Source organism: Oncorhynchus masou, chromosome 21, assembly GCF_036934945.1.
Source record: "Oncorhynchus masou masou isolate Uvic2021 chromosome 21, UVic_Omas_1.1, whole genome shotgun sequence".
Taxonomy (NCBI): domain Eukaryota; kingdom Metazoa; phylum Chordata; class Actinopteri; order Salmoniformes; family Salmonidae; genus Oncorhynchus; species Oncorhynchus masou.
The window spans coordinates 8,461,554-8,605,732 of record NC_088232.1 but is presented as its reverse complement, the minus strand read 5'-3'; the positions used below and the strand labels follow the sequence as shown (position 1 = coordinate 8,605,732).

The following is a 144,179-nucleotide window of genomic DNA, read 5'->3' as shown; positions in this document are numbered from 1 at the left end:
ATCTACACAAAAAGCTAAACCCCCTTCTAGCAGAGACAAGCTAAGAAAATACAGCAGATAACGGGTAATTGGCTCTCCTTCCTTAGTAAAACAGTACAAATGAGAACAGGTTTCACGGATCCCTCCGGAACATTCATTACGCACACCTGGCCCCTATTCCCATTGATTAGTAATTGTATAAGTGTCCCCTTTGTTCAACATTGTCCTGTCGACTATTGTTCCCATGTCCATTGGTCATGTGAGTACCTGTGCTGTGTTGTTTTGGCTTTTGTGCCGCTTGTATTGTGCAGATGATTACGGGTCTCGACCCGTGTGTCATCATTGTGTGTGTACGGGTCTCGCCCCGGTATATTTATTCGCTTTTGTTTGGGTTTCAACTCTGTGTTTTGTATACGTGTTTGTTTGGTCTTCGTCCTTGTGCCTTTACATGGCACTCTGTAGTTTTAGATGTAATAAAATGCCCTATTGCGCATTCCTGCACCTGTATTCCAATCCCATTATACCAACGTGACAGAATAATCTACCATTAAAGGAGACAGTGGGAATGGCCCGTCAGACGTCGCTGCGATTGGTCCGTCTGGCCCCGCCGCAACTTCAGCAGCTGCAACTGGCCCGTCTGACGCCGCCGCAACTTCGGCAGCTGCATCTGGTCCTGATCGACCCACACTGCGTTCCTGTGATCGTCCTCTGGGCCGGTGTCGTTGCGCTGCTGGTGCAGGGTGTCGGGGAATTACTGTCACGGATCCCTCCGGAACTGTGTCATTGCGCACACCTGGTCCCCATTTCCTCAATGATTAGTAATTGTATAAGTGTGCCGTTTGTTCACCATTGGGCTGTCGATTATTGTTACTATGTCCGTTGGTTCGTGTGCTGTGCCATGTTGTTTTGGCTTTCGTGCCACGTATATTATGCAGATGATTACAGGTCTCATCCCCCGTAATAATCATTGTGCGACTGTGTATTTATTCGAGGTAGTCCTCGCTCTTTTGATTGGGTTTCTACCCTATGTTTTGTATATGTGTTTGTCTGGTCTTCGCCCCTGTGCCTTTACATGGCACGCTGTAATTTGGGAAATAAAAACCCCTATTACGCATTCCTGTGCCCGTCTCCCGACCCATTTATACCAACGTGATAACAGGCTCTAACCAGTTTTCATAGCCTACAGAGGAGTGACAGGATATTTAAAGCCTAACCAGAGGGAACTAGTTTTCCACCTGTCTATGCTTTTAGTGCTCTATAGATAATGAGCTAGTAATAATTCAGTCCTTTGCGGTATGTAAAGAAGTTAATGAACAACTGTAAAAAATATTAAAAAATTTAACTATGCAAATCAGTTAATCTGCAGACCATCCAATTTTATGTGTGGATACACCAACATAGACAACTACAAATTCTACTATAGATAGATAATCACATTTATTGGTGTCATATGAAAGCAGTTTTGGAGTTTTCTGTTTTCAATGACCCGAGGGCAGAAGCCAATTGGATTTTAGGCAAGAAATGTTAAGGTAAATTTAGGCAAGTCAGATTACGCAACACATGTAATGGGTAAGAATTGGGTTGATATTTGAACCAGTAACCTTGCACATGCTTAGCCACGCCAACCTACGAGCCGTGCATTATTTTAAATTACACTGACCGTTGAGCTTTCTACTTAACCAATAACATTACATCTGCCTTAGATAGGTGTGATGACAGGTGTGTTAGAACATAACCATCTAGCATTACTACTGTGGGTGAAAAATGGTTTTGTTACAGTCCCTTAAGATGAATGGGGCCAGCGCACAATTGGGCCAGCGTCGTCCGGGTTAGTGGAGGGTTTGGCCGAGGGGGTAAGCTGTTATTGTAAAATAAGAATTTGTTCTTCTAACAGCTCCAACTGTCCTTCGTCTTAATAACCTGAGCTAGATATTCATTAAGCCATATAGACAGTATACACAGTCCCCCAAAACAACCTGGACAATTACACTGCTGACTTGGGGGTGGCAGGGTGGACTAGTAACCCGGGAGTTTGCAAGTTCAAACCCCTGAGCTGACAAGGTACAAAGCTGTCGTTCTGCCCCTGAACGGTTCACAGTTCCTAGGCCATCGTTGAAAATAAGAATTTGTTCTTAACTGACTTGCCTAGTAAAATAAAAACTGTCACTTAGTCCTTTTCAAAATGAATCAAATGAAATGCAAACGATTAGGGATATGGCATTTACAATAAAACAATTATATTTGAGGCCTGGCATGTAAGGGAAACTATACTCTTTCTATCCAGCCCTTAAAGTGGAACAGCTCTTTTTTTTGAAGGAACAGCAAGAGAGCCTCCAGCACAGGGCGTTTGTAACATTTTCACCCATTTCTAAAAGAGCAAAAAAAACAACAACATTTTGGTGAGGTTGTGTGTAATTTGTTTCGTTTTTTTGTCATCTCAATCTCTGTTTAGTGACGAGGTGTCGATATTTCTTTAGTGACGGATGTCCTGGTGGACTTTGGTGCCTCTCAATGAGTGCTAGTCTGAGTCATGTGATCCAAGGGTGGCAGCACTACCACTAGAACAGCCCCCAGCATGTGAATCGATGTTCTTTCCGAGTCACTGACTCCAAGTCCCCAACTCTGCTCCACGATACACCAGGCCCAAAATCCAATTTTCCACAACTCCCTTATGCTGCACCAACCTTCTCCCCGCCACGAGTTAAAATAGACTAGATTCAAATGTATATCACGACGAAAGCAAGTTGAAAACATAATTATGAATATGTTTACAGTTAATGTATTCAGTACCAATTTCTGCTCAGGTATTGCTAGGGAAAACCGAGAGAGCGAGAGAGAGTGAAAGTGAACGAGATAAAAAAAGATATATATATATATAACTTTGCAAAAAGAAGATAATGTCAACACCGTGCATAATCTCCTGTATCAATGCTTTGCTGTGGCTTGGAACACTGGTGGGAACGCAATAAACTGCTCGGCTTCCCTTCCTTTGATGTGCACGCCATCATTATTACAATTTCAACATGTTTCATAAAGGTCAGGTCAAAATGGAACCCAGCCTCTTCCAGTTATAATGGTCCATATTCCACAGTGTGAAGGAAGAACGACCCGCAATATCTGATACTTGATGAATAGTCTTCTTTTTGTTTGTGTATGTGAGGGTCAACATAATGTCACTGGAAAGGTGACTATGTGTATATATAATGTATTATCTGCTAGTTGTGTTTGTGGACAACTAACACACCCAGCTGCTATAAAGCATTAATAACCATAGTTAAGCCTTGGGAGAACTATCGTTTTGGGACTCCAGGCTTAGGGGCCAACCCTGGGTCAGGAGGAGAAGGGAGAGAGGAAGAGAGAGAAAGTTACAAAAGGAGACTGAAACAGAGACTGAAACAGAGTGAGAGCGATTGAGACTGTAGGCCAGAGATAAAGAGGGAGAGAGAGAGAAAGAGAGAGATTTCCAGCTCGTTATCCAAAAGATCATTTAAAGTTCTGAAGATGGAGTGTGTGTGTGTGTGTGTGTGTGTGTGCACGTGTGTGTGTGCAATAGCTTCTCAATTAATTTAGCATTCAGGCCCTTAGAATATCATTAATCTGCCTTCCTTGATGTTGATGTCCTAGAATGAACTTAGCCAGGTTTGCATGGCCTTGAATACTGAAGCAGTAAGACTTAAGTCTACCGTAATTCTTCGAAACAGTCCCCGCAACATTTTTTAAAGTTTGTATTTGTTTTGGTCTTCGGCAGTTTTTTTCTGTCTCCTTCCTCTGTGATTGGTCAACAGTGCTACTCGGTCAACATTACTACTACTTATCATTAAGATTCTGTGTGCTTGAGGCTGTTTTCAGAGGTTCGGGGGGGGGTGGGGGGGTGGGGGGGTGGGTGTGTCTGGGGAACAAGATTACATCAATAATGGTTCCTGGCTAGCGGGAGAGGAAGCTGAAGTGCTCTATGAAGGTTTATGTAAATGTATCTGAAAAAAAGATCATGTTTGACCAACTGCAAACATTTGAGTACCTATAGAGTACTTATGTCGGTATAAGATAACGGCTTTCCAATATTTACCTTGAAGTGAAATAAAAAACACGCCAGAAGCATTTATTTGAGCTTATGACACCTTATAAATACCTATAGGCTGTTCAAATGTTGTTTTTAGGAAATGTGATCACACTTAAAATAGTATACAGTCTATTAGATACACCCATCTAGTACAGGGTTGGACCACCCTTTGCCTCCAGAACAGCCTGAATTCTTCAGGGCATTCTGCGAGGGGTCGGGAAAACATTTCACAGGGATGTCAGTCCATGCTAACGCAATAGCTTCTTGCAGTTGCTGCAGATTGGACAGAGGTACATTCATGCTGCGAACAGCCCGTTCCATCTTATCCCAAAAAATCTGCTCTATTGGGTTGAGGTCTGTGGACTTGAGCAGGCCACTCATGTAAGCTGAACTGTTCCAGGCAATGATCTTCCACTCCTCAATTGTCCGATGTTGGTGATCACGGGCCCACTGGAGCCACTTCTTGTTGTTTTTAGCTGATAGGAGTGGAAACCCGTGTGACCGCCTGCTGCAACAGCCCATTGGTGACGAGGATCGATGAGTTGTCCATACCCAAGATTCCGTTCTGCGCTCCACCGTAGTTGTCAGTTTGTGGCCCACCTGTTAGCGTGCATGATTCCTGCCATTCCCCTTCGACCTCTCTTATTAACAAGACCTAGACACTGTTGTGTGAAAAGCCCGGGAGGGCGGCCGTTTCTGAGATACTGGATCCGGTGCGCCTGGCATCGACGATCATACCACGCTCAAAGTTGCTTGGGTCACTCATTTGGACCATTCTAACGTTCGATTGAACATTAACTAATTCCTTGATGCCTGTCTGCCTGCTTTATATACCAAGCCATGGCTACGTGATCACTGTCTACAGGAGCGATCCAATTTCATGAATGGGGTGGTGTACATAATAAACTGGCCGGTGAGTTTATATTATAACTTTTAATGGCTTTTTGAAGCCTCCATAAACCATCATTGGTGTTTCACATTATAAGAAAATGTGGTTCTTAAGTTCTTAAACTGAGGTTGGTGTATCGTGGAGCAGAGTTGGGGACTTGAGTCAGTGGCTCACAAAGAACAATTCATTCGCACACTTTGGGGCTGGCCTAGTGGTAGTGCTGCCACCCTAGGAGTCACCATGACATCCGGGGGCTATCCTATTTCATTTATTTCAACATCTCGTCACATTACTGCACCAAAATGTTTTTGTCCTAATTTAAAAAGGCACTCTGCCGGAGGCTTGGCTAGATCTTCTTTAAAAATATATATTTCTATAAAATATATATATCTATTTACCCTTTTCACCTGCGAGAGCAGTTTCTTCTTTGTGTTAGCATCTTTAGTGGTGTATATACATTTTAAAAAGGACTAAGTAACATTGCACCGACAGACATGACAACTCAAATTCTAGCTCCTAAGCAACTTTACAGTATATTTATTTTGTGTTATATCTTACATAATTAGCCCACAACGTTTTTTGTGTTATTACATACAGCCCGGAAAAAACTTTTGGATATCAGAGCGGTGTTAACTCACCAGCATTACGACCAAGAATACGTCTTTTGCTGATTTGTATCCTTCATTCGTATCCCCCAGGGCAACTGAACATCCCAGAGGCTGCTCCAAGACTCTGCTGTCGGAAAAGAGGTATTCTAATTAACTTCTAGTCTGACTCAAGAGTCATGCACATCATCCACCACTTCCGAGTATAATACTCACTAATGTTCAGTCTCTGGAGAATTAAGAGGATGAGCTCGGGGCGAGGATCTCCTTCCAGAGAGACATCAGGGACTGTAACATACTCTGTTTCACAGAATCATGGCTCTATCCGGATACACAGTCCCCTTCCATATAGCCAGCTTGGTTGTCTGTACATCACGCAGACAGGAATAAAGAACTCTCCAAGAAGAAGAAAGGCGGAGGTGTATGTTTCATGGTTAACTACTCATGGTGTGATTGTGATAACGTAAAGAAACTCAAGTCCTTTGGTTCACCCAACCTATAACACCTCACAATCAAATGCCGACAGGATTACCTCCCAAGAGAATTCTCTTCGGTTATAGTCACAACCGTGTATATTCCCCCTCAAGCCAATATCACAACGGCTCACAAGGAGCTACACTGTACTTTGTGCAAACTGGAAACCACATATCCTGAGGGCGCATTTATTGTAGCTGGAGATTTTAATGAAGCAAATTTGAACATTTGGAAGTACTATCAACACATTGACTGTAGTAATAGCACTGTTAAAATGCTCGATCACCACTACTGTCACGTTCTGACCTTTATTTCCTTTGTTTTGTATTTATTTAGTATGGTCAGGGCGTGAGTTGGGGTGGGCAGTCTGTTTGTTTTTCTATGATTTGGGGATTTGTATGTTTCGGCCTAGTATGGTTCTCAATCAGAGGCATGTGTCATTAGTTGTCTCTGATTGAGAATCATACTTAGGTAGCCTGGGTTTCAATGTTTGTTTGTGGGTGATTGTCTATGTTGATTGCTTGTGTCATCACAGTTCTCATTTAGCTTCACGGTCGTTATTTGTTTATTGTTTTGTATAGTGTGTTTCAGTGTTCAGTGTTTTCGTCATTAAATATCAAGATGAACACAAACCACGCCGCATTTTGGTCCTCCTCTCCTTCCCAGGAAGAATCCCATGACAGCTACCCTCCCTTCCGCAATGCCTACAAGGCCCTGCCCCTCCCTCCCTTCAGGCAAATCAGATAATGACTTAATTTTGCTCCTCCCTTCCGGTAGGCAGAAACTAGAACAGGATGCACAACTGAGAGCATCCTGTCGAGATGCACTGTATCACGGCCTGGTACGTCAACTGCACCACCCGTAACCACAGGGCTCTCTGCCCCACACATCAGGCACACTGCCTTCCCTCCAAGACACTTACAGCACTCGATGTCAAAGGAAGGCCAAAAAGATCATCAAGGACATTAACCCCCCGAGCCACTGCCTGTTCACCCCGGTACCATACAGAAGGTGAGGTTAGTACAGGTGCATCAAAGCTGGGACCGAGAGACTGAAAAAAAACTTCTAAGAAAATCAGACTGTTAAATAGTATTCACTAGCAGGCTACCACCCTGTTACTCAACCCTGCAACTTAGAGGCTGCTGCCCTATGTACATAGACATGGAACCATTGGACACTTTACTAATGGAACACTAGTCACTTTAATAATGTTTTCATACTGCTTTACTTTTTCGTATGTAAATACTGTATTCTATTCTAATGTGTTTTAGTCAGTGCCACTCCGACATTGCTCGTCCTAATATTTATATATTGCTTATAATTCCATTATTTTCCTTTAATTTGTGTATTGTTGTGAATTGTTAGATACTACTGCACTGTGGGAGCCAGGAACACAAGAATTTTGCTACAGTAGCAATAACATCTTCTAAATATGTGTATGTGACCAATAACATTTGATTTGAACAGTCAGCTGTAAAATTGGCCAAGTTGTTAGCTTCCAGCGATTCGTCTTTTTGGGACTGTGTTTTCCGTTAATATGGTTTAATGAATTTCTAGCTCAGGTTATTAAGAGGAAGGCCATTGGGGCTTTTAGTCTGCAGAGTAGACCAACCAATGATATGCGTGGATATACCAGGCAACACATGTTAATGGGTAGGTTTAGGCAAGTAATTCCTAACAAAGTCAGAGTTATAGGTTGGGTTAAGTTTGGGCAATAAGAAGTGGTTGGATAAGATTGGGTTGGGGTCATATTTGAACCAGCAACCCTGTGCACCAACCACCGAGCGAGCCTTACGTTATTTTCACATCCTCTAACCAATATTATTAATTCTGCCTTAGATCAGTGTGATAACAGGTGTGGTATCAGAACATAGCGATTCAGAGATGGAGAACTCTCCCTATTTTAAAGAATATATTACCAAGGCTGATGTATTTATTCCAAGTCTTACCAGTTACAACTTCTTTAACAAAATAAATGCTCTCCAACTTTATTTGGAATGGAAGGACCTCGAGTCAAATTGAATGTTTTACACTTACCTTATAAGGCTGGAGGTCTTGGACGACCTCATAAGTAGTGGTGTGGTTTTCTTCAGAGAAAAAGGGTGGGGGGTGGATCAAAACTGGCTGTGTATGTAGTCTATGAACAATCAGTGGTGAGAATTCCTCGGATTGTGTGTCTGTGACATTTTGAAGCAAATTGTCCCTCCCTCACAACACAGGACGAGGAAAAGCAAACCGGTGTGTGTTTGAGAGAGAGAGAGAGAAAGTGTTAGAGAGAGTGTGTGTGTGAGTAAATGTATGTGTGTCTGCGGTTCACGCATCAACGCTTGACCTCGTCAGCTTTCACCCGTTGCCTCTCTCCTGAGTTGTTCGGCAACTTTTGGAAAACTGGTAGTCACAACAATCCGTTTCTACACCATTAGGCTTTTGAGGCCTGACACATGTAGTTGACGCATCGTCGGTCTGGAGTGTCCGATTCCACCTAAACTGCTAGCAGTCTTGATTTTAACAACACTGCAGACACAGTGGTCTTGTAAAAGTCTGTTGGCTATTGTTAGAATAGAGCGATTCCTCAGGAAACCTAGACTAAAAAATAGACAATGATTTGGGGTATTTTAACAGAATTACATTTGCAGGGTTAGGGAGTAACTGGTTACATAAAACTGTCATTGTAATCTGTTACGTTAGCAGAAAAAATAATCAGATTACTGTAATCAGATTACAGATCCTCAATTTTTTTGTTGTTGTTGTTGACAACATTCTGTTTTCTTAATTTCATTCAAATCAGTGTCGAAAAAAGGTGCATGTTTAAGTTTGTTCCACCTGAATGAGTCTGACCACAAGTCACAGAACACTGTGATGACAAACCAAGGGCTCTATTTTCGGCTGGCGTTCAGGCCGTGCCAATGTCAAACTCACGTTAGTTTGCAATTTTGTCATGTAAAAACTGGCACACTGGCATTTTCCAGCCCTCTTTGCCAGGTTCGGCAATGTCCCTGCCTTTTATCAGGTCGCTTGGGCTCAGATGGGCGGGTGGAAAAATTTGAGGTCTGCCCTTAAAAACATGATCCAAAGTGCTAATTTCAGGCAGAGCTGAAAGGGATATTTAAGACTAACCAAAAGCTGGTTATAGAGGTAACGCAGTTGGTTAAGGCATGAATTTTAACACAGCCTATCCAGCTGTGATGCGTATGGAACAAGAGCAGCCTAATGTGCATTTGGTGCCTGTTTCATTCCTATTTAGAAACATTTTTTTTTTTAATCCAGTTTCGTTTTTTATTCGATTAAAAACCAAGCTCAATGAAGCCTTTTTCTGGTCTGCCCAATGCAATCGCAAAGTAGTTAAAGCAGTGGATAAAGAGTTTGGTTGCTTATTAGAATGATTCACATTCCTGGTTTTGTGGTGACAACGTCTGTGGTGGGTTTGCAATGCATCTCCTGGGGATGTGTGAACGCGATCTGATCTTTAAGATGGTTTTGATGATGTTCGTAAAACACAGGCCTATTTGGGAGCAGTACAACGGTGGGAGGTCATCCTCTCTTTCTGTCTACATTAGATCTCTGTCCGGGCACTGTGAAAAAGTTTGGATGTGCATAAAACGCTCCATTGTCTGTGTAATGTCAATATTACATGACCACGGGGAGAAATGATGGTGCCTGTAAGTGTGACATAGTCTATTTGGAAATAAGTTGTTGTCCTGATTAGAATTCGAATTTGAATCACTCGTTCTCTTTTTAAGTCTTGTCAATAATTCATTTACTCTTACTTATTGACAATGTTTGACATGTCCATGCTCAGCCATAATGCAATGTACAGTAGGCCAAGCCTCTATATCAGTGTGAATGCTTTGAAGCCATGCAATTACTTAGAACGATGTGGGCTGCAAATGGGTTCGAGTTATTAACGTATTTAGTAAAGATAGGTCTATATTTTGTTATTTCATTTCTGTAAGCTATTAACAAACGATAACGGACTAACATTGGAATTGGAATTGATTCCAAGGCAATACATAAAATAGGATAAATACATTACGAGAAGAAATTGCGCATTCTGATAGGCCAGTAAGGTGCCAAGCCTCAACACACCCACAACTTGTTTATTCATACCAGCCCTTTCGTGATAGTGAATCTATTTATGACACACCCCTGAACCTCGAGCACTACTGCCTGCACTTAGATTCACCATTACGTTCCATTGGTTACATTAGAGCACAAAATGTGTGTTTTTATTAATATCAAGTTTATTTATGAATGATTAAGTGGTTAAAACTCGATCCTGGCCTGACCAAATCTGAACCAATCATAGATGTTTCACGTGTTTGGAAAGTACAGCACAGGACAGAACAGTAAAGTACAGCAAGCTTCAACCTTACTGCCTTGCCTCACTGTTCAAGGCCATGCTGACCTGGATATTCTAAGGGCAGAGCGTTGCCAAATTAATTGAGAAGCTATTGCACACATACACCCAGTTAGCCCTAGTCCCCCCCCGGCTTTGCTCTTTTGGATAATGAGCTGGAAATCTCTCTCACATTCTGTCCCTCTCTCTCTCGTCTTCTCCCTCTGAACTACAGTCTCAATCTCCCTCTCCCTGTTTCTCTCTCTCTGTTTTGGCTCCTTTTGCCAATTTCTCCCTCCCCTCTCTTTCTCTCTCTCTCTCCCTCCCTCTCCCTCTCTTTCTCTCTCACTCTTCCATCTGACCGGGGCTTGGCCCCTAAGCCTGGTGTTTCTGATTAGATTTGAATAGGATCCCATTACAGCCAAAATACTTTCAAATTTAAATACATTTAAAAAAAAACATGAACATGTAGTGTGTGAGTGTGTGTGTGCCTCTATCATTTACACATACATGTGAGTACATGCAAAACAAACAGGTCACATGGGGGAGAGGCGTTGCACCATGAGGTGTTGAATTATTTGTTTTGTTTAAACTACATTTCTGTTCACTTGCGCGATATGAGATGGAAGTGAGTTCCATGCAATCATGGCTCTGTATAATACTGTACGTTTCCTTAAATCTGTTCTGAACCTGTGGACTGTGAAAAGACCCCTGGTGGCATTTCAGGTGTGTGTGTGTGTGTGTGTGTGTGTGTGTGTGTGTGTGTGTGTGTGTGTGTGTGTCAGTGCTGTGTGTAAGTTGACTATGCAAACAAGTTCAAGATTCCAACACATTAGTGTTTCTTATTAAAAACAAGAAGTGATACAGTCAGGCTTTCCTCAACTCTTAGCCAAGAGAGACTGGCATGCATAGTATTGATACTATGAGAGACTGGCATGCATAGTATTGATACTATGAGAGACTGGCATGCATAGTGTTGATACTATGAGAGACTGGCATGCATAGTGTTGATACTATGAGAGACTGGCATGCACAGTATTGATACTATGAGAGACTGGCATGCATAGTATTGATACTATGAGAGACTGGCATGCATAGTATTGATACTATGAGAGACTGGCAGGCATAGTATTGATACTATGAGAGCCTGGCATGCATAGTGTTGATACTATGAGAGACTGGCATGCATAATGTTGATACTATGAGAGACTGGCATGCATAGTATTGATACTATGAGAGCCTGGCACGCATAGTGTTGATACTATGAGAGACTGGCATGCATAGTATTGATACTATGAGAGACTGGCATGCATAGTATTGATACTATGAGAGACTGGCATGCATAGTGTTGATACTATGACAGACTGGCATGCATAGTATTGATACTATGAGAGACTGGCAGGCATAGTATTGATACTATGAGAGCCTGGCATGCATAGTGTTGATACTATGAGAGACTGGCATGCATAGTGTTGATACTATGAGAGACTGGCATGCATAGTATTGATACTATGAGAGACTGGCATGCATAGTGTTGATACTATGAGAGACTGGCATGCATAGTATTGATACTATGAGAGACTGGCATGCATAGTGTTGATACTATGACAGACTGGCATGCATAGTATTGATACTATGAGAGACTGGCATGCATAGTATTGATACTATGAGAGACTGGCATGCATAGTGTTGATACTATGAGAGACTGGCATGCATAGTATTGATACTATGAGAGACTGGCATGCATAGTGTTGATACTATGACAGACTGGCATGCATAGTATTGATACTATGAGAGACTGGCATGCATAGTGTTGATACTATGACAGACTGGCATGCATAGTATTGATACTATGAGAGACTGGCAGGCATAGTATTGATACTATGAGAGACTGGCAAGCATAGTGTTGATACTATGAGAGACTGGCATGCATAGTGTTGATACTATGAGAGACTGGCATGCATAGTGTTGATACTATGAGAGACTGGCATGCATAGTATTGATACTATGAGAGACTGGCATGCATAGTGTTGATACTATGAGAGACTGGCATGCATAGTGTTGATACTATGAGAGACTGGCATGCATAGTATTGATACTATGAGAGACTGGCATGCATAGTGTTGATACTATGACAGACTGGCATGCATAGTATTGATACTATGAGAGACTGGCAGGCATAGTATTGATACTATGAGAGACTGGCATGCATAGTATTGATAGTTAGTGCAGCACATGGTGAGTGTCCTGTATAAGCATGCTGAAAGTCTGTTGTTCATTTGTTTACAGATAAATAGCATTGTATTTGGTCAAACCCTTTTTTTCCTCAACAGTTTCTTCAGAGCTGACAGCACGCTAACAGGCCTGCTGTTAGAACCAGCAAAGGCCACTTTGCCCACTCTTGAGTAGTGAAATGACTTTGGCTTCCCTCCAGGCCTGAGGACAAAGACTTTCATCCAGGCTCAGATTAAAGATATGACAGATAGGAGTGGCTATAGAGTCCGCCACCATCCTCAGTAGCTTTCCATCTAAGTTGTCAATGCAGGGACGTTTGTCATTACTGATCGATAATACTTTTTCCACCTCTCCCACACTAGAATTTGTTCTTAACTGACTTGCCTAGTTAAATAAAGATAAAATAAAAATGTGCAGCCAGTCAGATATTCAGTCAGACTTATTAGCCACTCCCTTTTGCCCCATCTGTTTTAGCCATGCAGTTTTTCAATTCATCATCAATCCATGGAGCCTTAACAGTTCTAACAGTCAGTTTCTTAACAGTTGCATGATTATCAATAACTTCATGAAGTTCAGCATCTGGATGATCCTTATTAATCACATCAGCCCCCCCAAAACATATTTTAACATCATCCACATAAGAGTCACAGCAAAATTGTTTGCATGATCTCATACACAAGTCCCAGCTTTTAGAACTTTGGCTTTCCTTGATATAGCCACAAACTACATCCAATGGGTACTGAAATAAATGTCACCAATGAATATGCATAGTCCTGTTCCTGTAGTGTACGTAAACAATTTTAATTCAATCATTTTTCATTCGTAATTCACAAATGTAATCATTAAATTCCAAAATTGAACTCGTATTTCATGATTTGAAACTGAATATAATTAATATTTCATTCAGTTTTAAATTAACATTTCAATATAATTAATTGGTTGTCACATTACTGGGGATACAGATATGTCTCGGTTGGTCACAGATACCTTAAAAAGAAAAGTAGGGGAGTGGATCAGAAATTTGACCACCATTTGTCTCATGCATCACAAAAACATCTCCTTCACATAGAGTTGATCAGGCTATTGATTGTGGCCTGTGGAATGTGGTCCAACTCCTCTTCAATAGCTGTGCAACGTTGATGGATACTGGCAGGAACTGGAACACCGGTCAATCATGAGCATCCCAAACATGCTCAATGGGTGACATGTCTGAGTATGCAGACCATGGAAGAAATGGGACATTTTCAGCTTCCAGGAATTGTGTATACGATAGATTCTTGCGGCATGGGGCTGTGCATTATCATGCTGAAAGGTGATGGCGGCAGGTGAATGGCACGACAATGGGCCTCAGGATCTCGTCACAGTAACTCAAATTAGCATAGATAAAATAAAATGGTGTTTGTTGTTGGTAGCTTATGGCTGCGCATACCAAAACCCAACCCCCACCATGGGGCACTCTGTTCACAACGTTGACCTCAGTAAATCGTTCACCCACACAATGCCATATATGTGGTCTGCAGTTGCGAGGCCGGTTGGATATACTGCAAAATTCTCTAAAACAACATTGGAGGTGGCTTAAGGTAGAGAAATCAACATTCAAATCAATGGCAACAGCTCTGGTGAACATTTGTGAAGTCAGCATGACAATTTTGTGCTCCCCAAAACCTGAGACATATGTGGCATGATAAGAGTGGCCGTTTATTGTCCCCCGCACAAGGTGCACCTGTGTAACAATCATTCCATTTAATCAGTTTCTTGATGTGCCACACCTGTCATTTGGATGGATTATCTTGGAAAGGGAGAAATCTTCACTAACATGGCTGTAAACAAACATGTGCAAAAATTTGAGAGAAATAAGCTGGGGTGTTTTTATTTCAGCTCATGAAACATAGGACCAACACTTTATATGTTGAGTTTATATTTGTGTTCAGTATAAAACTAAGAGAAACTGTAACACATTGGTTGATGTTTATTTTTATTTCATCAGAGCAACCAAAACAACGCTAGCAACAGTTTACAGTTTTGGCCAGATGTGAAGACTAGAACATCTAATTCCAAAATCTTTGCCATTAATATGGAGTTGGTCCCCCCCATTCCAACTCCTCAGTGAAGGATTTTTACTAGATGTTTGAACATTGCTGTGGGGACTTGCTTCCATTCAGCCACAAGAGCATTAGTGAGGTCAGGCACTGATTTTGGAAGATTAGGCCTGGCTCACAGTCAGCGTTCCAATCCATCCCAACGGTCCATACAATCCATCCCAAAGCAAGGTCCATACATAAATGGTTTGGGGAGATCGGTGTGGATGAACTTGACTGTCCTGCACAGAGCCCTGACCTCAACCCCATCAAACACCTTTGAGATGAGTTTGGAACGCCAACTGCGAGCCAGTCCTAATAGCCCAACATAAGTGCCCGACCTCACTATTGCTCTTGTGGCTGAATGGAAGAAAGTCCCTGCAGCAATATTCCAACATCTAGTGGAAAGCCGTCCTAGAAGACGGCTAACGCATCTCAACATCTGGATCTTGCTAACCAGTCCAACTGTTGTTAGCATAGATAGCTAGCTGCCTTCATAAGAAGCCTGTTTTGTGTCGTTTTGGTTGCTTGGGTAAAATTCTATTAAACATCAACCAATGTGTTACAGTTTCTCTTAGTTTTAGTTATCCAAAGTGTTTACATTGCAATTAACAAGCAGCCAAGTTAACAATGCGATCGCAAGCTTTTATTTTAAATGTTTTACCTATTCTAGCTAGCTAGCTAACCTTAACCCTTGTCCTGCATTCCACTAATTAGTGCTGTGACTATGACAGACAGTTAAAACTTACCATTGTCAACACGCCTTTCTTAGAACAGTTAGTTAATATGACTGCGCAGTGATCACTATTGTCTCTTGTATCTTCTGCCAGCTAAGACAGTCAATGCAACAGCCATTTATAAGGTCAGGTGGTAGCCTGTTTTACTTTGCGATTGGCTGGAAGAGAGTTCAATTTATAATATTTCTTCTACTTTCCTGGCTGGAAGAGTAACAAGATGTTGTTGCTAGCCGTTTTGAATCTGAATTTAGAAACTGAATTTGAAAACTGAATTTGAATATTGAATTTTATTGAAATTGTAGTTTAAAAACTGAATGCAATATTAATTCAGCTTCAAATCATGAAATACAAGTTCAATATAGGAATTTTGTTGAATTCAAATTCAATATCCTAACACAAATTCAAAATGATAAAATCCAATATCCTAACACAAATTCAAAATATTAAATTCAAATACAATTTCTGTTGGCACTGAAATCGCTCCAAAGTTAGCGCTTGGTGGCCTATAGCAACACCCTAAAAGAATAGGCTTTAGATGAGGCAGGTGAACCTGCAGCCACAACACTTCAATAACACTTGACATGAGATCTTCTCCAAGCATGACAGCAAAGCCACTTCACAACTCAACACTAAACAATACATTAATTACACAGTGACAAACGGAGCCCACAAAGGGCCTACATAAAGCTCTCTCAACAGTTCCAACTCCTTACCACTGCTACACCTGGCTATCAGCAGAGCCTTATCTGGCAGCGAAACAGTTAATTCAGCCTCATTTACTGCCTTTAAAAAAACATAGCTGATATGGCTGACTTACTTAAATAAATGTGGTTTCTATTGTAAATTGAGATGTACAAACTATGGCATAAAGGGACAACGAGCGGATAAGAGGCAATCTGTAATTTCGATAAAGACATTAATGAGCAAGCTAGGAAGGATGTAGTCAAAATAACTATTGGTTTAGCACTTTTGAAATGTACAGCTACAGAATTCAGATCATGGACTGTTCTTACAGTGTTCTCCCTGTAAAACCTAGTCAGACCTGTAGGATAAATAAAGGGGGCATTTAAGCAGACAATGAAAGCTCTTGCATTATTCTATGATGAGATTCCTCAAATTCAGGCTATAGGATACACCACCAACAGCTTACTACACAACATATACTTAGTAGTACTTTCTTAGCTACAGTATACATATCTTCCTGGCATATTACATCATTTATGCAGCAGCATACAATATATATATTTTTTACCGAGTTGGATGACCGCTCAAAATGTATTTTCAATTTTGTTCAGAGTTCCCAGTTGTCTTGAACTCACTGAGAGTTTCCATTTCTGAGTTTCCAGAAGTCATGTTGGATTGACAGCATGACCAATGTATTCAATCTTTTCTGACCCATGGTGTTGCATGTGAATGTGTATCCTATTAAGCTTGGAAAAGAGACCCTTAATTCCAGACTTGAACCACACACCCACTCCACTGAATAGCAGGCTAGTGATTGCTTTGCAATGCTTGCAGTTAGCCACTGATTCCTTCTGAACAACTCATTGTTGAATTTGCGACTTCCAACTTGTTGTGTAATGTTTATGTCCAATTGCCGATGAGCACCGATATCATTTCTCTTCATACAGTATGACAATGATTGAAAAGGATTTGCCAGTAGATTGTCAACTTGATTCATGATGATGACTGCTTATCTAGCTTACTAGCTAAGATTTTGAAAGTATGATGTTGACACGATCCGTCCAATCAAAGCTACGGTAGATATAATGTGATTTGACATAATTTTATCTGTGACCAATGACCTTGAGCTTCTTGGATGGGCACTTCTAATGTAACGCTATGGCAGCACCCAAGGGGCTTGAATTTCTCTCCCCATAGATTCTGCGGTAATGTGGTGTCCCCATGAGTGACAGAACACTGCGCCAATCACGGCGCAACTGGAGAACATTACCAACCCCTACACTCCGTATTTTCCACTGGCTGCCCCACCACCATAGAAAGCACTGAGCTAGAATGAAACACCTGCATTTTGGACCTTCCTTACTCTATACATTTTTATTTTTTGTACATTGTTTGCACACTGATATGTGACATGTATTAATGCCATAATAGAACACAAAACAGGCATTTAAAAAAAATGTAATGTAACTAAACAGGTGGGGCTCTAAACAGGTGGGGCTCTAAACAGGTGGGGCTCTAAACAGGTGGGGCTCTAAACAGGTGGGGCTCTAAACAGGTGGGGCTCTAAACAGGTGGGGCTCTAAACAGGTGGGGCTCTAAACAGGTGGGGCTCTAAACAGGTGGGGCTCTAAACAGGTGGGGCTCTGCCCCACTTGCCCTGCACGACGGTCGCCACTGGTGTGTGTGGGTGAGAGAGACAGATTGATGTAGTCGTGAGTGACAGGTAAAGAGAGTAAAAGAGAACAAGATAAACTGTTCCTTCGCACAACAGCAAATAATGATTAAAGGCCTGAGTGAGAAAGAGAACAAAAAACAACACTCTCCTTTCAAATCGTCCTCTCCCCTTATTTCCCTCCTGTCTCTCTATCTATACGTGCCTCACCTGCCTGTACTTCGATTGCAATGGCTGCCGTCACACATCACTAGGTGCACCGCCTGCGCCTAGACGGTATTGTCAAGCACAATGTTTTTCCTCAGTTCTTAAAATTCTTGCTGAAAGTTATAAAGAGACAAATGAGGTAGCCAGCCAATGGAGGGTGTGGTTACAGGGGAAACCCAGGACAGGGTTAATCCCTTATTTTCTTTTGAGAGGTGTGAAGCGTTTTCAGGCAACATAAAGCCCTTTTCATTATGCCGACATATACCTGATTCGTACCTGCTTGAGCCCCCAAGCCCTGTCCAAGCAGACACAGATTACAGAGGGGATTTTTACACATTCCTATTGTGTCTCTTTCAGAGCGATTAGACAAGACTCCTGAAGCGGGATTTGCCACCGCCTGCCGCTACCAGATGTAATTTAGAAGCTGTCAATCTCAGGTTGGAATGGTATGGTTTTGGTACTTAAATACTTAGAGCCTTGTCCATTTTCAAATTAAGAGGGGGGATTGAATACGTTCCGTTTTTCGTAAGGATTTACGGTAGGAGTCATTTCAAAGGTAAAAAGCAGACAAACATTGCAAACAAATATAACAGTGACTGTATGTACACCAGTGGAGGCTTGTGACTTGAAAAGTTGAGGAGGATGGGAGAACCATAGGGGCTGAACGCAGGGGCTGAACGCATGGAGACAATAAAGCATGTTTCCTCTACAATTTTTTTATTGAATTGCTAAACAGTAAAACAGATATGCATCAAGACTATTCTCAAATAAAAGGTGACATTCTGTACAGTCGGCGCCTCAAATAAAACATGAATCTCAAATCCAATAGTATTGAGCCAAATTAAAGGTTTTTAGCTTCACTGTCCAAATACCGGAGGAGAGTGTAGTTTTACCAATGACCCCACTTGGATGACATCAGCTGGACTGGTCCTAATGTGACAGAGGTGGTTCGGTGAGAGACCTTGCCTGAGATCGGAATGACGCCTAGGCTTAAGAACAGCATGCTTATACAGTCTTAGTCACATTTAAAGTCGTAGCTTCAATGTCCAAATCAATATGTAGGGGAGTGTAGCTTCTTTGGCAGTCACTATAATTCATTCGTATAGCGATGTAATGGAGTGTAAATACATATAATCATGGGTTGTTAGCATTTATGCTACTCACAGCTCTTCCAGCTCCATTTAGCTTTTACCATAATTGTACTTACCACTACATCCATGCATAACTATGGTAGATTGAGCAGTTTGTGAGGCCTCTCTCGAACTACTGAATGATCTAAACACAGCTTAAATTGTAGGTAAGGTAAAAATGTAGGTAATGCGCATTATTATACCCCATTTTACCACTTACACACTCATTCTTTAATGCGTCGACTACCCTACCTGAATCGAATGACTCGCATCGGAAATGGAGAGAGAATGGATGTCAAAGGATCTTAGCATTTTTGAGGCAACTAGACAGTCATTATCTGTCATCCTCTCTGTCCTTCAGGGTCTTCCAATGACAGGTATGCTATGTTTTTGGGCTACAGAATGGGCTTAAGTGAATCTAAATGATCCGGATGGCTAAAGATTCTTGTGAGTGTTCCATGGTCTGTATTTGGCAAGTGTGTGGATGAATAGTGATGACTGGATTTGGGCGGCGTTTGGGGATCAGATTATGAGCCCCATGCTTGATTGCGCGAGTTCCACCCAAACCCACAAGGTTCTGCATATTGTAATTTCCTCTCTCTCTCTCTCTCTTTCTCTCATATCTGTCACATAATCTTTCTCTTATTGCCTAGATGTCTAGTTTACTGTTTTATCTCCCACATCCTCCATACACTAACTTCTTTCACATTCTCTCTGTCATCTGATTTATTTTTCTCTCTCTCTCTCTAATCCCATTTCTCTCCTTCAATCGCTCACCCTCTCTTTATTCTCTTTTTTTATCACAATCCCTTTCACCCCCCTTCTCCTTTACTCCCCTTTCTTAATTTTTCCCATTCGTTCTCTTTGCCATATGTATTTTGGTTTCCCCTCACTCTCTCGCTTCCCTCCGTCTCTTTCTGTCTTTCTCTATCTGTCTTATCGCTCTGCTGTGCCCTTGGCTTTACTATGTCTGGGTGCTTTGATGGTTGCCTCAATGATGAGATGAGTGACAGCTGGGGCCAATTTTCACACTCTAATCGTGACGACGTCGTCGCTCAGCCCCGTTTAATTTCACATCAAGCGGGGCTGATTTGGAAGGTGAAAAAATACAGGGAGGCATTTACCTCGCAATCTGGTATATCCTACATTGTACAAACACCCTGAAATGCCTGTTTTCTAAATGCTGAAAAATGTACAAGTCAAACCAGCCAGAAATGTAAAATATCAATTTCAATCAGAGTACGCTGGTAGGCAGAGATATCAGAGGGAGGGTTCATTGTAATAGCTGGAATGAATGGAAAGGTATCAAAGACATTAAACACATGGTTTCCATGCCAGACATTACAATGAGCGCTTCCTCCTATATCTTCGTCCACCAGCCACCATTGATTTCTGCAAAGGCCAGGATTCAATCCACAGCATGTTGTCAGCAAGCACTTTGCATTTGACTTAAAGGTAATTCATTTGTGAATGCTAGTTATAATAGTGCTGTGAGTTCCTGATAAACCACCGTGGTTGGCTGTGTTCCTGTACGTTTGGAGCGTTTAGCTTCTTCTTCGTCTTTGCTGAGACCAAGGTTAGCTTCCAGATGTGTAGCACCGCAGTTCACGTCCAACTACAATAGACACATTAAATGACTCGTCCATATACACATGAAAATACTTCAGTGAAAAGGTCCTCTGACAATCATCTGAGATGCCCTAGAGGCACCGTTTCCTACAGTTTTAAAATGCATTGGAGATGAAAAAAAAACTAAAAGCAGAACTACCCTACTCAGTGGAGATTGAAGGGATCTGAATGATATGATTTTGTTTTCTGATATTGAATTAATTTATTATTATTAATTTAATTAATATTAAATTAACTAACTCACACCCCCCCCCCCCCCCCAAAAAAAATGTAAAGATAGCTTTTGTCAGTCCAAATGCCCAGATAATTATAAGCGGGGACACGATCAATGAGCACCCTCCAATTTACATATGCATAAATCATCAGCTACACTTTTACGTGATTTGTAGAATAGCATACACTTTGTTAAAACGCAAGCAGGTTTGCTAAATCGAAATTAATTCAAGAAATCTCTCATTCTTTCAAAGACAACAAACATTCTACATGTTGGCCTAGACCAAACACTCCCTGCCTAACGGCCTCTCCCAATCTCCCTGGAGCCGGTTTGATGTACCAAAAAATGAAACACAGGGGCAATTAGAGAACAATAAAATGGAGATGGATTTCCAATGGCAAATCTCTCTGATGAGGCAGGGAGGTTAGGGAGGGGAAATGAAAGAATTGAGGGAGTGACTGAGTGACCCCAATCACACCTAGCTAGCTGTACATGTTTGGTTCATGTCAACATTCTCTCTCTCTCTCTCTCTCTCTCTCTCTCTCGAAAAACAAAGAAATACAAATAGCACAAACTACACCATCTGCATTGAACAGCGAATAAGGGAAATGTCACTCCTCTAAGCCTTCTGATGCTAAGCGCGGCAACGCTGGCAGGGAAGTTTAAATTAAATAACTGATACCTGGGCAGTGAAGCTCTTCTGTTGTCTTTGGCATTTCCTATTTTCTATCTTGCTATCAGCCCAGCCGTTCTGTTGAGAGTGCTGACGCTTTGCATGCCTGCCGAAACAGTAGGAGCTAACAATACCTTGGCACTGTGCACAGCTCCCCACTCCTCGGTGCCTGATATGAGTGAGCATGTTTTTAATATCACCCTCATTAATTATTAATGAGATTAGGTACTCCGGCCCTCTATTCATCGAGAACGCATTATTTTATCAAATCCCTCCACCTGCTACAACTCCGCTCCTGCCCCAAAATTGCTGTTTACTTCCCCATTCATTCATTCTCTCGTTCTCTTTCTCACTCTCTCCCTCAACCTATTTCTCTTTCACTCTCTCTCCACACTCCTCTCCTCTCCCCTCCTCTCCTCTCCCTTTCACTTTTCCTCCAATTTTCTCCTTCAATCTATTCTGCCGATGTCTGCACTAACCGATGGCGCAAACAAAGGACGATGGCAACAGAAGTCGGGTAATCTATTTGCACACTGCTCCAGCGTAATTAGATAATCAAGGGTCAATTTGCTTTGATATGCTGATTACTACCTCCAAATGAATCTGTGTCAATTGTGGTGCTGCACACGTTCCAAGTGATTTTTGTGAGTTGATGGTTTCTGAGAGTTGTAGTTGGCTGCAGAACTGGGTTCAAATATACTACAGATATACAGTCGGGTTAGGGATAGTCTGCTCTGGACTTGGGTACTGTGAAGAGACCTCTGGTGGCATGTCCTGTGGGGTATGCATTGGTGTCTGAACTGTGTGCTAGTAGTTGAAACAGACAGCTCGGTGCATTCAATGGTCCCATTGAAACTGGCAAGCTCAATCTAGCTAAAGTATTTGAGATGATTTCGAATAGTATTTGAACCCAGGTCAATAGTATGTCACTATTGGTATGAAGTGGATTGTCATCGGCATTGTGTTCTGGTATTAGTGAAATGGTATTATCCCAATCATTCATGTGTAATATGTGTGAATAGCTGTAGATTAAAGTTTTCCTCGGCTAATACTGATTGACATATAGGCAATAGTAGTGGCTTTAGCTGATATTGGGTCAGTGCTTGAAGTTTGGTGATCTAGCTCTATAGACAGCACAGCACATAGGCCAGTGCCTCATAGTTAGTACAATAGTAGTGGCTTTAGCTGAGGTCAGTGCTTGAAGGTAGGAATTCTAGCTCTATAGACAGCACAGCGCACATGTACAACAGTAGTGGCTTGAGCTGATCTCGGGTCAGTGCTTGAAGTTAGGTGTTCTAGCTCTATAGACAGTGCAGCACATAGGCCAGTGCCTCATGGTAAGTACACTGTTGGACGTAACCAACTTGGTATTGAACCCGGGTTGCCTGCACGACTTAATACCCCATTATCCCACTGAACTAAATAAACAAACAGGCATTAGCATTGGGAACTTATACAAGTCTTAAGGTCTCAGGGAAGGTTAGTCATCATGCAAGAAACGTTTACTGATCCACCTCTGCTGGAACAAAGGTTGCCAGAGGGAGGTTACTTACTTCCTGGTTTGTTGGGGGAGGGCAAGGACCCCGGTGAAGGCACATTGTGGAAGTAGAAGGATAAGGATAGAGGTACTTAAGGGGCAGGAAACCCTCTACATTTCACATAGACTGCTTTTGAGGGTTTATAACTTATTTGTTCACTTTTTTTAATATTGACTTAAGATATACTCCAATAAGACCTTGTGGATCTGTGGCCATATATGAGACCCTTTAAGCTTCAGAAGAACTTGTGAGGGATTCCAATTTTCTCTGGATTTTTTTTTTTTATAAAATCAAATAATTAGTGAAATGTTCCATATTGACTGACCTTCATATCTTAAAGTAATGATGGCCTGTCGTTGCTTATTTGAGCTATTCTTGCCATAATATGGACTTGGTCTTTTACCAAATAGGGCTATCTTCTGTATACCACCCCTACCTTGTCACAACACGACTGATTGGCTCAAACGCATTAAGGAAAGACATTCCACAAATGAACTTTTAACAAGGCACACCTGTTAATTGAAATGCATTCCTGTTGACTTACTCGTGAATCTGGTTGAGAGAATGCCAAGAGTGTGCAAAGATGTCATCAAGGCAAAGGGTGGCTAATCTCAAATATAAAATATATTTTGAATTGTTTAACACTTTTTGGTTACTACATGATTCCATGTGTTATTTCATAGTTTTGATGTCTTCACTATTATTCTACAATGTAGAAAACAGTAAAAAATTAAGAAAAACCCTTGAATGAGTAGGTGTTCTAAAACGTTTGACCAGTAGTGGAAGTATTCAGACCCTTTGCTATGAGTCTCAATATTTAACTCAGGTGCATTCTGTTCCATTGATCCTCCTTGAAATGTTTCTACAACTTGATTGGAGTCTACGTGTGGTAAATTCAATTGATCTGACATGGAAAGGAACACACCTGTCTATATAAGGTCCCACAGTTGACAGTGCATGTCAGAGCCAAAACCAAGCCATGAGGTCGAAGGAAGTTTGGAACCACCAAGATTCTTGGCCGCCTTGGCCTCCCGGCCAAACTGAGCAATCGGGGGAGAAGGGCCTTGGTAAAAGAGGTGACCAAGAACCCGATGGCGACTCTGAAAGAGCTCCAGAGATCCTCTGTGGAGATGGGAGAACCTCCCAGAAGGACAACCATCTCTGCAGCTCTCTACCAATCAGGCCTTTATAGTAGAGTGACAAGACCAAAGCCACTCCTCAGTAAAAGGCACATGACAGCCCGCTTCGAGTTTGCCAAAAGGCACCTAAAGGACTCAGACCATGAGAAACAAGATTCTCTGGACTGATGAAACAAAGATGTAACTCTTTGGCCTGAATGACAAGCGTCACATCTGGAGGAAACCTGGCTCCATCCCTAGAGTGATGCATGGTGGTGGCATCATGCTGTGGGGTTGTGTTTCAACTGCAGGGACTAGGAGACTAGTCCAGATTGAGGGAAAGATGAATGGAGCAAAGTACAGAGAGATCCTTGATGAAAACCTGCTCCAGAGCGCTCAGGACCTCAGACTAAGGTGAAGGTTCATCTTCCAACAAGACAACAACCCTAACCACACAGCCAAGACAATGCAGGAGTGGCTTCGGACCAATTCTCAGTACTGAGTAAAGAGTCTGAATACTTATGTAAATGTGATATTTCAGTTTGTTTTTGTATCCCTGCACATTGATCTGGTACTGGTAATCTCTGTATATAACTCCATTCCCGTGTATGTTATTCCTCTTGAGTTACAAGTAATAATGATCTTTTATTTTAACAAAAGGTACTCTACATCATTGGGAAGTGCTCTTAAGTAAGCATTTCCATGTAAAGCCTACACCCGTGACACATGTGACATTAAAAAAAAAAGTTATTTATCTCACCCCTCGCACCAACACACAGCACAACAGGATACACAAACACAAACATACATAATGGACCCTTGGGAAGGTGAGACCAGGACCCAATCTAATTTGAGCTGCCCCAGTCTGCCTGTATTTCCTCATGTTTTTACCGCTAGCACTCTGTCACTGAACTTGTTCTGCGTGGGCTTCTCAAAACTAATCACCATCCTGGGCATTAACAATTGACAAGAGCTGACGCCTCGTCTATTTTTGGCTCCACCGAAGCTACCTGATTACACAACTAGGTCTCCCAGCATAGTTTCTGTCTTCTAAAAACAGCTCTCTCGTTTTTGCAGATGGCTGGAGAACGAGGAGGGGTATTAAAGGGAAATTTAAACCATTTTCATCATCTCCAGCACCACTCCAACATCAACATAATGTGAAAATGTTGTGTTTCTAGGTTTTGTAGTAAAAGAAAGATAGAGGAAGATGAGTGTTTCCAATGACATCATCGGTGTGCGTTTTGTGATTTTAAGCCAATTATGAGTAGGCATTGCCTCCTAATTGTCTGCTAATTGGTTGATGATGTCATTGGAAACACTTTTTTTTACTACAAAACATAGAAATGCACCATTTTCACATGTGTTGATGTTGGGGTGGTGCCAAAGAGGATGAATATGAAGTTTTAAAAAAAAAATAGAAATTTCCCTTTCTGTGCTAAACGGCTTTGGAAGAAGTCCCTCTGTGCCATGGCGAGGCTTTACTCTGGGTCCAGGGATCCTTTCAAATTAGCATGCCGACCAGGGATTTATGTTTATGTTAGAACTCCTTGTGGATAAAGTGAAGACCTTGATTGTAATGTACTGCAGTGTATTTGAGGCGTAGCCCCGACCGAGAAACAAACCCAAGTCCAGTGATTGGTCAATCCAGCACCTTAGCTGTTACGCCAAAAGTATTAAACCTCTTGATAATGTTGCTATAGGTGATGGATTAAGGTTGCTATAGTATGTGGTTTTGATCCCCAAACTTGCCCCCAAGATACAAGGAGTCCCCATGAAGGTTCCTGTCTTTGTTTCTTTTGTTCTCTGTCACGGCTCGGGCCCAATACTCTGCTAGACGTGCTACTTAGGTCTGGTGGGGTAGGACAGATCTAGGATACTCTTTGACCTCCCACAAACCTGTGCGAGTGTCGCCAAGTTAGTTGTGTTTTGGGGGATGGTTAATACGCGCTGACATCCAATAAATGTCATTTCATCCAGCAGAGAATATGTCATGCAAGCAGCATGTAAACCAACAGGGCGTCAAACATTTTATTCTTAGCTCCAGCCTCTGGTGCTCTCGCTCTCGCTCTCTGACACAGACAGAGACACACACCGTAACTAACACACAAGCATGCACACGCACACACGCACACATTCTATCTATCTGTAGAACACATACAGTAAACACACACACGCTATCTTGCTATCTCTCCTCCCTTGTTCTCTCCGCCTCCATCTATTTAAATAACATGGAAAACATACAGTAGGTTATCTGCTTGATTGCCCTGATACGAATTCATGCGATGCCTCTCATGCATTGAACAAACATGTTCGGTCTGTCACCTCCACAGCAAGCACTGGGATGAGAAATGCATTGGAATCTGTCAGATAAACAAGTCCTACTATGTGTGGTTGTCAAATCTCTATTTCCCATGGATCTCAGCAATGTGCATTGTATTTATTTATCTCTCTCTCGCTCTCTCGCTCTCTCGCTCTCCTAATAACACTACAAGATTGAATCCACAGGGCCAGTCACAGGGATTTTCCATGTGTGGAGCCATACAGTGCACTATACAGCTGAGCTACACGAGCAGTAGTCACCCATCAATGGTAAATCGCCTGTCTCAAGGAGAAACTGCCACTCGTCTCGCCCGTTTTGGGGTCAATGGCTCCCTTGCTTCATGGGATTAGTGTGGGGACATGTGAAAGCCTGTGAAAACAAACAGGCCTGCTTTGCTATTCCTCGTCTTTAATCCGTTGGTAATGCCACCAAAACAGCACGGCCAACTTAAGTCTTAGAGCTAGCTATCATAACATTGCAAGTATGGGAGAAAGCTTATTCAGATGGCAGGAGAGAATCGAGAATATCTAATTAAACCAACACCCCCGTTTTTAACAGCCGAAATCTTAACTACAAGGATATTATTTTACTCCAAACGTGCTCATATTACAGACAGAACATTTAAGTAGTGCTAACACTAACCAAAACATAACATGAGTAATGGCGGCGATTGAATGTTCCATTTTTGAGTGAAAGTTGGTTTAGTCGAATTGACAAGTTTGTCTGTTTTGGTTTAAGTCTTAATTTCTCTAACCTCCCTATCGGCATCTGTCCTCTCACCCTTGTTTAGGGTAAACATGTTCCGGTATGGCAACCACACATACCACCACTTAAGTCAATGGAAGCGTTGGAATCAATGTTAAAATTGATCAATCAGAAAAACGCTCTGTCTTGTTATGTGTATGTCATGACGCTAGCCCTCTAGCAGAGATGTGACTCCTCAGAGCCTGGTTCCTCTCTAGGTTTCTTCCTAGCTTGTTCACGCTACAGGTTCCCCAAGGGGAACCACGCCCCCCCGCTCAACTCAAACCATGGCGCACAGAATGCAAAAATATTCCTAGAAATATTTAACCTCCACACATTAACAAGTCCAATAGCTCAAATGAAAGATAAACACCTTGTTCATCTACCCAGTGAGTCAGATTTCTAAAATGTTTTACGGCGAAAACATAGCACATATGTATATCAAACCACCACAAAGACACAGACGATATGTAGCCATTTTGTCAAACAAAAGATGCAATCACAAACGCAGGATTAAAAGAAAAATAATTCACTAACCTTTTGAAAATCTTCATCAGATGACAGTAATAGGACATGTTACACAGTACATTTATGTTTTTTTCAATAATATGCAATTTATATCCATAAATCTCTGTTTACATTGACGCCATGTTCAAAAAATGCTACAAAAATGTCCGGAGAAATTATCGATAACTCCGCCAGATAACAGCAATACACACCATAAACTTCGACTAAATATACATGTTCTACATATAGTTAGAAAGATACACTGCTTCTTAACTTCTTGAAACTCCCCATCCCGGATCCGGGTTTGTGACTAAAGCCTCAGGCTCATTAGCATAACGCAACGTTAACGATTTCTGAAAATTGCAAATAAAATGAAAATAATGCGTCTGCTCTCAAGCTTAGCCTTTTCTTAACAACACTGTCATCTCAGATTTTCAAAATATGCTTTTGAACCATAGAAATTGACTAATTTGTGTAAGAGTATGCAAAGCTAGCATAGCATTTTGAGTAGCATTTAGCACGCAACATTTTCACAAAAACCAGATAACCAAATAAATAAAATAATTTACCTTTGAAGAGCTTCTGATGTTTTCAATGAGGAGACTCTCAGTTACATACCAAATGCGCAGTTTTTCCTGAAAGCGTCTGTGTGTAGGAGAAATCGTTCCGTTTTCTACATTGCGTCTGGCTACCGAAACGAACCGAAAATTCAGTCACCTACAACGTAAAACTTTTTCCGGATTAACTACATAATATCGACCGAAAAATGGCAAACGTTGTTTGGAATCAATCCTCAAGGCGTTTTTTTCACATATCTCTTCATTGATATGCAGTTCGTGGAAGCTTGCTTTCCTCTCTGTATCCCATGGAAAAATACTGGCAGGTGACTTTTGCGCACCAATTTCGGCGCAGGACACCGGGCGGACACCTGGTCTCTTATGGTCAATCTTCCAATGATCTGCCTACAAATACGTCACAATGCTGCAGACACCTTGGGGAAACGACAGAAAGGGCAGGCTCATTCCTCTTGCATTCACAGCCATATAAGGAGACAATGGAAAACAGAGCCTCAAAAATCCTGCTCATTTCCTGGATGCCATCTCATCTTGGTTTTGCCTGAAGCTCACGTTCTAGGGCACGCACAGAGAATAGCTTGGTAGTTCTGGACACGTCAGAGTGTTTTCTTTCGAAAGCTATCAATTATATGCATAGTCGAGCATCTTTTTGTGACAAAATATCTTGTTTAAAACGGGAACGTTTTTCATCCAAAAATGAAATAGCGCCCCCATAGATGTAAGAGGTTAATGCAATCGCTTTGTCACATTTCTTTTTCACGTTACAGAAATAGCTCACTATTCAATAATCTGAGACTAAGCTCAGATGTAAGCAATATTTCTCCGCTATGTTGGAGTCAACAGAAACACAAAATTACAACATAAATATTCCCTTACATTTGATGGTCTTCGATCAGAATGAAGGAGTCATACTTACCCAAAACAGCGTTTGGTTTCAAGTCGTGTGTCTTTGTATTAGCAAACGCGACAAATTCCGACTGAAATACAACCAAAATTACCTCTGGTCTCTCTCGAGGGGTTGTGCATCAAAACTTCAAAATTACATATTATATGTCAACTAAACTGGTCAAACTAAGTGCAGAATCAAGCTTTAGGATGTTATTAACGTACAAAACAATTCTCAAATCGAACAGACAAACTGACATCGCCTCGTGATCCATGGAACAAAGGGCACTCTGAGCGCAACGCGCGCAGGAAAGTGCATGTATTTTCTCGCGACACCCAGTATTTTGCCTGCCAAAGGGTCAAAGCTCGCGGGATTTGCACAATGAAATGCTCTATTGAAAGAAGTCATCTCGCTGAAGACCTAGAAACTGATCCCAGATCCATAGCTGGTTGAGAAGGGTGGGGGCGATGACGTCAAATTTGGCCCAACTTTCCTGATGAGAAAAATAGTTTGGGAGATTGGCTGCCCTGTGAGTTCTGCTATACATACAGACATAATTCAAACTGTTTTAGAAGCTTTAGAGTGTTTTCCATTCAATAATAATTATTATATGCATATATTAGCAATTTTGGACAGATTTCTTTTCAGTTTACTATGGGCATGCAATTCATCCAAAGGGGGCAGTATTGTCCCGAGCCTGAACAGGCTAGGCTCCGGGCCTTTCTAGGGAGTTTTTCCTTGCCACCGTGCTTTTAAATCTGCATTGCTTGCTGTTTGGGGTTTTAGGCTGGGTTTCTGTACAAACACTTTGTGACATCTGCTGATGTAAAAAGGGATTTATAAACAGGTCCTCCTATATGCTTAATTTGGAGTTATTTATGAAACTTTAATTGTGATACAAATGTTAGGCTATATGTCTCTCAGGTATATCAACTCTTATTACATGGAACACAAACCGGCTGCGCGTGTGCTCCATCGTGCATAAATGTATTTTGTCCCCCTACACCAAACACGATCACAACACGCAGGTTAAAATATCAAAACATACCAATTACTTTAATTTCGAGACAGATTGAAAAGCATTAAACATTTATGGCAATTTGTCTAGTTAGCTTGCACTTGCTAGCTAATTTGTCCTATTTAGCTAGCTTGCTGTTGCTAGCTAATTTGTCCTGGGATATAAACATTGAGTTGTTATTTTACCTGAAATGCACAAGGTCCTCTACTCCAACAATTAATCCACACATAAAACGGTCAACCAAATTGTTTCTAGTCATCTCTCCTCCTTCCAAGCTTTTTCAGCTTTGAACTTATATGGTGATTGGCATCTAAACTTTCATAGTATTACCACGACGACCAGCAAAACAGTCTTTCACTCACCCACGTGGGTATAACCAATGAGGAGATGACATGTGGGTACCTGCTCCTATAAACCAATGAGGAGATGGGAAAGGCAGGGCTTGCAGCGCGATCTGCTTCAGAAATAGAAAGGACTTCAATTTAGCCCTTGGCAACGCAGACACTCGTTGACGGGTGCGTATAATTGAATAACGTGCCTGCAACGCTCATGCACGTGACGAGAGCGGTGTAGTCAGGGTATTAGCCAATGCCCTTCACGTGATCGGGTCCTTTTCACAGGCATCGTGGGTCCTTCTCACAGGCTACAAGTGAAGACCGACACATCGGGGACACAACTGTGTGCATACTTATCGAATTCTGAGGCGCATATTGAAGATGTCAGAAGAACTGTCCACATTTACTTTTCATCAGCCAACAAGATGAGTAGGCCTAACGAACAGCAAAAGTACTAGTTTAGGTCAATCTACTATCCCCCATAGTACAAAAGTTGACCTATTCTGTGCGAGAAATTAGTATTCCAAACATAGTCTGGGACAGTTGTGGGATGCGATAAACTCCAAATAAATACAACCACTAGCATAAAAAAATGTTTTTACACAATGTGGCTGATGCAACAGATCAGAACATTTAGCTTAAAATGTTGATAAACTATTAAGCTATTTCTTCACATTATAAGCGCATCATTGTGCACACAGCAGTAGGACATATGCGTGAATGTTCCAAAATGCAATTAATTAGCGGGAAAACACCATTCTCAAAAGCAACCACAAATGTGATTATGCATGCAATGCTTATGGTGGAAATTACAAGCTTATGTTATAATACTTTTATTGCATCAAATGGTTTTTTAATGCAACAGAATATAGGGTTCTTATAACGCTCTATCGTGTCTGTGTGAACTGAAAGTTGACCTCTGGGAGATAATACTGACAGGAGATTTACAATGTCTTTGGGAATACCACATTCCAGAGCATGGGTTAATGTGTCTGGTCTATATGGTACCAGGGAGACATGGCTCTAGTATGGAGATGGGGGGGGCCAGACACTGGTATCTACACAATGAAAACTGTTGTTACAGTAGATACTGTCTGCTGTGTATTATTAGTATCTTTCATACAAATCATAACCGTGTGACCCATTCCATACATCTGTTGTGTTATATAGACTGAATGAGGATGGACTTTGCTATAAAATGCTGTGGCTCAAACCAAGCTCGTTGAGTTCGCCGTGATAACCCCCAGGGGTGGTTACCGACTAGCTCCATTACTGCGGTAATAAAAGAATACAGTTTGATTGTTTTGAAGAAATCTGAAGGTCTCTCCTTTCGATTACAATCATTCCACCACATGCTTTATTATGATGGTACATTTTTATGGTGAAAATGATCTTCCCCAAACTTGAAACTCATGCGCCGCCTATGTTTGCCAGTTAGATTCTACACCGGTTGTAAAGCAGATTAATGTGCTTCATTTGAAGAAGTTATTTGGCCACTTTAGTTGTGCTACAAACCTTATCAGAACATGGGCCTACGGGCAATGCTACACGAGGTGTGCGACTATGAATTGAAACAGTGTAAGGGTTTTCCTCCTCTTCGTCTGAGGAGGAGAAGCGAGAAGGATCGGAGGACCAATATGCGGCGTGGTAAGTGTCCATGGTTTTTTATTAAAACACATAAACTGAACACTCCATACAAAACAATAAACATAACGTAAATAACGAAAACCGAAAACAGTACCGTGTGGTGTAAAACACAGACACGGAAACAATCACCCACAAACAAACAGTGAAACCCGGGCTACCTAAGTATGATTCTCAATCAGAGACAACTAACAACACTTGCCTCTGATTGAGGACCATACTAGGCCGAACACAGAAAAACAACCTAGACACACAAAACATAGAATGCCCACCCAACTCACGTCCTGACCAACTAAAACAAACAATTAACACAATAACAAACAGTAGAGTGAAAAAAAGCCATGCGCTATTTCTTGCTATACTGCACACGAGCGTGGCATCGTTCACAAGTGATATCATTCACATTTGATAGGCTAATATTGGCACCCGTCAGACTATTCTTGATTTAATCTCGTCTTTACATATGTAAATAATATGTGTGTGATTTTTGTTTAGATTTAGAATGGACCATAACCATGCACTCGTCTCGAAACAAGGGCAGGGGGAAACAAATACATGTCATCTATGCACTTCAATAGTGAATGGAGGATGCCTTTCCCACGGCTCATTTTCATGCCAGCCAAGTAGGTTATACTCTTGTTGTAAAGAGACGCAATGTGCTTAATATTAGGAAAGTTGAGAAATACTTATAGTAGGCCTAGCCTTTAGAAAGCTGATGGGATGCTCCTCTTTTTAATAGAGGCCATTGAAAAACTTTTCTTGCATATTTGCATAGTCTATAGAAATGAGCTCATGGATTCTTATGAAGTGTATGATTAAGATTTTTGATCACATTTGCATTGATGTCAGAGTGATTTGAGGGACAATAGAGTGCTGAGTACCAGGCAGTTAGCAAGTTTGGTAGGCTACTAATGACCATCAGCAACATCAGAGCTTGGAGAAGCCTAGCTACCGTGACAAATAGGTCACGTGGCATTTGACTGTAGTCATGACTCGTGATCGCTGGCATGGCGGTAATACGGTCACCATAACAGACCCACATACACACACACACATACACACACACAAACACACATACACACACACACACACACACACACACACACACACACACACACACACACACACACACACACACACACACACACACACACACACACACACAGGCTACTGTAGCTATGGTCTGATCTGGTCGCCTGCAGCGGTTACACTGCCTTCTGACCTCTGTGTCTGTCTGTATCTGTAATGACAGCCCCAGGGACCTATATGCCCACTGCTGTTAAGGGGACAAAACTTTACATAATCAATGCTTGTCTTCTATGACATGGGGCCGGAGCAGAGGCTGGGGGTGTGTCAACAACTACAGGAATAAATGCATGGGCAGTAGTGTGTGGGTTTTGTGTGGGTGTGTGTGTGTGCACCAATAAAATAATGTTTGTGTGCAGAGGTACAGTACAATTCTGTATGTAGTAACACAACCCCCCCCCCCACACACACACACACACACAGACACACACACACTCATACACACTAGAGGTCGACCGATTATGATTTTTCATCGCCGACATAGATACCGATTATTGGAGGACAAAAAAGCCGATACCGATTAATCGGACGATTTTTAAAATGTATTTGTGATAATGACAATTACAACAATACTGAATGAACACTTATTTTAACTTAATATAATACATCAATAAATCAATTTAGCCTCAAATAAATAATGAAGCATGTTCAATTTGGTTTAAATATGCAAATTACAATTACAACAATACTGAATGAACACTTATTTTAACTTAATATAATACATCAATAAAATCAATTTAGCCTTAAATAAATAATGAAACATGTTCAATTTGGATTAAATAATGCAAAAACAAAGTGTTGGAGAAGAAAGTAAAAGTGGAATATGTGCCATTTAAGAAAGCTAACGTTTAAGTTCCTTGCTCAGAACATGAGATCATATGAAAGCTGGTTGTTCCTTTTAACATGAGTCTTCAATATTCCCAGGTAAGAAGTTTTAGGTTGTAGTTATTATAGGAATTATAGGACTATTTCTCTCTATGCCATTTGTATTTGACTATTGGATGTTCTTATAGGCACAGTATAGCTTCCGTACCTCTCCTCGCTCCTACCTGGGCTTGAACCAGGAACACAACAACAACAGCCACCCTCGAAGCTGCGTTACCCATGCAGAGCAAGGGGAACAACCACTCCAAGTCTCAGAGCGAGTGACGTTTGAAACGCTATTAGAGCTCACCCCGCTAACTAGCTAGCCATTTCACATCGGTTACACCAGCATAATCTCGGGAGTTGATAGACTTGAAGTCATAAACAGCAGAGCTGCTGGCAAAATGCACGAAAGTGCTGTTTGAATGAATGCTTATGAGCCTGCTGGTGCCTACCATCGCTCAGTCAGACTGCTCTATCAAATCATATACTTAATTATAACATAATAACACACAGAAATGCGAGCCTTAGGTCATTAATATGGTCGAATCCGGAAACTATTATCTCGAAAACAAAACGTTTATTCTTTCAGTGAAATATGGAACTGTTCCATATTTTATCTAACGGGTGGCATCCATCAGTCTAAATATTCATGTTACATTGCACAATCTTCAATGTTATGTCATAATTACGTCAAATTCTGGCAAATTAGTTCACAATGAGCCAGGTGGCCCAAACTGTTGCATATACCCTGCATATTTTGCAAGATTGAATCCCTGAGCTGACAAGGTTAAAATCTGTCATTCTGCCCCTGAACAAGGCAGTTAACCCAACGTTCCTAGGCCGTCATTGAAAATAAGAATGTGCTCTTAACTGACTTGCCTAGTTAAATAAAGATTCAATAAAAAATATTACAAATATTTGTAAAAATCGGCGTCCAAAATTACTGATTGTTATGAAAAGTTGAAATCGGCCCTAATTAATCGGACATTCCGATTAATCGGTTGACCTCTAATACACACACACACACACAAGGAAGAGACTGTCTCTCCTCTTCATTATGTCTAATGAAAGGACCAGCCTATTGGCACACACACTGACAACTTAAATTTATCATTGTTCCTAATACGTCGCAATGGCCAGTGATTAATAGGAAATAGACATTTGAAGCACCTTGAGTTCTGAGGCGCCTATATCCATGGCTCCAACCACCATCTGTCATATGAAAGAGAAAATGAGCTCCTCGAGCCCTCCTCTATCCCTCCCTAAGCCTTCCGATCCCTTACCCCGATTTTGGCATTAATCCCAAAGGAATATTGGACTTTTAGCGGAATCAGGGAATGGGAAAATATACACATGGCTTAAGTCCTCAAATCATCGTCGGCCCATCAGCAAAGTCTGGAGGTGTCAGAGGATTGTTGTAGGAAGAGAAGAGAGTTTACATTCAGGGATTCAATTTAATTGCAATTCTTTTGAAGGATTGGGGGATTTTGTGGGAATGAGTCTTGAAATTCTCGTGTTGTTATTCATATTGCTTTTTTACAGGGGCAGAAATTCACAAGGAGGCATTATGGGAAATATTGACGTAATTAAAGGGTTTGTTGCTTTTGATTTCAAATATCTTTATCTTTTGAGGCATAATTTATCCCTGTAAAATAGGTTTCTTTCCATGCCTTATATAGCCAACTTAGCTGCATAGAGGAAGAAACTCCAGCACAACTATACTCTTCTATTCTCCATAACGTATTGAACAGACCTCCCACAAACCATTTCGGTACATAGACCTTCAACGTGATATTAGGACATAGCTTTGAGAGCTTGTTGCAGCGAGTGTGTGTGTGTGTGTGTGTGACAGACCACACTGTCATCTAAGCACTCTGTCTATAACATTATTACTGCCTACCCAGTGAGCCACATGCTCCTCCAGCCTTGTTAGGGTAAAAAAAAACACACGCACACATACATACGATAAAATCAGAGGACGGAATGGCCACCTAGAACCTTGCTCCGGCTAGGGGCATCCCTCTGGCTCCCTCCATCGTTCCATGTGTGTTTCCACCCATCATTTTCATTTCGTCCCGGCCTTGTGGTGCAATCTGCTTTTTATGGCAGTCATTAAATGTAGAAAGCTCACAAAGAGGACGCCACTGCACACGCTAATTCCGCATTCAGATGACATCATCCGTGATGTTGCCGGAATAGATTATTGGGCAGTCTGAATATGCCACTTTATAATGAAAAGCTCTAATAAATAAACCGGCACTAGCAGCCTCATCTCTTAACAGAGTGCTTTAGCCATTTTGGAAACCCTGGCTATGTCCTAAATGGTGCCCTATTCCCTAGTGCACTACTTTTGAACCAAGGGCTATAGGGCTCTGGTCAAAAGTAATGGACAAAGTAGGGAATAGGGTGCTATTTGGGACTCGAACACCTTTAGTGGGATCTTTGGTCTGTTACGCTTTGAGAGGTCAATGCGAAGTCCACGGCTATTTAGCGAAAGGTCCGCCACAGACGACTAGATATGCGTCTCAATGACACTTTTGAATGGAAAAAATAAGTTATGTTGGGTCTGCTTTGGGAGGGAGACATTGAGTCTATATTGAAGAGGTGGTGGTGCGAAAGTTGTGTGACATTTGTGTTAATTAACTAGTACCCTTTTCAAACTAGTGAGCTGAGCTGAACTGAATTGCAAATGAAAACTATGAAAAACAAAACAAAAAAATGTTTTACAGTCTAGTCGGTCATTGGAAATGACCAAGAAGAAAAAGCCGCCTTTATTCTTCACATTTCTCACTGATCTGTCACATATTTCACTGCTTGCTCACTTAGCAGTCAGTCACATTTTGGGCGGATTACAGCTTTTCTGTTCATTAAAACCACATCTACAAATCTGCCAGTAAAACGTGTGCTATCAAAATTCAATGTGTGGGAATAAGTGTCGGCCAAATTCAGTTGGATGCAAAACATGCGCGCACACACATGCACGTGCACTCGCCCACTCTCACTCACACACACATGCACGCACACACACACACACCGTGCAGCTCCAATGCAGACTTGACATTGGTCGTGACCTAATTAACCGCTCGTGTGCAAGCACACTCTTTCTTATCCCCTGACAGAGGTTCTAAAAAAATATCCCCACGTGCTCAATGAAATATGACTGCACTTCAGTCGAAACAATGTAAAGGTCTGGTTAAAGGTAGATGTCTAGAAGATTGTACACGGCACGTTCACAGCCCTGGCCAACACCTCATGTCCACCAGATGCATCAAACTCTTTGCTTTCCAGCGGACGTCATGCATTGTCGATGGAGCAGTCCGCAACGCTGCGTTGATGTCACACCCTGACCATAGTTTGCTTTGTATGTTTATATGTTTTGTTTGGTCAGGGTGTGATCTGAGTGGGCATTCTATGTTGTGTGTCTAGTTTGTCGGTTTCTGTGTTTGGCCTGATATGGTTCTCAATCAGAGGCAGGTGTTAGTCATTGTCTCTGATTGGGAACCATATTTAGGTAGCCTGTTTGGTGTTGGGTTTTGTGGGTGATTGTCCTTTTGTCTGTCGTGTGTTAGGTTGCACCAGTATTAGGCTGTTTTGGTTTTCGTTACGTTTTTTGTATTGATTTGTGTTTCTTCAGTTTTATTAAACATGGATCGCAATAGACATGCTGCATTTTGGTCTGACTTTCTTTCACCTACAGAAAACCGTGACAGTTGAGGGTGCTACACGAGGCTGCAGTGCGTTCCACGTGCTGCATGCTTTCGATATTTTCAACTCATAGGTTGCTTTACTATGCTTTCTAATTACTTCCATGTGTGAGGGTATTTCCCAGTTCAAAACCATGTTTCTTGAAGCTCGAAGGGCACATATGGTTCTCAGAATGGTATGTGCTAGCTGGAAAAGCATCAGGCACAAATGATTGAGTACTAGTATCTACCAAGGTAGTGATGAAGGGTAAGGACCACTTCTCACAATATTCAAGTGGATAAAATGTGCAGAAACAATACAACTGGTTATATAGTGGGGAGAACAAGTATTTGAAACACTGGTGATATTTTTCAGGTTTTCCTACTTACAAAGCATGTTGATGTCTGTCATTTTTATCATAGGTACTATTTTCAATGTCTATTTTCAACCAAAGCAGTGTGCATGAATTCATGTTAGTTGACAACTCAACCAAATGTGATGTCTGTGCCCAGTGGAAAGCTTCATTGAAATCAAGTACATTTTTAGAAATGTGTGTTGCAACAGTAGCTCAGAAGGTAATGTTGGAAAATATGACACACTCAGAGACGATAGAGTAAGGTTGAATCCAGGCAAAGGCACACGTTTTTAGTATTGTTTTGAAATGACACAACTGCGGATTGTTGTTCTAATAATTTGTTTAATTTAGTAGGCTATATTATAAGCTTTTGCTGCATACTAAATAACGTTTTAGAAAAATAGTGAACTTGAAGGCAAAGAAGAGAACTAACCTAGGATGTAAGATGCAAACCTTGTATTCTACCTGAGGGGTTAAAAACCCATGACTAACCTCTGCGCCACAGAGATTTGACAAATGATGGGAAAAAATGTATCTGAACATCAAATGCTGCTGTTTGTCACTGACCTGCAGATGTCACTAACATGCATTGTTTTAAAAGCTCAGAGTAATTAACTGTTTTTTGGCACAATTTGGTGAAAGCCCAAAAGGCTTTAGAAAGCCTCGTTTTCCCATAACTACTAATTCAAGATGGCACTTTTAGGTTGGTCACACCTCCACCCACACCTGCAACTTTAAAGGGCTACTGCTTAATAGGCATGTATCAGCACATTATAGTGTGTTAGTGACAAGACAGCCCACAGGGAGGAGGTGAGGGCCCTGGCAGAGTGGTGCCAGGAAAATAACCTCTCACTCAACGTCAACAAAACAAAGGACCTGACCGTGGACTTCCGGAAACAGCAGAGGGAGCGCCCCCCTATTCACTACGACGGGACAGCAGTGCAGAAGTTCCTCGGCATAAACATCACGGAAACACTGAAATGGTCCACCCACACAGAAGGCTGAAGTATTTGGCTTGGCCCCAAAAACCCTCAAACTTTTACAGATGTAAAATTGAGAGCATCCCGTCGGACTGTATCACCGCCTGGTACGGCAACTGCACCACCCATAACCACAGGGCTCTCCAGAGGGCGGTGTGGTCTGCTCAACGCATCACCGGGGGCAAAACACCTGCCCTCCAGGACACATACAACAGCCGATGTCACAGGACGGCCAAAAAGATCATCAAGGACCACCCAAGCCACAGCCAGTTCACCCCGCTATCATCCAAAAGGCAAGGTCATTACTGGTGCATCAAAACTGGGACAGAGAGACTGAAAAACATCACCTATCTTAAGACCATCAGACTGTTGAACAGCCATCACTAGCCGGCTACCACCCGGTTAAACAAACCTCCACCTTAGAAGCTGCTGTACTATATACATAGACTTAGAATCACTGGCCACTTTAATAATGCAACAGTAGTCACTTTAATAATGTTTAAATAATTTTCACATACTACTTTACTCATCTCAAATGCACAGTTGAAGTCGGAAGTTTACATACACTTAGGTTGGAGTCATTAAAACTCGTTTTTCAACCACTCCACAATTTTTGTTGTTAACAAACTATAGTTTTGGCAAGTCAGTTAGGACATCTACTTTGTGCATGTGTAAGAGTATAACTTTAGACCGTCCCCTCGCCCATACCCGGGCGCAAACCAGGGACCCTCTGCGCACATCAACAACAGTCACCCCTCAAAGCATCGTTACCCATCACTCCACAACAGCCACGGCTCTTGCAGAGCAAGGGGAACTACTACTTCAAGGTCTCAGAGCAAGTGACGTCACCGATTGAAACATTATTTAGCGCGCACCACTAACTAAGCTAGCCGTTTCACATCCGTTACACATGACACAAGTCATTTTTCCAACAATTGTTTACAGACAGATTATTTAACTTATAATTCACTGTTTCACAATTCCAGTGGGTCAGACGTTTACATACACTAAGTTGACTGTGCCTTTAAACAGCTTGGAAAATTCCAGATAATTATGACTTTAGAAACTTCTGATAGGCTAATTGACATCATTTGAGTCTATTGGAGGTGTTTGTACATTCATTTGTGAAAACAATAGTACGCAAGTATAAATAAACACCATGGGACCACACAGCTGTCATACCGCTCTGGAAGGAGACACGTTCTGTCTCCTAGAGAAGAACGTACTTTGGTGCGAAAAGTGCAAATTATCCCAGAACAACAGCAAAGGACCTTGTGAAGATGCTGGAGGAAACAGGTACAAAGGTATCGATAGCCACAGTAAAACATTGACATAACATAAGAGGCCACTCAGCAAGGAAGAAGCACCTGCTCCAAAACCGCCATAAAAAAGCCAGACTACGGGTTGCAACTGCACATGGGGACAAAGATCGTACTTTTTGGAGAATTGTCCTCTGGTCTGATGAAACAAAATTATAACTGTTTGGCCATAATGACCATTGTTATGTTTGGAGGAAAAAGGGGGACGCTTGAAAGCTGAAGAACACCATCCCAAACTTGAAGCACGGGGGTGGCAGCATCATGTTCTGGGGGTGCTTTGCTGAAGGAGGGACTGGTGCACTTCACAAAATAGACGGCATCATGAGGTAGAAGAATTATGTGGCTATATTGAAGCAACATCAAGACATCAGTCAGGAAGTTAAAGCTTGATCACAAATGGGTCTTCCAAATGGACAATGGCCCAAAGCATACTTCCAAAGTCGAAGTATTGAAGTGGCCATCACAAAGCCCTGACCTCAATCCCATAGAAAATTTATGGGCAGAAGTGAAAAAGCGTGTGCGAGCAAGGAGGCCTACAAACTTGACACAGTTACACCTGCTCTGTCAGGAGGAATGGGCCAAAATTCACCCAACTTATCATGGGAAGCTTGTAGAAGGCTACCTGAAACATTTGACCCAAGTTAAACAATTTAAAAGCAATGCTACCAAATACTAATTGAGTGTATGTAAACTTCTGACCCACTGGGAATGTGATGAAAGAAAAAAAAGCTGAAATAAATCATTTTTTTTATTTTTTTTTACCCCTTTTTCCTCCCAATTTCGTGGTATCCAATTGTTGTAGTAGCTACTATCTTGTCTCATCGCTACAACTCCCGTACAGCCTCAGGAGAGACGAAGGTTGAAAGTCATGCGTCCTCCAATACACAACCCAACCAGCCACACTGCTTCTTAACACAGCACACATCCAACCCGGAAGCCAGCCGCACCAATGTGCCAGAGGGAACACTGTGTACCTGGCAACCTTGGTTAGCGCACACTGCGCCCGTCCCGCCACAGGAGTCACTGGTGTGCAATGAGACAAGGACATCCCTACCGACCAAGTCCTCCCTAACCCGGATGATGCTAGGCCAATTGTGTGTCGCCCCACGGACCTCCCGGTCGTAGCCGGTTACGACAGAGCCTGGGCGCAAACCCAGGGTCTGTCAAATAAAGTGTTGATCCAAACTGACGTAAGACAGAAATTCTGAAACACTGAGTTTAAATGTATTTGACTAAGGTGTATGTAAACTTCTGACTTCAACTGTACACAGTATACTGTATTCTATTTTATTTTAGTCAATGCCGCACTGACTGTAACGTTCTGGGTGTAGTGGGTGAGAAGTCAGGTGCAGTCAGCAGAGAGTTCAGGGTAGTGCTAATTTAATGCACAAAACGGCGAACATAAGCCAACCTCACAAAAACACAGGGCGTACAACAAAACAAATGGGAAACACGTAACCCACAGACGGGCACACAAGTTACACAAAACAATTCCGCACAAAGAGCAGGCGGGCCGGCTGGCTAATAAAGCCCAACTAATCAGCAAATACACAACAGGTGTAACCAGTAAACAGACAAGGAGGGGGAGGAAATAATCAGTGGCAGCTAGTAGGCCGGTGACGACGACCGCCGAGCGCCACCCGAACGGGAAGGGGAGCCACCTTCGGTAGGAGTCGTGACACTGACATTGCTCGATCGAATATTTGTATATCTCTTAATTCTATTTTTCTACTTTTAGATGTGTGTATTTTTGTGACCCCTGCTCACCAAACATCTCATTCCAAAATCACGGGCAGTAATATGGAGTTGGTCCCTCTTCTGGGAAGGCTTACCACTAGTTGTTGGAACATTGATGTGGGGATTTGCTTCCATTAAGCCACAAGAGCATTAGTGAGGTTGGGCACTGATGTTGGGCGATTAAGCCTGGCTACTGATCTAAGATCAGTCTGTATTCCAATTCACCCCAAAGGTGTTCGATGAGAGTTGAGAACAGGCAAGTCAAGTTCTTCCGCACCGATCTCAACAAATTATTTCTGCATGGACCTTGCTTTGTGCACGGGGGAATTGTCATGCTGAAACAGTTAAGGGACTTCCCCAAACTGTTGCTGCAAAGTTGGAAGCACAGAATTGTCTAAAATGTCATTATACGCTGTAGCCTTAACATTTCCCTTCACTGGAACTAAGAGGCCTAGCCCGAACCATGAAAAACAGCCCCATACCATTATTCCTCCTCCACCAAGCTTTATAGTTGACACTAAGCATTGGGACAGGTAGCTTTCTCCTGTCATCCACCAAACCCAGATTCGTCCTTCAGACTGCCAGATGGTGAAGCATGATTCATCACTCCAGAAAAGGCATTTCCACCACTCCAGAGTCCAATGGTGGCGAGCTTTACACCACTCCAGCCGACGCTTGGCATTGCGCATAGTGTTCTTAGGCTTGTGTGCGGCTCCTCGGCCATGGAAACCCATTTCATCAAGCTCCCGGCGAACAGTTATTGTGCTGACATTGCTTCCAGAGGCAATCTGGAACTCGGGAGTGAGTGTTGCAACCGAGGAATTTTATGCACTACGCGCTTCAGCACTCGGCTGTCCCATTCTGTGAGCTTGTGCGGCCTACCACTTCGTGGCTGAGCCATTGTTGCTCCTAGATGTTTCCAGTTCACAAGAACAGCACTTACAGTTGACGGGGGAAGCTCTAGCAGGGCAACAAAAATTGACAAACTGACTTGTTGGAAAGTCACTGAGCTCCTCAGTAAGGCCATTCGACTGCCAATGTTTGTCTATGGAGATGGCACGGCTGTGTGCTCGATTTTACACACCTTTCAGCAACGGGCTGTGGCTGAAACGGCCAAATCCACAGATGTTAAGGTGTGTCCACATACTTTTGTATATGAACTGTATATTTACACATTATTTTCCTAATTTCATTTCTTTAAGGACTAGATATTCACGTTATGCGTTCACGGTAGAGTGTGTTACAAACTCTATGGATCTCCAGAGGATGAAGTTCGTCACCAGTGGCAGACACCTCTTCCCATATCTGGAGTGTTTCCAGATGATCCGTCCTCACTCGTGATTTATATCAAGTGATTCATGAAGTCTGAGTGGTTGATGGCGACATCTCCTCCTCTCCTCTTTTTTTTTTTGAATGGTCGGCTAAGGAGTGACCATATTCGGCCCAGATGGAGTGGTGAGAAATGCCTCGAGTCAAATTCCCCAGGTCTCAAACCACCTTATTCCTTCCTCCCTTCTCCTTTCACATCACTTATGCCTCTATCATCCGAGGTGAATACATAAAACATTCAAAATCATTTTTTATATAAACCGGCTTAGATAAGGAGCCACTGCTTAACGATGGCAGGAATACTAATAATTATTTCTTATCTACTGCGGCGTGGATGAAAGGGGCGGGGGGACATTTGATCCTAAGCTCTCGAAGGTAATGATGGTGGGTGAATAGCGATAGCAGGAGCCCCTTATTACGCTTGTGTGGTTTTGTGCTTCATGTTCCTTCAACTCCTGCTATGATGAAGGTCAAAATGGCCGCCAGATTGGCGTTCACGGCGGGATGAAAATGACTCATCACTCATTTGATGTAACTCAAAGCTCATTGCCATTCCGTGCCACTTCTTGCGGCACTTTTTAAAGAAGACCTGTTTAATTAAACACTATGTTTAATCACTTGAGTTGGTTTAACTAGTTAATTATCAAACCGGCTGTATTAGTTATGAAAGATTGGGTGGTAATTGTTTTTGAACTCGTTTTGATCCACATTCAGGATTCATTATTCTGTCTCTATGTGGAAAGAAAGTTCCAAAACTTTAACGGTGGTTGGTAGACTTACATTTTCCAAGGATCTAAGTCGGCCATGACATAGTAGTGTCACACCCTGATTTGTTTCACCTGTCTTGGTGATTGTCTCCACCCCCCTACGGGTGTCGCCCATCTTCCCCATTATCCCCTGTGTATTTATACCGGTGTTCTCTGTTTGTCTGTTGCCAGTTCGTCTTGTTTGTTCAAGTCAACCAGCGTTTTTGTGTCTAAGCTCCTGCCTTTTCCAGTCTCTCTTTTTCTCGCCCTTCTGGTTTCGACCCTTGCCTGTCCTGACTCTGAGCCTGCCTGCCTGACCACTCTGCCTGCTACTGACTCTGAGCCCGCCTGCCTGACCACTCTGCCTGCTCCTGACTCTGAGCCCGCCTGCCTGACCACTCTGCCTGCCCCTGACTCTGAGCTTGCCTGCCGACCTGTGCCTTTGCCCCACCTATGAATTATTGACCTCTGCCTACCCTGAGCCTGCCTGCCGTCCGGTACCGTTGCCCCACCTCTGGTTTACTAACCCCTGCCTGCCTTGACCTGTCTATTGCCTGCCCCTGTTGGATAATTAAACCATTGTTAATTCGACATTGTCTGCATCTGGGTCTTACCTTCATACCTGACAGTAGTCTTTATTTGTGGAATGGTCAGGTGTGTGTCAGACATGGCCAAAGCCTGGGCTATGTTCATTGGGCACTAGGCGAAAGAAAAAGTTCTGAAACATGCAGGGACCACCTGTACTTGTCCAATAGCAAACATTTACTTTCATTACACAATGTCGTCAAATGTTACCCATTGAGTGCATTAATGAACATAACCCAGGCACAGAAATTGTAGGCAAGGACAAGGCAGACAGATCGCTTTTCAAACCCCATTCACAGCCACTGAGAGGCCCTCATCCCTCTCTGTCACTGTCACACAGATATCGTCAGGAGGGGGGAAGATTTCTATGAAAAACGTATCCAGTATCATTGATATTGGTATGAATGACGAATTGTGTCAGTTGATTCCTTCCCCCTACTGGGATGCTATTATGAAAACAAGAAAGGAGGGCTGGAGAGATGGGAGAGCAGAGAGTGGGGGAGGAGGTGGCTGTGAGAGGCTTTTGAATGCAAACACCTTTATTAATACACATATATTGATTTGGATCATCTCGAAAATCACATTACTGTTCCGGGGCTTGTGACGCACAAGTCTGCCCGACGAAAATAGCCAAAGCTGGAAAGCTGCAAAAAAATATTACCAGAATGTATAATGCAAAGAGGCTGATTTAGACTGCAGGTTTAGGCCTTTACAAAGACAATGGATTCCAGCACTCAGCTCTGCATGCACTGACCAAAGCCTATAGATCCACTTTCCTACTCACTCATCACTGCTGCACTGCTTGTTGTAGCGCTGAGTGGAAATGGGAAGAACTTGCATTTTATGGCCTATAAAAGTGTTGAATAAAACGTGTTGACAGTTCTGAGTAAAAACTTAAACATGATCTCACTCATAAAAACAGCAGCTCTTTGCTGTATTTATTGACAGTCTCTATCTAGTCATGGTTTTAAACATTTTTTGAAATCTCACAGTATCAATTTTGCCATAATTTTCTTTTATGCCTGCTGTGTTACTGCAGACTCGGTCATCTGAGCAATCTGATGGCCAGAGGTTGCACAGTGCACTTGATTTCCTCTCCAGGCCCACCGGGAAGGCAGAGTTTGTACCTTCAGACACATGAAATGGCAACAGTTTGCCTACCTGGTGTGCAGGGCAGCTGAATTGGACCTACCACCAACAGCCCGAAACTAATTAAAAAATAGGAACACAAGGCTCTATCATTGTTGTTTTTACATAAATGTTTGGGATCGACTAGAAATGCTTTGTAGATCGACAAGTTGATAGTCAAGTCACTGTACTAAGAAATATTGAATTGTTTTAATACGTTCATACCAAGGATAATTTTGCTATTTGATGTAGAATTTTAAGACCCCTTGAAGTACCAAAAAAATACAGTGGGGCAAAAAAGTATTTAGTCAGCCACCAATTGTGCAAGTTCTCCCACTTACAAAGATGAGAGAGGCCTGTAATTTTCATCGTAGGTACACTTCAACTATGACAGACAAAAGGAGAAAAAAAACAGAAAATCACATTGTAGGATGTTTAATTTATTTGCAAATTATGGTGGAAAATAAGTATTTGGTCACCTACAAACAAGCAAGATTTCTGGCTCTCACAGACCTGTAACTTCTTCTTTAAGAGGCTCCTCTGTCCTCGACTCGTTACCTGTATTAATGGCACCTGTTTGAACTTGTTATCAGTATAAAAGACACCTGTCCACAACCTCAAACAGTCACACTCCAAACTCCACTATGGCCAAGACCAAAGAGCTGTCAAAGGACACCAGAAACACCAGGCTGGGAAGACTGAATCTGCAATAGGTAAGCAGCTTGGTTTGAAGAAATCAACTGTGGGAGCAATTATTAGGAAATGGAAGACATACAAGACCACTGATAATCTCCCTCGATCTGGGGCTCCATGCAAGATCTCACCCCGTGGGGTCAAAATGATCACAAGATCGGTGAGCAAAAATCCCAGAACCACACGGGGGGACCTAGTGAATGACCTGCAGAGAGCTGGGACCAAAGTAACAAAGCCTACCATCAGTAACACACTACGCCGCCAGGGACTCAAAAACTGCAGTGCCAGACGTGTCCCCCTGCTTAAGCCAGTACATGTCCAGGCCCGTCTGAAGTTTGCTAGAGAGCATTTGGATGATCCAGAAGAAGATTGGGAGAATGTCACATGATCAGATGAAACCAAAAATATAACTTTTTGGTAAAAGCTCAACTCGTCGTGTTTGGAGGACAAAGAATGCTGAGTTGCATCCAAAGAATACCATACCTACTGTGAAGCATGGGGGTGTAAACATCATGCTTTGGGGCTGTTTTTCTGCAAAGGGGCCAGGATGACTGATCCGTGTAAAGGAAAGAATGAATGGGGCCATGTATCGTGAGATTTTGAGTGAAACCCTCCTTCCATCAGCAAGGGCATTGAAGATGAAACATGGCTGGGTCTTTCAGCATGACAATGATCCCAAACACACCGCCCGGGCAACAAAGGAGTGGCTTCGTAAAAAGCATTTCAAGGTCCTGGAGTGGCCTAGCTAGTCTCCAGATCTCAACCCCATAGAACATATTTGGAGGGAATTGAAAGTCCGTGTTGCCCAGCAACAGCCCCAAAACATCACTGCTCTAGAGGAGATCTGCATGGAGGAATGGGCCAAAACCTTGTGAAGACTTACAAAAAACGATTGACCTCTGTCATTGCCAACAAAGGGTATATAAAGTATTGAGATAAACTTTTGTTATTGACCAAAAATTTATTTTCCACCATAATTTGCAAATCAATTCATTAAAAATCCTCCAATGTGATTTTCTGGATTTTTTTTTCTCATTTTGTTTGCCATAGTTGAAGTGTACCTATGATGAAAATTGCAGGCCTCTCTCATCTTTTTACGTGGGAGAACTTGCACAATTGGTGGCTGACTAAATACTTTTTTGCCCCACTGTATACTACAAAATGAGTTGATCAAACATTTCATTCAGCCTTACTGCCTATTGTATAACAGTGTAACGTGTGCTCTGAGAGACAGGAAGCAAGTTCAGGGAGTGAATAACTTAGTAAATGAACAAAACATAATACAAAACAAGAAACACGAACAACGCACAGACATGAAACTGAAACAGAAACAGTTAGGGACCGGTCATCTCTGCTGAGGCACTGGAACCTGTCGATCCGGCTGAGGCGCGGGAGAATGGCGACCTAGACCGCCAGAGAGAGAGAGAGCATATGTGACAAACAGATTCACTACACAGATAGCCCCCCCAAAAAAACTAATCTAAATGAAGTTTGTTCTGAAGTGTATGTCCTATATCTGAGAGCTATAAGAAAGATCAGGAAGTATATATATAAAAAATATACATGTTTTGAACCCCTTATTTTTGGCACTAAACAGTCTCCATACTATATTGTTGTCGTGTCTTTGGCAATGCCGGATTAAGTGATATGACATGCTATTCTATAAAATCCTTTCTCTGTAATTAATATTACCTGATTGAGCTAATCATGTAAATGTAAATAACTCGTAAGTCGGGGCACCACGAAAGAGCTTTTATCTTAACCTCTTGATGCTATGGGGGCGCTATTTCATTTTTGGATGAAAAACGTTCCCGTTTTAAACAAGATATTTTGTCACAAAAAGATGCTCGACTATGCATATAATTGATAGCTTTCGAAAGAAAACACTCTGACGTGTCCAGAACTACCAAGATATTTTCTGTGCGTGCCCTAGAACGTGAGCTTCAGGCAAAACCAAGATGAGACGGCATCCAGGAAATGAGCAGGATTTTTGAGGCTCTGTTTTCCATTGTCTCCTTATATGGCTGTGAATGCGAGAGGAGTGAGTCAACCCTTTCTGTCGTTTCCCCAAGGTGTCTGCAGCATTGTGACGTATTTGTAGGCAGATCATTGGAAGATTGACCATAAGAGACCACATTTACCAGGTGTCCGCCCGGTGTCCTGCGCCGAAATTGGTGCGCAAAAAGTCAGCTGCCAGTATTTTTCCATGGGATTCAGAGAGGAAAGCAAGCTTCCACGAACGATATATCAATGAAGAGATATGTGAAAAAACACCTTGAGGATTGATTCCAAACAACGTTTGCCATGTTTCGGTCGATATTATGTAGTTAATTCGGAAAAAGTTTGACGTTGTAGGTGACTGAATTTTCGGTTCGTTTCGGTAGCCAGATGCGATGTAGAAAACGGAACGATTTCTCCTACACACAGACGCTTTCAGGAAAAACTGCGCATTTGGTATGTAACTGAGAGTCTCCTCATTGAAAACATCAGAAGCTCTTCACAGGTAAATGATTTTATTTATTTGGTTATCTGGTTTTTGTGAAAATGTTGCGTGCTAAATGCTACTCAAAATGCTATGCTAGCTTTGCATACTCTTACACAAATTAGTCAATTTCTATGGTTCAAAAGCATATTTTGAAAATCTGAGATGACAGTGTTGTTAAGAAAAGGCTAAGCTTGAGAGCAGACGCATTATTTTCATTTTATTTGCGATTTTCAGAAATCGTTAACGTTGCGTTATGCTAATGAGCCTGAGGCTTTAGTCACGATCCCGGATCCGGCATGGGGAGTTCCAAGAGGTTAAACACCTAGTAATATTTTAAATCAATAGCAGTCACTAATAATTCTCATCTGAAAGTTGTAAATTCTTGGTTATTTTCACGAACCCTGGCTAACAAGTTGAATCAGCAATACAGAATTGGGTTTAATTATTTATTTACTAAATACCTAACTAAATCACACAGAATTACATATACACAGAATGAATCATACATTGATTACAAATTACGTCATAAAGGAAAACGTCCCTAGCAGGCGGAACAGATATGACAGATGGTTACATAAAGAAGAGGGGGATTGGGTTTGAGTGAAAGAGCGGGAAGACTGAAGAACAAAGGGAGAAGTGATGTCTCTATCGTAAATACAGTATCTTATGCATTCTAAATGACCGCCCATTTGGAAAAGGAAAATGCAATAAATATTTACTCTGAGCTGCGCTTCGGTAGGTTGGTGGTAGATGGAAAGCCGTGTTGCCCAACCGAGTCCTTTGTCCTTTGAAGAATGTCTCTGGTGGTAAATTGAATACGTTGTAGTAACGTCGTTGTGTGGTAGACGGGATACTCTGTCTGTTCTTTCCTAGCCCACGTTTGCAGCTGCTGTTGCTAACTCAACAGCTAGGAGGTATCACTTCTGTAGTGAATAAGAGTTCAAAGTTTATACCATTCGCAACCAAAGCCCACGTGGAGGTTGGCTTAGTTCTGTAGTTGACATGTTCGTCATCTTAACGCAGAGGCCGCAGACCTCACGTACTTGGAACAGGAGGTTACATTTTCGTCAAGGCTTTATATAGTGGAGCGAGAAGGGTGTGTCTGAAAAGTTTTATTACCCAGGTCTCTTCACAGGGGCAGGCCACTGATTGAGCAGAGTCCTAACCGTATGAAAACCCAAATCTCTCATTTGGAAGCTAAAATTACATTTAATCTCTTCACCAATTATTTTATATTCAAACATTTAATTTGAACAACAATTCCATGTGAATCCAATAACCATAATGTGCATACTTTCCACTGTAGAATTTATGTCATCCTATCATTGATGAGAATGTCTCAGATGACAACCGAACTGACATCATATTCACCGCATATGTTCAATTGGTCAGATTACCAGTATATAGTTAATTTCCCCCTACCTTCTGATGTTCCCAGAATATCTATGTTAACCTGGGGATTTTCAAATGTCACATCAGTAGGGTAGAGAGAGGAGAAAGGGGGAGAAGAGATATTTATGACTGTCATAAACCTACCCCCAGGCCAATGTCATGACACTGTACTTCCATATTTCTTTTCAACTGGTACCGGGTGACCTTCAGACGAGTCTTGTGAGGCCCGTGGCCGTACTAAAGCAAAAACAACTGACATGTAAGTGTCCATGAGAGTCTCACCATTCCACAGAGGGGTTATCAGTGTGTAGCCCAAACTATTCGGACACTACAGACAGAAGTTGGCAGATCAAAACTGAGAACACCATTGTCTTCGCGAGAGTCTCATCAATCCATAGAGGGGCCAAACCATTCAGACGCAACAGACCATTTTGTGAGAAGACCGACTTTCTGTATGTCTTATGGTCTGACAAACACCACTCTAGCGCTGTGGCCATTCACCACAGATGGTCCTGTGTGGCTCAGCTGGTAGAACATGGTAGAACATTAGTCGGCATGGCGTTGCAACGCCAGGGTTGTGGGTTTGATTCCCAAAGGGTGCCAGTGTGAAAATGTATGCACTCACTACTTACTGTATGTCGCTCTGGAAAAGAGTGCCTGCTAAAATGTGGAAGTGTGATGTTGGTGGAATGAGACGCAACCAATGCACTAGATATCTCAAGCTTAAACTAAGAGATTTTTATGAGTATTTTTTTATTAAACTAATTCGATTTTTGTGGGGGCGCGGACAAAGACTCTCGGTTAATTTGTCCATTTATGAATGTTTTCTCTAGATGTGTTGTTGTATTGTCACAGCATTATAATTGCCATGACACTGGGAATAACTATTTGGCCATTAACGGTTCCATAAAGGAGAGCCTTGGAGGAACATTGGTTGAAGTGACATGGTTTTCCAACCAGTCCCAAGAAGCGAGTCAAAATTATAGGCAGTTGTATTGGAACATAACGCCTACTTTTACAGTTTTTTTTACAATCGCTAGGACCCATTTCTCAAAACTTAGGTCACTTTTTCAAAACTCTTCACACAGTGAGCACAACAGCAGTCTATGTGAGCGAAACTGTGGATCATTTTGTATTGCTTTAGCACAAAATGCATTCAATTACTACAACTTTCAAATTTGATCAATTATTTTCTCACTCAGACCCTATGTACCTACAGTCCAATTGGCACGTTTACGTACTCTTTTCAAAACGTTTAAACTTAAGTTCAAAACCTAACATAACACAAAATTGAATAAGACAGCAATTTTCTACAGTAATAATGCTTTTTTTTTAACTAGGCAAGTCAGTTGAGAACAAATTCTTATTTTCAATGACAGCCTCAGTGCAGTGGGTTAACTGCCTGTTGTTGGGCAGAACAACAGATTTGTACCTTGTCAGCTCGGGGGTTTGAACTTGCAACCTTCTGGTTACTAGTCCAACACTCTAACCACTAGGCTACCCTGCTGCCCAAAATCAAAAAAATTAAATACTATCAAAACAATTAGACCAACCACAGCTGATTCCCATTGTAGCTGAACACCTACCCATGTGTTAGTCTTTCAATTGCATTACCATCTCTATTAAAGGGGACATCTTGGGAATAATGCTGACCTGTGATGTGAACATGGACCCAGACAGAGATAGAGAAGCGGCTGACAGATAGAAGGATAGAAGAGTGACTGGGAGAGGAAGAGGAGTATGTACGCGTGGTGGAAGAAGACTGAGAGGACGATCAAGGGCTGTAGTCTCAGATGAATTTAGGGCTACTATAATTGATCGTGTAATAAATCATGGTCTATCAATGAGAGAGGCTGGTCTGAGAGTACAGCCAAATCTGCAACGCTCAACAGTATCATCTACTGTTCCGGCAAAACAACAGGAAAGATGTGTAGTCTGCAAGGGCATCTGACTGAACTGCACATTACAGAAGTAAATTGAGCAAAGCCTCCAAACTCACTTGTGTGTAATTGTTTTTGTATTTCTGCTTAGGACCCAACAGTTACCTCCCACAGGTGGGAAAGGGATGATTTTCACTGCTGTGCAGGAAACTGCAATTGTTGATATGATCATCAGCAACAATGGCATAAACTTCACAGCGATTCGGGACAGAGTGTTGGCAGGCAACATTCCATTTGGAAATATTCACAATGTCAGCATAACAACTATTTCTAGAGATCTGAAACAACATCAAGTCAGAATGAAGCAGTTGTACACTGTCCCCTTTGAGAGGAACTCTGAACGAGTCAAGCAACTTAGGAACCAATAAGTCCAGTTAAGATGACTATAAAATACAGAACCGGTTTTGAACAAAACCAAACAGGGCAGAGGGCACACAATGGCATGTTTTTAGGTATAATGTAAACTACCGTAATAGCCTAACTCTTATGTTGCCTTAGAGAGTCATGGAGATTGAAGCCAGGCAAACACCCAATATATTCATCTATGTGGATGAGGTTAGTTTCAACTTGGCCAAAACACGGCAGCGGAGGAAGAAATGTGATTGGGAAAAGAGCCACAGTGGATGTCCTGGGCCAGAGGGGTGCCAACATCACAATGTGTGCGGCAATATCCTCTAATGGATTGCTGTTACACAAACGGCTAATTGGGCCACACAACACAAGCGTCTCATTTCATTCCTGGGTGACCTCTATGGAAGGTGTTTGCCAGGTGAGGGAAGGGTTGCAGTGAAGCGAAATCGACCAACGTTTGTAATTGTATGGGACAATGTGGCATTTCACCACCCCCGTGCAGTCACAGAGTGGTTTTCAGCCCATCCCAGGATGGTGCCACTTTTCCTCCCACCTTACTCTCCATTCCTCAACCCCATAGAGGAATTATTTTCCTCGTGGAGGTGGAAGGTTTATGACCCCCATCCACATGATCAAATGTCCCTCCTGGACGCAATGAAGGCTGGATGCCTGGACATATCTGCAGAAGAAGTTTCTTGTTAACAAACTATAGTTTTGGCAAGTCGGTTAGGACATCTACTTTGTGCATGACACAAGTACATTTGTCCAACAATTGTTTACAGACAGATTATTTCACTTATAATTCACTGTAACAAAAATCTAGTGGGTCGGACGTTTACATACACTAAGTTGACTGTGCTTTTAAACAGCTTGGAAAATTCCAGAAAATAATGTCATGGCTTTAGAAGCTTCTGATAGGCTACATTACATTTTTTGTGTCAATTGGAGGTGTACCTGTGGATGTATTTCAAGGCCCACCTTCAAACTCAGTGCCTCTTTGCTGGACATCATGGGAAAATCAAAATAAATCAGCCAAGACCTCAGGAAAACAATTGTAGACCTCCACAAGTCTGGTTCATCCTTGGGAGCAATTTCCAAATGCCTGAATGTACCACGTTCATCTGTACAAACAATAGTACGCAAGTATAAACACCATGGGACCACGCAGCCGTCATACCGCTCAGGAAGGAGAAGCATTCTGTCTCCAAGAGATGAACATACTTTGGTGGGAAAAGTGCAAATCAATCCCAGAACAACAGCAAAGGACATTGTGAAGATGCTGGAGGAAACAGGTACAAAAGTAACTATATCCACATTAAAATGAGTCCTATATTGACTTAACCTGAAAGGCCACACAGCAAAGGAAGAAGCCACTACTCCAAAACTGCCGTTAAAAGCCAGACAACGGTTCGCAACTGCACATGTGGACAAATATCCTACTTTATGGAGAAATGTCCTCTGGTCTGATTAAACAAAATGTAATTGTTTGGCCATAATGACCATTGTTATGTTTGGAGGAAAAAGGGGAAGTCTTGCAAGCCGAAGAACAACATCCCAACCGTGAAACACCAGGGTGGCAGCATCATGTTGTGGGGGTGCTTTGTTGCAGGAGGGACTGGTGCACTTCACAACATAGATGGCATCATGAGGTAGGAAAATTATGTGGATATATTGAAGCAACATCTCAAGACATCAGTCATGAAGTTAAAGCTTGGTCACAAATGGGTCTTCCAAATGGACAATGACCCCAAGCATACTTCCAAAGTTGTGGCAAAATGGCTTATGGACAACAAAGTCAAGGTATTGGAGTGACCATCACAAAGCCCTGACCTCAATCCTATAGAAAATGTGTGGGCAGAACTGAAAAAGCGTGTGCGAGAAAGGCCTACAAACCTGACTCAGTTCTAACAGCTCTGTCAGGAGGAATGGGACAAAATTCACTTAACTTACTGTGGGAAGCAGGTGGAAGGCTACCTGAAGTTAAACAATTTAAAGGCAATGCTACCAAATATGAATTGAGTGTATGTAAACTTCTGACCCTCTGGGAATGTGATGAAAGTAATCAAATCTGAAATAAATCATTCTCTGTACTATTATTCTGACATTTCACATTCTTAAAATAAAGTGCTGATCCTAACTGGCCTAAGACAGCACATTTTTACTTGGATTAAATGTCAGGAATTGTGAAAAACTGTGTTTAAATGTATTTGGCTAAGGTGTATGTAGCCTTAGAAATAAGGTTTGTGAAATCAATAACTTGCTAACATCAGATACCATTCATATATTAGCCATTTCTGAGACTCACTTAACTTAGAGCATTCATTTGATGATACATCAGTAGCAATACAAGAATATAACATTCATATATAGAAGAGACAGGAAAGGTTATGGGAGAGTTGTTGCTGTATATATTCAGAGACATATCCCCGTAAGGCTTAGAGAATATCTTATGTCAAGTGTTATTGAAATGTTGTGGTTGCAGGTTCACCTGGAACTTGGTGTTGCTATAGGCCACCAAGTGCTAACAGTCAGTAACTAAGTAATATGTGTGAAATACTTGATAATGTATGTGATGTGAACAGAGAGGTCTACTTTCATGGGAAAACTGAATATTAACAGATTTTCCATCAAGCTTTCCCCTCAGGAGGAAGCTTCTCGCTGTAACCAGTGCCTGTAATCGGATTCAGGTTATCAATCAACCTACCAGGGTGTTTCCAAACTCTCCAGGAACAAGATCATCCACATGTATTGATCACATTTGAACTAATACTGTAGAACGTTGTTCTAAAGGCTGTATCTGTACCCATTGGATGCAGTGATCACAGTGGTTCTTCCTAAAAGTATTGAGCTCATGCTGCAACCGTTGTTGGTAGATGGCGGCATTCTGTCATTGCACCACACTACCACAAGGGGGAATTAGAACGCTGATCTATCGGTAGTCTAAACTGTGGCACAAATGGACTATCTTTTCTTCAGTTAAGGGAGGTTTCAGTCTGAGAGTCTCTCTTCTCTGGCACGAGAGTCCTGCATCAGGCAACAACGACGAAAAACTGTAGGTGGTGTTGGAGTTAAGAGAGAACCTGGGTAAATACAATGGGGGAAGTACACTTGACATGTGGACTGACGATGTTCAAAAAATAGGCACGGTGGGCTTTTGGTTTCTCTCCCTCTTAAAACAGAAATAAATAATTCTAAGTAACAAACTGGCTTTATTTACCACAGTTTGAAAAAGTGATAGCCCCTCTATATAAAGTGAGTTTCTGAAACCCAGAGTGCTTCTTTGATGATGTGAAGAATAAACGTAATGAAATAGTCCAGCGAGGATTTGTCTGCTTAAAGCTGAGTGACTCACTTATTCAATTTGCTTTTGATCAAAATAAATAAGTAGCAACCTTCTTTCTGATCCTCTTTAATAAAGAAATGTTTTGACTGTTTTGTCCAAGTTAATTAGCTCACGTTGTGTTCAGTTATTTGTGACATTGTGGTTACAATGAAGAATGTAAAGAAAATAAATCAAATAAATCCTATTCATGATAAATAATCAGATGCGTGATACAAGCTTGATTTATTTGTTCTTACTATATCACAAAATCACAAAAAAATATAACTTTTACATTACTGTGTAGTTTACCAATAAAATGGACTGACAGGGATGTGGACATACTCGGTATATATATCCCGAAAGAAAGAAATGAAATCACTCCAATACATTTTAATAGAAAGTTAGCAAAAAATATTTAAGATCTTGCTACTATGGAAAGGAAAATAGCTGTCTGTTTGTGAAAAAATAACCCTAATTAAATCTTTAGTCATTTCACAGTTTACCAATTTGCTTATGGTTTAACCTACACCTACCGATCCTGTGCAGGTTGTTCAAAACATTTAAAAAAAAACCTTTGCAGGTTGTTTAACCTGTTAAAATTGAATATTTTTTGATCATATAATTTAATTTGGAATTGCAAGCCAGACAAAATTAAAAGGGCCTATTTATATAATGAATATGAATTCGGAGGGCAGAAATGAGAAATGACTTGATCAATTGGAAGGGAGAAAAAGTAAGGAACTTGCCTGTCGGCCATGCATTAAAGACCAAAATTGGTTAAAGAAAATTGTGATAAATAAAAAGAAACTCAGCATAAAAAGAAACTTCCCTTTTTCAGGACCCTGTCTTTCAAAGATAATCCAAATAACTTCACAGATCTTCGTTGTAAAGGGTTTAAACAGTCTCCCATGCTTAAACAATTAATGAACATGCACCTGTGGAACGGTGGTTAAGACACTAACAGCTTACAGATGGTAGGCAATTAAGGTCACAGTTGTGAAAACTTAGGACACTAAAGAGGCCTTTCTACTGACTCTGAAAAACACCAACAGAAAGATGCCCAGGGTCCCTGCTCATCTGAATGAATGTGCCTTAGGCAAGCTGCAAAGAGGCATGAGGACTGCAGATGTGGCCAGGACAATAAATTGCAATGTCCGTACTGTGAGATGCCTAAGACAGCGGTACAGGGAGACAGGACAGACAGCTGATCAGCCTCGCAGTGGCAGACCACATGTAACAGCACCTGCACAGGATCGGTACATCCGAACATCACACCTGCGGGACAGGTACAGGATGGCAACAACAACTGCCCGAGTTACACCAGGAATGCACAATCCCTCCATCAGTGCTCAGACTGTCCACAATAGGCTGAGAGAGGCTAGACTGAGGGCATGTAGGCCTGTTGTAAGTGCTCTTCACTGACAAGTCACGTTTTTGTCTCACCGGGGTGATGGTCGGATTCGCGTTTATCATCGAAGGAATGAGCGTTACACCGAGGCCTGTACTCTGGAGCAGGATCCGTCATGGTCTGAGGCGGTGTGTCACAGCATCATCGGACTGAGCTTGTCATTGCAGGCAATCTCAACGCTGTGCGTTACAGGGAAGACATCCTCCTCCCTCATGTGGTACCCTTCCTGCAGGCTCATCCTGACATGACCCTCCAGCATGACAATGCCACAAGCCACACTGCTCGTTCTGTGCGTGATTTCCTGCAAGACAGGAATGTCAGTGTACTGCCATGGCCAGCGAAGAGCCCGGATCTAAATCCCATTGAGCATGTCTGGGACCTGTTGGATCGGAGGGTGAGGGCTCGGGCCATTCCCCCCAGAAATGTCTGGGAACTTGCAGGTGCCTTGGTGGAAGAGTGGGATAACATCTCACAGCAAGAACTGGCAAATCTGGTGCTGTCCATGAGGAAAAGATGCACTGCAGTACTTAATGTAGCTGGTGGCCACACCAGATACTGACTGTTACTTATGATTTTGATACCCCCTTTGTTCAGGGACACATTATTTAATTTCTGTTAGTCACATGTCTGTGGAAATTGTTCAGTTTATGTCTCAGTTGTTGAATCTTGTTATGTTCACACAAATATTTAAGTTTGCTGAAAATAAGCACAGATGACAGTGAGAGGATGTTTCTTTTTTTGCTGACTTTCTATACCAGTTTCATTAAGGAACTAAAAATTTGACAGCTGTGCCATATAGATTGCAAAACAGTTGGGAAGAGATTTTCGATGTACCGATTCCATAGCACATGGTTTATGAAATGACACACAATTTTCCGCTCCTCTTGAAAGCCCTAATCTGCTCACTTAAGTTAATACAGATACTGGTCATGGTGCTACAGTATGTTGTTACAGCATCATCAAAGTGGGGACAATTGGCGATCAAATCAAAATCAAATCAAATTGTATTTGTCGCATACACATGTTTAGCAGATGTTAATGCGAGTGTAGCGAAATGCTTGTGCTTCTAGTTCTGACAATGCAGTAATATCCAACGAGTAATCTAACCTAACAATTTAACAACAATTACCTTTTTCAATTCCTTTACACTTGTATGTATAAGAATATGTACATAAAAAAACATATGTGATGTGATGGTATAGAACGGCATAGGCAAGATGCAGTGGATGGTATAGAGTACAGTATATACATATGAGATGATTAATGTAGGTTATGTAAACATTATATGAAGTGGCATTGTTTAAAGTGACTAGTGATACATTTATTACATACATTTTTCCATTATTAAAGTGGCTGGAGTTGAGTCAGTATGTTGGCAGCAGCCATTCAATGTTAGTGATGGCTGTTTAACAGTCTGATGTCCTTGAGATAGAAGCTGATTTTTAGTCTCTCGGTCCCTGCTTTGATGCACCTGTACTAACCTCGCCTTCTGGATGTGCGGTGAACAGGCAGCTCGGGTGATTGTTGTCCTTGATGATCCTTTTGGTCTTCCTGTGACATCGAGTGGTGTAGGTGTCCTGGAGGACAGGTAGTTTGCCCCCGGTGATGCGTTGTGCAGAACGCACCCTCTGGAAAGCCTTACGGTTGTGGGCGGAGCAGTTGCCATACCAGGCGGTGATGCAGCCCGACAGGATGCTCTCGATTGTGTATCTGTAAAAGTTTGAGTGTTTTGGTGACAAGCCAAATTTCTTCAGCCTACTGAGGTTGAAGAGGCACTGCTGCGCCTTCTTCACCATGCTGTCTGTGTGGTTGGACCATTTCAGTTTGTCAGTGATGTGTGCGTGGTCAACTATTTCAGCACTGTTTCACGCTGCTCTGAGACAAGCATGGGGACTGGTCTTGATAAATCAATGAGATTTTTATTTTCACTGAATCTCCGTTTGGGTATTGGTTAGCCTACAATTAGGGTATGGAAATTGTAGGATTATTTTGCTCTTCACTCGCAGTCACTGAGCAGCCTACTCCTGACCAGTCACTTTGTACAGCGTCATATTTTCCTAACGGAAACCCTGAGGGTTTAGTTTTTCATACATTTTTGGAAAAGAAACACCATAGTATTAATCTAATTAAGCTACATTTCTTAGCTTTTCTTAAAATTTACAAAAAAAAGGCTTTAAATTCTCTAGTACGGCCAATATTAACCTCTTACATCTATGGGGTCGCTATTTCATTATTGGATAAAAAAACGTGCCCGTTTGAAGCGCAATATTTTGTCACAAAAAGATGCTCGACTATGCATATAATTGACAGCTTTGGAAAGAGAACACTCTGACGTTTCCAAAACTGCAAATATATTGTCTGTGAGTGCCCCAGAACTGATGCTACAGGCGAAACCAAGATGAAACTTCAAACAGGAAATGAGCAGGATTTTTGAGGCTCTGTTTTTCATTGTCTCCTTATATGCCTGTGAATGCGCAAGGAATGAGCCTGCCCAATCTATCGTTTCCCCAAGGTGTCTGCAGCATTGTGACGTATTTGTAGGCATATCATTGGAAGATTGACCATAAGAGACTACATTTGCCAGGTGTCCGCCCGGTGTCCTATGTCGAAATTGGTGCGTCATCTTCAACTGCACGTCTTTTTCCAAGCGATTCAGAGGAGAAAGTAGACATCTACGAACGATATATCAATGAAGAGATATGTGAAAAACACCTTGAGGATTGATTCTAAACAGCGTTTGCCGTGTTTCAGTCGATATTATGGAGTTAATTTGGAAAACAGTTCGCCGTTTTGATGACTGAATTTTCTTTTTTTTTTTGGTACCCAAACGTGATGTACAAAACGGAGCGATTTCTCCTACACAAAGAATCCTTCAGGAAAAACTGAACATTTGCTATGTAACTGAGAGTCTCTTCATTGAAAACATCCGAAGTTCTTCAAAGGTAAATGATTTTATTTGAATCCTTTTCTGGTTTTTGTGCAAATGTTGCCCGCTAAATGCTACGTTAAATGCTACGCTAGCTATCAATACTCTTACACAAATGCTTGTTTTGCTATGGTTCAAAAGCATATTTTGAAAATCTGAGATGACAGTGTTGTTAAGAAAATGCTAAGCTTGAGAGCTAGCACATTCATTTCATTTGCGATTTTCATAAATAGTTAACGTTACGTTATGCTAATGAGCTTGAGGCTATAACTGGATACAGGTTTTTTTCATAGCCAAACGTGAACAAAACGGAGCGATTTGTCCTACACAAAGAATCTTTCAGGAAAAACTGAACATTTGCTATCTAACTGAGAGTCTCCTCATTGAAAACATCTGAAGTTCTTCAAAGGTAAATGATTTTATTTGAATGATTTTCTTGTTTTTGTGAAAATGTTGCTGGCTGAATTCTAGGCTTATAGATATGCTAGCTATCAATACTCTTACACATGCTTGTTTAGCTATGGTTGAAAAGCATATTTTGAAAATCTGAGATGACAGTGTTGTTAACAAAAGTATAAGATTGAGAGCAAATATATTTATTTCATTTCATTTGCGATTTTCATGAATAGTTAACGTTGCATTATGCTAATGAGCTTGAGGCTATAAATAGGATCCCGCAAGAAGTTAAAAACAGTCAAATGATTATCAAAGACGCCCTCTGGTGGTCAAACTAGCACTAACTAGCATTAATAGCAACATTGGCTGACACTTAAATAACGTACCATAGAATTCTGAGGCAGCCCGCAAGCTGTGCTGAAGTACGACGCAACTTTTAAAGGAAGAACCACTGGCTATAGCCAGGAAGGCCAAAAGCTGGCCCTGACATAGTGTATAATAGATAATACAACATAGTAGAGACATTACTGTGCAGCCGTATTCATCGAACTGGCCAAGGCTTTCAACTCTGTCAATCATCACATTCTTATTGGCAGACTCGACAGCCTTTTTTTCTCAAATGATTGCCTCGCCTGGTTTACCAACTACTTCTCTGATAGAGTTCAGTGTGTCAAATCAGAGGGCCTCTTGTCCCGACCTCTGGATGTCTCTATGGGGATGCCACAGGGTTCAATTCTCGGGCCGACTCTCTTCTCTGTGCACATCGATGATGTCGCTCTTGATGCTGGTGATTCTTTGATCCACCTCTACGCAGACGACACCATTCTGTATACCATTCTGAACTACTAATTTTAAAAATTACTCTCTCCAGAAATACGTCTCTCACTGTTGCCGCCTGCTACCGAACCCCTCAGCTCCCAGCTGTGCCCTGGACACCATTTGTGAATAGCTTCAGAGTTTGTTCTATTGGGTGACCTAAACTGGGATATGCTTAACACCCCGGCAGTCCTACAATCTAAGCTAGATGCCCTCAATCTCACACAAATCATCAAGGAACCCACCAGGTACAACCCTAAATCTGTAAACAAGGGCACCCTCATAGACGTTATCCTGACCAACTGGCCCTCCAAATACACCTCCGCTGTCTTCAATCAGGATCTCAGCGATCACTGCCTCATTGCCTGTATCCGCTACGGGTCCGCAGTCAAACAACCACCCCTCATCACTGTCAAACACTCCCTAAAACACTTCTACCAGCAGGCCTTTCTAATCGACCTGGCCCGGGTATCCTGGAAGGATATTGACCTCATCCCGTCAGTTGAGGATGCCTGGTCATTCTTTAAAAGTAACTTCCTCAACATCTTAGATAAGCATGCTCCGTTCAAAAAAATGCAGAACTAAGAACAGATATAGCCCTTGGTTCACTCCAGACCTGACTGCGCTCGACCAGTACAAAAACATCCTGTGGTGGACTGCAATAGCATCGAATAGTCCCCGCGATATGCAACTGTTCAGGGAAGTCAGGAACCAATACACGCAGTCAGTCAGGAAAGTAAAGGCCAGCGTTTTCAAGCAAAAATTTGCATCCTGTCGCTCTAACTCCAAAAAGTTCTGGGACACTGTAAAGTCCATGGAGAACAAGAGCACCGCCTCCCAGCTGCCCACTGCACTGAGGCTAGGTAACACGGTCACCACAGATAAATCCATGATAATCGAAAACTTCAACAAGCATTACTCAACGGCTGGCCATGCCTTCCTCCTGGCTACTCCAACGTCGGCCAACAGCTCCGCCCCCACCGCAGATACTCGCCCAAGCCTCCCTAGCTTCTCCTTTACCCAAATCCAGATAGCAGATGTTCTGAAAGAGCTGCAAAACCTGGACCCGTATAAATCAGCTGTTCTTGACAATCTGTTCTTGACAATCTTCATATCGTCTGAGATCCCCAAGGATTGGAAAGCTGCCGCAGTCATCCCCCTCTTCAAAGGGGGAGACACGCTGGACCCAAACTTTTACAGACCTATATCCATCCTGCCCTGCCTATCTAAGGTCTTTGAAAGCCTAGTCAACAAACAGATCACTAAACATCTCAAATCCCACCGTACCTTCTCCTCTGTGCAATCTGGTTTCCGAGCCGGTCATGGGTGCACCTCAGCCACGCTTAAGGTACTAAACGATATCATAACCGCCATCGATAAAAGATAGTACTGTGCAGCCGTCTTCATTGACCTTGCCAAGGCTTTCGTCTCTGTCAATCACCATATTCTTATCGGCAGACACAGTAGCCTCGGTTTTTCTAATGACTGCCTGACTGCCAGACAGAGTTCAGTGTGTCAAATCCGAGGGTTTGTTGTCCGGTCCTCTGGCAGTCTCTATGGGGGTGCCACAGGGTTCAATTCTCGGGCCGACTCTTTTCTCTGTATATATCAATGATGTTGCTCTTGCTGCAGGTGATTCCCTGATCCACCTCTACACAGACGACACCATTCTGTATACTTCTGGCCCTTCCTTGGACACTGTGCTATCTAACCTCCAAACGAGCTTCAATGCCATACAACACTCCTTCCGTGGCCTCCAACTGCTCTTAAACGCTAGTAAAACCAAATGCATGCTTTTCAACTGTTTGCTGCCTGCACTCGCATGCCCGACTAGCATCACCACCCTGGATGGTTCTGACCTAGAATATGTGGACATCTATAAGTAGCTAGGTGTCTGGCTAGACTGTAAACTCTCCTTTCAGACTCATATCAAACATCTCCAATCTAAAATTAAATCTAGATTCGGCTTTCTATTCCGCAACAAAGCCACAAGGGTCACGATGTCACTGGTCACAATGGTCACTCATTTGGCCGCCTTTCCTTCCAGTTCTCTGCTGCCTGTGACTGGAACGAATTGTAAAAATCGCTGAAGTTGGAGACTTTTATCTCCCTCACCAACTTTAAACATCTGCTATCTGAGCAGCTTACCGATCGCTGCAGCTGTACATAGTCCATCGGTAAATAGCCTACCCAATTTACCTACCTCATCCCCATACTGTTTTTATTTATTTACGTTTCTGCTCTTTTGCACACCAGTATCTCTACCTGCACATGACCATCTGATCATTTATCACTCCAGTGTTAATCTGCTAAATTGTAATTATTTGCCCACCTCCTCATGCCTTTTGCACACAATGTATATAGACTCTTTTTTCTACTGTGTTATTGAATTGTTTATTGTTTACTCCATGTGTAACTCTGTGTTGTTGTCTGTTCACACTGCTATGCTTTATCTTGGCCAGGTCGCAGTTGTAAATGAGAACTTGTTCTCAACTAGCCTACCTGGTTAAATAAAATACTTCTGGCCCCTCTTTGGACACTGTGTATACAAACCTCCAGACGAGCTTCAATGCCATACAACTCTCCTTCCGTGGCCTCCAACTGCTCTTAAATACAAGTAAAACTAAATGCATGCTATTCAATCGATCACTGCCCGCACTCGCCCGCCCGTCCAGCATCACTACTCTGGACGGCTCTGACTTAGAATATGTGGACAACTACAAATAACTAGGTGTCTGGTTAGACTGTAACCTCTCCTTCCAGACTCACATTAGGCATCTCCAATCCAAAATGAAATATAGAACCGGCTTGCTATATCGCAACAAGGCATCCTTCACTCATCCTGCCAAACATACCTTCGTAAAACTGACTATCCTACCGATCCTTGACTTTGACGATGTCATCTATAAAATAGCCTCCAACACTCTACTCAACAAATTGGATCCAGTCTATCACAGTGACATCCACAGTGACAGCTAACAGATCAATGCACCTGTACATATCCCATAGGTAAATAGCCCATCCAACTACCTCATCTCCATACTGTATTTATTTCCCTGACAACAAAAATTACTCAATACATTTTGAATGCTTAGAAGGACAGGAAAATTGTCAAATTCATGCACTTTCAAGAGAACACGTTGTCATCCCTACTGCGTCTGGCCTGGCGGGAACACGTTGTCATCCCTACTGCGTCTGGCCTGGCGGGAACACGTTGTCATCCCTACTGCGTCTGGCCTGGCGGGAACACGTTGTCATCCCTACTGCGTCTGGCCTGGCGGGAACACGTTGTCATCCCTACTGCGTCTGGCCTGGCGGGAACACGTTGTCATCCCTACTGCGTCTGGCCTGTCGGACTCACTAAACACAAATGCATCTTTTGTTAATAATGTGTTGGAGTGTGACCAGCTCACAGATCACTGCACCTGTTCATAGCCCATCTATCTACCTCATCCCCATACTATATTTATTTATTTATTTATTTATCTTGCTTCTATGCACCCCAGTATCTCTACTTGCACATTCATCTCCTGCACATCTACCATTCCAGTGTTTAATTGTTATATTATAATTTCTTCGCCACCATGGCAAATTTATTGCCTTAACTCCCTTATCTTACCTCATTGCACTCACTGTATATAGAATTCTTGTTTTCTTTTTTTCTACTGTATTATTGACTGTATGTTTTGTTTATTCCATGTGTAACTCTGTGTTATGTGTCAAATTACTATGCTTTATCTTGGCCAGGTCGCAGTTGGAAATGAGAACTTGTTCTCAACTAGCATACCTGGTTAAATAAAAGTGAAATAAATTAAAAAATGTAAAATTGCTGTGACTCTTATGTGGATGATGTTACAAATATTTGTTGGTCTGATGTGATTAATAAGGATCATCCAAATGCTGCATTTGATGAATTTATGACATTGCTTCTTCCAATTATTGATAAACATGCACCTGTTAAGAAATGCACTGTTAGAACTGTTAAGGCTAAATGTATTGATGAGGAATTGAAAACTGTATGGTTGAAAGAGATGGAGCTGCTAAGAAAGGAGTGGCTAATAAGTCTGGCTACGCATTTGACCGTCTGACTTACTGCAAACTGAGAAATGATTTGACTAAACTCAACAAAAAGATGAAGAAACTGTATTATGAAGTCAAGATGAACGATATAAAGAATTATGAAAAAAAATTGAGTACTTTAAATGAATTAAATCAGATAGCTTATTCATCACCAAACCATTTGATGTTGCTAATAATTTGAATGATTATGTCATTAGCAAAGTGAGCAAACTTAGGAAGGAAATTCCTACAATGAAAAGTGTGCCATCGTACTCATGCATAAACAAAAATGAAAGAAAGAAAAGCATTGTAAGTTTGAATTTTGTAAAGTCAGAGTGGGTGATGTGGAAAAATTATTGTTATCGATCAATAATGACAAACCTCCTGGCATTGACAACTTAGATGGAAACGTACTGAGGATGGTAGCGGACTCTATCTGTCATGTCTTTAATCTGAGTCTAGAGGAAAGTCTTTGTCCTCAGGCCTGGAGGGAAGCCATAGTCATTCTGTTACCCAAGAGGGATAAAGCGGCCTTTACTGGTTTTAACAGCAGATCTATCAGTCTGCTGCTGGCTCTTAGCAAACTGTTGGAAAAAATGGTGACGTTCATTGACGTAAATGACTGATGATTGGTTGAAATAAATTAATAATAAGATTGTGAGCTTTGTACTGTTAGATTTCAGTGCAGCCTTTGATATTATTGACCCAAACCTGTTTTTGAGAAAACGTATGTGTTATGGCTTGTCAACTTCTCCTATATTCTGGATCCAGAGCTATCTATCTAATATAACTCAGAGGGGTTTCTTTAATGGAATCTTCTCTAATGTCAAACATGTAATGTGTGGTGTACTGCAAGCCAGCTCTCTAGGCCCTCTGCTCTTTTCTATTTTTACCAATGACCTGCCACTGGCATTAAACAAAGCATGTGTGTCCATGTATGCTGATGATTCAACCATATACGCATCAGCAACCACAGCTAATGAAGTCACTGAAAGTCTTTATTAACAAAGAGTTGCAGTCTGTTTTGGAATAGGTGGCCAGTAATTTAAATATATATATATTTTATTTTACCTTTATTTAACTAGGCAAGTCAGTTAAAGAAAAAATCTATTTTCAAAGAACAACAGATTTTGTATTTAGATTTTACCTTGGGGATTTGATCTTGCAACCTTTCAGTTACTAGTCCAATGCTCCAACCACTAGGCTATCTGCCACACTTGTCCTGAACTAAGAGCATTGTAAACTCTCATGGTCAAAACATATACTGTAGATTCAATGGTTGTGAAGATAGGGAGAGGTCTGTCTGTAATAAAAAATATATCCTCTACTTTTTTGACACCACACTACACAAAGCAAGTCCTGCAGGCTCTAGTTTTATATTATCTTGATCATATGGTCAAGTGTTGCAAAAAAAGACCTAGTTAAGCTGCATCTGACCCAGAACAGAGCCGCATGTCTTGCTCTTCATTGTAATCAGAGGGCCAATATTCGTACTATGTATGCCAGTCTTGGCTAAGAAAGACTGTGTCACTTCTGACACACACACTTACCCCACCAGACATGCACCAGGGGTCTTTTTCACATTCCCCGGGTTCAGAACATAATCAAAGAAACATATACTGTAGTATTAAACAGAGCCATGAGTGCATGGAACTTGCTTCAGTCTTATATAGTGCAAGTGAACAGCAAACCTGGTTTCAAAAAACAAATAAAGCAACCCCTCATGGCACAACACCTCTCAACTATGTGACCTACTTCTTGTGTGTATACAGTGCCTTGCAAAAGTACTCAACCCCCTTGGGGTTTTTCCTATTTTGTTGCATTAAAACCTGTCATTTTTAGTAGATTTTTATTTGGATTTCATGTAATGGACCTACACAAAAAAGTCCAAATTGGTAAAGTGAAATGAAAAAATAACTTGTTTAAAAAAACAAAAACAGAAAAGGGTTGTGTGCAAATGTATTCACCCCCTTTGCTATGAAGCCCCTAAATAATATCTGGTGCAACCAATTACCTTCAGTCACATAATTAGATAAATAAAGTCCACCTGTGTGCAATCTAAGTGTCACATGATCTGTCACATGATCTCAGTATATATACAACTGTTCTGAAAGGCCCCAGAGTCTGCAACACCACTAAGCAAGGGGCACCACCAAGCAAGCGGCACTATAAAGACCAAGGAACTCTCCAAACATGTCAGGGACAAATTTGTAGGAGAAGTACAGATCAGGGTTGGGTTACAAAAAAATGTCCTAAACCCTGAACATCCCATGGAGCACCATTAAATCCATTATCAAAAAAATTAAGAACATGGCATCACAACAAACCTGCCAAAAGAGGGCCGCCCACCAAAACTCACAGACCTTGCAAGGAGGGCATTCATCAGAGAGGCAACAAAGAGACCAAAGATAACCCTGAAGGAGCTGCTAAGCAGAGATTGGAGTATCTGTCCATAGGACCACTTTAAGCTGTACACTCCACAGAGCTGGGCTTTACGGAAGAGTGGCCAGAAAAAGCTATTGCAGAATTTAGCTTTTTGGCCATCAAGGAAAATGTTGTGTAAATCAAATGAAACAACCCCCCCCCCCCCCAAAACAAATCTATTTTAAGGTTGTAATACTTTCACAAGTCACTGTACATGTACACTGACATGCATGAGTGACAGACGCACACACACACACACACACACACACACACGTTCTTGTTTTTAAATGTATGTAAATTGTAAAGTATTTTGTCTGTAATGTTTTTTCCATTATGTGTCGAACCCCAGTAAGACTAGCTGTCCGGCGTCTGCGAATGGGGATCCTAATAAATCAAATAAAAAAACGAATTAAACGGGCCGAGTCACACACAATCGAGGAGCCTATGACATTTGTCCTTCAACAAAGGCAATACTCATCACTGTAAAACAAAGTAGCCTATAGCCCGGCCTATAGCCGGCCCATTCAAAAAGGATTTGACATGCAAAAAAGATTGATCAAAGCGGAATGATGACGGGATCTTCCTCGAATAGCAATTGAAAGTGGGTATTAATTTCATGAATCCGCTTTGTTCAAGTTTAATTATCTGTAAATCTGTGTGTGACAGCAGGCTGTTCGAGATTGTGCAGACTGAAAATGCACTAGCCTGAATGCGCACGATGCGCTGTTCCAAGTTATCAATGAGGTCATGAAAAGTCATGGAAATTGGTTTAATAATTTTTGCTAATGTAATTAATGAAGGTACATGTTAAAATATTATCAATCCCAACAAATGAACATATCCATTATCGTAATGACCCTTTAGTTTGTGCCTGTGCCCAGCAAGCACAGTGGATCAGGGCCGATTCCGGCTGAGTCAGACTCAGACGACATCATGTGTTCCGATTCTGGGCAGCCTTCGGCAGTATTACTTATGGCTAGGATGTGGGGATGTGGTACACCTTAGCCAAATACATTTAAACTCAGTATTTCACAATTCCTGACATTTAATCCTAGTAAAAATCCCTTGTCTTAGGTTAGTTAGGATCACCACTTTATTTTAAGAATGTTAAATGTCAGAATATTAGTAGAGAGAATGATTTATTTCAGCTTTTATTTATTTCATCACATTCCCAGTCAGAAGTTTACATACACTCAGTAAGTATTTGGTAGCATTGCCTTTAAATTGTTAACCTTGGGTCAAATGTTTCAGGTAGCCTACCACAAGCTTCCCACAATAAGTTGGGTGAATTTTGACCAATTCCTCCTGACAGAGCTGGTGTAACTAAATCAGGTGTTTTGGCCTCCGCACATGCTTTTTCAGTTCTGGCCACACATTTTCTATGGTGTTCTTCGGCTTGCAAGCCTTCTCCTTTGTCCTCCAACATAACGATGGTCAAGAAGTTCTATTTTTGTTTCATCAGACCAGAGGACATTTCTCCAAAAAGTATGATCTTTGTCCCTGTGTGCAGTTGCAAACTTGCAACCTTTAGGTTACTAGCTCAATGTGCTAGCCACTAGGCTACCCTGCTCCTCATTCCTGAGCTGTATAACGGCTGCATGCTCCCATGGTGTATATACTTGTGCACTGTTGTTTGTACAGATGAACATGGTACTGTCAGACATTTATAAATTCCTCCCAAGGATGAACCAGACTTGTGAAACAACTTGGGTATGTAAACTTCTGACCCACTTTAGTTGTGGTACAGTGATTTATAATTGAAATAATCTGTCTGTAAACAATTGTTGGAAAAATGACTTGTCTCATGCACAAAGTAAATGTCCTAACCAACTTGCCAAAACTAAAGTTTGTTAACAAGCAATTTGTTGACTGGTTGAAAAACAAGTTTTAATGACTCAAACCTAAGTGTATGTAAACTTCTGACTTTTTTTCATGATTTATTTTTCCATATTTTCTAATTATTTCTTTGATCGAAAAATACAATTAACATTTAAATGAAATTGTTTAAGAGTCCTGTGTAGAATTTTAGTATTTTGATACTTTGTGCAAGGCAATTGATAAGCATTAAAAACTTTGAGGATGGAGTCTCCCGAGTGGTGGAGAGGTCTAAGACACTGCATCGCAGTACAAACTGCGTTGCTACAGATGCTGGTTCGAGACACATTAGCCGACGCACAATTGGCCCAGCATCGTTAGGGGAGGGTTTGGCTGGTCAGGAAGTCCTTGTCCCATCATGCTGTAGTGACTCCTGTGGTGGGCCAGGTGTATGGTGTTTCCTCCGACACTATTTTTTTTTGTGGATGGGTATAATTTGTATGTATAAAATTTATATTCTTAATATTTAAAATTACTAACTCGGGTAATTTTGTATACATTTATTTGAATTTGCATCGGGCCGCTTCTGCTTGGATTCTCGTACGATGCCGGTAGATGGAAACGGATTCTGGGCAGTCATTCATTTTGATTTGGGGCGGCAGTGTAGCCTAGTGGTTAGAGCATTGGACTAGTAACCAAAAGGTTGCAAGTTCAAATCCCCGAGCTGACAAGGTACAAAATCTGTCGTTCTGCCCCTGAACAGGCAGTTAACCCACTGTTCCTAGGCCGTCATTGAAAATAAGAATTTGTTCTTAACTGACTTGCCTAGTAAAATAAAGGGAAAATAAAAATTCCGGGCTGAGTCTGGCACACAATTCCAGGCCAATTCAATCAGTTCTGGCCCCCCAGAAGAGTGCCGATTCCTCATTGCTAGCTGGGTGTGTGTTAGTGCGAGTGGGCCGTTGCCCCAATAGAGAGAGTGCAACATTTTAGCAGCAGGTAGCAGACTAACTAGATAACTACTACAAGTCATGTTTTGAATTGGCTATCTCTCTAGTTAACAATAGCTAACTCAGTATTAATGTCATTGTCGCCTTTCCATCAGCACTGTAGATAGCCTAAATAAATTGGCAACCGTTGGTTGGGATGACCCTCTATTAAACAGTAGCCATGTAATTGCGACAATGTAAAAAAAAAAATCTAAGAATAGCCTAAATGACAAATAACTTGCTTTGCATAGATCTCCCCTCAAACACGAATATTTGAGACTAATATAAAAAAATGTCTAGTTGGATACCTTGCTTTGAAGTAGCCTACCTTATCCATTTGATCTCTGATTCATTGAATGAGGGAATCGTTTTATAAAAGACAAAAGTATTTGATTGTAATGTTGCAATATTTTATATCAAGGGTGGCAACTATCCTCCAGGAGAGTTATTGGGGGTGCAGGCTTTTGTTCAAGCCCAGGTCTAACCAAATTGTAGCCTAAATATCAGCTGCTCAACAGGACCTTGATAAGCAGCCTTGGGTGTTTCAGGGATGGATCAGAAGCCAAGCCTGCACACCCAGGAGCTCTCCAGATGCAGGGTTGACCACATGTTGACATCAAGGTTAAGTGCCTTGATCAAGGGCACAACGGCAGATGACGGTAGACCTGCATGGGATCAATAACAGCAGCTTCCCAGTGTCAATAATGCTTTAGTTTCTAATGGAGGCTGTAATAGTCGTCATGGAAATATGGATAAAGGTAATGAAGATGTCATGAAAAATGTGTATGGACCCTGAAAAGTGAATAATCAAAGGTCTATATAGCTTTATAGCATTTGTGAGTTGGTGAACTAGTCTAATGGACCGAATTGGAAAAGACAACTATTTCATCCCAAGTCAAACACTATTTCCAGCTAGTTGTTATAGAGTCCTGGGCCCAGGAAGAATATTCAAATGTTTGAAGGAAACACCTTGTTTGTTAGAAATAGAATTCCTGAAAGCTATCAAATTATATCATTAACAGTGGTAAACAAATTTACTTTTGCAATGAGAGATAGTGGTTTCAAATCCAAACTGATATAGTCCATTTTACCATAAAAAAATGTGAATTCCAGCCAGGATGGATATCGAGTTGATTTACAGCTACTGTTAGTGATTGAGCCTTTGCATGGGCCAGGTCACGTATTACCTGAGCAGATTTGTAGCTTTGTAGCACTGTCGATCTCTGGTTCTGGGCCAAAAAATAGGGTTGTGGAGCCAGGACATCAGCCAAGTCGGGGGACATCAATTAACATTGCGCATCGATACAGCCCCAGCCTGAGAGAGATTGGTGTGTTTTCTAAGGCAATGAAAGTGTATTCAGTGGGTTTGAATGTTTATTTATCTTAGCGAGCGTCGTCTGACAAAGGCTTTCATCAAATATGTCATAAGGAAACGACTGAGAGGTGAAAATGTACTGGCTGATTGCAAGGTAATCCATTTTACCCAACTGTCTTTACTAAGTATATTTCCTTATGTATCAATATAACGAAAGAACTTTCCAAGAAAATATCAAAAAAAAAAGATTACATTGGATTTGAACAAACTGAACTGCAATATGTGTGTGCGCTCGTGTTTGGTTGTGCTGTACTGAAATAGTACCCCCATGTCTACATCTGATCCTTTATTTTTCATATGAACGATTCCTCAGATCCATGCATACAAAGAGCTCACAGAGATAGAGAGAAAGAGACAGAGAGGGAATGAGAAGTGAGTCAGAAAGAAATCCCATGCTTACAAACATATTTATTCCACCGAACGATGGGAACAGTACCGCAGGGCATTGTGAAACAAGCAGCAATCCAAACATATTGCTTCCCCCTCCAAAGGAAGGAGTGTAACAGTATCACACCCCAACAAAAATGATCATTAAAATCGGTAAAATCTGTAAAACACTTTTGGTTATGTCTGTGACCAGACATTGCAGAAATGTTCTGGCTTTCATGGCATGATATATTTGTCATTTGTAGGTTTGCACAATTCAGGGAACTCCACAAATGTTCCCAGTTTTCCATCAATCTTGGTTGGAAGGTTCCTGTTTATTCCCTCCTGATTCTGGGAATATTCCAACTGGAATTTCTGAAAAACCCAGGAACTTTTGAGTAATTACAGGAATTTTGCAACCCTAGTTATTTTCTTTCATCGGATTATCGATGTTGGTGAAATGAACCTGATATATATTCTTGTGTATCTATATAACATATACTTCATACAAAATAAAAACATAATATGCCTTACATAGAGTCACTGTTATCATCACTGTAAACATGAAAACAAAGTACATTATATATTTTTTAGGTATTAAAAAAAAAATAACAAAAGTGATTTTTGCAAATGACAGATACATTTACCCCATTTCGCTTTGATTGTATAGAGGTGAAGATAACACAGATCACGGACGGTCCGGAAAGGTTTTTTGTATTTGGTAATTTTTCTCCGTTCACTTGTATTTTTTTAACTAATTTAACTCTTTTACGTCACATTGGTTCCCTTAATCCCCCCTCTCCCTTTGTCCATGTGTGTGTCTATGTGTTAGTATCACCCAGTCCCAAATCGCTCCCTACCCCTTCCCCTGGGCTCCTTTACCCCTCCGATGTTTATAGATCTGCAGTGTACTGGATAGGTACAAGGAGCGAAATGGTGAAGCTTGAGCTTACGCCATATTGCTGGTTTCCACTTTACAGATGTATAGACATCGAAGGGTTCGCACCATGGGGGAGGGGTAGGGAGGGCACTGGGACCAGCTGGTCCTCTCACACCGACTCCACCTTGACTTGGTTGTTGTTGGTGATGAGCGGCGAAGGCTTGCTCTTGAGCCGCTCGGCCGCGTCATTGGAGCTGCCGTGGAAGAAGATTCGCGCCGTGCACACCGACACCACGATGCGCTTGTACTCGCGCCGGAAGTTCTGGTTTAGCACCCCGTACACGATGGCATTAAGGCAGCTGTTGAAGTAGGCCATGAAGTAGCTCGCCACGAAGAGCCACTCGGGGATGAGAGGCACCACCACCTCTGGGTTGATGGCCACCGCCAGCCCGATGAAGTTGAGCGGTGCCCAGCACACGGCAAACAGCACAAACACCACAAACATAGTCACGAAGTTCCTCACGTCGTTTGGCGTCAGTTTTGGTCTATTGTCCGGTTTGACCCGTCGCCTAACTTGAATGACCAGGATCCAGATCCTTAGGTAGCAGTAGGTGACGATCATGATCGGTAGGATGAAGTGGAAGAAGACCACGGCGATAGTGTATGCCGAACTCGCCGACTGCTCGAACGTACACGAATACACCCTGGGGTCATACTGCAACGAACCCACGAAGAGATTTGGCACGATAGCCACAATGGTCAATGCCCAGATGAGTAGGACGTAACACACTGAGTTCTTGTCACTGTACAGCTTGTCGTACTTAAGGCTATGACATATATAACAGTAGCGGTTGATGGCAATGCCGGTGATGTTGAAGATGGAGCCAATGACGCTGACGCCCATGAGAAAACCGCTGATCTGGCAGTGGACATAGCCCAGGTTCCAGCCTTTGTGGAAGATGGAGGTGAGGACCAGAGGGTAGGGGTAGATGGCCACCACCAGGTCGGCCACAGCCAGGCTTACCACAAAGATGTTGCCTGGAGACACAGAGAGAGAGAGAGAGAGAGAGAGAGAGCATAGAGAGAGAGGGAGAGAAAGGGAGAGAGAGTATAGAGAGAGAGAGCATAGAGAGAGATAGAGAAATAACATATAGATAAGAAGAGAGAAAACAAAGACCATGGTAATTAGTAAATATTCTATCCTTTCACAATGAGCACAATCAAAGTCATCAAGACAAACACAATGTTCATGTCACTAAATAAGTGGCTGAATGGACAGACAGGAAATTGTGTTTCGGTTCTTTCAGCCAGCGAGGGTTGACTCATTTATTTACATTTACCATTTTGCATACCTCACTACACAGCAATCTGCTTCAAGGCAACTACTTTGACAACTAGGTGCTTATGATGAGATAAAAACAATGCCTTTGAATCTGATTATGCTTGTGTAAATGTGTATGTCAGTGTGTGAATGTCATTGTGTTTGTGTGTGTGTTTGTTTGTTTGTTTGTTTATTAGCTAGGGACTGTGAATAAATTACACAATGTCAATGAGACAATATTTTCATGTTGCACACCTTTAAATTATTTCAATATCTGTATATGAATTTCTACAATTTATAGTTGTTTTTAGGTTTTTTAGTCATTGTAATTTAGAGCTACTGGAATTTTAACATATTTCTCATGTATAATGTGTAATTTACTGATGTTCCCTGACTAGCCCCATTAGGATATCCAAAGTCAACCCAAATTTACCACAGACATTACGATTTGGTCGCTTGCAGCAAAGATGGTGGATAAATTAAGATAGTTCACCCAGGCCGTTAGCTATTGAAAAAATAAATTACTTTCCTACTTAAGTTAACTGCGTGCTCCCATAGACACCAATGCAATAGGAGCTGGGTCTGGTCGACTTAGTTAATTGACTTTCCTTGAGCCAAAACATTTGACAAAATAAACAGCAAGTGTGGTGTCTCACTTTATCTTAACAGGCAGTAAACAGCTTTACAGTAAATACAGTACTGTATGTGTGTCATAAACCTGGTCCTGTTAGTGACAAGTTCCTTGTGTGTCAGACGTGAGCTAAACATAAAGACAGCATAGTACCACTCTTCTACAACATCGCTACAACGACTCAGCAACATTACAGTAGCGTTGAAGTATCGTCTCTCCACACACATCACTTCTTGACTTCCAGCTACGATCTACCACACAGATCAGTTCCCAGACGCCTCTGGGAAATCTGTCAGTCTCTCCGGGACGCCGGTGGCACAGACACATAAGCAAAACAAAACCCAGGTCTGCCCGGCACCTTCCCTCTCTTTCTGCCCCACCCCCCAACCCAACCCAACCCAACCCCACGTAGCATACCAGACATTCTTTAATGGCCGATGACCTTACCGGCAATAAATTAAGCTTCGTCCTCTTGGATCTGTCATCCAGGAGACCTCTGTAAGAGGATTATGTGCACCTGCTATTGTCACGATTAGCAGGACAAAGAGGCTTCACAAAAGGTCTGGCGGCTAAAACAAAGAGATGTTTCTCAAGCTGTGTGGTGAGAGCTTACGGGCGGAGACAGTAAGGGTCGAGGAGTTCGTCTTTAAAACCTATAAGTCCCGGATTGCACTACCCCTCAACGTGAGAAAAGCTGGGACCAGGGTTTAGACTATTTGAGCTGCTTGGAGTGTTCATACAGAGCCTAGACCTTGACAAGGTTGTGAGACAGAGCCCTTACAGGCAGCTCGGCTGGCTTTCAGGTGCCCTGAGGCCTGGCTTCTATCAGCTCTTGTCACCGTGGAGGCTAGACCCGGTGATTGACACACCACTCAAAGTATTAATTTAGCTTAAGGGGAAATACAGCCCAGCTCTTCCAAGTTTTCATTTTCATTCACTTGCCACCGACTTTGATAAGGATTTATGCATGAGGGAATCCCCTCTGGTCCTTTTCTTTGGCAGGCAGTGGAGATTTTTTGCAATGGAGCAGCATGGATAAGATACCTTCAATACCTCGAGCGGCGTGCCATTTTTTAAGGACAGCAGGCCGAGCAAGTCGGAGTGAGTCCAAGCCCGTCAGCGGTGGCCAACTGTAGCCTCACAGTTACGCTCCGCTAATGAGGTGGGAATGTTAACACCTAGAGTCAAAGTGTAAACTTCGCAAATTGAGGGTCAGCGAGGCACCATGGTCGAAGTGTCAGTAAGCGGCGAAGGTTACAAGGGCCCTAACTCTATTGCCCCTGGCACTGTGTTATGCATAGGCTAGCTAGCTGTTAAAAAGTCATCTATGATAATGTATGGTAGCGGTGTCACGTGTGCCCCCTCTAGGTCACCAGGATGCTCGTTATGGCCCACATCTGTCACCATCGTTACGCTCACTTGCACATCATTTGCCTTCCCTATATATGTCACTCCCTTTGGTTCCTTCCCCAAGCGTTATTGTTTCTGTTCCTGGGTCATGCCAGTGTGTTTGTGTTACGTGTTGGTTTCATTTATTTATTAAAACACTCACTCCCTGAACGTGCTTCCCGACTCTCAGCACACATTGTTACAAGCGGTTCCCAAACTAGGGGAGATGAACAAATGAAAAAAGAACTCAGTTGGACTTTCAAATTACAGTGCACTTGAAAGTTGCAATAGTAAAAGGCACAAGGTGCAATTTGGTGCAAATTGGCTAGTGCATCAGGGTGCAAATTGGCAGGTGCAAGGTGCAAATTGGCTAGTGCATCAGCAGTTTTCCTCTTGTCCAGTCATTGTAGAGAGAGCTATTTATAACTTCAGAAATACCCAGTTGATCAACTAGCCCATGTCATCTGTTGTTTTGATTTTGTTGTAAACTTTGAGTCACTCCGATATCACATGAACATACATAAGACGTAAATGTGTAACAATTGCAGGGAATTATCTTAAAAACAGCAAAACAAGAGGGGTGTGAACAGTGTCATGAACAGTGCTTGTGCACATAAAACATAGATGTTGGTGAATGCATATCTGACATTCATGAACTTCACATTTAACATTCACCTTCTGTACTTGGCCATCGATAAAATGGTTAATAGTTCAAGTGTTTATTTCACAAAAGTAATGTGGAAACACTGGCTTATTAAGTCAATAAAATTGATATGTGTCACAGATGGGCATGGCGGGTATTTAGTAGGGACTAGTTGGAATTAACCCAAAATATCCCACCGCTGCCACCAGCACAACAAAGATAGAATATGATGGCTCCAAACAAACAAACAAAAACTTTTGTGACATTATTGGATTTGCAGATATTGTGTTTATGAATGAGGGCTGGCGACAGGCCTGAATTATGAGGCCCGCCTCTCCAGAGTTAATCTGTTCTCTCCTCGCTACTAAGGCTATTTCAAGAGCGGAGACCATAAAACGAACGGCTTACAAATGAAAATGGCCAGGCCCCAGGAAGCACGGTGAAACAATCTGTTAATGCAAGCAGTGTAGAGTATCAGCTGGATCACACCAGATATTACTTCAATATTCTGTCCAGGTCCCCAGGACGTCAGGAGGCGCATTCGATACCATCCACTAGAGGCAACGTGAGCACGCATCAAGTAGGCACGTGGCTCCGAGGATCACAGGTTTAATCCTAGTGCTATGCTCTGTTTTTTTTCTGTTTTCACCTTAAACCAAACCTTAACCCTTGCCTTAACCAGTCAGAATAGTTTGGTAGATTTGGGCTTGCCTGCCTGGTTTGTTCTCTCGCTCTCTCTGGGCATAGGCAGATTCTGCAATTGCAATCAATACATAAAGCACCACAACCTTGTAGAACATATAAAACGCAATAGGTTATCCTATATGCAATATGTAAACATTTGGCATTCGACCAATTCACACCAGCAGACATAACAAAGGAAAAGATGAAAGAATACAAAGCAACAACGGAATACACAAGACGACCACAAAAGACGACACAGACAAAACAAATCCCACGATTCGAGACAGTATAAATGAAAGCTGATTCTGCAGTAAGCTACCGCACGTGAACTGTCATTGCTACCAGTTAATAAATCACAGGAGTCGAGAGCTGTCACACGTGGCGGACTAGTGCCAGAGGAGAAAAGAGAGAACCTGACTGCAGCCCCAAGAGATTCACATTACCACAGATATTTCAAGGCCCTTACCTAGCTCTTGACATTTCGGAGAGTGCTTTTGACTTGACTTGACTTTCCATCTGGGATTCTGTCTCTTTTTCTCTCAGACAAGGGTGCAGCTTTTGGCATACGATGTCTTGCAGACAGACTGTCAGTTCAGGGTGCTTCCCTCTGTCTGTATTCAGAGAGAACTCTTCAGACAAGAGTGAGTTTTTAATTCTGTGCACATTTACATTTTGTTAAGTGAAACAAAGTACTTTTTATGGGCGCTTGAAGACCTTTCAGGAAATGACTTTCACTGTTATATTCGTGGAAATCAGAAAGCAATCGTCAAGTTCTTCCAATTCCCTATTTATTTATCTTAGTGTTCTGCACAGCAGGACGAATCCTAGGGTGTGATAGCGCTGTGGTTTAACAATACTCAGATAAACTTGAGTCAACTGAATCCCACATTGCACCTACTCACAGAACATGCCACAAAAAGAATTCCACCAAAGTTGCTCATCCTCCCTAGTTCCCGATCTCATTCTCAATTTGCCGGGCTGCTAGTCAATTTTTACGGACCGCTAGACCACAGCGTGTCGCGGCTTTGAGGATCATACGCTGTGCATGTATCTGTCCGGCGCACTCACTGTCTCTCCTCGGGAAGCTGGGGAAGCCACGATGACAAAACACCATGGGTGGTGTCACACTGGATGTCAACATGGCCCACACAGCTGGTGGCAATGAAGCGAGATGACAGGACCAGCCATGTTGGTCGTGGAGCCAGACAGAACCCCCCCCTCCCCGGGCGGAGTTGTTCACTGTCATGTTGTCACTCCGATTACACCATCCTTCATTTGTGACGTTTTGCCGTCTCCAATGTTAATTTGAACCTCTCCTCCGAAAACATAGACGGGAAAACATCAAACCGGTGAACGGGCGCTAGTTAAGGTATCGTATTTGCTCATACCTGAACGGCGTGACAAAGGCTGTTTGTGTCACCGTTCTAGATGTAGCACTGACCTGCAGGTGTAACAACCCCAGACAACATCTTCAGTGTGTCATTATGACAGAGAAATTACGATTCAGTCCAACACGAGGATCTGAAAAGGTGCGTTTTAGACTAGCTAGCTGTTAGGATGTACTGACTGCCACACAATAACACATTAGCTGCGTAATTTTCCCAAACACTCATCTTGCTTCTAGTTCTGAACGATTAGTGCTTTTTGAGGTCAGTTCAGTTTCTGTTCAATTATTTTTTTTAAATCATATTTTGATTATATGATTATATGGGTTGAAAACTGTAACAGTTCTTCAAAGTAAATAAGGCATACTTTTATGACTACTGAATATCAGCTATCAATCTAGAGCAAAATGGAATTAAAATCATTGAACAGGTGTCGGTCAATTAGTTGTAAAAAAAAAATGAAAATCAACGACATTTCGTTTAATCGCTCAGCACTACTTGCTTCACATGGGGCCCTGGCCTGTTGTGTAAGGGCTACTCTACTTGATGCCCTGAGGGGGGTGTGGGTTGGGTGAGCCATGTGGGTCACGGCTTGTCGTAGCCCAGGGCACCACTGCACCTTACCTCAGCTGCTCACAAAATCAAATCGTATTTGTCACATGCGCCGAATACAACCTTACAGTGAAATGCTTACTTACAAGCCCTTAACCAACCATGCTTAAAGAAGTTATAAGATGAAAAAAAAGTGTTAAGTGAAAAAAAAATTGAAAAAAATAATTAAACAGCAGCAGTAAAATAACAATAGCGAGACTATATAAGGGGAACCGGTACAGAGTCAATGTCTGGGGGCACCGGTTAGTCAAGGTAATTGAGGTAATATGTACATGTAGGTAGAGTTAAAGTGACTATGCATAAATAATAAACAGAGAGTAGCAGCAGCGTAAAGGAGTGTCTGGGTAGCCCTTTGATTAGCTGGTCAGGAGTCTTGGCTTGCGGGTAGAAGCTGTTTAGAAGCCTCTTGGACCTAGACTTAGCGCTCCGATACCGCTTGCCGTGCGGAAGCAGAGAGAACATTCTATGACTAGGGTGGCTGGAGTCTTTGACTAATTTTAGGGCCTTCCTCTGACAATGCCTGGTATATAGGTCCTGGATGGCAGGAATCTTGGCCCCAGTGATGTACTGGGCCGTACACACTAAACTCTGTAGTGCCTTACAGTCGGAGGCCGAGCAGTTGCCATACCAGGCAGTGATGCAACCAGTCAGGATGTTCTCGATTGTGCAGCTGTAGAACCTTTTGAGGACCGATGCCAAATCTTTCAGTCTCCTGAGGTGGAATAGGCGTTGTCGTGCCCTCTTCACGACTGTCTTAGTGTTTTTGGACCATGATAGTTTGATAGTTTGTTGGTGATGTGAATACCAATGAACTTGAAGCTCGCAACCTGCTCCACTGCAGCCACGTTGATGAGAATAGGGGCGTGCTCGGTCCTCCTTTTCCTGTAGTCCCCAATCATCTCCTTTGTCTTGATCATGTTGAGGGAGAGGTTGTTGTCCTGGTACTACACGGCCAGGTCTCTGACCTCCTCCCTACAGGTTGTCTCATCGTTATTGGTTATCAGGCCTACCACTGTTGTGTCATCGGCAAACTTGATGATGGTGTTGGAGTCATGCCTGGCCATGCAGTCATGAGTGAACAGGGAGTACAGGAGGGGACTGAGCGAGCACCCCTGAGGGGCCCCTGTGTTGAGGATCAGCATGGTGGATGTGTTACCTACCCTCACCACTTGGTGGCAGCCTGTCAGGAAGTCCAGGATCCAGTTTAAAAGGGAGGTGTTTCATCCCAGGGTCCTTAGCTTAGTGATGAGCTTTGCAGGTACTATGGTGTTGAACGCTGAGCTGTAGTCAATGAATTGCATTCTCAAATAGGTGTTCCTTTTGTCTAGGTGTGAAAGGGCAGAGTTGAGTGCAATAGAAATGGCATCATCTGTGGATCTGTTCAGGAGGTAGACAAATTGGAGTGGGTCTAGGGTTTCTGGGATAATGGTGTTGATGTGAGCCATGACAAGCCTTTCAAAGCACTTCATGGCTACAGACGTGAGTGCTACGGGTTGGTAGTCATTTAGGCAGGTTACCTTAGTGTTCTTGGGCACAGGGACTACCGTGGTCTGCTTGAAAAATGTAGGTATTACAGACTCAGTCAAGGACAGGTTGAAAATGTCAGTGAAGACACTTGCCAGTTGGTAAGTGCATGCTCGGAGTACACGTCCGGGTAATCCGTCTGGCCCTGCGGCCTTGTGAATGTTGACCTGTTTAAAGATCGTACTCACATTGGCTACGGAGAGCGTGATCACACAGTCATCCGGAACAGCTGATGGTCTCATGTATGCTTCAGGGTTACTTGCCTCGAAGCAAGCATAGAAGTAATTTAGCTCAGCTGGTAGGCTCGCGGCTGTGCTTCCCTTTGTAGACTGTAATAGTTTGCAAGCCCTGCCACATCCGACGAGTGTCGGAGCCAGTGTAGTATGATTCAATCTTAGTCCTGTATTGACGCTTTGCCTGTTTGATGGTTCGTCGGAGGGCATAGCAGGATTTCTTATAAGCTTCCGGGTTAGAGTCCAGCTTTGTACATGTCTCTGTGTGTGGAGTAAAGGTGGTCTGGAGTTTTTTTTCCTCTGGTTGCACATTTAACATGCTAATAGAAATGAGGTCAAACGGATTTGAGTTTCCCTTTATTGACGTCCCTGGCCACTAGGAGTGCCACCTCTGTGCTGTCTTAGTGCCGGCATCGGTTTGTGGTGGTATAAAGACAGCGTTGAAAAATACAGATGAAAATTCGGGTAAATAGTCGAGCAAAACCTTGTATACCAGCTGTTGTTTACAAATATACATAGACCGCCACCCCTTGTCTTACCAGAGGCCGCTGTTCTATCCTGACGAAAAAGCTTAAAACCTGCCAGCTGTATGTTATTCATGTCGTCGTTAAGCCACGACTCATGAAACATAAGATATTACAATTTACAATGTCCCGTTGGTAGGATATACGTGATCGTAGTTTGTCTATTTTATTATCGATTGATTGAACGCTGGCTAATAGAACCAATGGTATAGGTAGATTACCCTCTCGTCGACGGATCCCTACAAGGCACCTGGACCTTCGTCCCCGATACCTCTGTCTCTTTCTCCTGTGAATGACCGGGATGAGGGCCTTGTCGGGCGTCTGAAGTAAATCCTTCCCGTTTGACTCGTTGAAGAAAAAGTATTCCTCCAGTACGGGGTGAGTAATCGCTGTCCTGATATCTAGAAGCTCTCGGCAGAAACATTATGTACAAAATAAGTTACAAATAACGCGAAAAAACATACACAACAGCACAATTGGTTACGGGATTGTAAGACGGCAGCCATCTCCTTCAGCGTCATTCTGTATTTTTTCAGAGATCCACCATCAGATACAGTAGTAAGAGAAAAATATATTCACAGAACCACGCCCCCAGTGCACCACAGCTGCAGTCCCTGATCCACTTCCTGGGCACTGTGAATGAAAAACTAGGACCCTACACTGGCACTGTGTTGCACTGTGCTGGACAGTGCTGCACTGTGCTGGACTGTGCGCTAGAGAAAAGGATGTCAAATAGCAAGGCTGCCCGTGTCTGGATCCATACTGAGTGGGTTTGCAAACGAAACCCCATTCGGTCCTAAGTTCCAATCCCATCACCCCTTTTTCTGCCGTTAAATATCAGGATCAAAGCGATTTTCGTGTCCCACCAGAGGTCTACTGTAATGATAGTCACCACATCAGGAGTATCACAGGAGAGTTGGCACCTGCCCAGGTGCTTTGGGCAAGCCCCAGGGGCCAACTCCATTATTTTCAAAGGGGGCCCTTTGATTTTCAGCTTTGTGGCAAAAGGATACAGGCCAGGGATGGCCTAGCAGCAGGGAATCAAAGTGTTGTCCATAGCCAACACAGTGCGATTATCACGTTCCCTCCACCTCCCATTAGACACCCAGGCGAATTTGTTTTGAGTGGGTGTGTGAGTTTTGATTTGGAGAGGCAAGCCTGGGCACGGCACAGTAGGGGACTGATGAGGTGACTCAGATAGGGGGGAAACAAACTGAAAGTTCAGCCAGGACACAAGGATTACAGGACACGAGCGTGGTAGAGGTCTTTAGTTGGAAGTGATTCTGGGGCTATTCTCAATGATTTTTTTATCAAGGAACGCTAGGTGGCTAACAGGCTAACAAACCATATATTGCAGTCAAATCCCATTAGGTGGTGGAACGCGAACACTGAAAAAATTCAACGATGACGTTGAATCAACATGGAGAACTGATAGGATTTTTGAAAAAGGCATCAATTTAAGGGAATTTCATTTTTTTTCACCCAACTTTTCACCTAAATCCAATACAATGGTGAAATGTTTTGTTGAATTCACATTAGTTGACAACTCAACCAAATGTAAATCAAAACGTTGAACTTACATCTGTGCCCAGTGGGTTTCCTACATAGGAAACCAATTATGCAGGGTTTGGGCTCCATTTTGCAACTACTAGCAAGGGTTGGAACCGGTTCAGGTAACAGAACCGAAAACCTCAAAATTATATTTTTTGAGAAACAGAACCAGAACCGGGAATGAAAGTGATCTATAATGTGCCAGAATAGAAGCGTTCTTTTAAAAGCACGGTAACCAGTTAATGAAGTTATTTTACGCTCCAGGCATTTTTTTCTAGTCCCACAAAAAACGCACAAAGCACGTATGCAAAGCCCTCGCTGTGTCACTCAGAAACATATTCCAGTGTCTGCTTGCCAGCTGAAAATCTATTCCAGTGTGTGTGCCGTGCCTGTGTAGGCTACCTACTCCTGCTCCACCACAGCCCTGGTCGATAGGAATGGGGGCGTGCTCAGTCCTCCTTTTTCTGTAGTCCACAATCATCTCCTTGATCACCTGTCTTGATCACATGATCTTGATCATGTTGAGTGAGAGGTTGTAGTCCTGGCACCACACAGCCAGGTCTCTGACCTCCTCTAACCTCCAAGTCTCTGACCTCCTCTAACCTCCAGGTCTCTGACCTCCTCTAACCTCCAGGTCTCTGACCTCCTCTAACCTCCAGGTATCTGACCATGTTTATGCAACATGTTCACCATCATAGTCGTGCCAATACCTTATCCGGAATTCTGAGCATTTAGTCACATTTATTAATCCCTATATTAAAAAAACGATCCACTATCTTCAATTTAACATGAAAATGAATCCTATTTTCCACAACAGTGAGTAGATCCCATCCATTCGCCTGCCTCCCACCACTCTCTCCCTCCATCCCAGACAGCTCAGATACTCCTGTAATTACTTCTCTGACAGCTCGGCGAGAGGCCCCAAAAATACATAAACTGTGTCTCTCTCTCTCTCTTTCTCTCTCACCCTCACACACGCACACATAAACACACCCTAAAACAGATTAAATCCTAGCAACACACACAGATAGTAATACAACTACACACACACGCACACTAGGGATGTGCATCTCTCCTTTGATGAACGATTCAAAATGCATCTAGATGCATGGGCTCCGATATAATACAGAAACTATATGTTTTAGTTTGAAACGATTCGGTATGATTAGGGGAACGAATTGATGCAACTTTTTGTTGTTGTTGCATGACCACATTAATTTTCCATTTTAAATTCATATCTGATGCTGATGGGAGCTCAGGAGCCGGGCCTGTCTGAGGTGACTTCTCTTCACTAAATGGACCTCTGGTGTGTATGTGTCAGTTAAGAACTAATTCTTATTTACAATGATGGCCTAGCCCGGCCAAACCCTAACCCGCTCAGCTCTAGGACATTGTGCACCGCCCTAAGGGACTCCCAATCACGGCCAGTTGTGATGCAGACTGGAATCGAACCTGGGTCTGTAGTGACACCTCACTGTAGTGACACCTCACACTTGCACTGAGACGCAGTGCCTTAGACCACAGTATCACTCAGGAGCTTGCAAAACAAACAAATGTGACTCTAGGTGAACATTAGGACTGTTTCTCTTAAGAGATTAAATTCGCTTCATGTTTTGTTTCCTTGCCACGGTACTTACGAGTATCGCGACAACCCTAATAAGACACCCCTCCCACCCTGAAGAGCTGCCTCGCAGGAGACAGAGAAATACTGGATCCAGGCCGAAATGTGGGGTTAGGCTTTCAGAAAGCCCCACTCATCACTATTCCATTGAATCTGGGCTCCCGGTATCAGAACCATATTCATTTTTAAACACATTTGCCCGATTTGGTGGCACACCGTGTGTGGCACTTTTGATGCCACTTTTAGTTTCTATACTGCATTGTGTGATCTCGCCTACTGTGGGATTGGGGGGAGCAAACACAGAGTTTTTTTAATGTCACCTTTATTTAAATAGGCCATAGTAGCGAAGTAATTACAATTTAGCAAATTAACACGGGAGTGATCGATGTGCAGATGATGATGTTGCAAGTAGAAATGCTGGTGTGCAAAAGAGCAGAAAAGTAAATAAAAACAATATGGGAATGAGGTAGTTGGATGGGCTATTTGTAGATGGGCTATGTACAGCAGCAGCGATTGGTTAGCTGCTCAGATAGCTGATGTTTAAAGTGAGGGAAATATAAGTCTCCAGCTGCAGTGATTTTTGCAATTTGTTCCAGTCATTGGCAGCAGATAACTGGAAGGCAAGACAGCCAAAGGAGGTGTGGGCTTTGGGGATGACCAGTGAGATATACCTGATGGAGCACGTGCTCCGGGTGGGTGTTGTTATTGTGTACAGTGAGCTGAGATAAGGCGGAGCTTTACCTAGTATAGACTTATAGATGACCTGGAGCCAGTGGGTCTGGCGACGAATTGGTAGCGTGGGACAGCAGACTAGAGCATAGAGTGGTGAGTGGTATATGGGGCTTTGGTGACAAAACGGATGGCACTGTGATAGACTGCATCCAGTTTGCTGAGTAGGGTGTTGAAGGCTATTTTATAAATGACATCGCCGAAGTCGAGGATCGGTAGAATAGTCAGTTTTACGAGGGTATGTTTGGTGGCGTGAGAAAAGGAGCCTTTGTTGCGAAATAGGAAGCCGATTCTAGATTTTATTTTGCATTGGAGATGTTTAATATGAGTCTGGAAGGAGAGTTTACAGTCTAGCCAGACACCTAGTTATTTGTAGTTGGCCACATATTCTAAGTCAGAACCGTCCAGAGTAGTGATGCTCGATGGGCGGGCGAGTGCGGGCAGCGAACGGTTGAAAAGCATGCATTTAGTTGAACCAGCATTTAAGAGCAGTTGGAGGCCACGGAAGGAGAGTTGTATGGCATTGAAGCTCATTAGGAGGTTTGTTAACACAATGTCCAAAGACGGGCCAGATGTATACAGAATGGTGTCGTCTGCATAGAGGTGGATCAGGGAATCACCCGCAGCAAGAGCGACATTGTTGATATATACAGAGAAAAGAGTCGGCCCGAGAATTGAACCCTGTGGTACCCCCATAGAGACTGCCAGAGGTCCGGACAACAGGCCCTCCGATTTGACACACTGAACTCTATCTGAGAAGTAGTTGGTGAACCAGGCGAGGCAGTAATTTGAGAAACCAAGGTTGTTCAGTCTGCCGATAAGAATACAGTGATTAACAGAGTCGAAAGCCTTGACCAGGTCGATGAAGACCGCTGCACAGTACTGTCTTTTATCGATGGCGGTTATGATATCGTTTAGTACCTTGAGCGTGGCTGAGGTGCACCCGTGACCAGCTCGGAAACCGGATTGCACAGTGGAGAAGGTACGGTGGGATTCGAAATGGTCAGTGATCTGTTTGTTCACTTGGCTTTCGAAGACTTTAGAAAGGCAGGAAAGGATGGATTTAGGTCTGCAACAGTTTGGGTCTAGAGTGTCACCCCCTTTGAAGAGGGGGATGACAGCGGCAGCTTTCCAATCTTTTGGAATATCGGACAATACGAAAGAGAGGTTGAACAGACTGGTAATAGGGGTTGCAACAATGGTGGTGGATAATTTTAGAAAGAGAGGGTCCAGGTTGTCTAGCCCAGCTGATTTGTACGGGTCCAGGTTTTGTAGCTCTTTCAGAACATCTGCTATCTGGATTTGGGTGAAGGAGAAGCTGGGGAGGCTTGGGCAAGTAGCTGCGTTGGCCGGGGTTGGGGTAGCCAGGAGGAAAGCATCGCCAGCCATAGAGAAATGCTTATTGAAATTCTCGATTATCATGGATTTATCAGTGGTGACAGTGTTAACTAGCCTCAGTGCAGTGGGCAGCTGGGAGGAGATGCTCTTCTTCTCCATGGACTTTACAGTGTCCCAAAACTTTTTTGGAGCTTTTTGAAAAAGCTAGCCTTTGCATACCTGACTGACTGCGTGTATTGGTACCTGACTTCCCTGAAAAGTTGCATATCGCGGGGACTATTCAATGCTAGTGCAGTCCGCCACAAGATGTTTTTTTGCTGATCGAGGGCAATCAGGTCTGGAGTGAACCCAGGGCTATATCTGTTCTTAGTTCGACATTTTTTGAAAGGGGCATGCTTATTTAAGATGGTGAGGAAATTACTTTTAAAGAACGACCAGGCATCCTCGACTGGCGGAATGAGGTCAATATCCTTCCAGGATACCCGGGCCAGGTCGATTAGAAAGGCCTGCTGGCAGAAGTGTTTTAGGGAGTGTTTGACAGTAATGAGGGGTGGTCGTTTGACCACGGACCCATAGCGGATGCAGGCAATGATCGCTGAAATCATGATTGAAAACCAGCAGAGGTGTATTTGGAGGGCAAGTTGGTCAGGATATAATATCTATGAGGGTGCCCATGTTTACGGATTTAGGGTTGTACGTGGTCGGTTTGTTGATAATTTGTGTGAGATTGAGGGCATCTAGCTTCGATTGTAGGACTTTAAGTCACCTAACAGAACAAACTCTGAAGATAGATGGGGGGCAATCAATTCACATATGGTGTCCAGGGCACAGCTGGGAGCTGAGGGGGGTCTATAACAGGCAGCAACAATGAGAGACTTACTTCTGGAGAGATTCATTTTTAAAATTAGAAGCTCGAACTGTTTCGGCATAGACCTGGAAAGTATGATAGGACTTTGCATGCTATCTCTGCAGTAGATTGCAACTCCTCCCCCTCCTCAGTTCTATCTTGACGGAAAATGTTGTAGAATTTTTGGTGGCCTTCCTAAGCCAGGATTCAGACACGGCAAGGACATCAGGGTTGGTAGAGTGTGCTAAAGCAGTGAGTAAGGGAGGAGGCTTCTGATGTTAACATACATGAAACCAAGGCTTTTTTGGATACAGAAGAAAACAAATGAGAGTGCCTGGGGATACACAGGGCCTGGGTTAACCTCTACATCACCCGAGGAACAGAGGAAGAGTAGGATGAGGGTACGGCTAAAGGCTATCAAAACTGGTCGGCTAGTTCATTTGGGGACAGAGAATAAAAGGAGCAGATTTCTGGGCGTGGTAGAATAGATTCAGAGCATAATGTACAGACAGAGGTATGGTGGGGTGCGGGTAAAGTGGAGGTAAACCCAGGCATTGATGTGATGATAAGAGAGGTTGCATCTCTGGACGCTCTAGTAATGCTGGGTGAGGTCAACACAAGTGTGGGAGGTGGGACAAAGGAGGTATCTCAGGTGGTGAGAATGGGCAGAGATAGTCAGTTAACTAAACACAGGGCCTGAGTTCGAGGCTGGGGCCGACAGATAAAAAAAAATTTTTTTAAATAAATAAACAAAATGTAGTACCGTGATCAATGAACAGTCCAGCAGGCATCAGCTATGTAGCCAAGTGATCATAGGGTCCAGTGAACAGCAATAAATGAAACAGGGAAGCCGAGGTAGTTGTTACTACTCTAGCAAGCAGGAGACACAGCGTTTAAAGTTAGCAGGCCGGGGCTAGTAAAAGTGTCTGCTCCGAAGTCCGGTTGAGGGCACAGTGGATGGAGTTACGTTGGCAGACCAGTCGTGGTGGTTTGGCAGGGCGCCGTGTCGACAAAGGGTCCAGGCCAGTTGGTGAAAGAGGTATTGTAGTTCTAGTTTGCTAGCCGGGAGATGCGCCTGGCTCGCGGCTAACTGGTGCTAGCTTCGGGACAGGGACATTAGCTGCTATAGCCACTGGGTAGCAGCTAGCTAGCAGTGATGATCCGTTGCAAAGGTCCAGAGCTTAAGGCAAGGATCCGGGTAGAGTAGTGGATTCTAGCCGTGTTGGGAGTCCGGGAGGCATCAGCTGTGTAACCGAGTGATTACTGAGCAGGCCGGGAGGTGGACCTGGCTCAGAGCTAGCTTTGGGGCTGGGACACTTGGTGGCAGGAAGTAATGGTCCAGGGCTTACGGCAGGAATCCGGTGTTGTAGTGGAGAAAACAGTCCGATACTGGCAGGCTGGCAAGTATTATCCAGGCTAAAAGCGGCTAGTGTCTGTGCAGAAGGTAAAGGCCACATGCAGTGGCTGACAATGACTAAATAGCTAGTTAGCTATTAGCTGATTAGCTTCTGATGGCTAGCTCCTGATGGAGGTTCTAAAGGTCTAAAAATAGCGGATCCGTATCACATTGGGCGAGGCGGGTTACCGGAAGGTATATTTCATTTAAAAATGGAAAAGATATTGAAAATACATTTTAAATATATACAAAAAAAGACGAAAAATACAAAAATGTACATGGGAGAACATCAAACCATGTCTGCACTGCTACGCTATCTTGGAACTTTTGTGAACAATGTGAAACATTGAAGAGTGCTTAGACACACACTGGAGAGAGACACACAAACACACACACACACACACACACACACACACACACACTGGAGAAAGAGATACACACACACACAGTGGAGATACAGAGATACTCACATTGGAGAGATTCTGCATGCCACAACAGTGTTTTAGCCTGCTGAGCTATTACCTCAGGGACCTACAGCACAAGTCTTCAGGTCTTAGAGAGTTCAACGTTTGAAAACACGGGCAACTCTTGGGTGGTGATTAGAAACATACCAGCAGGCAGAAACTTAGCAAACAGAATTGGGCAGAATGTTCCAGGGAAACCGCAGCCTCACACACACACACACACATACCACCAGGAGAGACTTGGGAGACGGAGCTGAGCGTTGCAGTTTGGGAGTGTGCAGAGAGAGCTAAACCAGATAAATGATGAATTAGTCATTCTCAGTCTGTAGATACAGCTCAACTGAGTCTGGGCTGAATACACACACATTCTATACTAGTGGAGCTCCACCCCCTTTGAATCTTCACATGACATGGTGTGAAGTCAAAAGGTGCCTCTAGATTCTAGAGTAATGAGCAGGGCTTTTCAATCAAGGTCCTGGGGGGAACCACGGGGTATGCGTTCTAGGACAGGACAGTACTAATACACCTGATACAAGTAATTAACTACATACTCCGGTATAGAGGTCCAGGGCCTAGACAGGTCCAGGGCCTAGATTCACAAACCTTCTTAAGACATTTCTTCTTAACTGCCATTTTTTTCCTTAACTACAGACTTAAGAATAAAGTTAAGCAAAGTTGCTATTCCTCAAAAGGTTTCTTGGAAATTATCTTGTGCTATTTCTTATGTTTCTCCTTAAGCAAAAAGTTAAGAATACATTTGATTCTTGAAAATGAAGTTATTGGAAATGTTCTTAATTCCAAGATACCCTTTGTTTTATACTCAGGGTAGTGAGAGAAAAAGCTCAAGAAAGCAATTGAACATGTTTAATTCACTCACAAACGTCATCTGAAATTTTCCGTATTGATTATTTTAAACCCAAGAACATATTTTAGAACAGTAATCTTAGTAAGAAATATGCTAACAAGATTGCTAGCTAGCTGTCATTGCTAGCTAAAATGGTTGCCAAGCAACAAACGTCGTTGAGAAGATCCTGAGAAAATCATTCAATTTTATGATATTGTTGAGGAATTGCACTTACGAATTAACTTATGAACTTCTTATTTCTTAAGTTTTTGCGTAAGAAGTGTTTTGTGAATCTGAGCCCAGGACTGAAATAAAGAGTATCAGTAGAACCGGTCAGCTACTAGGGAGCTAGGAAATTAAGTTAATTAAGAGCACATTCTCATTTACAAATACGACAGGAATAGAGAGGTTGAATGAGCCCATTGGAAACTGAGGGCCAGGTTTGGAATTTAGCCAGGACATTGAGATTAACACTCCAACACATGCCACACATGTGCAATGGGAACTCAGAGCTCAGAACACTGAGACCCAGAACATGGATTGTACGTCAAAACAAATCTATGTTTATTGGACCTACACACCTTTTATATTAGGATAAGTAGGATAAGCCATGGCTAGAATACAGTATTTACATCTAAAATGGGTAAAACAGTATGTAAACCTTATTAAACATTATTAAAGTACATAGGGCTGCAGTCTCTAAAGTGCACGGTAGAGGTACCGGTTGGTAGATGGCTATTAACAGTGAATAAGGTTCAAGGCACTGTACTGGGCAAAGGCTGACTAGTGGTGACTGTTTAACAGTCTGATGGCCTGGAGATAGAAGCTGTTTATCAGTCTGATGCACCTGCACTGTTTCTGCCTTTTAGATGGTAGTGTGGTGAACAGGGCGTGGCTCGGGTGGCTGAGGTCCTTGATGATCTTCTTGGCCTTCCTGTGACACCGGGTGTTGTAGATATCCTGGAGGGCAGTCAGTGTGCCCCTGATGATGTGTTGGGCTCTCACCTGTAGGCGGTCTCATGTTGTTGGTAATCAGGCTTACCACTGTTGTGACGTCAGCAAACTTGATGATTGAGCTGGAGACGTGCGTGGCCGCACAGTCATGGGTGAACAAGGGCTACAGGACGGGACTGAGCATGCACCCCTGAGGGGCCCCCGTGTTGAGGATCAGCGTAGCGGAGGCATTGTTGCCTACCTTCAACACTTGGGGTCGGCCCACCAGGAAGTCCAAGACCCAGTTGCCCAGGGAGGGGTTCAGTCTCAGGGCCTGGTATGCCAAATAGTGGTCCCCTGCCATAAAGTGCCCCTCCCCCCCTCCCTGCATCACAATGGGATTCGATAAGTTCTAGCTTCCATTGCAAGGGTTGTTGCTAGAACAAAATTCTGACCAGATTACGAGATGAATCAAAGCGTCCGTTGCTATGCTATGCTTGATGCTTGGCTCTATTTTACCTCGTAGAGCTCACGAAGGAAGGAGGGTGGTGGAAGTTCTAGTAGAACACTCTTACTTTACCATTTATTTGTCTTCATATAAGAAAATATAGTTAAATAGGAAGAAATCCTTTAAGATGTTTTTAGATTGACATTGCTAGCAATTTATTTACCTCAGCCTGCCTAGTCAGGTAGCCAGCTAGCTAGCCAAATAGTTTTTTTTAGCTAATGTTAGCGAGCTATCTACTGTAACTGTTATTGTAGCTTTCTGTTTGAATGTAACTTGTAATTCAATGGCATCCCTCGAGGAGATTTTCTTTTATCTTTCCAACTAGGCGAAGTACCACTGAGGTGCAAAATTTAGACATTAAGCAGTTCACTTCTATTAGGTAACTGGACAGATTTAGCTATGTACAACCATTTTTTCAACAACCATTTTCCATCTAGCTAACTGGTCATCTACATGTTGCTAGCTATACATATAGTTCAGTGGAGGCTGCTGAGGGGAGGATGGCTCATAATAATGTCTGGAATGTAAATGGAATGGTATCAAACACGTGACGAGGTTGATACCATTCCATTGACTCCAGTTATATATCTGTCATATTGAGGTGTCTAGCTATAAGTTAAACCTGATCAATCAAATGGACAGGTGTAAGCAATTATGGTCATTTCAAACTAGGTGTCTTTGCTAGACAGACACAGAGAGAGAGGGGGAGAGGAAGAAAGTGAGAAAGAAAGGATAAAAGTGAGAGAGGGTAGAGAGAGGTGGGAAGAGATTGGAAGACAGAGCGAGAGAGAGATGAAGAGAGAGAAAGAGAGAACGAAAGGCAGAAGTACAAATGTACTTAGACTAGAGTATTTCTCTTCCAACTTGTTAGGCAATCACATGTACAGTACCTATGAGGGAAGGATGGCCAGCCATACAGGAGAGCGATTTTTACTAAGGAGAAAGAGGCCGTACAGACCGAGATTGCATTCTGGCCATTTCGGAGTGAAGAGCATGATTGCCAAAATCAACCTACGCTTCTTCTAATGGGGAATTGTCAAGGAGGTGGACAGCTGGGCAAGTGAAATAACCTTTTGTTTATCAATCACATTATATTATATCTGAAATGATTAGGATTTCAATAAATGTCATATCAGAGAGCCCACAATGTGTCAATTTGTCACTTATTGCTTAAAGGTCAGTACCCTGTCTAGCCTGACAGAAGTTTGAGAAGGCGAAGAATGTGGTGTCGGAGCTGAAGCTTATTTCACCTTGGGACATGATCAGTAGGTGTCCCAATTCAAATTCTGCACTGATCAGTTGTTTTGTAATGGTTGCTTTATTTGACCACAGCAGATTCTATATTATAGAATGTGTGTGTGAGTGTCAGTATCCTTACAAATATGAAAATCTGCACTAAATCTTAGGGGTGGACCTCATCGAACACTTCACGAAATCCAGGAATGGCAGCAGCTGGTGTCTGACGGCTACCGATCACTTTACCAAGTGGGTGGAGGCGATACCCATTAAGGTTAGTAAAGGAAGAGTACGTGCTTAACTCTAAATTCCCTTCTGTAAACCCATTAAAACGGGTGCTTGAAACCAAAAATCGATTTCATTTTGTATGATAACCATTAAGGACGAGACTGGCGAGGCCACCTCCAAGGCAATGATGGACATCTTCAACACCCACGGCTCACCTGAGGTCATCTTGAGTGACCGAGGTCATGAATGCTGGAACAAGGTCCGGAAGTTATATTCTGTCACCAATGGTTTTGTTTTTTTATTTATTTTTTACAATTTGTTTTAGTCTTTCCATGGTACATAAACAGACATATTTCAATATCTTACATTGTCAATAGATATCACTTTCCTACCCCCTCCTGGACCAACCAGACTTTCAAGACTGCCATGGGAATGTCTCTTGATTGGTACCAGGAAGGGTGGGAGAACAACCTGAAGGTAATTCTCTTTGCACACAACAACAGTACCCAGGCCTCCACCGAGGACAGACAGGAGCCGCAGCTGTTGCCTGAGGTAAACAATACAATTTTATATACAATTATTGAATATACTGTAGTCTTTTAAATTTGTGATTGACTTAGTGTTGTTGTTTGTCTATTTCTATGTTTGTATAACGTACTTTCAGATCACTGAGACCCCACCTGATGTGGTAGAAGTTGTCGAACCAGACCAGAATGCCTTCGAGGACCACCTTCAGGCACTACCTTCAGGCACGGACTGAGACGGATGTTTTTAACCAGGTAAAAATGATTGTCTGCTGTTCATTTATTTTCTGGCCCTCCGAGAGATATGTAAGACATGTATTTGTAATATGAAACCTAATTTTTTAAAATTCCTGTTATCAATCAAGGTAAGACTGAACCTCGACAGGGCGCAGGAGAAACAAAAGGAGAGCTATCAGAGCAGAATCAAGAAGGAGACCAAGTGCTATGACATCTGGGCGAATTACTTGGTTTGGAAGAAGGACGAAAGGAAGGCGAGAACTGGATAACCTCGCTGGTCTTTTGCTCCTAGCTGGGGTCACCATCTATTAAGGTGAATATAAAAAATCTCAGATAAAAACTTTTCATTTGCACACAAAATAACCTGAAGATAGTTTTAGCTTCCTTAACACTGATATTTTTCTCTTCCTCGGTTTACCTCGGTGGAAGCCAACAATCTTCTCCAGTTGGAGCAGTTTGATGGTCGACCATTGAAAGCACTGACGCCCTACACTTCGGTGAAGCCCAATAGACAAAGTATATTAAGCATTGTTTGACATTTGAGGAAGCAAGAAACAGTAGTTATGCTGAGCTTATAAAAATATACCTCTTCAATTTACCTCTCCAAATGACTTTAAGCCCATCGACTCTCCGAGCCCCCCCCCCCCCCCAGGGGGTATCCCATTGACCAGAACCAGTAAGTTCGGATCAGTCTGATTCTCTGTGCTTTGAGTCGGAGGGGGACCAGCTTGAGGTAGGCTATACCTTCCAAAAGTGTTGATATCTCCCATTTATAACACTGCACTAATCCATCAGATTTTCTCACAGTGAAGTGTAACCTGTGTGTTTGCTTGTTTACGTCTGTCTCCTACCCTGTTCCCTTTAACTTTGCTCCTGTTCTCCAGGACCTAGTGGTTCTGCCCAACACCCAATCATGGATCCACCTGATGTCCTCCATTACCAACCACCCTCCAACTTTCATTACATCATCTACAGCTACTGTTGTTGTCATTATCTGCTAAAAAAGTTTTCTTGCTCTATCATACTGTGCACAAAATATGTGAGATACACAGATGAACTAAAAACACAACAATGAGAGCAGCAGTGCCTGGACTTTGCAGTCTCCCTCTTCAAGTCCCCCTGACAGGCAGAATCTCACACCCACACAGCAACCACCCAATATTCCACAAACCAGAATTCCGTATTTTAGTCTTTGATTGCCATGTGAGTGACCCAATTGTACAAAAAATATATCTAAAAGTTTGTATTAAAATCCAAAATATTGCCAGGTTAGTTTTGACCTCTGTTTCACAAGGTGTTCCTTATTGTAAGTTGTAAGGTATCCTTTGATGGTATTTATTTGTTCTACATGATTCGTTGTTGTATACTCGGACTGACAATAGATACATATATATATATATATATATATATATATATATATATATATATTCAACCACAGGGGGGTGCTAATGAGCTATGTGAGATAGAACAACATGAATCACAATAGAGGACTACTGAAATTATATAATTTCAGTGTCGATAAGGAAAAGGCAGGTTAAAATAAAAAACATGACAGCCAGACAAGCCAGTGTATGAATCAAACGGATATGAATGGAGTGTAAATTAGCTGCCGTCGTGAGCTGTAAGGTAAGCAACTTGAATGTGTCAAGCAGATGACACATTTCCTTTGCCATTTCCGAAACGTAGCAAAGTTTAAGACATGGATTTTATGTTGCAATGTTAACGAGGTACCCAAAAGCAGTTCAAAGTCACGTTGTCATTTGATTAGCTCGACTAAACAGCGAAAATGTCACGGGAATCAGCCTTGTTGAAAGGAGCGTCATTTACGCTGTCATGATCTCCAAAATTCTTATCATTAGGTCATCACACCGTTGATATAGCAACGGATGCTAAAAGTTTATTGAATCCCATTGTGACGCAGAGGGTGACACTTTTTGGCAGGGGGACATTATTTGGCATGACAGGCTCTGAGCTTAGTGATGAGCTTGGAGGGCCCTATGGTGTTGAAGGTTGAGCTGCAGTCAGGTGGGATAGGGCAGTGTGCAGTGCAATTGTGGATCTGTTTGGGAGGTATCCGAATTTTAGTGGCTCTAGGATGTCGGGTAAGGTGAAGGTGATACGATCATTAACTAGACTCTCAAAGCACTACATGATGACAGAAGTGAGTGCTACGGGGAGTTAGTCATTTAGTTCAGTTACCTTTGCTTCCTTGGGTACAGGAAAAATGGTGGACATCTTGAAGCAATTGGGAACAACAGACTGGTATATTGAGAGATTGAATATGTCTGTAAACACTGCAGCCATCTGGTCTGCAAATGCTCTGAGGACGTGGCTTGGGATGCCATCTGGGACTTCTCTTCCAAAGGAAGGCATCCCTTTGTAGGAAAGTGCTCCAAGGTGAAGTTTCCCAGGTACAGATCTAGAATCAGCTTCCCATCCCCCAATCCTAACCTCACATTAGTGGGTAAAATGCTAAACTAACCAAAGATCAGTGTCTCTGTGGCAAGAGAGGCAAGGAAGATTTAGGGTATGGATAAGCAGGGTTAGAAGTCTAAACTCACTTTGAGAACTAAACAATGTAAAATGACCGGGATTCTTTGTAAAAGAAAGAAGTCAAAATGATTTCACTCTATTCTCATGCCTTCTGCCCCGACAATACTGGATAAGTTAATATTGTTATGACAGTTTGGACAGGGAATTAGAAACTGTTGACAGCATATGACAATGTAATGCTTAAATATATTATAAAGTAGGGATGGGAATTGCCAGGGACCTCGTGGTACAACATTATCACGATAATTAGATATCGATATGAGATATAAGATGACGATATGAGGATGGCTGACATTTCACATGTTCCTAACCAACTGTGCAATTTTGTTTGTTTTTGCGTTGTTTGTAACCTATTTTTTTTGTAACTTATTTTTGAAATAATGTTGCTGCTACCGTCTCTTATGACCGGAAATAACTTCTGGACATCAGAACAGCGATTATTTTTCCTTTAACAAGTCTGACGAGAAGGATATACTGCTTTCCCGGGAACAGGCCCAAATCCCCATCATTTGCATGAAGAAAAGACAGAGGAAAAGAGGGCGCAGGTCGGGCTGCCTTCTGAGAATCCGTAGGCGAGCAAGAAAACTTCTACAGCCATCCGTTCTACTTGCTGACATGCAATCATTGGAAAATGAAAATTGATAACCTATGATGACGATTAATCTACCAATGCACCGGCAGAACAGAGAAGAAGCCACGTCTGGTAAGACGAGGAGTGGGGTTGTGTGTCTTTTTGTAAATAACAGCTTGTGCGCAATGTATAATATTAACCTCTCTGGGCAACCCGACGCGCTAGCGTCCCACCTTGCCAACAATAAATGCAAATGCGCTACGCCAAATGCTAATAGCACTCGTTAAAACTCAAACGTTCATTAAATCTCACATGCAGGGTACTCAATTGAAGCTACACTCGTTGTGAATCTAGCCAACAAGTCAGATTTTTAAAATGCTTTTCGGCGAAAGCATGAGAAGCTATTATCTGATAGCATGCAACACCCCGAAATACCAGAAGGGGCCGTAAACAAAAGAATTAGCGTAGCCGGCGCTACACAAAACGCAGAAATAAAATATAAAACATTCATTACATTTGACGAGCTTCTTTGTTGGCACTCCTATATGTCCCATAAACATCACAATTGGGTCTTTTTTTTCGATTAAATCGGTCCTTGTATACCCAAAATGTCCATTTATGAAGACCGTCAGATCCAGGAAAAACACAGTTTTTAAACGCAACGTTATTTTTTTAAATTAAAAAAGTTGCCTATAAACTTTGACAAAACACTTCAAACTACTTTTGTAATCCAACTTTAGGTATTAGTAAACGTTAATACGCGATCGAATTCATCACGGGGCGATCTGTATTCAATAGCATTAAGTCTTCAGACGATGGTCGATATTCTCTCTACCAAAACGTCCTTTGTGATGCAGTGATGACAGGAAGTGCCTCTTCTTCGTTGAACCAAGGAATAACGTCACACCAATTGCCAAGACTGGAGACATCGTGTGGAAGCTGTAGGAATTGTCAACTGGGAGCCATCTATTTTCTCTTCCCATAGACAATACAGGCAACTGGAGCATTGATATTTTTTTCTTTTGGGTGATCAGTTTTCCTTGGGATTTTCCCCGAGACACACGTTCTGTTATAGTCACAGCCGTGGTTTAACCAGTTTTAGAAACTTCAGAGTGTTTTCTATCCACACATACTAATCATATGCATATACTATATTCCTGGCATGAGTAGCAGGACGTTGAAATGTTGCGCAATTTTTAACAAAATGTTGAAAAAAGTAGCCCTAGCTCTAACAGGTTTAAAGAAGTCTAAAGGTATTGCTCGCCTGAGGAAGAGTACCTTATGATGAGCTGTAGACCACACTATCTACCAAGAGAGTTCTCATCTAAACTCAGCAAAAAAGAAACGGCCCTGTCTTTTAAAGATAATTAGTAATAATCCAAATAACTTCACAGATCTTCATTGTAAAGGGTTCAAGCATGTTTCCTATCCATGTTCAATGAACCATGGAACGGTCATTAAGACACTAACAGCCTACAGATGGTAGGCAATTATTATTATTTTTTTTACTAGGCAAGTCAGTTAAGAACAAATTCTTATTTTCAATGACAGCCTAGGAACAAGGGGTTAACTGCCTGTTCAGGGGCAGGACGACAGATTTGTACCTTGTCAGCTCGGGGATTTGAACTTGCAACCTTCCAGTTACTAGTCCAACGCTCTAACCACTAGGCTACCCTGCCGCCCAAAGTCACTGTTATGAAAACTTAGGACACTAAAGAGGTCTTTCTACTGACTCTGAAAAAAAAGAAAAGAAAGATGCCCAGGGTCCCTGCTAATCTGCGTGAACATGCCTTAGGCGTGCTGCAAGGAGATGTGGCCAGGGCAATAAATTGCAATGTTCGTACTGTGAGACGCCTAAGACAGCGCTACATGGAGACAGGACGGATAGCTGATCGTCCTCGCAGTGGCAGACCACGTGTAACAACACCTGCACAGGATTGGTACATCCGAACATCACACCTGCGGGACAGGTACAGGATGGAAACAACAACTGCCCGAGTTACATCAGGAACACACAATCCCTCCATCAGTTCTGAGACTGTCCTCAATAGGCTGAGAGAGGCTGGACTGAGGGCTTGTAGGCCTGTTGTAAAGCAGGTCCTCACCAGACATCGCCAGGCACAACGTTGCCTATGGCCACAAACCCACCCTCGCTGGACCAGACAGGACTGGCAAAAAGTGCTCTTCACTGACGAGTCACGGTTTTGTCTCACTAGAGTTGATGGTCGGATTTGCGTTTATCAGCGAAGGAATGAGCGTTACACAGAGGCCTGTCTCTGGAGCGGGATCGATTTGGAGGTGGAGGGTCCGTCATGGTCTGGGGCGGTGTGTCACAGCATCATCGGACTGAGCTTGTTGTCATTGCAGGCAACCTCAACACTGTGCGTTACAGGGAAGACATCCTCCTCCATCGGATCTCAATCCCATTGAGCATGTCTGGGACCTGTTGGAACGGAGGTTGAGGGCTAGGGCCATTCCCCCCAGAAATATGAGGAAACTTGCAGGTGCCTTGGTGGAAGAGTGGGGTAACATCTCACAGCAAGAACTGGCAAATCTGGTGCAGTTCATGAGGAGGAGATGCACTGCAGTACTTAATGCAGCTGTTGTCCACAGCAGATACTGACTGTTACTTTTAAATTATTCCATTTATGTTAGCCACATATCTGTGGAACTTGTTCAGTTTATATCTCAGTTCTTGAATCTTGTTATGTTCATACAAATATTTACATATGTCAAGTTTGCTGAAAATAAACGCAGTTGACAGTGAGAGGACGTTTCTTTTTTGCTGAGTTTATATTATTCGTAGCCATCTATTTACCACCACAGACTGATGCTGGCACTAAGACCGCACTCAACCAACTCTATAAGGCCATAAGCAAACAAGAAAATGTTCATCCAGAAGCGGTGCTCCTGGTGGCCGGGGACTTTAATGCAGCAAACATCAGTTTTACCACATTTTTACCAGCATGTCACATGTGCAACCAGAGGGGAAAAAACTCTAGACCTTTACTCCACACACAAAGCTCTCCCCCGCCCTCCATTTGGCAAATCTGAGCATAATTCTATCCTCCTGATTCCTGCTTACAAGCAAAAACGAAAGCCGGAAGTAATTGTGACTCGCTCAATACAGAAGTGGTCAGATGATGCGGATGCTACTCTACAGGACTGTTTTGCTAGCACAGACTGGAATATGTTCCGGGATTCATCCAATGGCATTGAGGACTATACCACTTCAGTCATCGGCTTCATCAATAAGTGCATCGACGACGTTGTCCTCAAAGTGACCGTACATACCTATCCCAACCAGAAGCCATGGATTACAGGCAACAACAGCATCAAGCTAAAGGCTAGAGCTGCCGCTTTCAATGAGCGGGAGACTAATCCAGACGCTTATAAGAAATCCCGCTATGCCCTCAGACGAACCATCAAACAAGCAAAGCTCCAATACAAGATTAAGATGGTTCCTGGTATGGCAACTGCTCGGCATCTGACCGCAAGGCGCTCCAGAGGGTAGTGCGTACGGCCCAGTACATCACCAGGGCCAAGCTTCCTGCAATCCAGAACCTATATAATAGGCAGTGTCAGAGGAAAGCGCATAAAATTGTCAGAGACTCCAGTCACCCAAGTCATAGACTGTTTTCTCTGCTACCGCATGGCAAGCAGTACCGGAGCGCCAAGTCTAAGACCAAAAGGCTCCTTAACAGCTTCTACCCCAAGCCATAAGACTGCTGAAAGATTAATAAAATGGCCACCGGACTATTTACATTGACCCCACCCACCTCTCCCCATTTGTTTTTACACTGCTGCTACTCGCTGTTAATTATCTATGCATAGTCACTTCACCCCTACCTACATGTACAAATTACCTCAACTAACCTGTACCCCCGCACACTGACTCGGTACTGGTACTTCCTGTATATAGCCTCGTTATTGTTATGTTATTGTGTTACATTTTTTACTTTCGTTTATTTGGTAAATATTTTCTTAACTCTTCTTGAACTGCACTGTTGGTTAAGGGCTTATAAATAAGCATTTCACGGTAAGGTCTACAGTTGTTGTACTCGTCGCATGCGACAAATGAAGTTTGATTTGATATGTATTGCGAGTCTCACAATTATCACAATTCTATATGTGTTGCAATTCGATACTGTTATTTTATTGCAATTCAATGTTTCAAAAATATTGCTCACAATATGTCTTCTGCAGTGGGACAAGAGAGCTATGAGAAAACAAGTTTTGATCTGTCATGGAAATAGAAGTGCTGAAAACAAAATGGAGGTCCAGCCAACAAGGACAAAACATAATATTGTTCAAACGATGAAATAAAACATATAATCAAAAAGAATATCCTGACATGTGACTGTATAGATTTCCCCCCCGTCACTACAATAAACACTGTTGCAACAAATGAAAAAATGTTGAGATAAGATAAAGTTGCAATATAGTGGAACACGGACATTTTTTCCTTCCTTCCTTCCTTCCTTCCTTCCTTCCTTCCCTCTCTCTCTCTCTCTTTCTCTTCTGTCTCTCTCCCTTCCCTCTGTCTCTCTCTCTGTCTCTCCCTTCCGGTCTCTGTCCCTTCCTGTCGCTCTGTTCCTCCCTCCCCTCCACTCCTCTCTCTCTCTCTATCTCCATGCCCTCTCTCTCTCTCTCTCTCTCTCTCTCTCTCTTCCTCTCTCACTCTCTATTTCCTTCTGTTATGAGCAGCAGAATGAAATGTGGGATAATCCACAAGGTAACGACAGCAAAGCTGCTACGGTCTGATTTGGCATTTGATACAGAGCGCAGCTCACTCAAATTGGAAGCCACACCATTTCTGACAGAGGAGAAATATCAGTGAACCACACCCATGCACCCACCTTCCAACTGCCAAATGCTTATCAATGTTATCTTTTCCCCTAAAATACCAGAGGTGATATCAATTATAGACAAACACCAGGCTGTCTTCATCAGCACGGAAGTCACTCCTTTGGATTCATAACACTTCTAAAAGTGTTTTCTGACAGGCTCAAGGCCTCTGAGAAACTACGGCTCGGCCGAGTTCTGGACGTGCGGGTATTTTTTATGGTCGAGATCATCTTATTTCCTACTGCATCATTTTCAAATGCCATTTCATCGCCGTCGGAGTGTACGGGGGGCGGCTCTGGACAAGCTGGCTTGGACAAGGGCTAAGCAGCCAGGCAGGCGGAGGGAGCGTGTAACGGATTTGAAAGTATGAAATAACCCTAACCCTAACCCAATTTCAAAGAGTTTGTTTAATGGCCTGTTAAAAGAAATCGTACAGCTTGGAAGGAAAACAATTTTCACCCACTTTCACATTTGCGTTAGCAAACGGAAAGTTACTGTTCCATCCCCCATCATCCTTGCAAGTCAATGGCAAATTCTAAAACAATATATACAATATATATAATTCCACAATTCTATATCTTTGCGGTTTTGGGACATACAGTTCACATACTGGAGGTATAAATATCCTTAGAAAGTTTGGCCACACAATCTGCTACTACTACACAATCTCTATATGTAGCGCAATTCATTATGTATGCATAATGAAGGCCTCATTGATGCATTTACTGAAAATATAGGCTGTTACTCGGAGCCATGAGCTGCTATAGCTGTTTATAACAAGTCAAAAGCTTCTCACTATGTGACAATGACAATGGAGGAGAAGTCAGAGGGGGTGCTTACTTGTCCCTAAGGTCCATCCAGACAAGGGAATGTATACCACCCTATGGGAGAAGCTGACACCAATGTCCTCTGGTACATGGACGGCCCTGTCACAATAGTGACACATACAGTACTGTGAAGTACAACTGCGGTCATAGACACAATGTCTACATCCCAAATGGCACCCTATTCCCTACATAGTGCACTACTATGGGCCCTGGTTAAAAATGAGTGCACTATGTAGGGAATAAGGTGCTATTTGGGATGCATGTGTTACCACATCATCAGGCCTCAACAATACAAGCCATTAGCGGTTGGTCAGTACAATGGAGTGGCTATGGAAAACCTATCGGGTAATATTGGCATATCGTGTGACGAGGACAGGTTAAATGGCTTATCTTGGAAGTTCACAGCTACGTGGTTTCGCTGGTCCTCTATAACCTCCTCAGGTTATAGGAGCGTGGCTCTAGCAACGCCAGGGCTGTAGGTTCGATTCCCACTGGGTCACATATACAACAAATGTATGCGCTCACTGTAAGTCCTTCTGGAAAGAAGAGCTAAATGATATTACACCTACTCGTCTCATGTCTTTGGCCCTTGTAATCCGCACTGCATTGAGGTTGACAGTGTGATAAGACTTTCAATTATTTAGGGAGAGAAATGACCATGCAGCAATGTTGAAATGGGATGTCTGGGCTAGAAACCGAGTCAACTGTGCACCACAAGACTGTGTTATCCCGCTGAGCGAAAGCCTAGGCATTAGCTCTGAGTGCTAATGCAAGTCTTCAAGTCTCAGGCAAGGTTACTTGTCACCTTCAGTGTTAGGTGAATACTAGGATTCCAGGGTAAATTTATCCACAGACAGAGGGGTTGGAACCGGTTCAGGAAACAAAACAGAAAACCGGAAAATAACTACATTTTTCTAGGACCAGAATCTGAACCAAGAAAGAAAGTGAATCTATACCGTTCCGGAACAGAACCGTTATTTTAAAAGCATGGGATCTGGTTAATAACATTCTGGTGAACATATTCTCAGAAGCTTATTCTGGTGTCTGCCTGTTAGCTGAAAATCTTTACCAGTGTTCGTGCGTGTGTAGGCTGCCTGCCCCTCTCCCTTCTGAAGCATAGGCTACTGCAGCCTACTGATGTTACAAGTGTGATTCAGAAATACGGGAGAAAGATTTTTATTAGAGAAGAATGGATTAACTTTGTCAATGCTAATTAAGGACACTATAGTCATCACGTTTCAAATTGGATTTATTAACTACAAAAAGGTAAGATGTGTTTTATTTTAATTCGGGTGCTGATCTGCACCAGTGGTGAAAAGTACTTAAGTAAAAATACTTTTACTTTTACTTCACTACATTCTTAAAGAAAATGGTGTACCTTTACTGCATACATTTTACCTGACACCCAAAAGTACTCGTTTTCATTTTCAAACGCTTAGCAGGACAGAAAAATTCACACACTTATCAAGAGAGCATCCCTGGTCATCCCTACTGGCTATCCGTAAATAAATGTTAAAAAACAAGAAAATGGTGGTTTGCTTAATATAAAGAATGTGAAATGATTTATACTTATACTTTTGATACTTAAGTATATTTAAAACCAAATACTTTTAGACTTTTACTCAAGTAGTATTTTACTGGGTGACTTTCACTTTTACTTGAGTCATTTTCTATTAAGGTATAGTAGCTGTGTAAGCTAGCTAGCTAGCTAGTCCAACATCAAACCAACCTTGGGAAGTTCAAAGACATTCAAAGTTCCTTCATGGAAGCCACTCCTCCATAGGTATAATTCTGTGGGCCTATTTCAGATCATGCATGTCATAACAAGATGCCCAGCGCTTCAAGCCAAGCCTCCTACTCCACAGTCTCATGCTCTCTCCCCACCCACAAAATGTCAACCGCATCACACGCCCTATTTTTGTCTGTCCAATGCATGTAAACAATAGCGTGCCTGCTCTATAGCATGCTGCTCTATCTGCACTGATTGGTGAAGTAATTTAATGCCGAGCTAAACGTACAAAATTGATTTCAGAGGTTTAAATACGAGGCGGTCTCCAATTTCAGACGTTTAAAAGGAACAGAAAGGAACAATATTAACCATTTACTTTTTGGGGGTTCGAACCAGATAAGAACTTTATTTAGCTGGACGTAAGAGAGGAACGGAACCAAAATTATTATGGTTATTTTCAGAACGGAAAATAATTTTAGTTCCAACCCCTGCTGAAAATCCAGATACCGTAATTGATCCAAGCACAAGAAGAAAAAAACAATAGGTTAATTGTTTTAATCACATGGAAGGAGTCAACGCATCTCGCCTTGGGGTGGAACTGGCTTTCTTTCCATCCTGCTGAGCACAAATACCCATTTGATAAAAGTTTGTCTCTGTAATTACACTTCGAGCATCGTGATACTTCATAATTTCCAACAAATCTGTTGCCCAAAATAAAAAGAGGCACATCAGATACGATTTTTTCTTTAGGTTTTTTCTTCATATTTTGGCTTGTATTCCTCTCTTGCTCTTTTCCTCTGGCACACAAAGACAACAGTGATGTTTCATCACCTCGTGTCATCCTTTGCTGGTTTCTGCATATATGTCATGCTGTGTTCCTTCCTTCCATCCCTCTCTCACTCTGTTTCTCTCCCCTTCTTTCTCTCTCTTTTTCTACCTCGCTGCTCTTCTTCATCCTCTCTCTCTCCCTCTCTCTACCTTTCCTTCTCTCTCCATCTTTCTACCACTCTCCACCTCTCTCTCTCTTACTTTATGTGAGTTCTGATTGTAATAAATGTAACTGCCAATCTAATAATAACAAGGAAACGCCGAGGCAGCATTCAGATAAAGCTTGAAGGGGACCAAGTGTTCAACAGTGGATATTAAAGAAGAACATTAAAGTGCCTATATGTCTATCGCCAAGTGCCTATGTGTCTATCATCCACTATGGGTTTGTCCCAAAATGGTCAAAAGAAGTTCACTAGAGAATAGGGTGCCATTTGAGACGTACATAGTGAATCAGTTAATCACTCTGGTGACTGGGGTAAGTGGAGAGTCTCTTGTTCACGTTCATCTATGACACAGTTAAAGTCGGAAGTTTACATACACTTAGGTTGGAGTCATTAAAACTCATTTTTCAACCACTCCACAAATGTCTTGTTAACAAACTATAGTTTTGGCAAGTCGGTTAGGACATTTACTTTGCGCATGACACAAGTACATTTTCCAACAATTGTTTACACACAGATTATTTAAATTATAATTCACTGTACAACAATTCCAGTGGGTCAGAAGTTAACATACACGAAGTTGACTGTGCCTTTAAACACTTTGGAAAATTCCAGAAAATTATGTCATGGTTTTAGAAGCTTCTGATAGGCTAATTGACATAATTTGAGTCAATTGGATGTGTACCTGTGGATGTATTCAAGGCCTACCTTCAAACCCAGTGCCTCTTTGCTTGCCATCATTGGGAAGGAACTTTACTAAAAATATCAAAATACATGAAGTAACACCAGGCCCACAAACATCGGACCGAACTTACAATAAACAAACACGCACAAAAACCATGGGGGAAACAGAGGGTAAATAATGAACATGTAATTGGGGAATTGAAATCAGGTGTGTAAAACAAAGATAAAACAAATGGAAAATTAAAAGTGGATCGGCGATGGCTAGAAGGCCGGTGACGTCGACCACCGAACGCCGCCTGAACAAGGAGAGGGACCGACTTCGGCGGAAGTCGTGACAATAACCCCAAGCATACTTCCAAAGTTGTGGCAAAATGGCTTAAGGACAACAAAGTCAAGGTATTAGAGTGGCCTTCACAAAGCCCTGACCTCAATCCCATGGAAATTTGTGGGAAGAACTGAAAAAGCGTGTGTGAGCAAGGAGGCCTACAAACATGACTCAGTTACACCAGCTCTGTCAGGAGGAATGGGCCAAAATTCACCCAACTTATTGTGGGAAGCTAGTGGCTACCCAAAACATTTGACCCAAGTTAAACAATTTAAAGGCAATGCAACCAAATACTAATTGAGTGTATGTAAACTTCTGACCCAATGGGAATGTGATTAAAGAACTAAAAGCTGAAATAAATCATTACTACGATCATCACTACTATTATTCTGACATTTCACATTCTTAAAATTACGTGGTGATCCTAACTGACCTAAGACAGGGAATTTTTACTTGGATTAAATGTCAGGAATTGTGAAAAACTGAGTTTAAATGTATTTGGCTAAGGTCTGACTTCAACTGTACATCTGTTCACTAGTTCCAAAGTTAATGTAGTAATGATTCCTGAGTTTAACCAGAAGGCCAAATGTGTTATGCGATGTATGACATTTTCTGGTTGTAAATTGGTTTTCTGGTCGTAGATTTCAAAGGTCCATTTTTTCTGGTCTCTAGAAATATGTCGAACGAAGTCCTTTCACAATCCGCATATAAAACCTGACCACGATGTCACAAACATAAGTGGATCATGCCCAAGCTCTTTTGGGGAAACAGACAGGCGCACCGGAGGGGAGAGCTTCCCAGTAACGCCTTGATCACACATACAGTGTCATTGCATTTTGACACACCAGAAGCACATTTATTTCCAATGGAACCCTGTGTTTGCCTCGCAGCATTGTGTGTGTCAGAGGCAGCTGCAGTGTGTTCAGTGTGGTGCATGCGTTGAATTTATCAAAAGTATGTATCAAATCGTATGTGTAGACGGCTTGACATAAATGGTAGCGGAACACACTCATTCAAATGCACACATGTGCACATACACAGACACACACACAGGTAAATAGTGCCATACATGCACTCAAACATATTCAGTTGACCTTGCTGTTGTGATTGTTGTTGTCCTTGATGTCTTTGTTGGTTTTTGTATAGTTTATTTCTGGTTTTCCTTTGTCTTTCTCTTTTTTCTCTTTTGTTAATTTTGTTGGTTGTTGGTGCATTGGGTGGGGGAGGGGGTCTTGGGAGTGGGGGAATGGATTTTTTTTGTCATTATTATAATTATTTATTTACATTTTCTCGGGGGGGGGGGGGCTGTGGGGGGGGTCTCTGATGGTTGAGAGGCAGCTCTTGGGGAACTGTGGGTGGGATCTTGGAAGGGCTGGCAGTTGGGAGCTTGGGCTGGTGGCTGATGGATCACTGGTACAGGTCCCCGATTTTTGACCCTGTGGGGGATCTGTTGACCCTGGTTACTTCTGTGTGTCGCTCTGGATGGGAGTCTGTTAGATGACTAATGTTATGTAGTTGTTGAGCGGCTTCACTGCAAGTATATTGTATGTTTTCAATACAATTTTGTTTTTACATTTAAAGAACCTGAATGTTGAATTTTCATGATGATGCTGCATACCATTTTGAGCAACGGCGCTGTAAGTGTAATTGAGGCGTAACACGGTACCCAAACCGGCTGCGCGCGTGCGCCATCGTGCATAAATGTATTTTGTCACCCTACACCAAACGCGATCACGACACGCAGGTTAAAATATCAAAACAAACTCTGAACCAATGACATTAATTTGGGGACAGGTCAAAAAGCTTTAAACGTGTATGGCAATTTAGCTAGTTAGCTTGCACTTGCTAGCTAATTTGTCCTATTTAGCTAGTTTGCGGTTGCTAGCTAATTTGTCCTAGGATATAAACACTGAGCTGTTATTTTACCTGAAATGCCCAAGGTCCTCTACTCCGACAATTAATCCACAACATAAAACGGTCAACTGAATAATTTCTAGTCATCTCTCTTCCTTCCAGGCTTTTTCTTCTCTTGACTTTATATTGCGATTGGCAACTTTCATAAATTAGGTGCATTACCCCCACTGACCTCGTTCGTCTTCAGTCACCCACGTGGGTATAACCAATAAGGAGATGGCACCTGGGTACCTGCTTCTACAAACCAATGAGGAGATGGGAGAGGCAGGACTTGCAGCGCGATCTGCATCAGAAATAAAAGTGATTTCTATTTTAGCTCTTGGCAATGCAGATGCTCGTTGGTGCGCGCAGTGTGGGTGCAATAATTGAATAACATAGATTTCTAAATATATTTAGCAACGCGAGCGGTGTGGTCAGCCTTTAAGTGTGTGTGCGTGGGTGTGTGTGTGCATGTTCACAACATCTCTTATACTCTAACCCGGCATATACTACTGTATGCATATGTTGTGCACGGTTCCCCACGGACGAGCATTATGTTATACTTGATTGAGGCCGCCAATTTGCGTCATCCCCAGTGCATATCAAGCAGAAAGAAGTTTGTACTGTATAGTATTGTAAACAATTAAATGCAGCCCTGAAATGAGGGAGAAAAAGCAGGATAAAGAAAATGAAGGAATGAAGAGGTGGGAGATAAAGAAGAGGAAGGAAGAGGTGGGGGATAAAGAAGAGGAAGGAAGAGGTGGGGATAAAGAAGAGGAAGGAAAAGGTGGGGGATAAAGAAGAGGAAGGAAGAGGTGGGAGATAAAGAAGAGGAAGGAAGAGGTGGGGGATAAAGAAGAGGAAGGAAGAGGTGGGGGATAAAGAAGAGGAAGGAAGAGGTGGAGATAAAGAAGAGGAAGGAAGAGGTGGGGATAAAGAAGAGGAAGGAAGGAAGGAAGGAAGGAAGGAAGGAAGGAAGGAAGGAAGGAAGGAAGGAAGGAAGGAAGGAAGGAAGGAAGGAAGGGGGATAAAGAAGAGGAAGGAAGAGGTGGGGGAAAAAGAAGAGGAAGGAAGGAAGGAAGGAAGGAAGGAAGGAAGGAAGGAAGGAAGGAAGGAAGGAAGGAAGGAAGGAAGGAAGGAAGGAAGGAAGGGGGATAAAGAAGAGGAAGGAAGAGGTGGGGGAAAAAGAAGAGGAAGGAAGGAAGGAAGGAAGGAAGGAAGGAAGGAAGGAAGGAAGGAAGGAAGGAAGGAAGGAAGGAAGGAAGGAAGGGGTGGGGATAAAGAAAAGTAAGGAAGAGGTGGGGATAAAGAAGAGGAAGGAAGAGGTGGGGATAAAGAAGAGGAAGGAAGGGGTGGGGGATAAAGAAGAGGAAGGAAGAGGTGGGAGATAAAGAAGAGGAAGGAAGGAAGGAAGGAAGGAAGGAAGGAAGGAAGGAAGGAAGGAAGGAAGGAGTGGGGATAAAGATGAGGAAGGAAGAGGTGGGGGATAAAGATGAAGAAGAGGTGGGGGATAAAGATGAGGAAGGAAGATGTGGGGGATGGGCACAGGGGCTTTTAAGGTACTTGTGAAAGTATTGAAGAGAGAGAGAAAGAGAGACATAGCAACCCATTGGGCACACACTGCTTGAATCAACATTGTTTCCACGCCATTTCAGTTCAAATATGCTGAACAAACAAGAAATAGACGTTGAATTGACATCTGTGCCGTGGGAATTGAATAGGCAAAAAAGAAGGACCCAGAAAATTGCTATATTTTCATCTTCAATGAACAAATTCAACAGATGAAATGTCTCTGTATCCCTCCCTCTCTATTAGTCTCTCTCTACCTCTCTTTCCCCCCACTCTGTCCATCCCTATGGGAGTTAGCACAATAGAGGATAACAGCAGACATAACCAAACCACACAATCCAAACCTTTCATTAGGTTTGCTCACTGCTCCAGGGTGGCTTGACAGACACATGCACCTGACGGCACTCCAATAGAATTCACATTGGCCAATTTACAGATCACCAGAAAATACCAGTGTCACAGAGAATAGTACTGTTGGCGTAACTAATGAAAGGTACAAACACACACAGCTGTTATTGTCTATTAATGTTCTGTATTACGTCATGTTTCATGTTTGGTGTGGACCCCAGGAAGTGTCGCTGCTGCTTTCGCAACAGCTAATGGGGATCCTAATAAAATAAAAATACACACACACGCAAGCCTACTTGAAGAGGTATTGACGACTTCCACTTTTTTTGTTATTGCCCGAGTTGACTGGTGGTGATGTTAAGACTGATTTACGGCCGATGTTAAGTGGGTTATGATGAGAACTAAGGAGAACGTTGCTTAGCCAGGCCTTGCTCTCCAATCCACTTCTTCCCAACACATTATTAATTTATGCAGCTTGGACACACACACACACAGCGAGGCCACCAACACACACACACACACACACACACACACACACACACACACACACACACACACACACACACACACACACACACACACACCAACACACACACAGAGAAGGCACCCCAAGGTCATGAAACCCCCTCGGCCTCTCTCACCTGAGTCACCTGAGTTTACCCACCATCCTGATAACGGTCCTGATAGCGTGCCCTATCCCTCCGCCACTGCTTGACTCCTAGTGTGGAGGGCAGGAGCATGACATCAACAGGAGCCTGCAGCTTTTTTGGCCAATATTCACATGTAAGAGTTGACAAAGATGTTGATCGCAATGTGACTTCCTGGATATCGTTTTGATGCCTTGAGGTGTTGTTTTAAACATGTTCTTATACTGAAATAATGGTACCAATTCCCTTGATAGGAAAGTTGTGCTTTGTGTAGTGTAGCGAGGCAAACTCTTTGGTAAAAGACTGGTTCTCGGCTGATGGTTTTGTAGAAACTCTGACAGACATGATGAAAAGTTTGAGCATATCAACCAAGGCTCGACATGTCCAACTGAGACAGTTACGCAACTAAAGAAGACAGGAACTGTGTCTACAGAGAGATTGCGGAAGCAGATTACTGGTATTCACCTTGCAAGATTGAGTGATGTCTCATGTATACAATACAGTCTATATGACCAACGTGTCTACGATGTCTCTGTAGAAATGTGAACAGGGGTTTCAAGGACATAGTTAATGATAGCTTCTCCCCTGCAGCCAGAGGAGAAAGCGAGCAAGCACAGTGTTGGAGTAACAATATGTCAGATGTAGCAGCGTTCACAGTGGTGGGGCATTTCAAACATATCAGCCAGGCGCTGTTCAATTTCACATAGAGTAGCAGTGCACACCTGGCACGTGACACTCCACCCCACATTCAAATCACCTATAGCTGCACTGATCCAACAGAAAAAGCCAACAGAAAAAGCGAAGTCAAAATGGGGTCCTGGCAAGTCTTACAGAAGAAAGAGCGGAACTGTTGCTGCTTTGTTTGAGCGCTTTTGGGATTTATATTAGAGGTCGACCGATTCATTGCCGATTAATTAGGGCCGATTTTAAGTTTTCATAACAATCGGTAATCAGCATTTTTGGATGCCGATTACGGCCAATTACATTGCACTCCAGACTGCTTGTGTCACGCCCTGACCGTAGAGATCCTTATGTTCTCTATGTTTGTTTGGTCAGGGTGTGACTCGGGTGGGAAATTCTATGTTTTGTATTTCTTTGGGTTTGGCCGAGTGTTGTTCCCAATCAGAGGCTATCGTTGTCTCTGATTGAAAATCATACTTATGTAGCCTTTTTTCCCACCTATGTTGTGGGATCTTGTCCTTGTATTGTTGCTGTTGAGCCCTACAAGACTGTATTCTCTCTTTCTTGTTTTTCGGGTTATCATTAAAGAATATGATTAACCTACCCCACGCTGCATCTTGGTCCACTTCTTCAGACAAGCATTACAGCGTGGCAGGCTGACCACCTGTTACGCGAGTGCAGCAAGGAGCCAAGGTAAATTGCTAGCTAGCATTAAACTTATCTTATAAAAAACAATCAATCTAAACATAATCACTTGTTAACTACACATGGTTAATGATATTACTAGTTTAACTAGATTGTCCTGCGTTGCAATTAATCAATGCAGTGATTTATCATCGAATCACAGCCTACTTCGCCAAACGGGTGCTGACTTAACAAGCGCATTCACGAAAAAAAGCACTGTCGTTGCAGCAATGTACCTAACAATAAACATCTATGCCTTTCTTAAAATCAATACACAAGTATATATTTTTAAACCTACATATTCAGTTAACTTCTTGAAACTCCCCATCCCGGATCCGGGTTTGTGACTAAAGCCTCAGGCTCATTAGCATAACGCAATGTTAACGATTGAAAATAATGCGTCTGCTCTCAAGCTTAGCCTTTTCTTAACAACACTGTCATCTCAGATTTTCAAAATATGCTTTTGAACCATAGAAATTGACTAATTTGTGTAAGAGTATGCAAAGCTAGCATAGCCTTTTGAGTAGCATTTAGCACGCAACATTTTCACAAAAACCAGATAACCAAATAAATAAAATCATTTACCTTTGAAGAGCTTCTGATGTTTTCAATGAGGAGACTCTCAGTTACATACCAAATGCGCAGTTTTTCCTGAAAGCGTCTGTGTGTAGGAGAAATCGTTCCGTTTTCTACATTGCGTCTGGCTACCGAAACGAACCGAAAATTCAGTCACCTACAACGTAAAACTTTTTCCGGATTAACTACATAATATCGACCGAAACATGGCAAACGTTGTTTGGAATCAATCCTCAAGGTGTTTTTTCACATATCTCTTCATTTATATGCAGTTCGTGGAAGCTTGCTTTCCTCTCTGTATCCCATGGAAAAATACTGGCAGGTGACTTTTGCGCACCAATTTCGGCGCAGGACACCGGGCGGACACCTGGTAAATGTGGTCTCTTATGGTCAATCTTCCAATGATCTGCCTACAAATACGTCTCAATGCTGCAGACACCTTGGGGAAACGACAGAAAGGGCAGGCTCATTCCTCTCGCATTCACAGCCATATAAGGAGACAATGGAAAACAGAGCCTCAAAAATCCTTGTCATTTCCTGGATGCCATCTCATCTTGGTTTTGCCTGAAGCTCACGTTCTAGGGCACGCACAGAGAATATCTTGGTATTTCTGGACACGTCAGAGTGTATTCTTTCAAATGCTATCAATTATATGCATAGTCGAGCATCTTTTTGTGACAAAATATCTTGTTTAAAACGGGAACGTTTTTCATCCAAAAATGAAATAGCGCCCCCATAGATGTAAGAGGTTAAAAGAAATTCATGGTAACAGGCAATATTAACTAAGGAAATGGTGTCACTTCCCTTGCATTCTGTCAGGGTATGTGCAGCAGTTTGGGCCACCTGGCTCGTTGTAAAATGTGTGAAGACCATTTATTCCTAACAAAGACCGTAATTAATTTCCCAGAATTGTACATAATTATGACATAACATTGAAGGTTGTGCAATGTAAAAGCAATTTTTGTTTTTTTTACACAATTTATTGTCCAAGCAGGCAGTCTCCACTGCAAGGGCTTTTAATGGGTATTGAGTGCTATGGTCGGGCTTTAATGGGTATTGAGTGCTATGGTCGGGCAGTATCCAGATTTTCATAACTCATACGCTGTTGAAAATCATACCGTTGGTATTTCAAAATACCGCGGTATAGGGTATATACGGTATAGTGCCCAAGCGTATTGAGCGTGTCTCTCGAAAACAGGTGGTGTTGACGTCCTTATGGAACAGCATGACAGCTCACTTTGATATTGTTTCGACTACGCAATAGAAGTTGACTACTGCAACTGGATTTAACAAATCGACCCGGTGCCAAAATGTACTCATTCCAAACCTTGTGAAGTAAATACAACACACTACATTCTGGTAATACTTTGCAAATGAACATGAACAGCAAAATGAACATTGCACTTCCCAAGACAGGTTCAAAATGGGATTCTCCTTCGGTCTGGTACACTCCAATGACAGATATTGAGCAGCAGATTGTCAGAGAGATGGACAAAAAGCTTTGGTCACAACATCCATGTATTTTCCTGTCACTCAAACATGCTAGGCTGTCCATTGACCATCCAGATGATTAGTAAATACCAGACCTGTGTCAAATAGGAATAAATTCATGAATTTGTATGTCGGATGTTGTGACAATATTAGGTTTCTCTTTTTGTTGTGGAATCTCTTTGAACGCAGAGCAATTTCTGTATATAATAGACACTTTGTCAGGATTTGGCCAGGGTTGTTCCGGGTTTTGGTCACTAGATGCCCCCATTGTGCTTTTTGACCTTATGTTTTTTCCCTTGTTCCCCATTATTATTTGCACCTGTGCCTCGTTTACCCTGATTGTATTTAAACCCTTAGTTTCCCTCAGTTCTGTGCTCTGTGTTTGTATGTTAGCACCCAGCCCTAGTGTTCTGTGTATTCTTGTCGTTTCCGGTGGACGCTCTTGTGGAATTCTGTTTTTGTTTTTGAGTATCTCTTGAGGCTTTTTTGTGCTATACCTACCACCTTTTGGATTTGCCATTTTGTATTGAAGGACTTCTCTTTTTTTACTTTATTAAATACACCGTCTTAAGTACTGCTGTGTCTGCCTCATCTTCTGGGTTCTGCTGACTATTCGTGGCTCAGTTGGTTAAGTGACTGTTTCTCACTCCGGAGACCCAGGTTCGTAACCGGGTCCTGACACACTTCTGTGAAAACACACAATAAAATACTAACTAATCAAAATATTTGAATACTTTCTTATACTTTAGAGTTGCTGTTGGTTACGTGTGTCTGGCACAATGGAATATTCTCAAAAGTACAAACCTTAGTCCCAAAAGTACAAATATTTGAATACTTTCTTATACTTTATACTTTAAAATATATCAATTTCCCTCCAAAATGAGGATTTGTCTTTTGTTTTTCACTGAGCTCTCTAATTTGACGCCACTGAGCTGTGTGCCAATTTTACCTTAAAGAGGTTTTACAACAAAGCCAGTGGGATATTTAGGGGCCATAAATGCTTCTCGTAAATGGACACATACGCAAAGCACTTAATGCCGTATTATATGCTTAGAAATCATGTATTACGCTTGGAGCTACAGCAACAGACTCTGGAGGGGCAGTGGGGTTTGGATTCTATGATGATCCAAAATAACATTTAATGAAATGAAAACAAACTTTGGGGACATCCGGTTGCAAATCTAATCATGCTTTGAGCGAAGGAACTTCATTGGGATTTGAAGATTGAATCTGAAGTTTACCCGTAACACCATTGAAACTTGTGATGTGTAGACCTTATATAGCTTTTACACCAGACTCTATAATCGGACTCTGTGATATAGACATACAGTACATTTGGAAAGCATTCAGACCCTTTGACTCTTTCCACATTTGGTTACGGTTGCAGCCGTATTCTAAAATGAATGAAATTGTTTTTTCTTCCTCGTCAATCTACACATACAGTACCAGTCAAAAGTTTGGACAAATCAAATCAAAGTTTATTGGTCACGTGCGCCGAATACAACAGCTTTACTTACAGGCTCTAACCAATAGTGCAAAAAAGGTATTAGGTGAACAATAGGTAAGTAAAGAAATAAAAACAACAGTGAAAAATAACAGTAGAGAGGCTATATACAGTAACGAGGCTATAACAGTAGCGAGGCTATAACAGTAGCGAGGCGATAACAGTAGCAAGGCTTTAACAGTAGCGAGGCTATAACAGTAGCGAGGCTATAACAGTAGCGAGGCTATAACATTAGCGAGGCTATAACAGTAGCGAGGCGATAACAGTAGCGAGGCTATAACAGTAGCGAGGCTACATAGTCGTGCTGATTGAGGTAGTAGCTGCATGTAGGTATGGTTAAAGCGTAAAAAAGGGGTTGGCAGGTGGTGGGTGGCGGAACACAATGCAGAGAGCCTGTTTAGCCAATGTGCGGGGGCACTGGTTGGTCGGGCCAATTGAGGTACTATGTACATGAATGTATAGTTAAAGTGACTATGCATATGTGATAAACAGAGAGTAGCAGCAGTGTAAAAGAAGGGTTGGAGGGGGTAGCCATTTCAACTGGGTAGCCAGCCATAGTCCAGGTAGCCATTTGACTACCTGTTCAGGAGTCTTATGGCTGTTGAGAAGCCTTTTTGTCCTAGACTTGGCACTCCAGTACTGCTTGCCATGTGGTAGTAGAGAGAACAGTCTATGACTGGGGTGGCTGGGGTCTTTGACAATTTTTAGGGTAATCCTCTGACACTGCCTGGTGTAGAGGTCCTGAATGGCAGGCAGCTTAGCCCCAGTGATGTACTGGGCCGTATGCACTACCCTTTGTAGTGCCTTGCGGTCGGAGGCCGAGCAATTGCCGTACTAGGCAGTGATGCAACCAGTCAGGATGCTCTCGATGTTGCAGCTGTAGAACCTTTTGAGGATCTGAGGACCCATGCCAAATAATTTTAGATGCTCTCATTCATGCCTCAGTGTTGCTTGCCTCGAAGCGAGCATAGAAGTGATTTAGCTCGTCTGGTAGACTCGTGTCACTGGGCAGCTCGCGGCTGTGCTTCGCTTTGTAGTCTGTAATAGTTTGCAAGCCCTGCCACATATGATGAGCGTCGGAGCCGATGTAGTACGATTCAATCTTAGCCCTGTATTGACGCTTTGCCTGTTTGATGGTTCATCGTAGTGCATAGCTGGTTTTCTTTTAAGCTTCCAGGGTACAGTCCTGCACCTTGAAAGCACCAGCTCTACCCTTTAGCTCAGTGTGAATGTTGCCTGTGAATGGCTACCCGGTTGAAAGAATACCAAGAGTGTGAAAAGCTGGCCTCCCGGGTGGCGCAGTGGTCTACGGCACTGCATCGCAGTACTAGCTGTGCCACCAGAGATTCTGGGTTCGGGCCCAGGCTCTGTCGCAGCCGGCCGCGACCGGGAGGCCTATGGGGCGGCGCACAATTGGCCCAGCACCATCCGGGTTAGGGGGGGCTTGGCTGGCAAGGATATCCTTGTCTCATCGTAAACAAGCGACTCGTGTGTCAGGCCGGGCACAGTGCACGCTGACCAGGTCACCAGATGTACAGTGTTTCCTCCAACACATTGGTGTGGTTGGCTTCCGGGTTGGATATGCATTGTGTCAAGAACCAGTGCGGCAGGTTGTGTTTTGGAGGACGCATGGCTCTTGACCTACGCCTCTCCCGAGTCCGTGCGGGAGATGCAGTGATGAGACAAGACTGTAACTACTACCAATTGGGGAGGAAAAAGGGGTTAGAAAAGTGTGCAGAGCTGTCATTAAAGGCAAAGGGTGGATACTTTGAAGAAGCTCAATAAAATACATTTTGATTTGTTTAACACTTTTTGAGTTACTACATGACCCCATATGTGTTATTTCATAGTTTTGATGTCTTCACTATTATTCTACGATGTAGAAAATAGTACAAAAAAAATTGGAATGAGTAGGTGTGCCCAAACTTATGACTGGTACTGTAATACCCCATCATGACAAAGCAAAACAGGTTTTTAGAAATATTACCAAATTTCTTGAAACAAAATGGAAATATCACATTTACATACGTAATCAGACCATTTACTCAGTACTTTGTTGAAGCACCTTTGGCTGAGATTTCAGCCTTGAGTCTTCTTGGGTATGACGCTACAAGTTTGGCACACCTGTATTTGGGGAGTTTCTCTCATTCTTCTCTGCAGATCCTCTCAAGCTCTGTCAGGTCATAGTGAAGGACGTGTTCTCATGAGGGTAAACACAGAAAACCTTCCATTCCACATCAGAGACAGAAAAACACAATCTGAGGATATTATACTATTTTTTTGCATGCACAAATCATTTCAAAGTAACTTTATATGAAGTTATGTGGTTATGATTGTTGCCCTTGTGAGGTAACTAAGGCATCTGGGAGTGATGTCTAATGTATTTACAACCAGGAAAGCCATGATGCATACCCCATAAGACATGCCACCAGAGGTCTCTTCAAAATCCCCAAGTCCAGAACAGGTGCACAGTACAACAGAGACATGACTACATTGAACTCTATTCCACATCAGGTAACTGATGCAAGCAGTAGAATCAGATTTTGAAAAACAGGTAAAAATACCAGTGGTGTAAAGTACTTAAGTTAAAAGACTTTAAAGTACTACTTAAGTCGTTTTTGGGGGTATCTGTCCTTTACTATTTTTTTTGACAACTTTTACTTCACTATAATGTACTCTTTACTCCATATATTTTCCCTGACACCCAAAAGTACTCATTTTGAATGCTAAGCAGGAAAAGGGTCCAATTCGCACATTATCAAGAGAACATCTCTGGTCATCTCTACTGCCTCTAATCTGGCGGACTCACTAAACACAAAAGCTTTCTTTGTAAATTACATTTCAGTGTTGGAATGTGCCCCTTGCTTATTGTACATTTTTTCAAAAACAAGAAAATGGTGCCATCTGGTTTGCATAATATAAGGAATTTGAAGTGAAGTTTACTTTTGATGCTTAAAGTATAATTAAAACCAAATACTTTTACTCAAGTAGCATTCTACTGAGCGACTTTCACTTTTACTTGAGCCATTTTCTATTAAGATATCTTTACTTTAAATTTTAAACAATGAGAAGCAGCGCTTCACATCTATTTTCAGGTCTCTCCAGAGACGTTGTATTGGGTTCAAGTATGAGCTCTGGCTGGGCCACTCAAGGATTTTCAGAGACTTCTCCCGAAGCCACTCCTGCGTTGTCTTGGCTGCGTGCTTAGTGTTGTTGTCCTGTTGGAAGGTGAACATTCATCCCAATCTGAGCTCCTGAGTGCCCTGGAGCAGGTTTTCCATCAAGGATCTCTCTGTACTTTGCTCCGTTCATCTTTCCCTTGATCCTGACTAGTTTCCCAGTCCCTGCCACTGAAAAACATCCCCAAAGCATGATGCTGCCACTACCATGCTTCACCGTAGGGATGGTGCCAAGTTTTCTCCAGACGTGATGCTTGGCATTCAGGCCAAGGAGTTCAATCTTGGTTTCATCAGACCAGAGAATCTTGTTTCTCATGGTCTGAGTCTCTTTAAGGGCCTTTTGGCAAACTCCAAGCTGGCTGTCATGTGCCTTTTACTGAGGACTGGCTTCCGTCTGGCCACTCTACCATAAAGGCCTGTTTGGCGGAGTGCTGCAGAGATGGTTATCCTTCTGGAAGGTTCCCCCATCTCCACAGAGAAAGTTTGGAGCTCTGTCAGAGTGACCATCGGGTTCTTGGTCACCTACCTGACCAAGAACCTTCTCCCCCGAATGCTCAGTTTGGCCATGCAGCAAGCTCTAGGAAGAGTCTTGGTGGTTCCAAACATTCCATTTAAGAATGGGGACTTGCAAAAATGTTTTGGTTCCCTTCCCCAGATATTGTGCCTCAACACAATCCTGTCTCGGGGCTCTACGGACAATTCCTTCAAACTCATGGCTTGGATTTTGCTCTGACATGCAAGGTCAAATGTGACCCTTAGATCGACAGGTGTGTGCCTTTCCAAACCATGTCCAATCAATTGAATTTACCACAGGTGTACTCCAATCAAGTTGTAAACACATCTTAAGGAAGATCAACCCGCAACAGGATGTACCTGAGCTCAATTTCGAGTTTAATAGAAAAGTATCTGAATACTTATGTAAATAAGGTATTTCTGTTTTTTATTTATTATAACATTTGCAAAAAAATTATAAAAACCTATTTTCACTTTGTCATTATGGGTAATTGTGTGTAGATTAATGAGGACATGTTTGTTTTCATCCCTTTTAGAATTAGGCTGTAATGTAACAAAATGTTGAAAAAGTCAAGGGGCCTGAAAATATTCCGAATGCACTGTACATGTCTGTCATGTCTTCAAGTCCTCTGTTGCCAAGATGTACTGTCTGTTACAACCTGAACGATGAATTGAATTCAATGACTTGCCTTCAACCATACACAACATGACAAGTAAAGACTGTTGTTGTGCCTGGTGTACTACAAACACACACAAGCGTGTGCGTGCATGTAGCGTGTATACAAAACTTTGGCACACAAACAACATTCTGCTTCTGAAAGGATGGAAAACAATGCAACATCGCTGGGTTGAGAGAGAGTGCTTCAGATCAGAGTTCAATGTGCAGTCACACACACACACACACTCTCTCTCCTGCGGCACAGCCATTCTGTTCGCTGGCAGAGGGGCAGGCCACATGGGCAGATAGACCTAGAAAGTACAAAAGAAAAGTTTCTGTGTCAATCAATATGGCCGCCATGAGGTATATGATTTGCCAATGCAGGGTTTCTTTCTTTTCTTTGGCTTGAATAGAAGGACCGGCACCATCTTTGGGAACTGGGCTGAGAAATTGAAAACGCTCCTGAAAGGCATGAACCTAAGGATACAGGGAAACCGGGTGGCTGGCCTGCTTAAGGGATGTTAGTACTCGCCAAATGCTGTTGTGGAAACAGTGTTAAGAGAGATACATCATTTTTTTCGGTATACGGTATTGCCAGCAGTCCAGACAGGAGGCGCTATTTCTTTCCAAGCATAAAATTTGTATTAAATTCATATAAAAGCAAGGCAGCAGGGATCTTGATCGAGGACGGGATTAATTGTCTTGGCTGTAACCAAGAAGCTTGATCTAGCAAGTTAGCCACTTAGCTAGCAAGTTAGCAAACCAAATGCCTAGCTGGAGCCCTAAGCTGGAGATAATTGATTTGGCACATCTTAGATACTTAACACTTTTAAGCAGTGCTACTTCAGCTATTCTGAACTGGGGGAAAAAAATGGCTTCCTATCAATCGTCTAAAGTTGCTTCCTCGACTTGTCTCCTTTCCTTCATCTGCACTGATGTGAATGGGCTGGACTGGACTGGACAGGACTGGACAGGTGAAGCAGTTTAAAAATTCTGGACTGCAATTAGGACTTTCAGACCAGTGCAAATGAAGGACATGAGACAAGGAGTTGGCGTCACTTTAGACTGTTGAGATGCAGCCATTATTGATTCAGAAGGAGAAGGAACTGTGTCAGACTGTTGAGATGAACAGAGAGACTGCACTTGTTAAATCAATTGAACTCTGTGCACTTACATTTAAATGAATCGGACCTCCCCTCCTCAAAGATCAAAGATGTGCTCCCTAAATAAGTATCTGTGTTTGTCACAGACTGGGCAGCATAAAATGTCATCAAACTTGTAATATCACATTTAAAAAAATATATATCTATTTTCTCTGTACCTGACGGTATCTTCGATTCTATTTACTGTATAAACTATTAAAAGCTCATATCCAGGACACAGCGATTGTGCAATTTTGTGTATCTTTTTTCAAGTGGAAGTGATTACAAGGATAAATAAAGATAGGGAGGGGGGAGGTGTTACAGGAAGTCTTTATGATAACCATATTCATCACATTAGGGGGAGGGCCTTAATTTGAATGGCACAAATCCATTTGGCTTAATTCACAAAACAAATCCTCTGCGTTTGACATTATTTCTAGGCTGTGACAAACAAACGCAACTAATAACATGAAACATCAAAGAAAATAAAACTAATTTGGGGGGTAAAAAAAAGTAGTGATTTAGCTAGATACACATTCCAGTAAACGATAAAGCACTCAAATCTATCTACAATGTGGCTCGTCTAGAATTCCAATCTGTCATTGAATGGCCAGTGCGGCACCGGAGCGCAAAGCATGTCCATTTGGTATTTGGAGAACACACCAGTCTGTAATAATGCAGGACAAAATGTATATTTCTAGCATTTTTATCTGTAGCTTATCAAATCACGGTGTAATTCGTTTTTAGGATATGTATATTATTGCTTTTTCTCACCCAATAATGCCATAGGTTATTTTCACAGGATTACAGCAGTACAGTACTTCGGAATACAATCACTGGACTATAATCATCTAAACAATACGTTAAATAATCACGCCACAGTACAACACCATAACGAATTTAAGATATCCACACTAAACAACATACAAGATTATCCCATAAACAGCATTACGCTACATTATATAATATCTGGTGTTAATGGGCTGGTCGAGACACAGCAGCCCCACTCCGATCCCAATTCATAAAACCGAAGTGCGCACGTGACGCATGTTCCGTCGCCTAATCCAAATGTTCCATTGAAAAATAAAACGGATAGTACAAGACGTTCTCATTCAACTTCCAAGTTTAGTTACATGCTATTGATAGGATGTGAAACGCAATACCCAGCTAAGCATGCCGAGCCTGTGGCGCAAATGTTTCCTAAAATACACTGCTGTCCATCCTGTAGTCTCTCTTGAGTGGCTTCGGGCGGCGCGTGTCAATCAATCCCCGCGAGTCTATTTTTCATTCTTGGAAGAGCCTCATTCGTTGACACTCTCTATTTATTATTTCATCTTTGCTCGCTCGGAGATTAAACAGAGAAGTGCTTAGTTAGACATGGTTATTCGGTCTGGTCAGAGCAGCTTGCGCGTCCATAGACGGTTATAATACGAGGGCGATAATGTAACTTTCATGACATGCCGATTTAGCCTATATAAAACCTACCGGTATATAAAATACATTGTTTGGGGTATAGCATCATAAGGTATAAAATCAGGCTACCAACATTGACATGGAATCCTCTATAACGCTCGGGTAGCTACCTCCAAATGGCACCGGGACATTACTTTCACCGTAGCTTTAAACCCAAGCTAAATTAATTGGGATAGACCAATGTGCTTTTTTGATTTTCATCGATGTATGTAGTACGCCTATCACAACTTCTGAATCTCAAATTAGCCTACTTTTCTTGTTCATTTCGACAATTGCGCGCGAAGTGTACACAGCTTTACCCAAACGCAGGTCTATTGTTGTCATATTTCGGACTCAAATGTATCAAAACAACAATGTTGTGTCAATTACAACACTTTGAAACTTGTTTATAAACACAATACAATACTTTGGCTCCTCCGACCTCATGCACAATATTACTCACCTGCATTCCTTAGCTTCTTATTCCGGTAGACAGAGAATATCACCAAAAGGTTGCCCAAAATATCAACCACTATAGTGAATATGAGGAAGCACCCCAAAGTTGTAGTAACCCACGGAGGGCGATTCAGCACTTCCTCGTACGGGTCCAGCGACGACCTGTTCAGATAAGACCCATTGATAATCATTGTATATTTTGTAACTTTTCCAATTAGCGAAGTAAACGTGCCGCCCGTCCCATAAAATGTAGTCTACATTTTGGATACAGAGATGCCGTGGTATTCTCCCGTGGCTTTCCTCCTCTCCATATTGTCCGTTTATAGCTCCCGTAGACAACCTTCTGTTTATCCTTCTAGTCACAACGCTCGCGTGTCAGAGTCTACACGTACATGGCTATATGTGTCCGCATCACATTGTTGGTATGTGACATTCAGAGGCAACTCCAAACCTTCCCATGTTAACATTGTGTTATTACAGTGAGCCTGTCGTGGGTGGTGACGGGTAAGTGGTAGCCTAATGCTGCCTCTCAGCGCCCGAAAGAGGGAAAAACAGTGGACGGCACGCGGCGGCACTCCTTTTTTTCCCGGGGTGTGTTTTGAAGCCTGGCTGCGAGCTCTCCTCGCAATTATTGCTTTGCTTCCAGCGACTCGTTCATTTATTCATGCGTTCGTTGATCATTATTTCTGAGGAATAGTTCATATTTTATCCATTCCCACATCGATGTATTCACACTTAAATAAGCAGATAGCATGCACCTTTTATAACATGTCGATATAAGGATGTTGACTAGCCTATGGCATTATTAAAATGATCCTGATGATTATGCTTAATATCAATTATTGGAATTGATTGGAATTGATTTATTCAAATAACATATTTACAATTGTTATGGAGAGACAGAAATATTTAGACAGATGTATGGATGTAAATCCAGACGATATGTTAGATCACAATATAAAGGTCAGGATGAGAGAATATAATGTCATGTGCATCTCTCTCTCTCTCTCTCTCTCTCTCTCTCTCTCTCTCTCTCTCTCTCTCTCTGTATGTGTTGTAAAGCAGAATCCACATGATTAGTACCACAGAATATCAAGATGTAACTACAAACTCTGACATAGAAACATGAATTGCATCTCAAATGGCACCCCATGCACTAGTTCTGCTCAAGGCTCATTGGGATCTGATCAAACGTAGTGCGCTATATGGGAATGTGCAGACTTATAGAGACAGGTTGAGGAGACTGCTTGTCGCTGAGCTGGGGAAATATAGTGGAACTGACTCGAAACGGCAACACGCCGTTAGGTTACGTTTTATTTTACCAAAGGAAACTGCGCCCCTGCGACCTATAAGTACATTTATGATCGCTTTATTCTGCACAAATGCCCACACACACACACACACACATACATACACACACACACACACACACACACACACACACACACACACACACACACAAATGTCAGCACATGGCAGGTACTTTACACCTCCACCTCCCCTTATACACACACACACACGCTGTTGAGGGGTTGTCACCCAAACACTCCTCTGCCATGCGAACATCCCACTAATATGTCTGCTGTGAGTATGGCAGTTCATTAAAAAGGTTGTGTGGGCTATGTTCTCTCTCTCTCTCTCTCTCTCTCTCTCTCTCTAATTCTCTCTCCCCTTCTGTCTTTCATTCACTCTCTTTCCCTCCAGCTCTCCCTCTCCCCATTATCCTTCTCTCTCTGTGTGTGTGTGTGTGTGTGTGTGAGTGTGTGTGTGTGTGCGTGCGTGTGCGTGCGTGCGTGTGTGTGTGTGCGTGCGTGTGTCTCAGTGAGTGAGTCCAGATGCCGTGAGCCAGACCACCGACTCAAAATAGTCTGTCTCACAGTAGAAGGTAGGTCCATCTGTTCAAATTACCTTTATAATCAACCCAGAACATCAGCAGTTGGTGTGTTGGATTAACATTGTTAAGGGCTAATTTCAAACCCTAGGCTCTAGGCTTGGTTATTGTCAGCATATTTATCCTTTAATGCAAGTAAATTAGGATCCTAATTATCAGACTGATTACTGCTGCACTATCATTCTGGAAGAGATACCATTGAAGCCGTTTTGCCCGAGTGGTGTTGCAGAAAAACCCATTTTGAAAGTAATTGGATCATATTCAACTAGTCAGAAAACAGATGCCACAGCGCCGCATTTTGCAGAAGTAAAACCAGCACTTGTCTCTTTGCAGAGAAAGGCACATCGAGTACCAAGACATAAACCAACTAGGTCTCACAGTCTCACGTCAGAATTAGACGTTCGTCCATGTTTCTCAAACATCAACTTTCGAAGTACATTATTGTAGTGTTTAAGGTTAAGTTTAGGCATTAGCTTAGAGTTTTTAAAGGTTAGGGTTTAAGTTGAGGCGTTATCCCCAAAATCTTAAAGTTAGGCATTAACTCAGCATGGTTAAGGTAAGGGTTGAGGTTTGGGATAGGCTTGAAAAAAAAATCTCAAAAACAACTTTCTATCGCTGGATTCGAACTTGCAACCTTTGGAATCAGAGGCAGATGCTTCGCAAAACGCCCTAGCAAAGCAAAAACCTCATTTAAGTTAACTGCGCTCACGGTTGCCCCTAGTGGCCGGTTTCCACATCATCTCCCGACGTCCTTGGACATGGATGGACGTTGAATACTGACTTGCATCCTGATGACCTGGCTGCAAAAGCATTTTAGCTGACATAGCTATCTACTTACTACCTTGGCTTCAGCCAAGAAATGCCAACTGAACTAAAGCCCAATGGTGCCTGTCAACAGTGGCGCTTCGCGTTTCGCCATCAACTAAATCACCTCCATAGTTCATCAAAGGACGCTGATTGGTCCGACAAAACGGTGAGGGCACCAAGCTCACATCTTCCACCCATAGCCAGATGTAATCCGTGTTGCAAAACAGAATGTAAATCCGAAAGACTTCTGGGTGGTTGTAGGAGGTTACAGGCTAGTCTCATTAAGATCAAATCTATTTAGCAAAAGCCACTTGTTCACGATAGCAGCAGCTTCATTTTGACATCTTGTTCATAGGACTATATAGAAACAATTTGATTGATTGATTGAGCACTACTCGAGTAATTCAGTTTGGACGGGACAGGGCGTTGTCCCAAATGGCACCCTATTTCCGATAGAGTGCACTACTTTTGACCAGAGCCCTGAAGTGCACAAAAGGGAACAGGGCGCTGTTTGTGATGCAAACACTGTGTCTGACCCAGCACGGCTACTATATGAGGCTACTTTGTATGTCCACCATGCTTTTTTAGCTTGTCAAAAAATGTTAACATATTGCCCTGAAAGCCAATATGAAGTTAGACCCATTACCACCTGTCATAAGGTTTTAATGTGTCCATGTGTGGTAGTAAAAAATATTATCCAGACTAAATTGTTAGTGAACCAGGAATAGACTTGAGTTAAGTTGAAGAGAGGGCAAAGGTCACTCCAAAAAAACATGGCCCCTGCATGATACACACACACACACACACACACACACACACACACACGCACACACATAGTTAGGCACATGTTCACTTTCGCACACGCACACGTCCAGACACAGTTGTCCCAGCGTCGTCAGGGTTTGGCCAGGATAGGCCAGTCATTGGAAATAACAATTTGTCCTTAACTGACTTGCCTAGTTAAATAAGGGTTACATTACAAATAATAAATGACCCCAGAACGCTGTGTGGTCAGAAACGTGCTTTCCCCATCCTAATGAGCACTTCCACAGTTTACCCTCCTGCTGAACTTATCCTTCTGTGGACTGAATCCCTGTTTGTCTGATGTTTAATTGTGCGTGCATCCAAACCACCACATAGTTCATGTCAGTTCTCATTGGACATGATCCTCAGTTATCTGAACCATGAGAGGTCAGATGTGTGTGTGATGTGTGTGTGTGTGTGTGTGAATGTGGACGTCTTCTTCTGTTCGACATCCGCCTCATCCTTGTTTTGATCGGACATTCTGTAGTGGTTGCTACCGGCCTTCAGCCAGCACCCAAGGTTTCTTATTACATCCATGGTACCTTCGACTCTCTTACAACCCTACCCCTATGTTTTACTGCTTCATCTCATGATACACTACAGACAGAGAGAAGCAGAGAGGGGGGAGAGATATTTACTGTTTGTTTATTTCACTTTTGTTCATCCATTCCACTTGCTTTGGCAATGTGAACATATATCTCCCATTCCAATAAAGCCCCTTGAATTGAATTGATTTAATGGGGGAGGCAGAGAGGGAGGAGAGCTAGAAGGAGGGAGAGAGAGAGTTTAAGAGAGAGAGAGAGAGAGATGTAGGGAGGGGAGAGAATGAGAGAGGGGACAGAGAGAGAGATTCAGAGTTTTGAGACCCTTTGACAGTGTTGTGATCTGTTGAGTTTTCTATCATCCTCTTTGGGTCTGATACTGGCCAACCAAAAACAGGATCATACACATACACACATTGTCACACTCTGACCATAGTTTGCGTTGTTTGTTTCTATGTTTTGTTTGGTCAGGGTGTGATATGAGTGGGCATTCTATGTTGGATGTCTAGTTCGTCTGTTTCTATGTGTTTGGCCTGATTTGGTTCTCAATCAGAGGCAGGTGTTAGTCGTTGTCTCTGATTGGGAACCATATTTAGGTAGCCTGTTTTGTATTGTGGGGTGTGAGTGATGGTTCCTGTTTCCAGTGTTCCTGTGTTGGTATTCACGTTACGGGACTGTTTCGGCTTTGTTGTCGGTTCCTTGTTTTTGTTCAAGTATCCCGTTAAAAATGGATAATCATCACGCTGCATTTTGGTCCTCCTCTCTTTCTCCTGAAGACGATCGTTACACACATGGTTCTGCTGCGTTACCAATCACAAATAAATCTATGGTTTGAATAAAATACAAAGGCACTAAAGTGAGCAGAGACATAAGGGAAACACACTACACACACCTCTGAATGAATGAGAGCAAGAGAGAAGGGGGGGAGAGACAGACTGTGTGTGTGTGTGTGACACAGAACAAAGACACAATTAGACCCAAGCAAATCCTGAGAAAACAAAAATATAATTACTTGACACATTGGAAAGAATTTATTAAAAAACTAGAGAACTAGAATCCTATTTGGCTCTAAACAGGGAGTACACGGTGACAGAATACCTGACCACTGAGACTTAATATTTGAATATGTACAGAAGGCAGACCTGGCTCTCAAGATAAGACAGGCTATGTGCACAATGCCCACACATTAAGGTGGAAACAGCTGCACTTCCTAACCTCCTGCCAAATGTATGACCATATTAAAGATACATATTTCCCTCAGATTACACAGACCCACAAAGAATTCGAAAAACAAATCCAATTTTGATAAACTCGCATATCTACTGGGTGAAATATCACAGTGTGCCGTCACAGCAGCAAGATGTGTGATCTGTTGCCACAAGAAAAGGGCAACCAGTGAAGAACAAACAACATTGTAAATATAACCTATATTTATGTTTATTTTCCCTTTTGTACTTGAACTTTTTCCACATCATTACAAACACTGCATATAGACATAATTTTACATTTTAAATTATGTGAATGTAATTTTCACTTAATTTCATATAGTATTTTTCACTTTTGTTTATGATATATTTCACTTGCTTTGGCAATGTTAACATGTGTTTCCAATGCCAATAAAGCCCTTAAATTTAACTGAATTTAATTGAATTGAGAGAGAGAGAGAGAGAGAGAGAGAGAGAGAGAGAGAGAGAGAGAGAAGGGAGAGGCTGCCTATTTCGTCGGGTCTACTCAGATTACTGCATGACTTCACTGAGTTCCTAGAACAGAGAACAGATACAGGCATGACGCCTCTGCCTCTAGGCCCTCTTTTATTTCCAGGGCCTCTAAAGGGAAGGGACTGCTGATCTAAGATCAGGTCCCCCCTGTCCATCTAATCTCATTATCTTCCAAAAGGTAAAACTGATCCTACTCTTACTCTGGGACACTCAGTACAGTACAACCTGGGGGGGTGATATTTGTTGGAGCTTCACAAGATTGAATTACCTAACAGTTGTTTGTTGCAATACTTCCATAGACTGGGATTACTGGGATTTCAATGGGAGGCAACCCTCACGTGAAAGAGAAGTGATGGGATTGTGGGATGGAGGCAGAGAGAGAGAGATGAAGGGAGACATGAAAGAGAGAGACGTGCAAATAGGGAGGCAGAGAGAGAGGGGAGGGTGAAAGAGGTAGAGAGGTAGAGAGAGGGGGGGGGGGGGACTGGAGAGAGAGAAACTCCCTGGACAGGAAGGATATGGAAGCTAGACAGGCACAAGAGAGTCATAGCTCTGGTGTTAGGTGTCAGAGGGGGCAGATAGGTGTCGGGCCCCAAAAAGACTAACAAAAAAGGCATGTACATGTACATTTACCAACTTTAACAAATATTTATCATCTTATATAATCTGAAAGGTAAAATGTAACATTCAATAAGCAGATTCAGTATCTGTCCAGTCACATGGTCCATCTGGTTTCAAAGATTTTTTTAAATATTTTCTTGAATGTAAATTTACTTTTTGCTTGGGAAATATGAGTTGGTAAAGAGTTCCATTCAGTGATAACTCTGTACACTGCCTTCGGAAAATATTCGCACCCTTTGACTTTTTCCACATTTTGTTACGTTTCAGCCTTATTCTAAAATTGATTAAATACAAACTAATTCTCAGCAGTCTACACACAATACCCCATAATGACAAAGTGAAAATCGTTTTTAGAATTTTTTGCAAATGTATTAAAAAAACAAAAACTGAAGTACCTTATTTACATAAGTATTCAGACACTTTGCTATGAGACTCGAAATTGAGCTCAGGTGCATCCTGTTTTCATTGATCATCCTTGAGATGTTTCTACAACTTGATTGGAGTCCACATGTGGTAAATTCAAATTGATTGGACATGATTTGGAAAGGCACACACCTGTCTATATAATGTCCCACAGTTGACAGTGCATGTCAGAGCAAAAAAACAAGTCATGAGGTCAAAGGAATTGTCTGTCGAGCTCTGAGACAGGATTGTGTCGAGGCACAGATCTGGGGAAGGGTACCAAAAAATGTATGCAGCATCATTCCTAAATGGAAAAAGTTTGGAACCACCAAGACTCTTCCTAGAGCTGGCCGCTCAGCCAAACTGAGTAATCAGGGGAGCTAGGCATCGGTCAGGAAAGTGACTTAAGAACCCGATGGTCACTCTGACAGAACTCTAGAGTTCCTCTGTGGACATCTGGAGGAAACCTGGCACCATCCCCGCGGTGAAGCATGGTGGTGGCAGCATCATGATGTGGGGGCATTTTTCAGCAGCAGGGACTCAGAGACTAGTCAGAATCAAGGCAAAGATGAACAGAGAAAAGTACAGAGAGATCCGTGATGAAAACCTGCTTCAGAGCGCTCGGGACCTCAGACTGGGGCGAAGGTTCACCTTCCAACAGGACAACGACCCTAAGCCCATAGGCACGACAACGCAGGAGTGGGCTTCAGGACACGTTTCTGAATGTCCTTGAGAGGCCCAGTCAAAGCCCGGACTTGAACCCAATCTAACTTCTCTGGAGAGCCTTGAAAATAGCTGTGTTGAAACGCTCGCCATCCAACCTGACAGAACTTGAGAGGATCTGTAGAGAAGAATGGGAGAAACTGTGTGCCAGGCTTGTAGCGTCATACCCAAGAACACTTTTAAGGTGTAATCACTGACAAAGGTGCTTCAACAAAGTACTGAGTAAAGGGTCTGAATACTTATGTAAATGTCATATTTCATATTTAAAAAATGTATGAGGGGGGACAATTTAATCAATTTTAGAATAAGGAGTCTGAATACTTTCTGAATGCAATGTGTATAACTGTTAATTTGAGAACATGTGTCCTTGGTCCGTAGGAGCAATATAAAATGGGGTCATGGAGGGGGTGATGGAGGGTGTGATGGAGGGAATGATGAAGAGTGTAATGGAGGAGGTGATGAAGAGGGTGATGAGGGAAATGGAGGGGTGATGGAGGGGGTGATGAAGGGGGTAATGAAGAGGGTAATGGAGGGGTGAGGAAGGGAGTGATGGAGGGCTGATGAAGGGGTGATGAAGAGGGTAATGGAGAGTTGATGAAGGGAGTAAGGAAGAGGGGAATGGAGAGGGTAATGGAGAGGTGATGAAAGTAGTAAGGAAGAGGGTAATGGAGAGGTGATGAAGGGAGTAATGAAGGGGTGATAGAGGGGTGATGAAGAGGGAAATGGAGGTGTGATGAAGGGGGTAATGAAGGGGTGATGAAGGGAGTGATGAAGAGGGTAATGGAGAGGTGATGAAGGTAGTAAGGAAGAAGGTAATGGAGAGGTGATATAGGTAGTAATGAAGAGGGTAATGAAGGGGTGATGAAGGGAGTAATGGAGAGGTGATGAAGGGAGTAATGAAGGGAGTGATGAAGATGGTAATGGAGAGGGGATGAAGGGAGTAATGAAGAAGGTAATGGAGAGGTGATGAAGAGAGTAATGAAGTGGGTAATGGAGAGGTGATGAAGGGAGTGACGGAGGGGTGATGCATTTCTCAACCTCTCTCATTCTCCTCACTTACTCTCTGCCTCTCCCTGTCTCTCCCTCCTGCTCTTTCTCTCCATATTCTCTCTCTCTCTCTCGCATCACTGTGCTCTGAAGCATTGTGCAGAGGTCCAGAGGCAAGCTTTACTATTTCCCTGGTGTTTTTGTAGTTGACTTGCCACTGTCTTGTTTTCGTAGGTTACCACAGTGACTGGAGAGCCCGGCGGGGCGAGAGAGAGAGGTGTATTCTGTGAGACAGAGGGATGAAGCGGTCACTGGTGGTATGTGTGTGTGTGTGTGTGTGTGCGTGTGCGTGTGCGTGTGTGTGTGCGTGTGTGTGTGTGCGTGTGTGTGCGTGTGTGTGTGTGTGTGTGTGTGTGTGTGTGTGTGTGTGTGTGTGTGTGTGTGTGTGTGTGTGTGTGTGTGTGTGTGTGTGTGTGTGTGTGTGGCTGAGAGCGAGGGTTATTTATAAGTCCGTCCCTGTGTATTTTGAGAGGTATGTCTCGGCACGAACCTATGAGATTGTTTGATTCGGTCCGAGAGGTGATGCGACAGAATTCCCTTGCTTTGCTGTTTTTATTTTATTTTTAGGAACTCATATATACAGTATGCTTGTAAACATATGCATATCCTCATACACACACATGCACACCACACACACACACAACACCCCATGGAGTATGTGGAACGGTGGAGGCTGGTTGGAAGTGCTATAGGAAGTGCTACGGTTGCGTGGTTGCCATATGTTTAATCTGTTCGATACCAGTCCATCTATTCCATTACAGCCATTACAATGAGCCTGTCCTCCTATAGCTCCTCCCACCAGCCTCCACAGATGTGGAACCACAAGAAAGGACAAGAGAATGCCCATCATCCCTAAACACCCCCTGCCCCCACCTCAACATTATCACTCTTCAGAAATAAACGATCAATACTTTCCTCTCTTTCCTTCTCTTCCCTCCCTGCTATCCAGCACTATTTCTTATTTGTATTTTGGACACATCCTCTTTGGGGAATTTAACAACAGCCTTTGCAGATAGTGGTTAGGCTTTCTCCCTTGCCGCTCGCTCCCTGTCTTTGAAAGCTATTGTTTGGGGGAGCACCACACAAGGTCGATTGCATTGATCGGAGCTCTGGGTGTCTCAGAGTAGGAGTGCTGATCTAGGATCAGGTTCGTTCTAGGATCAGCTAAACTTATTCATAATGAGCAAAAGACTAAACTGAACCTAGATCACCACTTCTGAGACAATTTGTGAATACGGCATCTGAGATTCTCTTTAAAAGGGAGATGACTGGAGCTGGAGGGGAGAGGGAGCTAAGAGTGAGAGGGAGGCAGAGGGAGATGGAGCGAGAAGTAGAGGCAAAGGAGGAGTCTGAAAAAAAGATGGGAGGGTTGCCACATTAAAGTTCTCTCATTCAGATTTAGCAGCCCTGTGGGGTGTTTTTTATGTATTCTTCTTTTGTTCTGACGATGTGGTTCGTTGTGGTCGTGCAGATTGCAGGGCAGGCGGTGGCAGTGTCTTGTCCTTGAGTGCTCACCCATTCATAGAGTGAACATACCCCCAACAAATGTAGCATACAGACAATACACGCACCACACAGCCACTGATGTGGACACACGCACACACACACACACTCGCACACAAACAACCATGCGTGGGCACACATACACACTCCCTGGTCAATAACAGGAGGGAAAAGAGGACCACTATCACCCCCTTGTGGAGAATAAACAGTAGGTCCCTTTTCACCACATCACATGCAACAATGAACCTGACAACCACAGCCTCCATTATCAGTACTATTTCAATATGTTCTCAGATAATAACATACTGAACGTACCGTCTTCTCGAGAAACGATAATAGCTTCCAATAACTGAGAGTCCCAACAAGGACACTTGTGTTGTCGGACACGAATATGTCAGGACACACGTCGTTTGATGTCGGTGAGATGTTTTCATTTTTATTTCATCGCAATCTTCATCGCGTATACGTTTATAACCCTGTCACTGTGAGTGGTCTTCATTTCAAGGCTTTTTCTAGATCTAGGATCTAGGTGGGGGGCAATGCAAAACTGACCATAGATCAGGCGGCAACATGCATTTTCTGACTGGCTCACCACCTTGCTTTACGGGTAACCCAATTAGTCACGAATAACCAATTTGTCATCAAAGAAAGATCTAGAGCCCCCATAGGAGACTGATTAGCCTGGAAGAGGCTGAAGTTCTGTCTATATTATTTGGGAACTTTTGCTGAACATTTGTTGCCAATACACTTGTCAAAGAAGAAGAAATGTATTACTTTCACATCGAGGTAGATATGCAAAGATATGAGCTCTCTAGTACATCTCTATGGCCATGTCCCAATTATCTCTCCTTCCTCTCAAAGTGTGCACTTGTTCACTTTCCTTCACTGATTGAAAAGGAAATGACTTGTGTAAAAAAACATGGTAGAAACTCCCTTCTAGCCCACGACTCCATTAATCCAATGCTTTTAGATTCGTAGGAAGTAGTGAAGTGCCCTTCAGGGGAAATGAGATATCATTGGGACGCAGCCTGTGAGTGCTGATGCTGATTCCTCTACTCCAGTTTGATCCAGATGCCATTCTCGGGGCGAAGGATGAGCTCCCTTAGTGGATGGAAGTCTTCCCGCTTCTGACACAACCTCCACGTTGAAGTAGCACAAGATGGATGCCAGGATCACCTTCTCCTCCATCATGGCAAAGCGCTGACCTGGGGGCACGGGTGTAACAAGAGCATGTGAGGATACACACTTTTAATCCTCCATTTTGTTTTAATTATGTCTTGTTTTTTGTTGTTGTCTGAAGTTAAACTTTAGTTTGTCACTATCATTAAGGTAGTGATAGCTTGTAAGCATCTTCGTTGGACAGGGCCACTGTAGTGGACAGGCCCACTGTAGTGGACAGTCCACTTTCAAGCTGATAAAACATTGATCAATACCTGTGACACTGTACAACCCAGTCCTTGTTTTATTTTAAAATCTTTTATTTTGGCTTCAAGTTGAAAATTGCCGCCAAATGTGACCAATCTTGTGTCATTAATCTCAAATGGAATGATATGTTGTACTACTTTAAGTGCTACTTTAATTGAATATATTAAATGTCTCCTATTCTGACCAATGCGATTGCGGAGTCCAGCGGGGAAGGGAACGAAGGCGTAAGGTTGTCTCCCGACGCAGTTTTCCGGCAGGAAGCGCCCCGGGCGGGAAAACCTCTGGCTGGGGGAAGTGGCGCGGGTCACGGTGGAGGGAGTAGGGCATGATGATGGCATTGGCACCTTTGGGAACCTTGAACCCGTCTACAGGTAAAACAGTGAAACACAAGCTAGGCTATTAGGTCCACAAAATGTATAAGTGGATAAATGAACTAATGAACACAAATAACAAACAAAAAATAGCAAAACGAGATGACTGAAATGGAAAGGGCGCTGGATACACCATAGGTTCATCTTCAATATGGCACAGACCAGCTAACAATTCTAGGGAGATAAAACATTTTTTTGTCGTGTTACCTGTTATTTTTGCCTGATGTTTGAGTGTCCATTTTGCCGTTAGCTACAGGAACATTCTTTGTGTGTTGGCAAAAACCTCCTGAGAACCTATTTAGCATGTGGATGGCTTAGCAAGAAAAACTTCCAAAAGGACTAATTTGAGGAAGACGTTAGCTTGATGCCTAAACATCAGTCACATGTACAATGGATTATAGTGAGCAAAAATGAATCACTCTGCCTTTTTTTGGTGAGTGTTCCAACTCCTTATTAGCTCGAATTAGTCCTTTTGTAATTTTCTTGGTAAGCCATGTGATTGTTTTCGTTGTTGTTGAGCACCCTTCCTTTCCTTTTTTATTGCCGAACCACAAAGAACCACTTGAACTCTAACCTATCTAGAATGTTTTTGCCTTAGAGGTAGGAGGAAATGATTTTAACGTCAAGCAGGATTTATCCAGAATGTGGTTAGCATGTTCTCAGAATATAGCCTACGATATTAATATTCCAGTCCAGTTTCCTGAGGGTTAAGAGAATATTCCATCAACATCACACCAAACATACACAGAACATGGTTGCCATGTTCTCAGAATGTAAGGTATTAATGCTCTAGACGTGTTTCGTGGGATTGTTGCAAGAACGTGGTTAGCATGTTCTCAGAATATAGAATATGAACGTTAATATTGAACATTCTGAGAACATGGTATCCACGTTCTGTGTAAAGTTATATTTTGACATTATATTTGTCCTTTGTTTTTCCTTCACTATTTCCCCCTAACCCTACGACCCCTCCCCTAATTGGAGTAAACTAATGGACAACAACACTTAGGCTTCTACATACTACATCCATTTTATGGACACAGTATACTTTACATTAGTTATATTTTGTTTGTTTGTTTTTTCAGCTCCACTCAACCCCTACCATCTATCTCTGAAGACCATCCAGTTTTGTTCAAATGTGCTGTGATGTTTCACAAAAGTTCAACCTTTCTATTCTCATAGTTTCTACAGAATGTAAATTAAAGATAAACATTTTTGCTACGAGTATTATTATATTATTAATCGATTGACTATGACTTTTCAGATCACCCGGCACTCCTATTTGCAGAGTTAGCTCCAGGTAAATGTTGCAGTTCTTCAGCCATTTCTTAACCTATGACCAAAAACAAGCTTCATGTGGACAGTACCAAAACTATCGGATTATTCTGTCTCTTCGCAGCCAAATCTGCTGAGCTGGGACGGTTGTGTCCCCCATATATAATGTACAACAATCTATTGGTTTCAAGAATTTTGTTCAAACGCTAAGTTTTGATTCTGGCATCATTTAGTGTATCAGTTCATAAACCATGTGCCATGGAATCGGTACATCAAGAATCTCTTCCAAACTATTTTGCAATCTATATGGCACATCTGTCAATTTTTTGGTCTTTAAATTAAACTGGCATTCCTTTTTATGTATCACAATTTTCTTTAAAGAATGTTGGTCTTTAATTCAGGGCCGGCAGACAAGTTCATTACTTTCTCCCCCTTCCACTTGCCTCTTCCTTATTTTTTTGTGGTAATGCTGCAAATAGTTGTTTGTAATTTTGAATAGAGCAGACATTTCCATATATTTTTGTGAGCTGCATGTGTGACAACTCCACAATGACTATTTATGATATAATTTACAATGATTAAAGAGTTTTTACATTTTTTCGAATCAAATAGAATATTTGAGTTTAATCATAATATATGTTGTAATGTTTGTTCTGTCTTTTCTGGCTAATTAAACTGAAATTGCAACCAACTTTCTAAGGCTTGTTTTAAAAATGGCGATTTGGAAATGATGCAGACAATTACATTGATAGAAGCCACAATCTGAGGCCTCCCAAGTGGCGCAACGATCTAAGGCACTGCATTGCAGGGCTAGAGACATCACTACAGACCCAGGTTCGATCCCGGGCTTTATCACAACCAGCAGTGATCGGGAGTCCCATAGGGCGGTGCACAATTGGTCCAGCGTCATCCGGGTTAGGGGAGGGTTTGGCCGGGGGGCTTTACTTGGAATTGGGGAGAAAAAGTGGGTAAATTACCAAGAAAGAAGCCAATGCAATATTAAAGCTGATATTAATGGAATGGTATCTTGGAAACAGTCTTCACTGTGACAATCATATGAAAATGTTATGTTAAGGGACATTCTTTAAAATTGTGGGAACGTTTGTTGTTAGCTGGGAGGCCACCCAATGTGAACATGTACAAGAATTAGTATAAATTAAAAACAGTGTATACCTAATCCTGTAAATTTAAATCCGTTTGAAAATGAAGGACAGACTGAAATAAACTTGAGTGGTTAAGAATGTGTCATTCACTGATGTGGCAGTCTTCACAGATGCTGTGGGCGAAGAAGGTCACGGAGGGGAACGGGAGCAGGGATTCCTTGATGACACACTCCAGGTGGCGCAGCTTCTTCAGATCCTCTGTGTTTATTGGCCGGTCAGACTCATCTGAGCACTGGGGTACAAGAATGCATGTTACACCCCATTATGAAAGTTCTGTGGTGAATGGGGGGACAGAAATTGGGACCCTCACAATTCCCTTACCGACCCTATAAGGGGGGGGGGGGATTGAGAACTAGTGGGAACTACTGGTGTATATACAGCAAACCATTTTGATATGCCACAGAACCACTTTGGGGTGACTGGGTTTGAACTCACTCTAACCCGTGAGAGAAGGATTTGAACGAGAGTCAGCATTGAAGTGAACCAAAAGGCCCCAGGCAGAGAAAACAAGATAGAAGCAGGAATAGCGATGGTAAACTAGAGGGTTATAATTACCAAATGCCTCCTGCAGAGGCCCATTGTCTAGCAGTAACGCGTCCAGCTCCTCTAATTAGACTTCCCACACCAGAGACCAGTGTTCAATCCCAGCAACCACCCTTTCTGACTGTCTCTCCCAATTACCTACCTCTGCTGTCTTTCATCACTGTCTAAATCAACTAGAAAGAAAACAACATTTTTAACCCTCTACTGCATGCATTATAATAGAAACATGAAAAAAATAAAATTGTTTTTCAAATGTAAAATGGCCCCAAATGAACACATGTAAAATCTCTCACTCGCTACATATACAGTTGAAGTCGGAAGTTTACAAACACCTTAGCCAAATACATTTAAACTCAGTTTTTCACAATTCCTGACATTTAATCCCGGTACAAAAGTCCCTGTTTTAGGTCAGTTAGGATCACCACTTTATTTTGAGAATGTCAAATGTCAGAATAATAGTAGAGAGATTTATTTCTTTCAGCTTTATTTCTTTCATCACATTCCCAGTGGTTCAGAAGTTTACATACACTAAATTAGTATTTGAAAGCATTGCCTTTAAATTGTTTAACTTGGGTCAAATGTTTCGGGAGCCTTCCACCTGCTTCCCACAATAAGTTGGGTGAATTTTGTCCCATTCCTTCTGACAGAGCTGGTGTAACTGAGTCAGGTTTGTAGGCCTTCTTGCTCACACATGCTTTTCAGTTCTGCCGACATATTTTCTATAGCATTGAGGTCAGGGCTTTGTGATGGCCACTCCAGTACCTTGACTTTGTTGTCCTTAAGCCATTTTGCTACAACTTTGGAAGTATGCTTGGTCATTGCCCATTTGGAAGACCCATTTGCTGACTTCCTGACTGATGTCTTTGGATGTTGCTTCAATATATCCACATAATTTTCCTTCCTCATGATGCCATCTATTTTGTGAAGTGCGCCAGTCCCTCCTGCAGCAAAGCACCCCCACAACATGATGCTGCCACCACCGTGCTTCACGGTTGGGATGGTGTTCTTCGGCTTGCATGCCTCCCCATTTTTCCTCCAAACATAATGAAATGTTCAAAATACTTAACAGAATTGTTTTATCCACGCATATATAACAAATATATTGTATCTTTGTTCTGTCCCTGAACAAGGCAGTTAACCCACTGTTCCTAGGGCGTCATTGTAAATAAGAATTTGTTCTTAACTGACTTGCCTCGTTAAATAAAATAAATTAATAAATACATTTACAAAAATAAATAGAAATCCTATTAGTCATGTCAATATGACAAAACACAGAAAATGTGGATTTCACTGTATTTTGCCTTGCCCTCTCACTTGAATTGCAGTTCCACTGTCGCACAATGTTGCAAATGCATTTGATCAATTTTCCAAGGCCAAAGTCTAGGGAATTTGATTTAATGTTGAATATCACCTCTTAACTAACATGAGATTGAGTTTCCATTTTGAATTGGAGTGGAAATTCTGAGAGCAATTCACATGGCATTTGTGTCCAGGAAAGGGAGCCCCATGCAGTAGAAGGGTTAAAAAATAAAATAAGGGGGGGGGGGGGGATTACCGAACACCCCCTGAAGCTCTTGTTGAACCTTCCTCTGCACCTCTGGATGGGAGCCCAGCAGGTGAATGGCCCAATTCATGGCTATAGTATCATGACCCTGCAGGATGGGGGGCAATAAAAAAAAAACACCAATGATGAATCTGTAATACATTCTACATGGAGTGTGTGATAGTGGTTTTGACCTCTGACCCTGAAACAGGAAGGTGTCCACTTCCTCCTGGATGTCCCAGTGGGTGAGCTTCTTGCCCTCCTCGTCCGTGGTCTTCAGCAGCATGTCCAGGAAGGCCCGCCTCTTCCTCATGCCCTGGTCCGATTCGCTGTCCGACTCGACGTTGGCAATGCATTCCGCTCTCTCGTAGATCACCTGGTGTATTCAGTGAAAACATTTGACAGGAGGCATTCTAAACATTGCAGATAGAAATAGAATGAATCGAGCTGACATGATTTCTTATTCTATCGTACAGACAATCGTTTATGTTCTACACAATACATTTCTATCTGAACCTTATGTAATGGTCTTCCTTCTGAACAAGCCCTTGGCTGGATGGATGACCGCTTATTTCCCTGGGTGCAGCTAAATAGTCAAAAGCCCCTTTTTGATTGACTGATGACTCACATTGGAGGTGAAGGAGTGGAGGACCTTGAGGCTCCTGTTGTGCTCCCAGCCCTCGTCAAAGTAGTTGTAAAAAAAAAAAGTCAGGCCAGAACCACGGCATCCTCTGTCGCCGTGTGATGATGTCACTCATCCTGGGGACAGTAGTAGGGATGCGAGGGAGAGAAAATGATATTAATTTGATGCCATTTTATTCCGCTCTATTACATTTTCTGCGATGAATATTGTCCCCAAACGTCTGTTTATTAGTAGCATTAACAGAGTATAACAAAATGCGTGGTACAAGTTGGCTTCTACTTACAACCAACTACCAACAGTGCAGACAGAAGGACACAGAGCGAGCGAGAGAGAGAGAGATGCAGGGACAGTGAGAAGTAGTCGGCCGTCGATACCCTCTTCATCAAAACAACACTGGGCATGACAACATCTGTCGGTTGCATTCAGGACGAGGTACTCATTTGTACACACATCGGACATACTGTTATGCACTTGAGTGAGGACCCAAAAGCGGTTTAACCAAAAAACAGAGTTCTTTAATGAGCACACAGGAAAGACATAGATCCTCTTCAGATGTAGATCATGGGAAAAATAGACAACCCGCAGAGAGGGCGACAAATGAAACACAAAGTCCCTCTGATAATTTACAAGAGAGTCCCCTTCTTAGCAGCAGAGGAGAATAGCTGGGTTAGCGGCGACAGGCTGCAGGTCGCTCTGGGTAGGCGCGGGTCATAGAGGAACAGTGGTACCTGATCTCACGTAGCATCAGATGAACTGGTCACAGTGCAGACGAAGGACAGTTAGCTAAGTACAGGATGCACCTGCCAGGCATATTCCGACAGGATAGGACAAGGATGAAGCAAACGAGACGATAGCTTGTTTCTGGCATGAGAAACTCAAACGAGAATCTGACACCGAAAGAAGCAGGAACAGAGAGAGAAATAGAGACCTAATCAGAGGGAAAAAGGGAACAGGTGGGGAAAGGGTGAACGAGGTAGTTATAGGAGATGAGGAACAGCTGGAGAAGGAGAGAAAGAGAAGGTAACCTAATAAGACCAGCAGAGAGAGACCGAGTGAAGAGAAAGAACAGGAACAAGACATAATAAGACATGACACATACTCTGAGTCACAGTCACTCTGAGCGTAGATTTTCCTCCCCATTGCAGGAAAATCATATACAGAGATATTTATTGGAAGTTTGGTTGCAATTTTTATACATCTTTTTAGTTGACTTGAAATGGACACAAGAATAGGAAATCTTTTTAACCCACTGAGCCTTTGGACCCGCTAGAACCACCCCACATCCAGACCCAGACACACCACAGATGATGTCGAGGGCACAGAGGGTGACGTGGTTGAAACAGATGAAGGGTCCCCTGCCTGCCACCCTGTCCAGCTTCTCCACCAGCACCTCGGCCTGCTCGTTCATCACCTCCAGGAACTCCGTCAGGATGGAGAAGTGGAAGGTGGGGGTGAGCAACGTCCGACCCCACTTGTCCCCCGTGCTGGGGAGAGGGAGGTGAGGAGCGAGGGGGGGGGGGAAATAGAGGAAAAAAGAAACAGAAGGGTGAGGGGGACAAAGAGAGAGATGGAGGGTGACAAAGAAAGAGAGTGAGACAGACAGACAAAGACAGGGAAGGGAACCGAAGAGAGGGAGATGCAGAACAAGTGGTACAGAGAGAGATCGACAAAAGTTCCGAAAATATGGAGGGAATGTGTTGACTGGAAAGCATTGACGTGTCTCAGAATGTATTGTTCTTCGTCATAATAAAAGGAAGTGTTTTCCTAATAATTATCGAAGGCTTATCGAAGAATTCCATGTTCTTATCCTGCGTTAAAATACATATTTTATGTTGTCTCAAATGCATATACGTTTGATCTTTATCGAATGTGATCGGTTTCGAAAACACCCACCTGGTTAGTAGACCAGTGCCGAGCCAAGGGTGCAGGAACTTGTAAGCATAGGCTTTGTCCATATGAGCAGGGCTGTTCAAAACTGTCTATAGAATCGAATCGAATAAATAGAATCAAATGGACAATTGAATAGAAAATAAAATTTTCTTTGGTCATTGGCACGGCATCGTCATCAGCAAACAGACAGTTAACAGCAAATACATAAACTTAAAACCCCAGCTACATTTAGAAAAAATGTTCAAGCAAAGTGAATTTTCTTTGCTTTAGTAAATTACGATTTTATGGAAAATTTGACTCTTCCTCTAATATCCAATACAGTCGGCTTTGCTTTGGCACACTTGCACCCAAAGCAGCAAGCCAGAATGGGTTTTATACATATATTGATTGTCAGGCTAGCAGTATGTGGTTTATGATGTGGTTTATATGTATGTGGTTTATAATAAGTATGAGCTTATTTATGGAGAGTAGATTTCCAACTCTGCAGTGAACCGATGTGGTGTTGAGGTTTCGAAACAAGTGTGACACCAACTTGTATGTTTTAGCATATTCAAACACTTTGCCAAACACACAGGTGTTATGCATCAAGTTGATTCAAGTCCATTCTTTGATTAATGAGCCTATCTCAATGGTTTCTGCATGGAACAGAGCGAGGAAGGGTACTGGTCCGATCCAAATCTTCGACAGTGGTGAGTCCCTGAATAAATTGATTTCTTGTCTTTCTTTACTGCTACAAAGTATTTCCTAAAGATATTACGGATGGCATAATTTAAGTCTTCATGGTTAGAAGTTGCCCAATGCTAA

At 42.4% G+C, this 144,179-nt stretch overlaps 1 protein-coding gene and 1 pseudogene across 1 annotated transcript; both read right to left on the bottom strand.

Moving 5' to 3' along the window:
* Window positions 1–73,820: 73,820 nt before the first annotated feature.
* Window positions 73,821–124,951, bottom strand: LOC135507772 (melatonin receptor type 1A-A). Its single transcript, XM_064927408.1, has 2 exons — window positions 124,472–124,951; window positions 73,821–74,781 (listed from the first exon to the last, which is right to left on the bottom strand). The coding sequence occupies exons 1-2, from the start codon at window positions 124,653–124,655 to the stop codon at window positions 73,913–73,915; spliced, it is 1,053 nt and encodes a 350-aa protein (XP_064783480.1). The 5' UTR covers window positions 124,656–124,951; the 3' UTR covers window positions 73,821–73,912.
* A 10,623-nt stretch (window positions 124,952–135,574) lies between these two features.
* LOC135508575 (cytochrome P450 4V2-like) overlaps window positions 135,575–144,179 on the bottom strand; it is a 10,836-nt pseudogene continuing 2,231 nt past the window's right edge.

What these genes read in the sequence shown, in the direction of transcription:
- LOC135507772 (XM_064927408.1), bottom strand. Translation starts at nt 124,655, where the DNA reads ATGATTATCAATGGGTCTTATCTGAACAGGTCGTCGCTGGACCCGTAC. An exon ending in TAAGAAGCTAAGGAATGCAG is followed by an intron (nt 74,782 to 124,471) that starts GTGAGTAATATT and finishes CTGTGTCTCCAG; the next exon opens with GCAACATCTTTGTGGTAAGC.